Below are 143,477 nucleotides of genomic sequence, written 5' to 3' on the forward strand. Positions count from 1 at the left end.
TTACATGGTCACTCAGCTGCATGGCCACTTGCAATACCTGGGTCATGACAGGGAAGTACCTTTTGCAACACACCTGGAGCCCAGCAAATGCTTTGCAGCTTTGGTGCTGATCCAATCAAGCACAGAAATAACTGGGAAATGACTCATGCTGAGAGGTGGATACTTGCTGTTAATCCCAGCTTTTAAAGTGTACAGTTTGTCATCATTTTTCATTGTGGTGAACATGTGTGTCTGGCTGCTTTTGTTTCAGATTGTCTGATGTTTGCTGTGGACTCTCTTCTCAGCTCATGTGCTGCAATCATTTGCTTTTCACTTGAAAGGACGTAATCAGACAAAAATCCCCTCAAAACCAGTTCTACTGAAAAAAAACCTAAGCAGGAGAAGCAAATATATGAGGTAGGGTGGAGAGGAATGTGTTCTGCCCCTGAAACATCTGCTCTTTTAAATGTGATGTTACAAATGTTTAACCACATGTGGATCTTTCAACCTTAAAAGCTCAGCTAGGGTGGGGGAGGTGGGAGTAAGGGAAAAATTATAGATGATACCCAAGAAGAAAGGTAATATGAAAATAACTAGTAAGGATGAAATTATGGAAAAAAATCAGATGCATTTGAAGGGACAAATACTACAGAAAACAAATACTAAATTAGTACCAAATACTAATCATGCAAATAGACGAATACTAAATGTAAAGCTAGGAAGGAAAAGAATAAATTTGAAGTTTGCAATACAGATTGGCATCATGGGTACTCACATACTGAGTATGTCTTGTGTCACTGCACTTTTCTCATACACTATTGAAACACATGGCCTAATATTTTATTAAATGGCAATTTTATGTCTGCAAATATAATTGATGTATACCATGGATTTAAACTGGATTCTGAATGAAGGTTTTGTCATTAAAAAAAACCAAAAAAACATTGTCAAAACAGGCAAAAAAATGCAGAGGCACTGTCTCATGAATCCCTACAAAGATGTGTTAACAGGCTCTCTGCCCACAGTTTCTAAAGGTTCTGGCAAGACAATTGTTTTTATTTTAATTGTTTTTATTTTTATTTTTTATTCCGAATGAACAGAAATAGTACTGAAGCATAAGTGGGAAACAATGATTTACATATGACTAGCCTAGCTCTCTTAAATTATCACCTTCAACATTCATCTGTTGCTTTACGTTGCAGCAGTGTGTGCTACACTATTCCCTGTGTGTGTGAAACTGGAGATAACAGTCTTCATCTGGAAAAGTAATGATTGTGTAATGGAGGCTGTGCCACCATTGTTTAACTAAAATAGGTGTTTCCATCTTAAACAAAGGTAAATGCCAGTTTGTAATATATCTCAATTTTCTGCAGAGCACTGGATTGGTTGGTACTGAACTGGGTACTGAGTGCACATAGTCCCAGGCTCCCACAGAGAACTGGGATGCAGAGAGAATGCAGAAGCAGGATAGGAAGGAAGGAAGCTTCCCCAGCACTGCCCCAAGCCCTGGTGAGTGGTACTGACGGAAGCTTGGGGGCTGAGTGTTAGGATGTGAATAACAGTGCTGAGGTGGCTTCCTGTATTCCAGGAAGCAGAACTTTGTCCTGACATGTAAAGGAATAAAGTTTCACAAAAGGTATTTGCCCAGTAGATCTAGGTATTCACCCAAAGCCAGGTGGCCAGGTAGGCCGATGGCATGGTGGCTAATGGCATCAGAAGTGGAACCAGTGTGGCCACCAGGACCAGGGCAGTGATCACCTCCCTGTACCTGGCACTGGTGAGGCCACACCCCAAATCCCGTGTTCAGTTTCGTGGCTGCTCAGTTCAGGAATTACACTGAGGTGCTGTAGTGTGCCCACAGAGGGGTTGCAAGGATGGTGAAAGGTTTGGAGCACGAATCCCATGAGGAACAGCTGAGGGAGATGGGAGGATTCAGCCTGGAGAAAAGGAGGAGACCTCATCACTCTCTGTACTCACCTGAAAGGAGATTGTAGCAAGGTGGGGGTCGTTCTCCTTTCCCAGGTAACAAGTGACAGAACTAGAAAAACTGGCTTCAGGATGTGCTGTGGGAGGTTTAGATTGGATATTGGGAAAAATTTCTTCACTGAATGAGTGGTCAGGTGTTGGAATATGCTGCCCAGGGAAATGGTGAAATCACCATTCCTGGAAGTGTTCAAAGGATGGGGGAATGTGGCACTTGGAGATGTGGTTTAGTGGTGAAGACAGTGATGCTGGAGTCATGGTTGGACTCAACTACCTGAGAGGTCTTTTCCAACCTTAATAATTCTATGATTAAAAGATGGAATCTTCTGAAATTTCATGCCACCTTTTAAAATCAGGGGTTTGATTCACTTCCACGTACCCTTCTTTAAGGAATTCAATTTCCCCTTTGTGCTTGTGAAGATCGAGGAGGAATTTGAGAAGTATCTTTGCCCTATAAATTTGGACAATCAGAGATAAGAATTAGTGGCACAGATTTCTTAAAAGAAGAGTGTCGTTTTGCTGCGTGATGACAGCAAACTCATTCCACCACCTAAGGCAAATCCCGTGCGATGCTTCCCAGACTTTCCCACCCTGCTGCCTTCATCCGGGACAGGCGGCGGGGACCCGGAGGCGGCAGGCGGGCAGGGTGGGGGGAACCCGTCCAACACCGGCCCCCGCCGCTGTCCCTGTAAGGCAGCAGTATCGCTTTAAAAGGCGGCCGGAGGCGGGAGCGGCGGTGACGGCCGGGGCCATCGCTGCCCGCCGGGTTTTCCCCCCCTTCCTGCCGCTCCGCCGCTCGCAGCCCGTTAAAAACAGGAGGCAAGATGGCCGAGCTGGGCAGCAAGGGGGTCACGGCCGGGAAAATCGCCAGCAACGTGCAGAAGAAGCTGACCCGGGCGCAGGAGAAGGTAGGGGAGAAGGGAGGCATCCCCGGGATGCGGGGCTGGGAGCGGGGGACGCGGGTACCGGGGATGACAGGATCCCGGAGCAGGGATGCAGCGGGCGCTTGCGGAGGGTGGCACTGCCTTCCCTGCCTGCGGAACCGGGGTCCCTTCGCATCCTGGGCATGCCAGAATCCCTGCTGGAGCGGCCAGGTTCACCGCCCGCCTGCGGAAACATGGCATCGGCGGCGGAGCGCAAGCCGCACGCTCGAGGTGGATCCGCAGATGCTCATTGTCTCAACAGGAGGAGACCTTCCCCGTGTGGCATTTAGGTTGTGCTTAGCGCAGCATTTCGGGAGCGGTTCTGTGTTTTGCTAAATGCGTAAGCTCAAAGATGGTGCGGGAGAGGAGATGGACACTCGGCCCTTATCTTGCAGAGCATCGCGTGACAGTCGCTGCTCGCTGTACTGACCTTGAGCTCATTTTGGAATGGTGCTGCGGCCAGAGCCATACGGCCTTTAAAGATTGTGCCGATCTGCTGAGAGAGGGGGATTCTTGAATCCCGGGAGCCCTTTCGCTCCTCTCCCTCCGCCCACCCTGTGCCGGCGGAAGGTGCCAGGAATATGCAATGGATACTTTCCCTGTTCATCTCTCTGGCATGCTGCATCTGATGCCAGACGCCTGCTCTGTGTAGGGATTATCGGGCGTTTTACGCAGGGACATTGATCAGCTGCTTTTATTGCAGGCACGCTCGTCTTGGTTTTCGGTGGTTTGCTGTGAGATGACATTGACTGAATAAGGACTGGTGCATCTCTGAGGGAGGGCGGGCGAGCAGATCTGCCCACTGCTGGTCGTGTTCCCTGCGAGTTATCTTTAGCAGCGAGATTTAATCTAGGAGGGTTGGGATTAAATGCAGTGCTGGCCTGAGCCTTGTACCAATCTCTGACACGGCTCGAAAAAGCTGCTGGGTCAGAACGGCAGCGCAAACCACTTGGATTTAATGTTGCCCATGCTGCATCCACTACTTTTAGCTCACTTACTGAGACTAGGAGCATCTCTTGAATTTGTCCGACTGCTTGGAAAAAGCCTCAGTGCCTCCCAGATCCAGTATGGAACTGCAGCAGCAGGGTCCTGGCTTCACTCTGTACACGAGAGTGACCATGGTCACATCTGTGGTTTTCTTTGCCCTGCTGTTGTTCCAGAGGGGATGGGACAGGGAATCTGGTCCACCTTGAGCTCATCAGAGATGCAAAGTGCATTCTGTGTTAGCCACCAGATGGCAACCATATTTGTAGTTAATACTAGGGTAGGTGGTGGAGGCTGATCTCCTGGGCCTGCTGCTGAAGTTATTGTATTTAGTGGCGCTGCTTGAACCAAGCGTGTCCTGCCAAGCCCTGCCCTGCCTCTTATCGAACACACACAGGTTCTTTTCCTAGCGAGGAATTTCCACAAACTTCTGTCAGCTGTTGATCCGGCTCACTTCCTTGCTCACGTCCTGGCGGTGTTTGGGGATGCGGGAATGACAGTCATTACCGGGAGTTAGCTGTGTATTGGAGGTGATTTGCACGATCTGAAACCCGTTATTTGTCTCTTTGGGAATAGGAAAGCACAGCTTGTTTTTCTCTAACGAGAAAAGGAACACAACCCCAAAGACTTGCTAACACAAATTCTAGACTCTTTAGCCATTGTTATCCTGATGCAAAGAGTACAACTTTAACCTTTGGGCTCTCAAAAAAAGAAAAAAATGGCATTACTTGCTTCTTCATCATCTGACTTGCCTCTTCATACTGCTACATGTCTGTAACAATTCCCCTTTTGTGAAGCATTCAGTATTTTAGACGTAAGGGATGGACTTTCACTGAGGAATATACGTCAGTGTTAACTTTCGGGTCGTGAGGAGAGATGCAGCTGAATATGAAGTGATGTGGAAGCTCCAGTGGTTATGGCACCCTACACTTGTGGTATTTAGTTATAAACTGAGATGCTGTATTTAGCAGGAAGGGTAAACGGTGTGTCAGGAGATAAGGACCAGGTGTTAAATAACTTGAAAAAAAAAAAAGGTAGCAGAAGTGTGCAGAGAAGTGTGGATCTGGTAACAACTTTAAAATGTGTTAGATTTTTGTGAATATACTTTGGCTAGGGTTGAACTTTTTGAGGCTTAAACAAGCTGACTGTTCCTTTTCCATATCATATTTTGATTTGAATCAAGGATAAAAAAGTCCTTCCCTTGAGAATATCTCCCTCTCAACTTGAGCCCTGAGGCTTTGACATCAGCAGTTTTCTTCATGGTGAATTTCAGCCTTGTGTTAAGCAAAGAATGATGTCTTTTTGTTCAGTGCAGAATTCACACTGAAGCACTGTACACATCCTTTTTTCCCTTCTGAGATGCCTATTATGTAAACTATGTTAGATATTCCTTCAGAAGTGCTATTTGTTTTGAGCCTTTCAGCAAAACTGTTGGCTGTTTTTGGGAGACACTTGAGCAATTCCACAGGAAATATACGATGAAATAGTCAACTGTGCTTTTTACAAATGAGATGGACACCTGTTTAACCTCCATCTCTACTCAGTGGTAGCCTCAAGTTAATAATAATTTGCCAATTATCCAGTGAAATGTATCAAATAAGTTGATGCTGCTATCCAGTGGAACATACCTTGCAGAAGGAACTCATGCAACTGTTTCTAACTCATATCACCTTTTTCAACTAATTAGGATAAGTTAGGATATTTAGGCTGGAAATCGTGATCTATTAATCCTGAATTTAGCTGAAGGATTTTCAGACTGAGATGTTGAGCTGTGGACTTTTCATAATTCTAAACTTCTTAAATATGAGTAAAAATGTAATGCCTCCAATGTCATGGTGTCTTAGAGGGATCCTAGTGTTTGCAGCTCTTTTAAACTTTTCCAGTGAGGCTATGAAACTTTTTTTATTATTTATGTCTGTAATCCATCATCTTGATTAAAGTCTTTGTTTCTGCTTTGTGATCAACTTTTATCTTAACACTTTTGAAAATTTAAAAATCCCCAATTTCCACAATTCCCATTCTCTGCTAATATTGTCCTAATTGCTAATAATGTCTGGATGTGTCTATGCACATGAACGTTTCTGCTTTGAACAAATTCAAGCAACATCTTGGGGACTTGATGCAATCCTGGTGTGAGGGTAATTCCTCTGTGAGGTTCCAGCAGGGAGCTGAGCTTGAGGAGCAAATGAAAAGTTGACATCAAAAAGAAAGATCTTTTTTTTTTTTTTCTTACTTGGGAGCTTTTTTTTGTGTGGAGAGGAGTAGAAAGGAATGAACTTATTTTTACTTAGTGAGTGTAGGAAGTTCTATAGTAGTGGTGTTCTCTCTTTTTGCTACAAAGCTGGGCAAAATAAGCAGTCTGTGTTCTGTGATATGAACAGACTGTTGTATTTTGTAATGGGTTTCTTCTGAGTTACCAAAAACCCAAGGCATCCCCTTTTTTTCCTCTCCATCCCCAACCAAAGGGGAAGGCTTTGTTTTCTACACAGGACTAGCAAAGTTTAGTTTGGACATCCAAACCCCCTTGTGTTAGGAGGTCACATTTAGGTCATAGACTGCTGTTTATAGTCACAGACTGTGACTTGCCATATTGCCATGAAATGTCACTTCTGCTTTCTGTTCTTGCCTTTGTTAATTCAACTGGTGTTTACTTACATCTGTTTGAAGTTTTCCTAGTTAAACCCTCTGTCAGAGCCAAGTTCTGGTTTCCTCTGGCTGCACAGTCCAAGGAGGCTGGGCTGTAGTCTTGGTCTCACAGGTCGTGGTTTGGGTGGAACAGGGTTTGCAGAAGGCATGGTTTGCATTTTGAGTTTGCCCTGATAAGATGTTTTTCCTCCTTCTAAGTCAAGCTGCAGTAGGTGTAGGAAAAACCTGGAATGAAATTTCAGCAAAAACCTGGAATGAAATTTCAGCCCTGTTGAAGCAGGTGAGAGTCCATACTAATGAGCAGTACCCAAGAACCTTAAAGCAAATTTAAATACAGCTGTAAACAGGATTCACCTATCAGAGGCTCCTTGCTCTGCAGAAGCTCTGTGGATGGGGAGGGAACCTTTCTGTGAAAATGGTAGATGCAGAAAGCTCTCTTATTGAGAAGTACTACATCTACCTAATTGAGAGAAGTTCCTTATTGGTTTTCCTTCGTGATCCTTCTGTCTCTTCAAAGCTTCTATGGTTTTTTCTTCCCTTTTCATAGGGTAGGATGATTTGGTGGCAGTCTGCCTTGTGCCAGTGAAGAACAAATAGCCTGAAGAGCTACAAGTATTGTTCGCCTACTGATCTGGCAGGAAAATGGACGTTTTGTTTTTTTTTTTCTGGGGGACTCCCCAGATTACAAAGACAGGGCTTTTTACTTTATGTCTGTTAGCTTACTTTCTCAGGAATGCAGGGCTTAGGGGATGGGTAGAGTCTCAAAGGTATTTTGTGCCTAAAGGTTGCTGGAAAACAGGCAGTGGATACAGGAGGAAGATCTGAATTAATGCCCCTAACGTTCAGATGATTCCAGTATGAGCTCAGTCTGTATTACTGGTATCAGATAATCTGCATGGTACAGGGAGGGGGTGAAATAGGAAACCAGGCTCCACATGTCTCCTTGCCCATGGAATGGTTTGATTGGCAGGGCACTTACAGTGCTGTGCTGAAGGTGCCCTTCTCTCTGGCTATGGGCAACAGATTTTGTATATGAAGCAGAATCTCACGGGTGGATGAATTTTCTGATTGGAAAAGGCCCAACCCTATTCCTTACCACTTCATCTTCCCTGTAAGTTCTAGTCTTGCAAACAGTCCTTTTCAATGCAGTTCTTGTGAGATCAGGTTTAGAAAGCAGGATCTGGAAGATCTCTTTTCACTGTGGACTTTAAGGAAGCTCTAGGGCATACAGAGTGTTACAGATCTCATCTCCCAGGGAGTGACATCAAAGCTTGTCTGGCCTCTCCCTCCATCCTGCATGCTGTTAGGCAAAGTTTGTAGTTCCAGGCACAGATATTTGTTTCCAACATCATGATTGCTTTTTGCAAGTGACTAGCAAATGACATGGGTGTAGCCAAGCCATTGAGGAAAGCTGGATGCAGCCTGAGATGTTCAGCATCTGACTGGGCTAGGGCAATAGGAATAACACAAGTTTTGGGAATAACGCAAGTTTTCCTTTGTTCATGACCCTTTAGAAAGAGGCACAAGATCCTCTTGCTTGGGATGAAATGTATAATAAAGCTCTGGTTCTAGAAACATTTGGAATGACAAGAGGGTCCCTTAGGTTAACAGGTATTAGAGTGGCTGTTTTTTTTCTGCTGCTGTGATGGTGGCCAGACACCTGAGCTGCCTGTTGTGCGAGTTCTGCAACTTTGCAAGGATCATCTTACAGTCCTGGCTGGCTACCTGTACACAGAGGGGGCAGCCTGTCTTCCCAGAAGTTCTGTGCTGACAACCTGACATGATCACAAAGCCAGACTCAATTTGCCAAGAAGAACGGGCAGGTCTGTCACCCTGAACTGGCCACTCCTCAGCCCCCTAAGTGGGCTGGCCCATTCAGAGTGTGCAGACCAGCAGCTTCTTATTCTGTATTAATGTTGACCACGAGACTGCATTCTCTACCCCAGAACAGTGAGATGGGAATAAATATTAAAATATGAAAAAAGCCTCCTTGGAGCACTGCTGGCAGGTAGAATAGTGCAACAAGGTCCATTCTGACTTCAGGCTGTTTTAGCCTTCTCCTGTGGGACTGTATATTTGGGTTTCTCCAGCAACTGCAATATTGAATGTCTGAGTGCCAGCAAACCTGTACCATTTTGGCATTCCTACTGCTGAGCTAAAAGGGGACATTCTCACAGGGAGGGGTTGGGAGAGAGAAGAAAGTAATTTCCATTGTCTTGCTAGTCAAAATCAAATTTAAATATGGTATTAGTTGAGTACTTAATACTGTCAGAACCGAAGAGAGGAACCTCTGCAGATTTGCCTGAACTACTGGCAGTGGCACAAGGAGTGAATAAATCTTGTCAGGTGTCTTTTCAGCAGGTGCATCCAAGTGACTGGTGGACCTCAGACAGTTCAGGTTTCCCTGGGCATTTCCCTGGCCTCCAAAGCCATTTGATCTTCACAAAGCTGGCAAGTACTGCAGGGCAGGTCCTGTACTGCATTCCTGAAGAAAAACTTGAAATGTATTTATTAGCAGAAAATAAGATTGATGAGTACATATATATATTTGGGGTTATATTTTCATCATGCCAACTTGCTTACTTTTGTTTCTTATCTACTACTCAGAAAGTACCTCTCTTTATATTTGTAGTTCTCTAAAGATTTGTAGATTTGTTTAATTTATTTTTGTTCTTGCTTTTTCTCTCCTTTTTTTTACTTTGTGTTTCTCCTTTATTATTTTGGGAGCTTGCATTCAGGAATTCAGAGCAGGGAGTTACATTTTGCAGAAAACTTGGAACCCGGAGCTCGGGCATTCACAGTCTTAGAGATCTCACATAATCCCTATGAAGCAGCTTTATGAAATGAGAAATAGATACTGTATTTCCTCAGATCTCTACTAGTACACATGTGCAATATAGGATTTTGTGCTGTTTAGGCTGGGTTGGAGTGAAGTTTACTCAGACCTGTGGCTGGGAAGTTGAAGTTTCTGAAAGTTGGTGTTTCCACAGAAGTGCTGTTGGGAGAGTCGTGAAAGCCAGACAGTGTGGCCTTTCTTTTTGTCCCATTCTTTATAAGAAAGGAGAAGTCTGGTGGCAGTGTGTCCTTAATATAGGCTGCCAGGCAGGATGGAGATTGCAAACTTCACCAGTACAGAGACCGCAGCATTTAACAGCAAATAATCCCTCTGTGAAAACCATGGGCTGTATTTAATCGCTTGATATGCAGAAGTGCTGCCCTCTCTGCAAGGATTTGACAGGCAGTTTCAGAAAGCTGGTTCTGAAATTCTTAATTTTTTGGTGACTCTGCATTGATCATGTTTGGTTTGTTTATTTTAAATAGGTTTACAACTTTTTGTTAAACTTGGTTAAACATTAGTTTCTCAGTTGTTTTTGAAGTTAGCTCTTCAGGAGGGAGATTAGAGTTGATACAGCTGAAGTAAAGCATCTTTCACCGGGCAGTTGCTAATTCTGTGCTTTGGAACTGTCTTAGATGGAGCTGAATGCTTGTTTGCCAGCAGGAGTGGAAAGGGAACTTCAATGGTACAGAAACTACAGTGTTTGAAAACACAGCTGAAAATGTTTACGCTTTTGGTTTTCTTGTTTTCTTTTCCTTTGTACTACTTGGCTTGATTGCACATTTTATCAGGCCAGAAGCAATAATGTGTGTCTTAACCAACTCAGAACTGAGTTGGATGGTATTTACAGAGTGAAATAGTTATTCTTCCCTTTGGATTTACTTGGAATGGTGCCAGCAGCAGATGTAAACTTATACTGAGGAGATATAAAGACTGACATTTGAAGAAAATGTAGATCTCTGCATCTTTTTAAGAGATATGCTGGTAGCTCTCCAGTACCCTTGTAGGTGAAGTTAACCATTCCTTTGTTGTTATAACTTCTCAAGTCTTGATTCTGCCAGCTCTGTGAGTCTTGAGTGTGGAAGGACCAACCTTTTTTCCATTCCTGCTTCTTCAGTCATTATGGGGGAAAAAATGGGCAAAACCTTTAGGGGGAAAAAGAGTATGTTGGAAAAAATGCAGGAAATTCCTTTCTGGAATTTGAATGTTCAGCTCATTCATTTTGAATTTTCAGGCAGTAAAGTGTTGTCTTGGAGAGCTACTCTTTCCCCACTGTAGGTGCAACATGACCTCTTGGTCCAAGTGTTGAGTCTGACACATGATGCACAAAAGGGGTTTGAGTAATTGTACTGAGGGACAGCATATTTCAAAGCTTGCTTGAAAATATGTTTTTGGAAAAATTCTGTTGAGAGTGATGGCAGCTTCCATAAACAGTGCACAAGTGGAGTGTAAAATCATTCAGATGGTGAAATACACTTGGGTTCTGTACTGAAACATTCCTTAAGGTACAGTTTCCTTAGCAGAGGAGTAAAATCGCTATTCTTCAGTGTATTGAACCAACCTCTGTAGTAGAACAACACTAGGAATTTTTCTTTTTTTTGTCTGTTTAAACTGGACAGCCATTGTGAAAGACCAAGCTTAACTGTGTGTTAACAAACTCGAGCTATCACTCTGATAATGTTTCCTACATCATGCATGCAGGCAGTATGATTATTTGTTAGTGTCTGTGTGACTGCATTATGTATTGCCAAAAAAGGCCGTTCCTTATTCTGAAACAATTCCAATATAAATATTGGACAGTCTCAGTTAATAAAGATAATTCTGTTTTGTTGCAGTAAAAGTGTATTCCAAAAGGCTTAAAAGAGTTTTTAGATATTTTTGCAGAAGTTTGATATGGATTGTTTTGTAGGCAAAGGTTCAGGACTGTTTTTGAACAGTAAGATTTTTTTTTGTGAAAATAGCTGAAGAAAGTGGAAAAAAGAGTTTGTCTTTCTTTGGAGAGGAAGAAGAGCTGGGAGGGTAGGGTTTGGAGGCCTGACTGTGGTGGGAGTCAGAAGGTCAGCAGAGTGATGTGATCCATCAATACAGAGCAATGGGATAGTGTGCTGCACCCAATTGCTCATGGTCTGGGACTTCTCTCTGAATGGATATCCGAGTCAGTTGCCAGACTAGAACTTTTTGCCAAGCTGGAGGCTTTTGCTCTCCTTATTCCATGACCTTTGTTGGCCATAAATAATTCAGGGAGGAAGTGTGCATTATCAGGGCTGGATGCCCTTACCACAAGACTGTGGATACAGTAGGTTAAAAGAGCTGCTTTGTCATGCTGGGTGAAGGTGACTTAGAGCTGGGGTGTTTTAGCTGAGGTGTCTTCTGAGCTGGCATCCAAGTCTCCAGTTGAGGCCTTAATTTTTGAGGAGGCTCTTCGGGGAGCACTTTGTGGTGATTTTCCTCTCCAAAACCAGTGTGGCCCAGATTCTTAACAAGTTCTCTGGCAAAGAAGCTGATGGACTTAACACTCATTCCCAGCTGGAAGACTTGCCTTATCAATCCTGGGTCTCTAATTTGCTGTTCCTCACCCTTCAGCTCTGCTGAAGGAAAAGCAGTCAGTCCTCTTGGGTGAAAAGGTGAAGAGCTGTTCAAAAGCTGCTAGGGAAGAACCAAGAGCTCATCATGTGTTGATCCATATGTTCACACTTGGATGGGACAAGCCACATTCTGTAACTCAGCCTGGCCCTGGAGGGAACTGTTCCTAAATCCCCCATGGCTGATCCCTTGCAGCTATTGCCTTCCAGCTCAGGGAATTGCAATAGCTGATCCAAATGCCTGTCTCTTTCCTTTGCCCCATTGTGCATGCCACATGTTCCAGATCTGTCCTGCATTTGAGAAGCTCTCATCTTTGTTCAGCAAGGTGGCTGTGAACCTGTGAAAGTGCTTTACTGTCCCCTTAAGGGCTCTGCATCCAGCCTGTCCCTCTGGAGTCCTCCTCTAGCACTGGTTTGCCTTGTAAGAGCTCTTCAGCCCTCTCCCTCCTAGCATGCACCTGCTCCATTAGCTCTTTCTCCAGCTCAGTCATGGCCTCAAATGCCTTTTATGCTTTTTCCTGATTTGGTTGCTTCATTCTGCATCAGGGCCTGTGTAAAAATAAAAATACTTCTTGCAAAAGTATCAGCATTTAAAATGAGTGTTGCAGAGGAGGAGGCAGAGGAATTGAGAAGGGGAATTTGTGCAAACAGCACTATTTATACTATCTATTCCTCTTGCTAGTGTTACTGATGGCTATAGATAGGGTTTAATTAAGCTATGTTAAATGCCTGCCCAAGTAATAGACATTGATGTTGTTGAAGTCCTGTTGCCTGGAATGTCACATTGATGCCAACTGAATTAAATGATGCCATTTGGCTTTATTAACTACAGAGCTATGATGTGGTGACTGTCTAGCTCCACAGTTGTGCCACTATTTTTTGGCCTCTGTTTGGTGTCTGGGGCAGACAGAAGGGAGGGTGGAAATTTACCTGCTTTCTCGAGACTGAAATTTCCTCCTCCTTTATTTTCAAGTATTGATAGAGACATATTCTCTCCAGTTTCTGCTTTGTTGAATAGCATGTGCTTGGAAATGCAGTGTTTTTACCTGCCTACTTTGAATAAGAGCAAACCAAGTAGAACAAAATTGCCCCCAAAGTTATGAATTGGGCATACAACTGCATCTGGTTAAGATGGCCAGGTGTCACCAGCACATGTGAGAGGTCAGTGGTCTGTCCCTGGGGCAGTTACATGGCTGAGTGATGGTGGGGTGGTACCTGTGTGCACTTTGTGCACCCCAGACTTGACAGACTGAGGCTGACCCCAACAGAGCCTGTGTCTCCTGGTGAAGATGTGTTTTCAGCACCTTAGGAATTGGGCCATCTGCTTAAGGTGTCAAGATTAGAGCATTCAAAGTCTGAAAACTCTGGCTTAAGCTCTTAAGATTCTTAATCTCCCACACTTCTTGAGGCAGGTGTCTGCTTCTGGCATTGGGTTTGTTCTGGTGGGAGAACACTTCTGAATGGTTATCTTGCTGCCCTGTCCTCTGCTCTGTGCAGCTGCTGCTGGAGCACTTTCTTTGTGTCTCCATTCTCCTGCCTTAGATAAAATCTTGTCTTTACAGACTGAAGTTTAAACTGACCCAGCTACTCCTGCCGGGGCAGCTGTTTCACATCACTTTTAAACCACCTCTGCCTCTGAGGTTTTCATCTCTAGCTGCACCTTTTCCTCCTCTATTCTGCTGCTCTATTATCAACTCTCTGGTTGTACTGCTTTGCCTGGTTTTCTTTCAAGTCTCTCCTCTCATAGGTAGATTTGATGGAAAGTTCTGGATGGGGGACTAGAGGGCAGCCAGAAGTATGGGAACAGGGAAAACACTAGTGATCCACAGGGCAGTGGGATGGTGCCTGAGCTGCCACACTGGCCTCTGTCCCAGCTCAGCTCAACCAGACCTGTAGCTAGCACCCAACTTCTTAATTTTATGTTCTCTTTAGCTTATATTTTGATTCTCTGAAACCCCTGAATGAAGTCTATAAAATAGATGAGGAAAAAAATTGGAAGTGAAGTTTAAATCACATTTGCCAGGTTTTGTTTTTATTCTCAAAAGCTCGGGTGGTGAAAAAGCAGAACATTTTCAAGTCGTTAAAGATAAATGTCGGGGGGTGTGAAGAGTAAAGGGTAGAAAAGGGAAATAACTGTGCTTTCTTTTTAACTGCTAAAATCTGTAAAGAAAAGGAAAAGATAAATAAAGCCCAATATTATTTTTTCCTAATAAGCTTTTATAGAAGGGAGAAAAAAAGTCCACTGAATAACACAGTGAGTTAGACCTGGAGGGAAGATGACATACCAGTCAAATATTTGGGGATGGGTGGGGGGTGGGAACCTAGATATATTTAAGAAAGAAAAAAGCAAGAAATAATTCTTGTTTCAGTTTGTTATATAATGTTGGTTATGACTGAGAGCCAGCCCTTGAATTCATGCTACAGTACAAGCACAGTACTTGGGCTGTACCTACAGGGCAGGCATAATGCAAAATGACCTAAAGAAATCAGAGAGAAAGAGAAAAGTAAGGTAACAAGATGAATCAACTAATGTAGGAGGAGTCTTTAAGAGGAACCTGCTTTTGAAGGTGCTTGGATGGCCTCAGGGTAGGCAGACACTGAACTGCATTGCAAGTGTGTGAGTGTAGCACAGTGTGACTGCAGAGACCAAGCATCCTGCCAGGGAGGAAGGGAATTGCTTTTCCATGCTGTCTGCCACAGCACCACTCCTGCTGTAGCATCACTTAATTTAGACTTGACTGACGCTAGGAGCTAAACTGCAAAAACTGTGGGTGAAGAGGAAGGGAGAAACAACCTAAAATGTTGAATGTAGTGAAGGGACTAGAATCTTCATATAAAGAAAAAAATCCCAGAATGTCAGGACTAGATGCACACTGGGGCCCCAGCCATCACCATCTCGAGACTTGTCTCATTTCTAAGTGCCCTCTGTGGGAGAGGAGATGCTTGGTTTGAGCCTCTGTTATGTAGGTAAAAGAACCTTTCATCTTAACTGATTGGCCACGTGCAAAGAGTGCTTGCAAAACATCCGGAGAACCGGGCATTTATTTGTACCTTTCTGTAAACATGCTGTAGATTGCTTTGAGGAAAATGACTCTTGTATCCTGGAGATATGTTCATGTGTTTTCCTAAACTGCCAGTATGGCTGTTTTCTAGAGAAAAGTGATCCTTATAAAGGCTGATATTAGACATATAGAAGATGCAATAATTTTCTCTTACAACAGTGAATACAGGCTTTTAAGAAAGATCTTCTACTCAATTTTCAGTTTAGGTCAAACAACTACTGTTCACCTATTTCCAAGGCTGGCTTTTTGTTGCAGCACTGTTGGGCCAGTCTCCCACTTGTACTGGCCTTTTTTTTTTGTTGTTAGAGCAGTTTCAAAGTCTAGTGCTACATCTCAGTCATTTCTTAAAGTCGCTTGAGGGATTTTTATGTAAGAAGCCACATCCTTAATGTGAGTGTCCTAATTCGTTTTGGTTTTTTTTTAATGTTAAGTGGCAGCAAAAATCAATTTTTACTGTTGAAAAAACTTTGTGTTTATCCTTGATTGTTGAATTCACTGAGTCTGATCTCAGGCTGGCAGGAATGGGTGAAAAACCTGCCCCCTCTTCCAGCCCGTTCATGCATGTGGTGAGCTGGCTGTGGCTTACTGCACAGAAAGGGGAATGAGGGATGAGGATGTAGCTGCACCGACTGATGAAATCTAACTGGCTCTTTTCCTGGGACAAAAGACAGAATTAAACAATGTTAATTCCCTGCCACCTTAATTTCAAAGGATTTGATAGGTGCTAACAGCAGCTTTCCATTTCTGCTGGTTCCTGGTGCACCAGTTTGGTTTCTCTTGCAATGGGTGCCAAAGCCTCCTTTTCAATTCCTGCTCCAAGGTCAGTGCTACCAGGAGTCAGAAAAGCAGATTGTTGTGATGGTGAAGAGTCCTAGTGTCTTCTCCTCCCGTGTTCCAATGCAATGACTTTTTGACAACTGCTGTTTAGTATGGATGCTAATGACCTGCACAATTTACCAGGAAATGAGGGGAAAATTGTGCTGCTAGCTCTTCTCAAGATGATATTCTTTCACACAGACAGAAATGAGTCATCCAATGTCACTCTTAAATTAGGTGAGATGTTGTCCAGGGTGGTTGGAGGAGGGGAGGGAACACTTGGATTTAGGACTGCAGTAAGTTGCTGTCTAGCCAGGTGTATTTGAGTATGCCAGGAGACTCAGCAGAAGTGCTTTTTCTGCAGTACTCATGTCCTGTTCTGGGGACCCCTCTCCATAAATGGATTATTTGGAGGCTGTGGGGCATAATATTCCCAATCAAATGATCTGCAGGGTCACCATGCCCTCTAACACAAATTGCAGACAGAGAGTGGCTTTGCCCTGTGTTATGTGTTTAAAGAGCATTACTCTGATTATCCAGGAGTGTGGATTAATGGGAGTTAATGGATTCTTGAGGAAGGAAGGAAGGGAGAGGTGCTCAGGAGGTGAATTTGAGCTGGCAGACTTGTTAGCAAAACAGTGCAGTCTGCTTGGGAAAAAGTCAACCAAAGAAGCAGCTCTGGGGAACTGCTCTGCCCTGAAGAACTTAAGGAGACAAATAGAAAGGTGCTTGTGTGGGAAGTTGGGTCATTAACACTGTCACCAGTAACTTGTGGTGATGTTTGAGGCACCCAGTAAAATCTTCTGGAATAAAACAAGAGGAAAAGATCTTTTTGTCCTGCTGGAAGCTAAGCTGGGGCACAGGGGGATGAAGGAGTGACCTGGCCATCAGAAACCTTTGGTGTTCAATGTCTGAGAGCAGCACACTGTGCTGGGAACTGCACAGGCTGCTTGAGGAAGGGGATGGAAATCTCCTTGTCACAGGAGAAGGTCTGATTGTGTGAAAGGAACAAATGTGTTTTAGGGAGCTGAATAGAAAAACAGGGTCCAACTGCACCAGGAGTAATGAGGGAGAGAGTGAGGGCTGGAGTGGGGCTTCCAGGGGAGGAAATGAGGGTTTTTCTTTAGGGGAAATGACACTAGTGCCAGCTCTTATCTAAAAAAGTGCTGCTTTAGAAGGACAGGAAAGAAAGGGGTTGCCAGAGAAATCCCTAGAGTGTGATGGTGTGCCTTGTTTGTCTGCAGCAGGTGTTGGTGGGGGCTGAGTCCTGCTCTGGAGCAGGCTTTTAGCACCACTGCTGCCCTTGGCAGGGGCTCCCTGTGCAGTGTGCCCTGTGCCTGTGCTCACAGCCCTGCAAACACAGATCCTGGGCCCCACAGTCTGCAAGGAGCAGCAGCACAGCTTGGTTGCCTGGGTGAGTTAGGGTTTCACCATCATGAATGGAGCTGTGAATGAAAACCAGGGTGGGACAGTGGAGTGGCAGGCCTTGGGAATGAAGTCTCTTTGGGAGCCTGCAGTGTGTGCCTGGCAGCCTGCAGGATGGGCAGTGGGAAGGAAAGGGACAGCTGAGCTCTCTGCTGAGGCTGCTCTGTGTCCCTTCGAGCCCAGGGTGGCATGAGCCCAAAGCCAGTTGAGCTGTAGGTATGGAAGGGTATCAAAAGCCTTGATGGATATTTTTAGGCAGAACAAGTAGGGGCAAGGGTTGAAGGGGCTGGAAAAAAATGAACTGTTCCTGCATTTTCAGTCTCCTGTTGCTGAGGAACCAGGTGTCCTTTTTAAGGGATGACTAATTCCTTGTTTCATGGAATGGAGAACAGAAAGAAAAGCATTTTTTCTCTCATCAGATGAAACAAGTACTTGTTTTTGGAGGTGAATTTGTCATGTTTGGAACCTGCTGCCTTCAGAGCTTCCTCCTCTGTTCTTCCTTGAACTGTTGGTGGATCTGTGGCACTAAGACATGTCTTTGTAACATAAACATCAGCTCTCTCCCACGTGGAAAATCAAAAGACTTGAGTGATGTCCCTTTCCTTTTTAAAAAAAGTAGGGTTGGAGTTGGAGGGAAGGCTGTTCAAGCAGAGAGCACTGTTCATTTGCTTCTGTTACTGTATGGCTGGTTATCAGTGCTGGGTTCTGCATAAATCCTAAGTCCTTCCTGTCCCCCAATTCCTTCCTCCCACCCCTAAGATGTTTCTGTGGTGAAGCTATTGGGGAGGATGCAAAAAGGGGAAACTTGGGGTCTGAAAGATGTGCTCCTGTGCCATGCTTAAAGCACTCACCTGTAAGGAGTGTCTGGATGATGGGAGATTAAAATGTGGAAAAGAGGATGTGTGTTGAGACAACAAACACTTCTTTAATTTCTTCCTCCTGCTGCCACCTCCCGTAGTTTTCTGACTCTAGTCTTAGTTTTCTGACTCTTCTGATATTTTTACTTGCAGGATATTGTCTCCAGAAAACACAGTAGCCCCCTACTCTAACCCCATGTGCATGTACCAGACCAGACAGATTTTTAGTGTGTTATCCTGAAAGTGTGGCCAGGATAAGAAGGGATGTTAACAAGGGGTTGGAAACATGACGAAAATGTATGAAAACAGAATCTGTTTTCATGGTGACAGGCTGACAGATGAAAATTCATGTATAATGCTTTCTGCTGCCTTTGCTGTCTGGCTCTATGGCTTCCTTACTAAAGCCCATTGATCTGCTTTCTGTTTGTTGCTGCCATTCTCTCTAGTGTTGCTTCTAGCTGTCAGTGCTTGGATTGATTTTTGCCATTTTTGTAAAGAAAAAAGAAGGTACAAGTCAGGATATCCTCTGTTCAATCACCTGTGACTGCTCTGGGAGGGTCTTGCAGGGGTGAGAAGAGGAGGAGATGATGTGAGGTCATTCAGTTCCCCTGTCCTTGTCATTTGTCCTTGGGGCATGTTGCACCAGTGCAACTCATTTCTTTGGGCTTCAAAGCTAGTTCTTGCTGGTAACATGTGGATGCAGGAAAAAAAATGAAGGGTTGGAGTATCTGTGTTTATTTATCTGTGATAGTATATCATGGGACCAATATCTATGCATCCTGGAAGCTTCTATCCTCTCTTGCCCAAGTAGTAAATCTCACTTTGAGAACGACCATTTGGAAATGTTCTTTTGAACCCTTTAGACTGGTTTTTAATTTTTTGTTCTTTTTACTTGATGTCCTTGCTTTTTAGAAGGAAAAAAAAAAAACTCCACATGGCTGAGATGTAGCCTATGCAAAGCTGACTCAAGGTTACAGAAGTAAACAGTTTTTGTCCCACCCTCACCATTACCCAGTGTTTAAAACCCAGAAGGCTGAAAGAGACCCAGGAACATAATCAGCATCTTCATCTCCTTCAGCAGTAGCTGAAGAAGCCAGCTGGACTTGCCTGCCTGTCAGAAATCTTACCTTGCAAGAGCGTGGTGCTACCATACACAGTGACCCCAGCACTGGTGAGGGAAAAGGCTCAGAGCTGTTAAATTAAACACCTGATTTTTTATATTGTGCTTCCTCAGAGGCTATGTGAGTATACTCACCCCACTGTGATAGAAAGGAAAGGTAGGGATACAGAAGGGCATCATAGTTTGTACAAAACTAAACAGAGCATTGGGACAGAGGCAATTTATCAGTGCAGCTTTTCCTGGGTTTGAAGGGAGCTGTGACAGTTTCTGCATTCCTTCTGTAATTAATGTTTATTATTGACCTATGTATAATTTAGGGTTGCTTTGTACCACTGTTGCATACTCCTTGTACAGCTGTGGCCAAGTTACTTGTTCTCTAGAGGTCTCATTCTGACATCTTCAAATAATGAAGAGGAAGTGGTTCTGTGTTGGGGTGAAAAAAATCTTTGAACACACATGTGTTCCAAGCCTTTGCACGTAGCCTGCTGTGCTGCTGGCAGTGCTGCTGTGATGTGGGTGACACTGCCCTGCTGTCTGTAGCAGAAATGTCCTGGTTTGTGTTGTCTGTGCTGGTGAAGGTTGGCAGAGACAGACTGCCTGCATTCAGAGAGTGTCTTTGGTTTATTTGTGTCCCTGCTCTGAAGTCAGAGATGAGAAAGAAAGTGTTTTGTGCTTGCTCTGGGGCAGTACCAGTGCTGTTGTGTGATTTGCTTGTTTCTTTTGATACAGAAGAATGTTCTGTGTTTGTTTCAGAGGAAGATGTCCAGGCATTTTATGCTCGCCCACAGGTGCATGTGGAAAAAATAGCTGCAGCTGGATATCAGCTCTGATTCTGCATTTATTTCCTCCTTTCATCTGCTTAGCAAAGCACCTAAGGCCTAGATAGCATCAGCTGTGCATCATTAAAGTTCCTACTTCCAGTCCCACCTTCCTTTCAGTCCCACATGGTGATCCCCAGGCAGCTCCATGCCTGGCAGACAGCTGAGTGCTTAAATCCCCATACCCTCCTTAGCTACTGAGCAGGGCTTTTCCAGAGAGATCCCAGGGAAGCCTGGGAGCCTGTCTGTGCTCCCAGCTCCTTGGTGGTGTCAGAAAGAGTGCCCCTGCTCTGAATGTGTTTTCCTGCTCTTGGAAAACCTGAAGCTGTCACATCAAACAGCTCTTTAGAGCTTTCTGTCCTCTGATCATGCACCAGCCAGAACACAGGTGACCCTTCCTCTTCCAAGACTTCTTTCTCAGGATCTGTGGTGTTCCACAGTAATATCTATTTAGTTGTTGTTCTAGATCCTCCTTGTTCTGTATTTTCTTCCCATCATCTTTAACCTTTGCCTGTGGCAGCTGTGCAATCAGACCAGAATCCAGATGAGCCTGCCTCTTTGATCCTAGTTTGCATTTAATAATAGGGCTCTGCTTCTTACTGAAGAAATAACATTACAAGGTGCATTTTCTCTTCTTTCATTCAAAAGTTTAATTAGTGATTTGGGCAATATACAGTTGTTTTAAGCTCTGAACTGCTTCCTGAAATTCTATCCTGAGAGCAGCTACCACAATTGCAGAATGGTCTCAGCAGCCCGAGGAACTGTCTCAAAAAGCTACGTAATTTTAAAAACAGTTCAGATATAAAAATAATTTTGTAGTAGTTTAGACAGTATCTCTTTAAAATCTGATAGTAATGAAGTCTTAGAAACCCAGTGCTGAGTTTCTTGGAAGGTTTGTCCTGAGTGGAGAGCAAAACCTACCCCAGAAGTTACATGAACTGTGAAGATATGTGGTAAAGTTGGTTTGGAGCTTTGCCATTACAGTTTTATCTCCATATTGGATCATACTCTGTGTGGCCCAGAACAGTAGATTTGCACTTTTCTTTTAAACACTTGAATCTCAGTGAGAACTTCAAGTGTTATAGAAGGTGTTGTAAATATTGAGGTTTGGAAATTACTCTTGGTAAGCAAAGCCAAAGTTTTCAATTCCTAAACCACTGAATTTGAATGGGTTTATCTCAAATTGGGGCTGACTTATCTGCATCTCCCTTGTATAATTAAGAGTTTAAAAAAATTTGAAATGCTGAGACTGGAATTCAACATCTTATCTTGAAAAAGAAAAAGGCTTGGCAGTGATTCTCCCTCTTTAGGAATGGGTGGGAATTTTTTAGTGTTGAAATACGAGTTTATACAAGTTTAGCAAGTCTAAAGCTTGATGTTTTCCAGACTGAAACAGGAGACATTCTGCTGAAATAGCCTGGTCCTTCTAGTCCTTTAGCCCAAAATCCACACTCACTGGTGTGACATAGTGAAAACAATGGCCCAACAATTCACAAGAGGCATAAGTGCATCAGTGCTGCTTGGAAAATCAGTTCCACCCCTTGTGAGCCAAGCTGGGACATCAGAAACCATTGGTTACTTTCAACCCAACTTGTAATGCTGTTTTTAATTGGGGTTTGTTTCTCAGTCCTATTTCAGCATTTAGCCCTCATATTCTTGGGTTAGCACAAGGAGGGACAGTGATACAGAGACAGGAGAGTGGGAAATGAGGCTTTTTCAGTGGCCTTCTTGGGAAAGCTTTTAAGTATTCATGAAACTGTGGCCTCTGCAAAGACCTCCTGTGCTTTGGGAAGTTTTCCAGTCCAAAGCAGCTTTTCTCTACATCCCCTGAGCAGGATAGTTCCATTCTGGAAATGAGGGTGGAGGGGATGCTGTATCCATCTGTGCTAGAGAATGTACTTCAAAGGAAGGCCCTATTGTTTCTTACAGGAGATGAATTAAAGCAGAACTTTGACTCTGGGAACTGCTGCCATCAGGTCTCTCGCCTGGAAGTGATTAGTACTTCTGAAAAATTTGTATATTTAAGCTGTCTGCAGAAGATGGATCCAATGCCCAGTGCCTGAAGGTTTTTAGGATGATACTCCTCTTAAAAGCCAGGTTCCTTTGATATGCAGCCCTCCCCCAGTGCAAGTCAGAGGTGCACAGAAGGTGGGAACAGCCCAGCCTATTCTTTCCTGCCCCATCCTGTTTCCTAGCGCTGCTGGAATCGCTGCTGGAATCGATCCCTGTTGACTCTGGCACAGTGTGCAAAAGCCACCAGGGGACAAAGGCTCCTTTTGTTGGGAGCTGCAGCCTGGGCATGGACGTGCTTCCCAGCACTTGCCTCTTGCTGGGGCATCACGCAGCGATCCCAGTGGGGTTTCAGACCTGCCTGGGATGCTTGTGTGGCTCAGCTTGGAGTTGCCACACTGACCAGAGAGTGTTTCCTATTGTCCTATTCTGGGAGAGGAGAAAAGGCATGAGTGAGGTCGAGGTTTGCACAGGAGGAAGCTAAATATTGGGTGACTGTGACCCTTTGTGGCCTGGTGCAGGTTACAAAGAGTGAATCAACAGCCACAGACATTGTTCCTGTTCTCTTCTACCTTCACTCTTAGAGATACTTTATGCAGCCAGTCTCAGCTGTGTGTTTGTTTGGGGTTTTTTTTTTGTGTTTCCTAGACCCTGTCTTTGGTCAGTACTAGCTTTTAATGCCATTATGCACATCACTGAAACTAAAGTGTGGTGGTTGGTGGGGAGAGGTGTTGGAGGAGCAGGTTGGCAGGTTGGGGAATGAGCTGGGGAACACCCACCTGTTAAGACAAGCTCTCCTCCTTTCTCATGTTTCTGTTCCCCTCCATGGGAGCACTCCAGTTCCTGTCCTTGCTTGGCTTGGTCACACAGAGCTGTTTAGGGAGTGGGAAGTGAAACCTGTGGCAGGATAGGATCCAGCAGGGAGGTTTTGTTCTGTGCCACTGACTGACGAGGAAGAGAGGCAGCAGAGCACCTATCTTGCCAGTGAGAACTCAAAAGCTCATTTATAATCTTTGAAACAGTGTCCTGTGCCCATCAGATATCTGCAGCATTGTCCAGTGTGGCAGGGAATGGAGCAGCTGCTGACAGCAGCCTCAATGCCTACCCTCATTCTTGCAGGTGACAGCAGAAGTATTTAGGTAATGGCACTTGCCTTGTGGGAACAAAGGCACAGGGATGTGTGCACATGCTGTTTTTGTTTTCCTGTGTTTCCCGTGTGGATAGCTGCAGCCATGGAACACTGGCTGGTTGCTGTCATAACTCATTTTTATGAGCCAAAATGAGTGTGCAGGAGCTGCCCAGGAGGCTGGTGTGACTGTGCTGGAAGGACACCCATGTGAGCCAGCACATGGCTCACGCTGTGCCTGCAGCACCGAGGGCTGAGGTGCAGTGACCACAGCCATGGATGAATGGGCTGAGGTGGGAGCCCTACTGCATATATAACTTCAGACTGCTGTACTGGCAGGCCTGGCATGGCTCTGTGTTTAAGTACCAAGAAAGAGATATTACTTAGTTCCCTTTCCTTCTGCTGGGGAGTTACAGAAAACAGATAAACCTTTATAAGGTTTTTAGCAAGAAATCTTATCACTATGGTTCTTTTGTTTCATACCCCACTCACTCCAGGATTAAGTCTTTATTCATAATTGGAATACATTGTGTTGTGTTAGTCTTAATGAGGTGCTTGTTCTTTTGTCAGAAACACCAGGTATTGCCTCCTGTTGGAGGGGTTAGACCTGGAAGACTGTGAGTTGTGTCTAAGGTGAATGTTTTTTCCATTCCCAAAGCTGAGATGTATGTGAATGTGTCAGTGGTGTTGAAGGAGGTCCCCTTAAAACCCTAAAATGGAGAGGAATGTACGTCATGAAAAGAAGTCTCATCCACGTTCTAGATGAACTAGAGCAGGGCTTTAGACATTTTCTTGGGTCATGGGGCTTTAATTTTCTTTTCCAGGGATTTGGCCTTCTCTGTAACTGCTAGATATACAGCTCGCTTTCCATAGTTGTTCTTCTTTGGCCTTGAAGTCTGCAGACCACATGCTGAAAATCACGCGACATTCTTTTGTGTTTATTGCCAGATCTGTAATTTCAACCCAGTATCTTCTGGCCTTGCAGTCTAACTCCCTGTGCTGTTTACAGTTGGGAAAAAAAAGCTGAACCACCATCCCACTATCCAGCATGACTGTTGCAGAGTGAGCTCAAACATTAATTTTTTTCCTAACATGGTCTCCTGTATCTGGAATCCTTTGCTGATGTAACAGATTTGTTTGTGGCAATGGTCTGAAAACTCAGTGAGAGTTTCTCCTCATTCTGAAGAAGTTGGATGGATGACAGTGTATCTTTCATGTGTCCTTTGTATTCTTGGGGTGCTTTTTGAGTAAACCCTGGCAATGCCCACCCATTGTTGAACACTAGAAGCACAGTATGTTGGTGAGAGCTGGACACTCCCATCCAAACATGAGCAAAGCAAAATTACCTGCTCAGATCTGGCTCCCAGAGTGGTGGGATGGCTTTGCACTGAGTACCTTCCTCACTGATCCCCTTGTCTTTTCTGAGAAGGATGATTTTTGGTAATAGATGGTGGAGGTTGTTTGGCTAATCCCTGTGTTTGCCTGACTGTCACTGTTCATCTCACATCCTGACTGACAGTTGCTTTCATGGATAATCAGAAGGTAATAACTTCTGCAGCAGCTCCCATGTGTCATCTGTGGCTGCTTTCTGACGCTTCTTGCAGTGCCAGATCATCTGTTGTGGTTCTGCCTTATTTCATGTATTGAACCCTTGCCCTTCCTGTTCCCATTGAGAATAGATGTAGACTCTGCAACATTTGTTCTCTGGGAATTTCATTTTCTGAGTAAGTGAACAAAACCTTCAATCACTCTAGTCACTGAAATCTTTTGCTGGTTCTTGCTCTTCCCTAACTTCAGCAGCAGCAAGAACAGAAGCAGGCTCAGGAATCACCTGGATAACAGAGTCTACATCAAATCAGAAGTTAATCTTAAGTTACCTATGGAAAAAATCCACTGCAAGGAACTGGGCAAATGGAAAAGGCCTCTGCTGTTCTTCATGGAGGGGATTAAGAAGGGCAAAATTGCTTGCATGTAATTATCTGGAATAAAAATGCTTTAGATGTTGACTTTATAGTAAAGATTCAAACATGACTGTGTTCCAGAGACAAGCTTTTCAAAAAGCTGTTTGAGAGACTAATCATTACACAAAATTGTACATGCCTGTCTGGAGACAATTAATGTTTAAATGAGGCAGATTTTAGAATAGATGACTTGCCCTGTTTGTTGAAACAAAGCATTTAAATGTATCCTGAGGGACAGAAGTACAAAAGCTTGTTTTGTCCCTTCTTTTTATTTGTCTTTCATGGTAAATTTTGTGCAGGGGAAGGATTTGAATGGAGTGCTGGCATTTAAGTGCTTCTACCTGTGGTGAATCTACCTGAAGGTCACAGCTTGGTACTTTTGTCAGTGTGGTGGTGACCTGTACTGACAGTGAAACTCAGGACACAGCATGACTGGTTACTGGACAGGGTTGTAATGCATCAAAGTGTGAGTTAGAAAGTATGCTAAGGTGAGTTTGCTCTTGTTGCAGTGTGTACACTTTTTTGTGTCTTTTTTACAGTGCCATTGAGTCTTGCAGCAGCATTGCACAGCCAGCACTGAACAGAGAATGAGTCTGGCTGGGACACACGTGTCTGTACTGCTGCAGAGTGAGTCCAGGACTAGAGATGTGTTAGGAGGTCCTTTGGTCCAACTTCTTAAGTAGATTGTGCTCTTGAATCCTTCCTAGTCATCCAGTGCAAGGGTGTCTATTGCATGTCAATTCAGCATATTGAATATGAAATCTAATGTAAGAGGATGTGAATGCTCTTAGATACCAGCAGAGGCTTCTCTATTCTGTGTGTGTGACTTAGTGTCACACACAGGGTCGGTTTTCAAGGGACTGGCTCTTGGTACTTGCAAAGGGAATCCAGAAAAGTTTGTGGAATACAGAATTCTTGGCATAGAAGATTTAGTGACTTTAGGTGTAAAGATGTCCTGGTGTTCTTGCAGCTCATGTTGGATGTTAGAGGGGACTTTACAAAGCTGTGCAGTTGGTGGTGGCATAACCAAAGGTGGGCAGCAGTGAATGTGTTTGAGATCTAAAGAGGAGTGATGTGGTTAAAGAGACTTGCTGTGATCCAGAGACAGCTTGAGTTGTATCTGGACTTGCTGGCTCCTGGTAACCCTTTACAAATAAACTCCTGGGCAAGAGGAGATAAAAGCAGTTCCATCCTTTCTTTTGTGAGTGCTGCTAGCAATGGAATAAGTGTGCTTTAACCACAGAAGGTCAGCGAGGCCTTCAGGCTCCAGACATCATGGTTTTATTGTTAGCCTGTATAACAAGATTAGCACCAAATGACTCACAGAACAAGCCAGGTGCTCTTTAATCTTCTGTATCTGGGTTGGTATGAAGACATTTTCATTATCATGACAAATGTTGTGGCTGAAAACTTTGACAAAATCAGGTCTTTAGTGACAAGTGTTTTCTGTGGGAACTCCCAACTTTCATAAACATAAAACATTGAAAAGGTGGTGGAGTTTTTTGTTACTGTTTCTGTTTGTTTTTTTTTTCTGTTGTTGTTTTATTGAGGAATTTTTTCCTTTCCTTTTTTTTTTTTTTTTAAAAGATTCAAATTCTCACAGGGAACCCATGAAGTTTTTGAAATTTTTGATGGGAGAGAAATCTCTGTGGTGAATCCAGAGGTGGTGCTGAACTTCCTGGCTGAGGGGGCAGTGGCTATCACAGCTGAAGCTACAAATTAGAGGAGATTTCCTTCTGGAATGCAGGTTCCTTTCTGATTGCTGGGGTGCCTTCACTTATGTACCTATAGATTGCAAGCTCCTAGTGATTGCTCCAGCATGAAGATGTAATGTCATAGTATTAAAAAGTAGGTGAATCTTCATTATAAATGAAGTCTATGCTAAATAAAGTTTGTGCTTTAACAACCTAGTGATTCCCCTTTCTATTAACTGCTCCTGTGATCGTGGCTGACCTTTATGCTGCAAGACCACAGGGTGCAGTGGTTTGCCCCCATGTAGCAGTGAGCTCAGATCCAGACTAGAATATCTTTATTTTGTCTCAATTTCAAGCTTCCTGTCAACAACACAACTGACAGAATCAAAGGAATAAATTAGAACCACCCTGAAAATTTCAGTACATATAAATATATATATATATATATATATATATATATATATATATATATATATATAAATATATATATATATAAATGTATATATATAATTGAAACTGGATTTGGGTTTTCCTTATGTTGAAGTGAAGCTAATCCCATCTTTTTAAGATGAGAAACATTAACCTGTGTAAATACTGGGTGGCTTTTGCTTATCAAATCAAATCTGTGATGGGATGGGAAAGGGAGTTGTATTTTAAAAGCTGAGATCCTGGGTTGATAATGAAAATACAGTTGGAGTTAATAATTTCTGTCAAGGTAACTTTCCTCCTTGTCACTTTAAGTGTTTCCTCTTTTGTTTATTATCTGGGCATGGTAACTATGATTCTTCATTGTAACAACTGGAGAGGTTTGCAAAGGACTTGGACTTGCACAGCTTTTTTGGGAGTGAACAGAGAAACCCAGACTCTGACCCCTGAATTTCCAAGAGGCCCCTTAAACACCTTTTGAAAGTGTGCTGAGGGTGAAGTCAGCTGTGCAGCAAGGCTGAGAGCTGTGTTCTTGACTCTTCTTACAGGAGTTGGTGTAGAGCTGTAGCACCAGATGTGTACAAAAAGCATGTGAAAATGACAGGAGAACACAAGCAAGAGGGAGGCCAGGACAGAGTAGCAGGGGGATGTCACTGGGCACATGGGTGTCTTAGAAACCATTATGATTCTATTAATATATAATATAAATTATTATAATATATATTATTTATTATTAAATATGATAATATAATATATAATTTTAATTATGGCAGAGGATTGAAGGAATGGTGAGGATGTTTGCAGATATACAGGTGCTTTTTAGTGGATAAACAGAAAGGTAAGTAATGTGGTGGGCAGGGAGTGCTCAGGCACTGGTAGCTGTAGTTCCAGTGATACACATGCCTAGGGACCAAGGTGAGGGGTGTAACTCCCCTCCTTTAGGTACTGCCCAGCTTTGCTCCATGCAAAAAGGCACAAGTAATACCTTCCTTCTGGTTACTCTGCTTTTTCTATAGGTACTGTCTCTACTTTAAAAGGTCTGTGTTGTAAATTTAAGGTCTACAGTGTATAACAAGACATCCCCTTCTTTACACTTTCATATCCTAGATGCAAAACAAAATGAGTGGACCCCATAAGCACTGCCCCAAAGCTGGAATCAAATAAAAACAAGGGGGTTTGCTCCCAGGTTACTGAGTACCCACCAGTTTCCCAGAGAATCTAGCATTCTAAGTGAGCCCTTTTTGAGAGATGAGGGATTGCAAGTGCCAGGCTGCCTCTGTGTCACTCTGCAGCAGGATGTGACTGGGATGGTGCAGAGCACATGCTGGTTCTTTGTGACACCCTGAGTGATGGTGCAGGTGACTGGAGCTCCTGCTTGGCTCACTCCACTCGTGTGTGCTGCTCTGCACACCAGGGCCAGCTAAATTGATTCATATATTAAACCTTCTTGTGTTCTATGAATCCAACTGAAATTTCAGGCCTTTCTAAGTGAGGCTGTAACATCAAGTGGGGACTTAGAGAGCTGGGTTTTGGGAGAGCTGCAGGTTGTTGACAGTTCCCCTGTTTATTAATGGCCACAGCAAGGGCTCTCAGATTCTGAGAATAGAGCCTGTGTTTGCTTTGGGGGAGACAGCTGACAACATGTCTCTGCCTGGCTTTTGACTGACAGTAACACAAAGTTTTTCTCCTCCCAGCCATGGCTTAGTCCCGGTGACATTTACAGCAGTTAACTTCTCTGGTCTAAGTTTAGATGGTGATTTTGTGTTTGTCTGCATGTGTGTGCTTAATAAGATACAAAAACAGGGGAGGCCTTCTGCAAATGAAAATGTAACAGGAATTTCAAACCATGGCTGAATGTGAAAGAGGGAGGTGTTAAACCTCCATGGATTTTCATGGACTAGTTGCCGTAGATTCTCATTTAAGATTAAGAGTGTTGAAAGGTTATTACCTGTTTTGGCACTTTGGGTTTGCTCTCATTAAATGTGTGGTAAATATTCGTAGCTGTGGGGCTGTCAGTATGACTGGGTGGTTTTGGGTTTTCTGGGCAAGCTGAACTTAGAATTGGCTGGTAGCCCTAGCCCCACCTGTGCACAGCTAATGACATGTTCTGTGGGTGTATGTCTGTAAGCCATCTGGAAATAGCGTGTGGTCTTATCTGGCTGCTGAGATTTCATTTCTTGCCTTGCATCCCTGTTACTCTTTCAGAAGAGTCTCCTGTTAATGAACCTTGTTGCAAGACAAAAATTCAGCCTCCCACGGCAGGCTAGACCGAAAGAACAGAGCTAGCCCTGAAGTAATCAGGACTATTAGGGGAAGCCTGTTCTATTTGAATCTTCAAGCAAATGATGCTGAAGCACAGTGAGAGAGGAACAGATGATGGCTGAGCCAGAAATGTCCTGAGCTTATGCATAACTTGACACTGTTAAATGGTGCTTGAGTGAGAGCACCCTTTGGTCACTATCGCTTAGAAGACTGTGTCAGATCAATGACCCAAAGAGAAGTGGTTTTGTTTCCATTACAGACCTTTGGTAAGCTTTCACTCTTTCAGGAATGTGACTTTCTTCTGATGCTGTCTTCTCCAAGGCCTGGTGTGGCAGCAGATGTTTAACCCAAATAGAAATATCTGTCTCTTCGACTAGGCTGTGATGCTCAGTATCCTCCACTAGATGCGTGAAGGATTTGCACCAATGTTCACCTGACATTGCAGTGAAAAATGCATCATAAAAGCTGGTGGAACTCCTCAACTCTTTGTGAAAATCATGAGCAACTTTACTGGCCTGATGTTTTGGAGAGCTGACCTGTTACTTTAGACAGTGCTAGCAGTTACACCTGGGCAGAAAGGTGTGGCTTCAGGTGGTGTCCAGAGAAGCCATATTCATAAACCACATGGACTGAGAACAATGCCAGCATCTAGAGAAATGGTTTCATCCATTCTTTATAAGACAGTAAAGCTCCTGGTTTTGGCTTCTTTTTTGTCTAAAATGAAGATGGAAATATACAATCAGGGTAGAGGGACTGGCTTGCATCAACCCCCTCAGAACTGCTTTGTCATGTTAGCAGTCCAAGTCTTTGTATCCACCTTACCTTGCTTCTGTGTTCCTGGTCAGAAACAACTGGATGCTTATGACAGGTGGAAGAAATTTGCTGGAAAAGGTTTCCTATAATACCTTTTCCCCTCTGTTTCCATTTCTTTCTTGCTCTTCAAGTTTGCGAAACTGCACTTACATAGGCAGTGCTAGCAGTGTTATCCATTGTCACTTGATGTTTGTGGGGTGAGCTGCATCTTTTGTCTGTAGGAGACTTGAGGATTTTCAGTTACGTGTGCTTTGCAGCCCTTCTGCCCTTTGCTAAGCTGGACACAGGGTCCAATTTCATTCTTGTTAGTGTAATAGTGCTTTAGTACTGCAGGACTTCTGAAGAGTAAAACTCCAGGGTTGGGATCCCACTGTAAACAAATGTGGAGCAAGAAGGACCTTTTGCCTTGAGGTCACATATGATGAATGATGATACTAAGCAGACCAAGCTTTTGCAGCTGCACTGATGCTGTAATCAGCAATCCTGTGTGCCTGGATTTGGGATTTTCTGAGGCATGGAGTACCAGGATGAGAGAGAAGAGTTGGTCCATCAGCACTCCTGTGAATGAATGGTACTGGGTTCTGCTGGTTGATGAATCTTGTTATTTTAGTAACTATGTATATAGAACCAAAATCCCTAGTAATTCCATGTGGCATCTATAAAGATATAAATGCAAAGATATCTATAGGTACAGGTATCTATGATATCTGGCTGTAAAGATATCTATGATTGGTACTGCCTTTGTTGCTTCATCGAATGAAGAAATGCTTTGAGCCATTTCTAGCTGCATAATGCTCTCCTTGAAATACTTTGCAGCAGTTTTAAGTTGTTGTTCTTGTGTTGTTTCATGGACCTGTTTTAATGTTGATGAATGTATGGTGCACAGCAAGAATAAAAACAATCTGAGGATCTTTTAACAGACCCCCCTCCAACTGATTTATAGTGACCAGATTTCCTCAGTGTGTCTTTTTCTTCTCCTTAGGGAGTGACAGCTCATGTCCACTTGTTCATAATATATTCAGTATCTGTCGACACCCTTCCAGCATGAAGCTGAGCAGAGCCATCTTGTCCAAGGCTGGTAACTGAGCTCTGAGACTGCTGTCAAAAATAAAAGCTGCTGAGCTTGGACCAGATCTGGATATCCGAGAACTGCAAACTGTGAAGGACAGAAGTGACTGAGTTGATTACTCAGAGCACTACATGCTTTGCCATGTACCATGTTTAAGGATTTAGCAAACAGTTGCTGCTGCTTTAGCATATGAAGGAGCCCTCTCTCTTTAAAAAATAACAAAACAAAAACAGCAAAAGCACCCTGAGGTGCATCCATCTCCCACTTTGGCTTCATCTGCCAAACTGACAGGATGCAGAACTCAGCAGTCCCTGCAGTCTGGTGCAGGTGTGGCAGAGCCTCAGCACATCACCCCTGCTGCCCTGTGCTAATGTCATCTGAGCTGGGCTCTCTCAGCAGCTCTTGGCATCTTCTTCCACGAAAGAAAAAGGCACTTGAGAAGTCTGCACAGCTCTGTGTTGAGGACATAGTTGTGATCCTTTGGGAAGAGGGGCAGCTGAACTCCTCATATCGTTGCCTGCTGTGGGAACATACGTGACTGGCAGCATGGGGACAGCATCTCCTTTCACACTGCTGGGAAATCCCTGCCTGATGCAGGCAGTGAAATGTGGGAGGTTCCTCGTCTCCCCAAATGGTGCCATCAAGAAAAGGCATTTGTGATGTACCTGATACAGGTGTGGTGAGAGTCCTTCACCTTTATTTGTTATTTTGGGAGAAAACAGTGAAGCCTCCTGGATCTCACCTTTGCAGAGGTGAAAGCCTTTGCTGCCAGGCAACCAGGTGGTCTTGACTCAGTGTCTTCATGGCATCTTCCTTCTAAAAACCCCCAAGTTCAGGGTCCATCTTGCTGATCTCTAACAGAGCAAATCTGCTTGATGCAGGTGTGTTCACAGGAGTTCTTGTTGGAAGGAGAGGGCTTGTGCTTGGCAACCTGTTCTTAGGTGTAAGAAAATCTGGGGGCTGGTCATAAGGCTTGAAAAACCTGCTGATTTGTTCAGAAATGTCTTTTGACTATTGACACTGAGACAGTGTTACTTTAGGGTCTTGAATAAAAGAAGGGTCCTACACTGTCAGTTTTAAAAATCCTTGCAAGCGTGTTCTAAGCTTTTCCTAGGACAGCTAATAAAAATACTGGACATATTATTGTTAAAGGAGCAATTATATTTGTGACTTCTTTATTTTCTTTTATTTTTTAAATTACTTCAAGTAATATTTTAGATGGAAAAATGAGTTTGGGGTGTGGCTTTTAAATATATCCCAGTGATATTGTGGAGCTCTTGAGTCTGAGGTTTTGGTTTTAAGTTTGTACCTTTATTTTGTTTGTTTTATTGTTGTTTTTCTTTTCTTTTTCTTTTCAACTGGAGGCATTAATGAGTCATATGAACAATTTTTTTCCAAGGGAAGGTGCTTATCTGAAGTAAAAGCAAGGGAATGCATATAGAACTTGCCTATTTCTTCAAAGAGCTTGTTATTTATAGGCTTTTTGCTAAAGCTGATGCCACAAAAAATTAACTGAGCTCCTGGGCTTGTGTACACTTGAATATCATCTTTATCTTTTTCCTTAATGAGTCTGTATGAGACTAGAATCAGCACAGATTAGCTGCACAGTACTTACTGTGCCTTTTGATTTAGAATTTCACCTGCACAGCCAGTCCCACTGCTGTGTTCTGGGAAGCCAAGAATAAACCCATCCCTCTTAGATACTGTGGCCCAGTTCTGTGGGAAGTAGCAGTGAGCTTTACAATAATGTATAGGACTATGAACATTTTTTTAAATCATTACTTGATGGCAATATACTACAGTTAGAGACAGTGTTAGCAGATAGTGAAGGCTTCCCAGAGTGGAAGTGGCATTAAGGGAGGGAAATGTCAAAGCCCATTTTAGATAAGTGATTTGATCACAGTGTGGAAGCTGAAGGCAAAGTGTTTGGTACCTTCTTCGGGAAGAATTGGGTATTGTCAGTAGGGTGGGAATGACTGAGGAGAAACTGTCCAGGTTCTACTCCAAAAACAAAGATGCTTTTAATGTAGGTTCTCAAGGACATTGGTCTTGCTGAGACAGAGAGCAGGGTCAGCAGGTGATATTGCAGATTCTGAGAGCAGTAGAAAGAGAAGAAGAGGTGACCAGGGAAATTAAAATCATCCTGGCCTTTTTCCTAGTGCAGAAGATTGATTTGGCTTCTGGCCCCACATCTAAGACTGCTTTTTATCTTGGGCACAGGGTCCTGCCTATGGGTAAAGAAATTTTTACCAGCCAGGCAGGATAGGAGTTCTCCAGCAACAGCATAGAGGACAGTGTCTTGAGCTCCAGGTACAGGAACAGCCTGAGATTCCCTAAACATGGAGGTAGTTGTGGGAGGGATATCCGAAAACTGGGGTTAGATCTGATTCTTCTCATTGTGGTCACCTATGGTCTTAGGACTCTCAATGTCCTGTGTATTTTAAGATTCTGACTTCAGCCTGGTGAAACTTGTTGCCATGAACTCTCTCTTAAGCCTGTTATGGGGAAGCAGGTTTTCCACAAAATAATTCTGAGTGAGAAAACTGGAACTTTTTTTCTATATTGACTACAGAGTGAGAAAGAAGAGTGAAGTGTGAAAAGCATCACAAGATGACCACAATGAGTCATGTTAAACCTGAGAGGTGTGTCCTGAAGGTGCAGGTCATGGTGAGGCTGCTGTTTAACAGCTGTCAGAGGCAAATACTTGAGATGAGCCTTCAAGGCAATGCAGCATGACTGGCTCCTACAGAGCCTTATAAATCTGACCCCTTTGCAGAGTGGGATAAATCTTGCTTAAATTACACTTGATATGCTTTCCCTAAAGTCTTTCATTAGCAAAGGACTTTCATGCAATCTATTGTAATGATTTAAATTCCTCACTGCTAACATATATTTTGGGGGATGTGTACAGAAAATTGTCTTTTGAGTTGTTTGTGTTCTAGAATGTGGTTCTAAGCATGCAAATTCTCACATAGTTTAACTCTAGGGATACCTGTGAAAATCAAACTCAGTGTGCCTTGAGCTGAGCACTGAAAACTGGTCATCTCATCTTTCCGTTCCTCTTTCCCATTTGCCAGCTGGAAATGCCAGGGATAAATTTGGTGACTGTGACATGCTGACCAAACACTCCTCCTTACAGCTGGATGGATGTGACATTAGACGTGGCTTTTCCAGGTCATTCAGGAAGTCTCTAACAAAATGCAGCATTGGACCTTCATTTCCCAGCACTTAGCTCTGTAGCAGAGGCAATGCCCTGTCTTTGTGGGGTCTGTTGAACCTTGTTAGCAAGTAAGAAGCAAACAAGAACTGCTCTGTCTGTGCCAAGCTTGACATTGCCCTTTCCCATCTTCCGGTGATCCAGGGGTCTTGGTGATTGCTCAGCTATGGGAATAATTTCCTCAATTTAAAATGAAGCATTAATGTGTTTGGAGTTTCTTCCTCTCCACCCCCATCTTCCTTTGTCCAGTTGTTTGAAAGAAAGACTTAATTGTGTCAGGCTTGCATGAGGAAAGCCAGGCTGTCCCCAAAACCAGCCTGGAGTCAGGCATGGAGGGCAGGAGGACGTGCCCTTCTCCTGGGGAGGGCTGGAGGGGGAGTAGATTCCCACTGCTGCTCATGCTTTTCTCCCCAAATCTGAATGCAATAACTGAAGTATTCCATGAGCACAAATCTACTTCATTGAACAAGTCACATTGCATCTGGGCACAGAAGAAATGAGGCTTAAAAAAGCTTATGAAACTTCCTTTGTTTGTACCTTATTAAGTTACATGGCTTTGTGCTTTCCATCTGACTTGGACACTATTTACTTCTCCTCCTCTTCCGAGTAGAATGTCTTCCATGGAATAACAGGAGATCAAAGACCTATTTGTTCTGTTGCTAGCTGACCCACTGACACATGCCAATTTACTGCAATTCAAAATTAGTCACAGTAGTTACTGGCTCAGTGCCCATTTGGTACTTGGAGGTTATGCACAGGAGTTGGCAGGCACAGCAACACTCAGAGGTGTTGTTGGTAAGGGGTGGAGAGGTCAGGAGATGGAGAGATTTAGGGGCAGTGGGCCCATGTCAGTGAGATTCAAGTGCAGCCCCCCTCTGATACTGTGGGGAGTAAGATGTGCACTTGTAGGGCTGAAGTTCCCTGGCTGTGGGCTTAATGAGTTGCCCTTCATCAGGGCTGGACCACTCTAAATTCAGATGTTTCAGAGCCAGATTTAGCTTTGTTTGAGATCCACAAAATAAATGCATTTATTTTATCGCCTTCCTGCTCATCACTTGCATTCCCTAAACTGATCTTTGCCCTGGGTGATCCATATGCCATAGAAAATGGAGTTTTACTAGGTTATTGGCTCACATAATGAGTTTACATAGGGTTTGTTGAGAGTATTCAGGGTTTCAGGGCTTTGGTTGTGTTGTGGCATTGACATTTCAAAAGGGAGTGAGGGTAGGTGCTGGCTGAGAACTGTCTGCATTAAGCAGCTGGCATATATTTCTTTATTAGAAAGCATAAATGTGGTTGCAGTTGCTTTTTTGAGCAAAGCAGAACTGCATTTTGATGCTGACAGCTGCTACACTGCCAGCAAGTGTTGTCCTCACGGGGATTGCTGCTCTATATCAGAATTTGGTGGTCACAGGGCTGATGTCCTGATCTCCATTCCCTTCCTGCCCAGTGCTTGAAGCAGAGCACTGGAGACCCTATGTTAATCAGTGTGGGGGCTTGCCCTTCAGGAATGTTTCCACCTGTACAAACCTGGGAAAAAAGGGTGAACTGCAGCCAGGTAAGATGCTTCCTTTTGAGTTGTACAAAGTTGTGGTATTCAGGTAATGATCATTGTGTGAATCTAATGGTCTTTGAGGAGGACCTGCAACTTGGACAGCCCAAAGCAAATTTTCAGATTTGCTAGGAACAGCTGCTGGTTTTAAAGGCTATTTCATACCTTTACTTCTCTGACCATTGCTAGCACATTCCACATCTCTGGTATGAGGATTTTCATATTTCCCTTTCAACTTCTTCTGTGTGACCTCACTTCTCGAAATGTAGCAATTCCAAGTTCACTGCAGATGGTTCTGCCCACAACAGCAGATTACAAACACATCTCTGATATGAGAGGAATGTGATTATTTACTGATTTGTTAATAGCATCTTGCCTTCTAGGTTCTTGAAGTGCTTTGAAAATTTCAATTGAACTCTGAGTCTCCTTGTTTTGTTTGTTGCTTTTATTCAAATGCAGGAAAAACTGAGGCTTCATGGGTGGAATTTGGAGATGCTACAGTAGTTGATCTGTGCCTATTGGTCTTAGTGTAGATCATTTGCAGGTCTAGCTACAGTTATTAGAAGAGACCTGGTTTCTTCGAAACACTGGAAAAGATACCTGGTGCTTGTGGCCAAAAACACTTGCTGGGATGACAGTCCCATCCTGCCATTGTAAATCAATGAATCATAGTAAATAATTTTACTGCTGCTGTATTAAATCAAGACTGAAACCCACAGCCACACTAGAGCCTCCTCTGAAATCCCTTTCACAAGGTGTTTTGTGGGAGTATTCCCTCCTTCACCCTATCTTGCACCACCTTGAGATGGTCCCTGTCCCTCTGCAGGGCCAGGACTCCTGAGGTCAAGGGCAGACCAAGGAGCCTAGCCATGGCTGCTGCAGAATCCTTTAAATGCCAGCTCCATGGCCGCTTGTGGTGTGGTTTGCGGCCAGCAGCAGCTGACGCGTCACACCATCTCTGATCTGCCCGAGATCTGGGAGCAGTCCTGTCTCCTGCCCTGGCAGATCTGCTCCATTAATAGCTATCAAAGAGCCTGAAGTTTCCATCCGAACTTTATCTGGCTTTGCAGTGAGCTGGAGGATTAAAACCTGTCGCAGGGGCAGGGAGGGAGCAGCCGTGGCTCCCTGGAATAGCCTGACCTATGACGGCAGTACCAGCCTGGGGAGGGAGTTGTCCTGTGAGCTCACGGGTTATTAGCAGTGAGCACAGACACGTCTGCAGCACACCCGGGCCAGCTGCTCCCTCCCTGCCTGACCAGGGACTCCGGAGGGATTTGTTAGTACAGCTTGCCAGCTCTCTGATGGGGGAGCTGGGAGCAGGCTTGAGGGCCAGCCTTGTGCTGTCCTGTGCTGCTTGGATGACTTGGTTTGACCTCTGGGCTGTTCATGTCAGGCAGATCTGGTTGTGAGGGAGAGCATGACCACTGTCCTGCTGCAGCCCAGGGCTGTTGTCTCTGCTGCATCATAGCAGGTAAAAGAAGGGATCATTGTATGGCTGGGGCTTGCCTGTAGGGCTAGCAGACATGGGACAAAGCCTTCATCTACCACATGGGGAGTAGTGTAGGAAGCAAGAACAGGTTTTTTTGTGTAGCCAGAGATTCACATCTCACAGCCTCCCTCTTGTACCTGGTTTTGTTTTCCTTGCTTTATTTCTCTGCGGGCATCCCCAAGTCATCTGTTTCACTCACCCCTTGTCACCTCTGTGGAATCACACAGGGTTTCCTCTTACTCCCTCCCTCCTCATTCAGAGCTGCTCCTCGTCTGAGCTCTCCTGTTTTCGCAGGAGCTTTTTCCTTAGAGGTAGGCTGGGAGTTGGAGCCCTTTGCAGTGCCTAGTGTTTTGCAGGAGTTGTGCAGAGCACCTCAGCACAGTGGAACAAGATTTCCTAGCTGGCCAGATGATCCCAGACTAAGTGTGCATTTTCCCCAAGGGGCAGTAGAACTGGAAATTAACTCCTTGGATATGATGGAAGCAGGCAGGGGATCCATAATGAATAGTCTGTGAGTGCTGCTCAGTGTTTTACACCAGGAAGCACTGAGGCTGTTCTAAACCTTTGACCCTGCTGACATACTCCAGATTCCTCCCAGTTAAATGCTCTCCTCCCCTCCAGGCCTGAAAGCATCACATATTTTGATTAGTCAGACAGATGCATTGCCCTGTAAAAATCTTCTTTGTATCTGCAGTAATGCTATTGATCTGCACATTGAGAACATAATTCTGCTTTGAAATTTACAGCTTGCATACTTCATTGTTATCAGTGATGGGTGCTGTTGGTGTGCCTGCTCTTTGAACACCATGAAATTCACTGAGCAGATGGGAAATCCCTGCTCCATAGGTCTGACAGCCTAGGGGAGTGCAGCTGAAAAATATCTGGAGGAGGTTACTCATACCAATTGATGTGAAAAATGAGGCCATTCTGAATCCTTCTGTCCTGCTGGCATGGCAGAGGAGTGTGTAACCTCAGCAGCAGTGTTACTATGGGATGTGCTCCCCTTTGCTAGAGTGGGCACAGGAGACACCAGTGTCTGGTATACAGGACTCTGCCAGTACAAACAACGTTGCCTCTTCTCTCTCCATATGTGCCAAGGGTTTGTGAGGAAGAAGGGAATATTCATGCTGTCTATGTCCTGCTGTATAGGCAGATTTACCAAGCACATTAGGCATTTGTAGCTGCAGTGTTTGTTGCTGGTATTTGAGCTGTTGAAGGTTGTACTTAAAATTCTGGCAGTTCTTGATTCAGCTCTTGGTAACAAAGAGGCCACTCTTTATGTCCCCTTTCCCCTCCTTTTGCTGACACTGGAATATCTCAGCAATTTCTGCAGGTGAAGAGAAGCTGTTGAACAGAGGGTGAATGAAAAACAGTGATTCCCTCCTAGACATTTAATCCCAGCTGATATAAGGGGATTTAGGAGCTGGATGCTGAATGACTGCACTGATTTATCACATCTTCCACTTCAGTCAGTTACTGTAGTCAGGGATGAGATGGGAATATCCATTCATGTATGGGGGAGAGAAGAACTGTGATTAGCCAAACAGGCATTACAGGTGTCCTCCACCTCAACAGTCTAAAAAAAACCTGAGTGGGCCAGTAGGTGCATGGCCAGTTGGACTAAATTATTGTTGTAGGTCACTTCAGATTAAAGATATTCTATTCTACATCCTGTTGCATGATCCTTTTCAATTCCGTTTTGGGGACTTATCATGAAAGACTGATCCCTGCCTTGCAGGGGAAAAATTCTCTGTATGTTCTCTGAGAAGATCCATGGGTAGCAAAGGCAGCTGGAGGAAACTGGTTTGGGTGACTGTCATGGCTCTCTGGCAGTTCTTTAGAATCTGGGAACAGCTACTGATGGTTTACTTGAACACCTGATGTCAGTAACAGGGACCTGCTTTTTTCAGCTTAATCCCTTCTCCCCAGAAGGGGCTGGACACGATAGCTGGGGTCTGTGGGTGAAGGGCTGTGCTCAGCATAGCAAGGTACACTCCACCTTTCCAGAACTTTCTGCCTCTTGGGCAGTCAGGTCCTTTCCAGACAGGGCTGCCTCACTTGTTGAGGTGCTCCCTCAGCTCCTTACCTCACCTCTGGCTCACCAAAACCTCCTGTGGCTGAGGGCTGGGTGGGCTTTTCTCTGGTTTCACTGTCCCTGTGAGACAAGGCTGGTTTTGCTTTTTTATTTTTTATTTTTTTTGGGCATGGTTAGGTTTCAGTTTTGATTCAGAGAGCAAATAGCTGCTGCCCTCCCCCACGGGTTTGCCCAGGCTTCTTGTGATGAATGTACCTGCCAGCCCAGAACATGAAATGCTGTTTTGTTCCAAGCCTGGGAGCAATCCACTTAACTGCATGGAGATAGGGAGCTAAGAGAGAAGGGTGATAAGAGAAGTGGTCTGATAAGGATTTTTTTTTACAGGCTGTGGGGAGCTGTGCTGTGCAGGGAGGTGGCTGCTTACACTCTCAGAAGTGACACTTGGACTGAGTGAACACAGATTAATGGTGTGAGGCCCCAGTGGCTCTCAGCAGCCAGTTCTTGCCAAGCATGTGCATAGTGAGAAAAGGTGGAAAGAAGGTGGGACTTTCACTGCTGCAGCCACCCTCCCTCCCTGAGATCTCTGCACAGCTTTCTGTGTTTGAGGACCATCCAGCTGTTCTGGGAGCAGAACCCCACCCTGTCTGGACTAGAGACTAGTGTTAAATCAGGATAAGTGCAACTGCACAACACAAGGCATATTAGGGATGTGGTTTGTGTCTTGCTGGTTCCAGAGATAACTGGATTGCTGTTGCCTTGTCTGCAAAAAGCATTAGGTCAGTGAAAGACAAGCCTCAGTCATGCCCTTCAGTACAGCAGAATATAAGAGGTCTGAGTTCTTCTGGAGTCATCTGTAAATCTGTTTTCAAACTATGACTGTGTGGAAAAATATTCTGAAAATTTTGAGGACAAGAATAAGAGTGACTTTTAAAGTTTTCTTGTCTCAGCCTAAGGACCAAAAACATGCAGCTGTTTCTTTGTTTCTGCCTTGCTGTATCTGTGTTTGAGGTCTCTTTTCTTCTCTCATTCTGCAGGTCCTTCAGAAGCTTGGTAAAGCAGATGAAACAAAAGATGAGCAGTTTGAACAGTGTGTGCAGAACTTCAACAAACAGCTGGTAAGATAATTTGTGATATATAATTGCACCCTGGGTTTCAGTATAAGCTTCCAGTCATCTGCTGCAATATGTAATTAAAGGCCATTAAATTAAACAATGACATAGGCCTATGGAAGTAACCTTTAATTCATAACTTTTCACTTACAAGAAATGACATTGTGACTTCCAGGGTCCCTTTCATGGAATCTGTGAGAATCAATAGAGGATGCTGAGTTGGAGGGGGCCCATCAGGATCATAAATCCAAGTCCTGACCCTGTACAGGACACCCCAATAGTCACACCCTGTGCCTGAGAGCATTGTCCAAATGCTTCCTGAGCTCTCTCAGGCTTGGTGCTTGATCACTGCCCTGGGGAACCTGTCCCAGTGCCCAACCACCCTCTCCCCTGCCTCAGATTTATCCTGTTTCCTCAGGCCTGTCACTGGTCACGAGAGTGAAGAGGTCAATAAAATAATACTTGTTCTGGACAGTTTTAGTAAAATAAATAGCTCAACCAGAACGCTTTCCTCATTTAGCAGCTGCTTTGTAACGAATTTTTGCTGCTCTGCTGGAAATGGAGATATGAGAGCAACATTGTGTCCCTGAAAGATGGATAGGATGGGAGACAGATTAGAAATAAAAAAATAGAATGGAACAAAGCAGTTTCAGTTTCCTAAGCACACTCTTAGAAGAGACTAAGAAAGCAAATGGTGAAAAGGGAACATCCTTCCATGGCTAAGACCTAAATCTGATTTCCTCCCCATACTTGCACAATCACTGTGTCAGGCCTGGGTCATTATTCTTCTGCCTGTCTGCCTCATCCCCAATATTTTAGTGCACAAAATATTTTAACGGTGTAGCAATTTTCCCTAACCTCCTACTTCCACAGCAGCAGGTTTAGATCTTCAACTGGGTGTGTTCTATTTTTTATCTAGAACCTTCAGCCTCCCAGAAGGGAAAACACCAGTTACCTTGTGGGTTTTGCTGGTGCTTGTTGTTAGGGGAAGCCTTGCTTCTGTTTTGTGCCAGGAAACGTGTGCCACAGCATAGCTCAGGTGGTGCTGAAGAAATCTGTTCCCCTGCTGTGGCCTGACACATTTAGGACCTTTTTCTAGAGCTGTTAGTGGCAGCTGCATCATGTCTGTTGAGACTCAGCAGATGTGGTTATGTGTCACGAAACCAGCTGAGTAGGGATTTGCCACAGCTGAATGTAATGAAAATCCTTCAGTCTGGCTTTGGTTTACGTGTAACCAGAGCTGACTGCAGATTCCTGGACACTAATGCTCCTTCTCTTGGCAGCAATAGTAGCTATTGCTCCAGAAGTTCATGCAGCATGTCTGTAGCATGTCCAGCAATGATATTCTCTTGTGCACAGCAGAACACATTTTAACTGCTTTCTGACAACAGGACATTACCAGATGTAACTTTTTGGTATAATTTTTAAGCAATTAAGAAATAACCTTTTTAAAGGAGAAATACAAAAATCTCAAATCCATGTTTCTAGATGTGACTGTCTGGGATGGCTTTTTCAATTTCCAAAGCCACGAGTTCCAATGGTGCAGTGAGGAGCCTGTTAAAGGAGCACTGCATCTTGTATCCCTTACATCTGATTTTTTTTTTTGCAGAGCAGACCATGAACCAAATTCCCTAAATAATTAATCAAAGAAGCTGGAGGCTGCTCTGCATCTGTTTCTTGGGGTCTGCTGGTTTTACATAGGCCCTCAATTTCCCTATTACTAAAATAAATGCAGATAATGCCTGTTTTACAGGACAAACCATGAGTGTGAGTTAGCTGGATTCTTAGGATATCCAGAACTGAAGACTAGGGGAATAAAAAAATCAGCTGTATATACATATATACACACTTGTTTATGTTTTTATATGAATGAGGTGTGTGTAGGATAGTTATCTTTGAGATTTCCATGACCTTTCATTACAAAGTCTGCTCCAGTGGGGATTGGAAGTGGAGGAGAGCTGACCTTTTGCTGCAGGCTGGTGACAGAACAGCGCTGCTCTCTTGTGGAACTGGCTGGGGTGTGAGCAGGCAGTGACCATGTTCACTGGCTGCTTAGAGGCTGCTCTGACTCTAATGACTGTGTTGGACCACTTGGACACATGTTTCTGTGTGTGGTCTGTTGAGGAATGGAGTGCAGGTCTAAAAATCACTTAATCATTTTCAACCAAGCTATTTGTGGTTCTCTCAAATAGTGGTTGAGTGGACATAAGGGAGGGCAGTGCATTTCCTAACTCTCTGTCCATCAGGTTCATATAACAGCATTACTCTGAGGTCCCTGAATAGAGCTTTTTAGCTCAGAGGGGTTTGCTTTGTGACAAAAGAGCTGGACACAGCCATGCAGGTACAGGGCTTGCCTGTGTCTTCTGAAGGCTTGACAAACTGCAGAACTGCCCCTCATTACTCCCTCATGGAGATTCTTTGGCTACTGCCCTACCCAAATGTTCATTTGAAGGATCCCTCCTCCTTCCCTTTTCCAGTGTCACTTGTGTTCAGTCACTGGCACAAGGATCTGTCCCACATACCATCCTTGCTGACCTGGGAGCAAGAGTCCTGCTGTACAGGTGCCACTCAGTCCCTGCCTGAGGTGTGCCAGGTTTTGGCTTCTCTTACCCTGTGCTGAAGTACTCACTGCAGGGACAGAGCAGCTGGGTTTTGATACCCTTCATGAGCTGCCACTTGTTTGGAAGTTCTGAGCTGGTTTATAGCCTTTCACACCAAGCACATGAGAGGGAAGCTGCTGCTGGTACAGGCTGCATCCACCTCTGCACAGCCCCTGCTGCAAGGCAGGCAGTGGGGACTGCATCTTCCCTCTTGCAGAGTAGTTTCTCATTACAGTCAGTAACTCAGGGAGAGAGTTTCTTCTCAGACAAGAACCCTTCACACCCAGCAGTTTTCATTCCAGCCCTATGTGGCAAAACAAGCTTAACAGCCTCCCTGTGGTACCCTAGGGTGGAGCTTCTCACCAGTTGTTCATGCTGTGTGTTTTAACAGTTCTAAAGTTTTGCTGAGTGGGGGCTTACCTGGAGCTGTTTTTTCAATGCTTCCCCTCCCTGTAATTACACAGTCTGCGCTTGCATCCCTACATTAATCTAATCTGGAACAGGACATTACCTTCTGCCCCCTCAGATGGTGAAAATCCCTGCTGATAATAAAATCCTTTCCACAGAACTGTATAACCAGAGAGGTTATGTAAAGGGGTTGCATTCTAATATTAGGATGAAACAATTCCTTTTTAAGATTGGGGGAAAAGGGTTTTAGGAAACCTGTCTACTACCAAGAAGCAGCTCTACAGAAAATCACATACTTAGCTAGGGCTTGGTTTCAAGATAAGAAAGCACAGAAAGGTATCAGACCACTTTTGTGTTTTTCTTTCACAGAGCTGTAAGTAATAGGTGGTTCATTAGGTCTTTCTGAAGAGAGAAAGGTCTTCCAGCCTTCCAAGCATAGCACTTTTATTTTTAAATATCCATTTGTACACTGTCCTTCATGTTATACCTGGCTATGTTATAGGCTCATGGTCTTAAATTACACTGTGATTGCAAGTATGGCAATATCTGCTCAAACAGGATGACCCTTCTGTGTTTAAACATACTCATACTGAGCCATACCTCTATAAATTCCCTCTGCACACCCTTCCACTCTTGGATAACTGGGAAGTGGATTTGTTTCTGTGGTTACAGTTTGACTCTTTTCCCTGCTTTTTTTACTGTTTGGTTTAAGAAACATCTTTTAAATGTGCACTCAAGAGTGTTGAAAGTTTCTGTTTTGTATAGTATTTGACAGTGCCTAACTGCATTTTGAGAGGTATTTTGAAGAAAGCATGGAACAGGCTCTCCAGAGAATTCGTCCCTGGAAGTGTTCAGAAAATTGCATGCTCCAGTTTTCAGCCCTGATTTGTAGGTTTTTCAGGTGATCTATCTAAAAATATTGATTAGACATTTAATTGTGATGCTGGTTTTCTGCTCAGAGGACACTTTTGTCTCCATGGCTTTGGAGACAGTATCCACTTTGGAAGTGGGTATTGAGATTTGGGGAGTTCTCAGTTTGGCTTGTCATTGGCTGCTGTGGCAGGATTAGGGCAAGCATGGACACAATTTTAGAAGTGGCTTCTGACTTTAGATTCTACAGTTTTATATGTTACTGCTCTAGACATTGCAGTGCCCAAGTGTGTAGTGGACAAATTCTGCAGAGGACCTTCCCTGCTGATTGTTTCTGATAACTGCCAAGTTGTGAGTTCAAATTTAGTTATTCTTAAAACTGATAAAACTGCAGGATGGTAATGTATCCACTGTGGGACTTGTGCAAAACAAGAATGCAGAAAAGAGACCACTACACCTCACAGCCTGCTGTCATTCTTTCTCCTTCCCAGTTTGTGCCCCATTGAGGGGGCACCCCAGCAAAAGCAATTTCGACAGCTGAAGCCAACTCCAGGGACAGGGAGCTCACAGGACATTTTCAACAGCTGCCTCAGAGCTACTGACTTCAAAAGCAGATGTTTACCATCAGCTCTCCCCACCACTCAGGCACCTCTTGTCTCAACTGAGCTCATGCTGAGATCCTTTGTGCTCCCAGTGCAGCTGTGCTCTCTATGCAGAGGCTAAATCTGCCCAGCTGTTGAAGTGGCAATGATAGCATAGCTTTGTGAGAAATCCATCTGCTTCCAACAGCATGGCCCAAATTGTTTTCCATGCCTCGAAAGTTCTGGATGAGTTCACATTTGTTCTTTTCCTGCTGCCATCGGCAAAGGAAATGAAGGATTGGAAAGAGCTGGCCAGTTTTACAAAGTCTCCTAGCCTGGGGAAGCGTTGGGAACTGACCCAAAGAGAGTACAAGAGGAGAGGAGTTATGACTAAATTTGCTGCAAAAGTCCTAGAAGTTCCTAGAACACAGAGCAAAAAAATGCAAAATATGTGACAGCTTGAAGTTTCCTGTGATCATGGAACTGTATGTAGCCTGCCTGCAAGACCAGTTTTCTTTAATTAGAAATGCTTGAGTGCTTCTTATACTCTGTTTAGCTGAGAGAATAACTGATGATCTCCTTATGTTCACAGTCTGAAGGCACAAGGCTGCAGAAGGACCTCCGAACTTACTTGGCTTCTGTCAAAGGTGAGGTGTGCACGAGCAGAGGTTGGTTCCCCTCTAATGCCTCCCTCTGCAGTGAGATTCCTGCAGCCTTCCCCTCCCTGGTGTTTCCCCAGGCATGAGCTGCAGGACAGGTCAGCTTTGTTGGGGGGGAATCTTCAGAATCCTTTGGGACCAGCTGGGATAGGGTTGTGTTTTGATGCCAAACACGTGGTGCTGTTTTGGCAGATGTTGTTATAGGGGAGGACAAACACAAAGGGCTTGATGCAACTGCACCCTTGGTTCCTTTCTCCCTCTGCTAACCTTCCATCTCTGTGTCATCAAGGGTCAGATATTAAGTAAGAAAGAGTTCACCATCTGCAGTAATGCTCCTGTGCCTCCATTCCTCAGAATAAGGGTTAAACTATGAGGAACACATTATTTTCTTCTTTGTCTCAACAGTTCCCTCTTCTTTCCTAGCTATGCACGAGGCCTCCAAGAAGCTGACAGAGTGTTTGCAAGAAGTTTATGAGCCAGATTGGCCTGGGAGAGATGACACAAATAAAATAGCAGAGGTAAGACTTTGTCCAGGATGTGGGGATGTCCAGACTTGCTCTGTCAGCAGAGATCAGTTATGGAAGCTCTGTCTGTGCACCACATTTCTTCAGGCTTATGACTTTGCAGAAGAATTGGAGACAAACTCAGCACTATGAAAAAAGGAAGGCTGAAAGGATGTGGCCTGTATTTTTGTAGGAGATTCTTGCCCAATGCTTATACATTACACAGAACCACACACTTATGCCCAGAAGCTGTTTGTTCCCCCCAGTGTGGCTAAATGGGGAGGATTCCAAAAGGAACCCAGTAGGGTCAACTGGGTGCACTGCTTATGTTCTGTGTCAGAGAAAGGGACAGATAAAACTATGGCTAAAGCAGTCAGAGCAGCCAGTTGTGTAGCTGCCACAGCCCCTCATGGCAGTACCAGCAGCTGCCTTGTTTCAGTTGCTCCCTTGTTTGGCTGAGCCATGTGTCACCCCAAACTGCTGCTGTTCTCATTCTTTGGTGAGGTGATTTCTGTCCAACTTGCCCAGGTGCTTTCTGTGGAGTTTAGGGCACAGCCTGTCATTTGGCAGTGTGGATCCCCCTTGGCATGTGCCTGTGGTGGGTCCAGCTGGAGGCAGCACCCTCTGCTCTCTCTCAGCTGTTCTGCTGAGCAGCAGCTGTGGCTGTTCAGCTCTCTGGGTTCATTTGCCATGAGGCTGCAGGACTGGGCTTATCTGCAGCTGTTGTGGCATTGGAGAAGTGGTGAAGGAGTGGACAGGAGAGCAGGAGGAGGATTCTTTCCTTCCCCTTCTTGTCCCTGCAGAAAATCTCACCTGAAATAACATCTGTATCTTGCCCAGGAAATAATGACTTCAAAGCAGATTCAAATAAAACCTGACTGTTTCCAGGTTAATTTTTTCATTAATATGGAAACTTTGCATTAGGAAGTGCTATTGTAGTAAATAATGGAGTTGTATTTCAGCTGTTTCTGTCTTTCACAGTTTCTGTTGGTCTTGTTTTTCCTGGGCCACTTTGGTGCCTCCTGAGAGATTGACCCTTCAGAAAATTTGAGGCAGAGAGGTCAAAGGGGACATGAATCCTGAAAACTAGCTGTAGCTGCCCTTTGGGTCAGCAAGAATATTTCCAGCTTTCCACCTCCCCTTTTAATTCCTTGTTTATATTTTGCTTGGGAAAAGACAGGTGAGAGAGAAGAGTTATTCCTGCCAAACAAAAAGCATAAAGGGGGAATTTTTCCTGAATGTTTCAGCCAAAACTCTTCGTTCAAGAGGAAAATCAGAAGAAAGGGGTAATTTTCAGCTAATCCAAGGAAATTACTGTGCCTGAGCTAAGGTCAAGGATAAAGTGGGCACAGCTCAGGGTGCAAGCCTTGGCTGTGGCCTCCATTGGGCTATGGATGCAGGTGTGTGAGGGCTGAAGAGTGCTAATGTAGCTTTCTGTATTAATGATTCTTCAGAAAGCCATATTGTAATAAAAAGCAGAAAATGCTGCCTTGTGGTGTCAGGTATCCCTTTTTTTTGTAGCTGCTGGGAGAAGGAGGTAAAACCAGCCTGACAGTCATCTTCCATTGTACAGACTTGAGTTTAACATTACTTTTGTTTTTTAGAACAATGATCTCCTGTGGACGGATTTCCATCAGAAGCTGGTGGATCAAGCACTTCTGACCATGGATACATACCTTGGCCAATTTCCAGATATTAAAGTAAGATTCTCTTTAAACTCTTTGATCTAGAGAGTGGCAGCAGATAAAAGCTCTGGAGATCCAATTCTTATATCCCCATCTTCTTTAGGAGAATGTGTCCTGTGCTGCTCCAAGGTCCTTGAAAGTAGCCAAGATCTCTGCAGTTCTGGGTTAATTGAAAATGTTTTGTTCTATTCTTTGGCTTAAAACAAAAGTGAAGAAACGAGTGGAAAGATGCTGAAGAGAAAATATAAGTGTGAAACAGGAGGATCCCTATTGCATCAGAGTGCAGGGGGACAGTGTCAGCAAGAGCTCAGAACGTCTCAATGTCTTTGGTCCTTTTGTCTTTTAACTTCCTTGCAAGCAGAAAACATTGAGGAAGCAGTTAGTGGCAGTTGTAGTTTACAAGTAGAGACTGGTGTGGAAGGCAGATTTCTGTGAGTCCTTGTAGTCCTGCTGTGTGTGTAACCAGCTTTTTTCAGGGAAGGAACAATGCTGGATAGGTGTCTCCTTGGGAGAAATGGTATTCAGGGACCTGGGTTTGAATGGTGTCCTGTGACCTTCCCTTCCCCCACAGTTATCTCCTCTCTATTCATTTTGAGGTTGTGCAGGAAATGTCTTCACCATATGGAAGCACTAGTAATGATATCACCATATGGGAAGTATCAGCTTGGCTACTTTCCAGTGAAAACAGCCCTTTCCCCACCACATGTCTCTTAAAACGTTTGTCAATATTTATTGCTTCAGGAGGGTTGTGCTGTATCAAATGGGGGCAGGTCACAGGCTTGTAAAATGAGCCCTGAACAGCAGTGTCCTTGTCTCCTGGGACTCCCTGGTTTTGCTTCATTTTTCCAGCCTCTTCTGCCCCTGGAGGTCTGGAGTGGGGAAGGGCTGTGTCTTTCCAGGCACTGGAGGCTGTAGGGCTGATCTCTCTGGGGTGTGATGCCATGTGCCTCAGTCAGAAGTGCAGCCTGTGCTGCTTCCTCAGCAGGATGACTTACTTTGGGCTTGCTGTGGACTCACACTTTGGCACTGCTTTGGTCCAAATCACATTTTACCAGCCTCTCTGGCTGTGTACTGGGTCACCTCAGAGTGTCACATTTTTCCAGGTTGAGTGTGTTCAAAATTTTTAAATTCTGCTGGAATCCTGCTGAGGTTTTTCCGTGGGATTTTAAAAGGAGCACAGAGTGGGATCACCCAAATTCCACCAAAACTTGAGGTGTTAGGTACTGAACATCTTTAAATGCAGTAAGATTTATCATGCTGAGAAAGAATAATGGGTTCCTGTTGGCATTACTATCACAAAGCCTTTGTGCATGAATTAAAAGGTATTCAGTGAAAACCATCACACATGCCTGAAAATGCTGGCCTTTTCCCTCTGAATTAAATAATCATGTTTGCTTATTTTAGAAGGAAAAGTTATGATCTTTGTACTGAAGCTGTAATTATGTCTGCAGACTGAGATTTTTGCTACACCATTTTCTGACACTGATGGTTTTAGTCTGTTGACATCATCACAGCTGGCCTCAGCAGCTCGAATTTCAGCCATAGGTCTGAAAAGTATGGGAACAAATAGGCAAAGATGAATAAATACTAAAATATCTCTAGAGGCAGCTGACTCTGAATGGGTCAGTAAAGTGTTTATTACTAATGTTCTTTCTCAGTTGTCAGATGCCACCCTAGAAAAGGCAAATTTTATATTATTGCATAAAAGCAATTTCATGTGCAATTCAAGTAATGTTTCAGAGAGCACTACTCACTTCTGCTTTCCTTCCTAAAACTACTGGTTTTGTGTTGGTTCTTACAGTAAGATATGGATGTGTTTTGCAAGAGTTGGCTATTCCTTTAAAATGGACTTTCAGTGGTATGACCCTGAAAAAGTCAGTATACTTTTATGGGTAATTCAGCTGGATGCATCATCCTCCTTACTCAGAGCAGTGAGAAGTGCTCAAATCAAGTATGTTTTTGTCAAGTGGTAGAAACTCCTAGAAATGCAGTTGTTGAACATTACTATACCTGTGCAGAAGTATAGTTAGGCCTCACATAAATTGGAGTTCTTGAGATTGGCAGGCAAAAAAGCTCTAGTCTTATGTAATTTACAGAATATTTAAGTAGGTTTTGGTTGTTGTGGTAATACTTTTCTGGTTTTTGTTTTCCACAAAATAAAATTTTTTGCTTTTCATGGAATTCTGGCATTACTTTGGTAAAATAAGTTGATTTATGAAGAGAGTAAGATTTTAATTTAGTTGTGAAAAGGCCTGTTTTTATTAATGGCCCAGTAATTAAAATGTGTGATGAGTTAGATCATGCATGCATTGTTTTTTTCTTACATTCTATTATGTTCTGAATCCATCTCTACTTGAGTGGCTGTAAAAATTCCACTGGATTTTTTGGACTTGCAAAGGGATCCACAGCAGGAATGTGAAAACAGAGCATGCCTTTAGTAAGGAATTTTATGTGTGTTAAAGAAAATAATTTATCCAATGTTGGATGTTCACCCCTGAACATGGCCTCTCCATCTTCTCTAACTTGACTCATGGGAATGCAGAAAGTGCTTTAAACTTTCTTTGCAGGTCAGCATCTGTACTTCTTGGAGTAGAACTCTTCTTGCATAATTCTTTAATATTTTTGAGTGAGTTTCGGTTGGTTTTGCACAATATGCAGTAAGAGTACAGGTCTCTGCAGTGAGGCCAATGAAGATAAACTAGAGCCCAAGCTCTAAATAGCTGTGGAATTGGGGATTTTCTGCCTTGCAGTAAAACTGGTACTCAACTAACTGTAAAACCAAGTATCAGTAAATAATGGTGTGGAGGACAAAAGTTTTTTGTGATGGCTTGGCTTTGTTTTGGGTTTGTTTGTTTTTTTTTATGGCGGTTCAAATTAAGATGGATTTGTTGCAAAGTAGTGAAGTCTGTTGGAGTTCAGCTGTTACATTTGGGTGGTGGTGGTACCTGAGGCTGTCCTGGAGCCATAGGAGGGAGCCCTGCAGCCTTCCAGGACTGGGCTAAATCCTGTTAGTGCCATCACAGGCAGCCCTGTGGTCAGGGGTACTCCAGGGGGGCTCACACCCTGTGTGTCTGTACCTTGCAGCAGTTCCCTGCATTCCAGTAGAAACATGGGGATAGGTGATGGAAATTTGGGGGATGCATAAACATGGAGGAGTGAGTTTGTTTGAAAGATGGGTGACATTGACTCAAACTCCCTGGTGGCTGTTCACCATGTCAAAGGTGGGGAAAACGCCAGCTGCCCCTACCAGGCTGACCTGGGGACAAAAGGTTATCTCTCAATCCCAGATGGAGCCATGTTTCCTCTGCTGTGTCTGTAAGATGCATTAACTTGGGTCTCAGGTTGCTGTGCCCCTCCAGTGCCTTGTCTCCTGGCTGGCAGTGTGATGTTTGGGATGTGCTTCCTTCCAGTGCCCTCGGCTGTGGGGTGGCTCAGCTTCTTCATGATCCTCTCTGGGAGTGAGCTGAGCTTTTAGAAGAGTTGGTGTGTGCATGAGGCTGAGCTCCTGCAGATCTGCTGTGCCTCGCCCCCAGCTGCAGCAGCGTTTGCTGCAAGTGCAGAGCAGCGTGTGGGAGATGTGTGAGCTGCTCTGCTGCAGAGATCAGCCCTGAGTGTGGTTTTGCAGCATCTCTGCAGGAGCCTGGGGAGAGGAAACCACAGTCCCTGCCAAGCACAGGAGAGAAGGGGATTCTGCTTCTGCGAGTAAATCCCCATGCTGATTCCTCATTCTGCACTTTCTGTGTCCCTGGGCTTTGTGGTTAATTAGAAATCCTCCTGGCTCCTTGCCATGCCTTTTCACTCTCTTATCCAGCCTGTGTCTGGACTGCTGGTTACTGTGCTGGCCCAGGCTCTCTGATCTAGAGGGGCAGTGTATGGTCAGGCTGGGAAGATGTGTGCTCCAACCCAGACAGTCTGGGGTGCCTGCAGTGTGGGGAGCAGGGGGCTGAGGGGATGGATAGTTCCTAGGACAGGAAAGCCCAGTGGGCCAGAGCCTCAGTAAAGTGCAGAGAGCCTGAGACTCCAGTTCAAGAAGGGTAACACAGGATCAGGCCTGTCTGTCCTGGATTCTCAGCCATGGATTTGTCAGGACTCCCAAGTCTGGTAAACAGTCAGCTCCCTCCTTGTGTTTGTTTTGGCTTCAGTGTTGTGTGTTGGGGACCCAGTGCTGCAGGTTTTCCCTTGCTTAAATGCTGGTGACAGCAGACTTTGCCTGTGGCTGCAGTCACTACTGTCTGCAGCTTCTGTCACAGGCTCCAAAAGGTTGTCCATGGCACATCCTGAGCATGTGGATGAGTGCTTTTGCTGTGCTGGCAGCAGAAATGCCTTCTTTTGTTGAACTTCATCTCTCAGGCTTGCACACAAACTAGTGAGCAGGTTAATTAGAGGCTGGCTGCAGCCCTCAGGAAGCCCTGAAAATAATGAAGCATTACCTGCAGGATGCAGGCACGTGGTGGGGCTTAGGAAGCACTGGAGCTGGAGTTCTGAAAACATGCATGTCACCCTGAGGTGGGGCCTGTTGTGTGGTCCCCCTTGCCTTCCCTTGGTGGATCCTCTCTCCTCCTGAGGCTCTCTGTCCCTCTGAAATGGTGCTTGCCTCAGGTGGCTCCTGGGCCTCCTCTCTGGGCAGCCTGTGTGCAGGATCCAGGGACAGCCCTTGTGTGGGCAGAGTGTGGGGTGTTCTGGAAGCTGGGTGAAGAGGAGGGGTTTTTCCTGGGAGGTTTTGCAGTTTGGCTGCTGGGGAAGGTTGGTGTGACTCTTTTCTCTGTCCTTCCAGTCTCGTATCGCAAAGCGGGGAAGGAAGCTCGTGGATTATGACAGTGCCAGACACCACTTTGAAGCCCTGCAAACTGCAAAGAAGAAGGATGAAACCAAAATTGCAAAGGTAAAGCAGTCAGGAGGATATGCAGCCTTCCTTTCTTTTTGGAAGGTCTGCATTTGCCTGCTGAACAGCTTTTAAGTTCACCTGTACCTCTTCATTGTGTTTTCATAGAATTCATTTGTATTGGAAAGGACCTTTGAGATGATTGAGATGTTGTGACCTGGTGAGGTTTTGCTGGGTATTTCCTTCTCATTTGTTTAGTTTTCCTGAAAGGCAGGATGGCCTCTGTTGGGTTGGTTCAGACCCACCATCATCAGTCTGCATGCAGTCTTGGTGGCCAAATGCTTGGGCCAAAATGGGTTTTGCAGTGCTCCAGACAAATGTTAGTTTGTCTGCTTCTTGGGACTGTGTGTCCCCATCCTAGAGCAGTGGTAAGAATGTTTGAGTGTTACTTGAGGTTGGTTGTGTTTGTGAAGTCATCTGATAAGAGAGAGACCCTTAGGAGTCCAAGTGTCAAGTACATCCATGGAAATGCACTCTGTGTACACTTGATGAATGTATTCTGTTGTCTGTTGGTCACAATTACTGGATAATAAATATGGCTGAAAGCAGAAAAATAAGAGTTTTCTCTTGTTCAGGTTTCTTTCCTGCCTATGAATAGCTTGATCCAGAGCTTGTCCAATATTCAAGTGAAGGATTTTATTTTTAATGAGATTTATTTTAATTAAAAATAAAATTTACGTTTTTTTAATGTAGCAGAAGAAAGATAATAGTGCTAATTTTGTTCTAGAGTAGGTGCATGGATTGAATACTGCCCTTAAAATGAGCTATGATTCCTCTTGTACCCTAAGTGTATTTGAACCCATGTGCTTCCCTTCACAGGGCACTTTTTGACACAACAGAATAATCCAGGGCTGGGGAGACATCTTTAATTCTCTTCAACGTGGGCCATGGTGAATTGTGACTCTTCAGGGTAGAAGCAGTACAGGAAGGAAAGACCCAGAATCTGTGTCTTTTAATCAGGCTGGCAAGAGATGTCATCCTTTGCTCCGGGTTTTTTTCTGGTAGGGGGAGAATATGAACTATGTAAGAGATGCTGGTGTTTTTCCTGCAGAGAAGAAATTAAGAGAAGAAGTCTCTACCCTGAGTGAAAAATTGTGTTTAGTGGCCACAGTACTTTTATTGTTAAGCTGCAAGTCATCAGTCATCTACACTGCACTGCATGCACTGTGATTAACCTTGACAGACAAAAAGGGAGAGAGATTGATGGCCCAAGTGTCATTGCATCACTTGTATCTTGATTCTGTATGCAGGGCATGAGGCCCAGCTGGTTGTGCCTTCAGTTCAGAGCAGTAATTCTTTGTGTTTGGGGTAAGAGCAGAATTTCCCTGGGGCATGTTATTTTATTGGTGCATGCCAGTGGGATCTTTGCTGCAGTGGAAATGTTTTTTGTAGGAATTGATTTGCTCAGGTTTGGTGCTCTGCAGCAGAGGTTGGCTGCCTTTATCACTGCTGCACTCACTGTTGCCCCAAATGCTGAGCTAAGATGATACAACAGGTATGGGAAAAGGTACAGTTCAGAGAGTGAAATATTGAGAGTCAGGAGTTGGTGCTCTATTCATAATTTAGCCTGTGAAAGGGTCTCTTAGTACCTTATCAAACTCTTCTCATTAACCAAAATGTGCACTGGGTCAGATCTCTCCACCCTCTGTAATTTAGGCTGTGAGCTCATGCACAGGATAATACTTGACACGTTGCTCTGTCCTGATCCTGCCAAGATGGGAGCAGCAAGTCCCAGGGAGTTGTGTATGTGTGGCCTTCCCAAGTGGGCAGGTTTCACTGCCCAGTCTGTGATCTGCCATTTGCAGTCATGCAGCTCTGCAGGGCTGTGGGCAGCAGCCAGGGCTCAGCTGCTGTAGGTAATTCACCTCTCTGTTTCTGTGCCTGGAATTTTGCTTCTGTGACCTTTGAAGTAGGGTTGTTCCAGTGTAAGTTACTTTGGAATGGGATGACAGACCCCTAGGAAAGAGAAATCATGTTTCTGACACAGGATACAAGTGGGAACTGGCTTGATTAAGGTTTCATGGTATAGTAACAGAAACAGCAGTGCAAATACTTTTTGACACTACGTGGTCTCTTTTATTCTTCTCTAATATATGGATGTTCTTTTCCCATCCAGGACCCCTGCCACTTATTGCTAAACTTACATCTCGCTATTAAAATAAATCACTGTGGACTTTCAGCTGTTGCATGCAAATAATTATGGTGGTTAATTAATCCTGACCTCTCTTTAAGGAGCTCCAACTTCACAGCCATGCCTTGGAGTAGGGTTGTCTGTGTGCTAGGTCACTAACAACTGTATCTGTTGCTCTTACAGCTGCCTGGCTGGTCTGCAGTATCCAGCCCACATGGGAACATTAATTACTGCTAAACTTGGCATGCTTCAAAGGATTCATAACTGATCAGTCTCAGGATGTTTGTTTTTTCTCTTGCCGTGGTGATACTGGTTTGGCCCAGCCTCTAAATACACTCTCTGTTGTAATTTTAATTTTTTTATCCTAAAAGATAAATGTTTGTGTCTCTCTTGTTCTCTGTTTATTTTTTTTCTTTTTATTTTTTATTTTTCCACTCAAACATGCTCCCTCCCCCAGCCTGTTTCGCTGCTTGAGAAAGCCGCGCCTCAGTGGTGTCAAGGGAAGCTACAAGCTCACCTCGTTGCACAAACTAATCTGCTCCGAAATCAGGTGACTGCTGATCTACCTGCCTCTAACCCTGCATGCGCTGTTTTGGGCTCTAGGCTGTACCATGCAAGTCATCTCAAGGCAACGTTCACTCTAGTCCTCTCTGATAAGTGTGTCCGTGGCACTCCTTAGCCACAGTGGGCACGTGCTGACCAGTGAATGAATCTGTGCCTGCCCCATGGATTTCTAGTCAGATGTGTTCATATTGGACTGTTGTTGTTTTCTCCCCTGAAATGAAATGCAAATGAAGAAAGGCTGTGGAATAACTCCAAAGCAAAGGTGGTGTAGTACACAGTTCCTCTGATTGCTGCTTCCATTTTGCTCTAAGAGAAGCAGTCGATTTTTATTGATGCTGTTTTGAAAAAAGAAAAAAAAAGAAATGCTGAAAAATTTGCCTATGGATTTATGTCATTGAGTCAAGCCACAAAACATTGTGATTTCTGTGGTTGCTGAGTTAGCTTGCAACATTCTCCTGTGGTAAAGTCCACGTTTCCCAAATGAGCACTGTCCTGGCTGTCATGGTTTTTTTTTAGATACAGTTTCGATCTGCACAGAAGAGATGAGCCCAGATCAGACAATTTGCACCCTGTGTGACGTATTTGAACAGTTCCAAGCTGAGGTCAAGGTAGAGTGTCATCTGGCAGAATTTAGGTTATAGCATCTTGAGGGGCATGAGCAGCTCAGAGGAACTGCAAGGAATAAAAATTTCAATCTTACTTGCATAGCAGTGTGACTCTCTGATGAAATCTTGATCAGTGTTTCCATTGGAACACCTTATGGGATAAGAGGGAGTTGTCAGAAGACAGTCAGTGAGAAGGAAATGCTTTCAGTGAGCAAGGGATAATAAATCCTTACCCACACTGGGAGATCACCAGTTACCTGCTCACAAGTTCCTGGTGAGCTCATCTGTTCTCATTGAAATGCTCCTGTGTCTTCACATTTTTGTCCATGGAATTAATTGCAGTTTAGAAATGCCTGTCAACTTATGAAGCCCCTGGTTTTTTCACAGTCACTTCATGACTTTGGATCAGGGAAAAGACTCATTACCACATCAGTAAAGCTTGGGGAAAGAGCAGCTGCTAGCAGCCCTGCTGAAGGTGCAGAGCAAAGGGAGGAAATACAAATTCATTCTTGATGGAAGGGAGAAGGACTCATGGCAGGCTGCCTGGGGCTTTTCCTGTGCCTCTGCTGGCCCAGCTGGGAAGTACCTGCACAGTTGTGGTTCTTGACTGGTCTGTTTGACTGGTGGTATTTCTGGAGGACTAGAAAACAGGTATGGGAAGTTTCTCAAATCACAAATAAATATATAAATCTATCAGCTCCTGGGCATTTTTCCTCTTCTCAGACATGGCTGTGGTGACAGCTATAATAACAGCACCCAGAGGCAGTACCTGTGAGTGCCCCCTCATCCATGCCCATGGATCTCAGGCTACCAAGAGTCACTCCATAATTTCTCTGTACTGGGTGACTTAGCCCTACAGCATGTGCAAGGGACTGTGCAGTCTTTCCTCCCACTGTTAATCTCCTAATACATGGCATTAATGTTTTTGGTGACCACAGATATTTTCAAAACAGTCCCTTTTATTCCTCAGCTAAGTATTACTATTGCCTACCCTGAGGGTTTTTTTCTATTTGTGTAAGTATTTGGGGTTTTTTTCTTTGCATTTTTATTTCTCTTAATTTTACTTTTGGTTGGAAACTAACAACCCCCCCCAATAAAGAATATTTGTTTTATTCTGAACCTGTAGGCTTTCTATCTTGCCTCTACAAAAATTAGGTAGCCAAAAAACGCTTCAGTTTTTAAATTTATGTGATTTCAAAACTGAAGGTGTTAATTATAGCCCTAAATCTCATTAACCTCTTGATAAAACCGGGAGGGCTGATGATGTTTGATTTATTGAGAAGCTTCAGAATGTTAAGCCTAAAAAGTCTTTTACCAGCAGCTGTGTTGCTGTCTCTTCTTGCCTGATAATTTTACAACTTCCATGCAAAAATGGGGTCAGTGAGATAAAGTAAAGCAAAGTCCCTCCCTTCAATGCTTGAACTGCTGGCTCTCTAGGCCTTTAGCAGAGAATAACAAAAACAACACAGTGGGGATTTTTTTGTGAAGTCTGCTGTGGGAGTTGCTATTGCACACTCCCAGTTAGAAATGTCAGTGACTGTGCTTTTTGAAACAAAGAGGAAAATGGCTTAGAACAGCAAATTCTTACCTTTTGGCTAAGCTCTGCTGACATGTTTAATGCAGACTAAAGAGCAACATCCATGGTGCTGCAGTGATAACAGAACAATATCTCTGTCTGTAGGAGAAAATCAGCAGACTGAGTCCTGAGAGGCAGGTCTGGTTTGGACTGGAGGGAGCCTTCCTGCTCTCTTCCTTATCCCTGCCTCTTGGATATCCAAACTATTTACTGAGCAGTGCCTAATTACCACAGTTCACAACACAGTCTTTGAAGTGAAATGGTCACCAGAGTACTGAAAGCACCAGGCTGGACATAACCAGACACTCGAGGGCTGAGGTGTGTGGTAGTAGCAGGAGCAGTGAGGCAAAATTGAACTGGCCACAACTGAACTGATTGTGCTTGGCACTCTGAGCTTTGGCTAGGTGGAAGGTCAGGAAAGCATTTGTTGTCCATCTCCTGCTCAAACCTTCCCCCTTTCAGGCAGGGAGAGGGGATAAAGGTTTTCTGAGATCATATTTCATGGGTGTAGGCATTAAGTCCCTCTGCCTCTGTTTCCCCTCAGGGTGGCAAGGATGGCAGCTGAAACAGAGAGTGCACAGATGCACAGGGCTCTGCCCTGGAACCTGTCTCTGCCTTTCCCCACCTGACTCCCTGAGCTGGCTTTTTCTCTAGAAGGGCTTGTGGCCAGGCTGATGTCTGGGCTTTGGCTCCAGCTGGAAGCAGTCAGGGCTATCAAGTGCCAGGATTCTGGCTTCCAAGCAAAATAAATCCCACTGGTGAGAAGATTCCTGGGCTGACTAAGGACTGAGGAATTAATTCAGTGCTCTACCTGGGGATGAGAGCTGAGCCACAGGCCCTGGATGGATCCCTGATTCCTACAACTACTCTAGAGTGAACGTTGCCTACTGTTGATTTTGCCTTTGCCTCGGGATGTCACTATTCACACATTGCTTTCTAGGTTCTTTGACCTTATAAAAAGGTAAAGGAGAGAGGGAAAGAATGTTAATGATATTCACCACATCTGAAAAACTAACAGCATTCAATGAGGCATCATCTCCCAGCTTTCACATCTCCTGGGTTGATTCTGGTTATAGTGTAGTTTGGAAGTTAGATAAAGCCAGAGGATGGACTTGTTGGGGGTTTTGTTTATTTTACTCCCTTTAAAATGGTTGCATTAGAAACATTCATTCATAAAGGTGTTTTAGACAGAGTGAGTCTTTGTGATCATTGTCTCTCATTCAGCATAAACTGTGTCTCTGTTTAAAAGATTTTTTGTTTGTTTTGTGCAAACCCTCTTGAAATGTTGAGTTTTTCAGTGAGTGTAGCAGCGAAACAGGGGTTTCTGGGTGGAAGCATCATGACCCCTTCTCCCCTTGCCCTGTTCCTCACCAGGTCTTCTTAATTTCTGAATACCTCCCAGATGTGTCTTCTTTAGGGGGAAACTTTTTCCCCTGGTCTTAAGTACAGGGCCTTTAGCCTTGCCTCTGGCAGCAATGAGCAACCCTTTGACAGGTGAAGCTAGCTGTAAAGTAGGAGCTCCTGTGGTTTGCTTTTGAGTCAGGAGAGAAATGGAGAGTGAAAGGATCCTACTCTATATGATGGAAAGTGATTCCTGTGAGGAACAGCATTCTGAACTGCAAAGTATTTTTAAGCTCTTTCTCCCATTATTCCTGTTGTTGTAAATAACTGTCAGTAAGGAGCAGTAAGCTGGGCTTTTTTAATTAAGCTGACACAAAGAAGATAAAATTTGATTTCATAGAAGTTGTAAGAATCTGACTGCAGGCTGGTAGGGAGATCCAGTTTCCTTAGCTTGTGGGCTCTGCAGAAACCTGTGGTGTTGTGAAATTCCTGCTGGTGTCACATATATAGGCACTTGTGCTGACTTTCCAAGTTCCTCATGCAGGGATTTTTCCATTCTGCATCCCACTGCGTGGAGGAATGCTGTGCTGCTATAGATTACAGGATAGAAATATATTAATTAGAACACTTTAGGTCAGGGCACTGAAAAGAGAAAGAGGTCACCTAGGACAGGTTTAGGAAAGGGCATGGGCATGTGCTTGTTGCTGGTGTCTGCAACAGAAACCAGGAGCATCCTTTTTGTCACTGAAACCTGACAGAATTTGTCCATCAGTGTTGGGATCTGTCAGTGTCTAGGTCCAATGAACAGATCAAATTTGAACTCTTAGCTGGAGAAGGAGCTGGGGCCAACAGCCACAGTTGCACTTGTGTGAGAGCACTGAAACCAAGACGTGCTGCTGAAGCCCTGCAGCCTGGCCTCCCTCTGGCACAGCTCATGCTTTGCATACCCTTCCTTGCTTCTCCTGTCAGCTTTGTGGGAGAGCTGTATCCACCAAGGATGCAGACCTCCTCTCTTCCTCATAAGAGACAGGGCTCTGGCATGACCTTACCTCAGCAGAGTCCTCACGAGGGAGGATTCTTTAATGCCATTTGTGATGGATTTCAATTTTCTGAGACCTGACAAGGGACAGAGACTCCTATCGTATCCCAGCTGGAGGTTGAACTGCCTAGCCAACTCCATTCAGTTTTTGAAGTCGGAAATGTAAAGGATTTGAAACACATTAGTGGTTGTTTGAATCACTTGCTGAGTGTATAAATGGGGAAATCCATCGAGAGAACACATTCAACCTGATGGGTCACCTGTGGTGCAACCCTGGTTCCTGGGAGACTCATTTGGGATGCTGGTTACCTCATGCCAGAATTTTGTCTGGTCATCCAGAGAAGTCAGAAGAGTGACAGTTGTTGCAGCCCTGCAGGGTACTTGTCTGTGCTGGAGCTGACAATCTCCCTTCTCTGTTACTAAGGCTGAAGAAGAGCTAGTAAAGGCTCAGAAGGTGTTTGAAGAGATGAATGTTGATCTGCAGGAGGAACTGCCTTCACTATGGAATAGGTGAGTGCTGGAAGTTTTCCCAAGGGCTGGTTGGAAAGAAATGAATATCTAAGCTCTTGGATCACAATTCTTCTTAGCTTGGACTGGGTGTCTGCTTTTTTTTTTTTTTTTTTTTTTTTTTTGGATCGTCTCCATCTGTCCTAGGATTCCCTGCAGCCTTGTGCTTTACTTCATGATTTTCCTGAAAAACATGATTTTACCACAAAGAGCAGCTGTATTTCTCTGCTTTGTCTGCTTAATTCCTTTGCCCTACCAATTCTGCTCAACTTTCTTTAAAGACTTGAGAAACCATGGGTTTGCCATACCAGTGATTGTGGTGATGAAAAGGGAGGTGAGACAAAGACCAACGTTTAGCTTGGGGGATGAACTAACTGTAGGGCAGCAGAAGCTGATTTATGGATATGACACAGTGGAAAACTGGCAAAATCTTCCTAGCAGTGTCCTAGTTTCTTATTTTTAGATGCAGTGGTCATGTCCAGGTTGACAGTGCTGCTCTGTGAGGATTGAGAAAGTGAGCAGCAGCAGGGTGGGAAAGCAAAGTGCTGATGTCTGCCTTCACTGCCCTTTCCACCCAGCCTGAGTCAGGACTCCTTGCTCACAGCAGCATGCAGGAGGGAGCTGGGAGGGACACAGGCTCTGTGCAGAGCCATGACACTGCTGCTTGGACAGCCTCTCCCTCCTGCTGCTGCTCGTTTGGCTGGGTGCTGGTAGAGCACTCTGTTGGCAGCTGCTGGGATTTTAAGGTGCCACAGGTTTTTCACAGGCTCCTGCTATCCAGCTGATCCTTCTGCTTTCCTGTTGCTCCCTGTGCTATCCTTTGCTTTCTTATTCTTTCTGCCCCTGAAGCAAACCATTCATGCTTTTTTGATTCCCTGGTGCTAAGGGACTTCTGGATGAATTAATATCTGTCCCCTTTCTAACTCCCCAAGCTCTCCCAGCATTTCTGCATCACAGCCTCTATACTTTTTTCTTTCCATCCTCCTACTGCTGGTGCTTTTTTTTAAACATTCATTTGTAATTTTTCTTTCTTTTTTCCCTCCCCACCCTATACCTCCCTCTCCCTTTAGCCAGCATAAATTCAGATCCTGTCCTACTTGGTCTGTTCTTCCCCCTGGACATGTTTGTCTGTGCCTGGCCTTTGCTCCATCATTCCATTTCCTTGCCATGCTGTCTTCTCACATACCTGACAGAGTTGAGTTTGCATGGGAATGGTGGGTGGGAGGTAGAAGAAGGGGCAGGATTGAAAGGTTTTGAGAGAGCATTGTGTCCAGTAAGTTCTTCTGTCTTGTTTTTCATTTGGCAGTCGTGTTGGTTTCTATGTCAACACATTCCAGAGTATAGCTGGCCTAGAAGAGAACTTCCACAAAGAAATGAGCAAGGTAAGGCAGCTAACAGCTTATCCTACTTATTGTCTCTTCACTGTTAATTAAAGAAAAACAAATCCCAAGATCCAGCAAACAAACAAAACCCAAACAAAGCCCAAAAAACAAACAAAACAACCCAAACAAAAACTGCTCAAAACCTCAAGCTAAAAAACAGCTGGAGAAAATGGCCCTATGTTAGAGCATAATACAAACACTTAGGGTTTTTTCTGAGCCACTTGGGACAAAGGCAGTCTGACATAGTAATATAAAGGGATGGAGCACAGGGAAGAGAGCACAGAATCACAACAGAAAGCAGTCTTGGCAAGGCAGATCCTGCTGTGAGGCAGCACCCAGAGGAGACATCAGGATCAGTCTGTGGGGAAGCCCCCATTGCCACTGTCATTTACAAATGTGTTCTTGTTCTTTCAGTTAAGAGCTAGAGAAATCCTGAATTCCTTAGGTCTGTATGCTGCTTGAAAATGTAAATGTTGCACTAATCTTGAGGTGGGACTCCAGCCCAGCTGGAAAAGCCTTGTATTCCCTCTGCTCCCTAATGTCATCCTGACAACAAAACTGCCACTAAGCAACAGGAAACATTATAGTCCTACAATTCCCAGCAGTCAGGGGCCCTCTGCCTTGGTGTAACACATCCATTTGGAGCCCTGCTGACATTTTATGGGGTCTTTTCCAGTTAATAGCCTGCTCTTCTCCACTGAGGGATGAACTAAGTGTTAAGAATAGGGAGGATTGTTATAATTACTAGTTTGTTGCTGTTAACTTGCATTCAACAAAACATGGGAAAGATGCTTGTTAGACAGGAATTCTCTTCTTGGATGATTTTTCTTGTGAGGATTTTTTCTTTCTTAAGGAATTTTGTATGAGGGCAGGGCTTTTGCTTTGTTCCATAAGAACCATCTGTTTCTTATTACTGCTACAGCATCCAATTAATTGCTGGTGTTGCCTGCACAGTGCCTCCAACCTTGATTTCATGGGATCCCTCCTCCCACCAGTGATAAATCCAGCATCTTATCTGGTTTATGGATTGGCTGTTTCAGAATAGGAGTTTCTGGAGTGACTTGCAGCCTTGGGAGAGTTTAACCCCTAGAATTGCATTTCTGCAAAGACATCCAGGTTCTGCCCAAGCCTTGATGGCCCAGCCCAGGTGGAGTTAAGGGTTGTTCACCTGAAGGCCAGCTGCCTTTGGCTCCACAGCTGAAATGGCCATATCCCAAGCTTTGGTAAACAGGCCTGAGAAACAGCTTTTGGCTACAAATCCAGGGTGAAGCTCCAGCTGTAGCACACAGATCTGAGCTAAACAATCAACCTGCTTCTGCAGTGGTAGCTGGCAGCACACAGGTGATTGGGAAGGAAGACAGAGCATTCCCAGAGATGCCAGCAGCTATTTAATGGCTCAAGTGCTGTAGCACTGCATACCCACAGAGAAGTGGAAACAGATTTAGGGTTATCCTCCCTTGGGATAGCTGAGGAACTGTGCTTGTCTTCCCACAAGCCTGTGTTTGGTCAGTCTGGGCAGGCCAGCCCAGGCTCTCTTCTGGCATCCAAGCTCTTTTCTCATTCTTTTTCTCTCTTTTGTTTTTGTGTTTTGCAGTTGAACCAAAACCTTCATGATGTCCTGCTGGGTCTAGACAAGCAGTACTCAGGCAATGCCTTCCCTGTTAAAGCACAGCCCAGGTCAGTAACTGTGGGTAGTGTCTTTCCCTCAGCAGGGGAGGTGGGGCAGGGGTATCTCTACCCACTCAGGGGTCTTGAAACCTCCAAGCTGTCAGTTGCAAGGGGTTTGCCCAGCTGGCAGTGCCCTCCTGAGACTTCTAGAGCCATGCCCAAGATTGCACTTGGCACTGGGTGATGCAGTCTCCTCTTATGTTTCTAGGACAGCATCTGGAGGCCTAAACTTTCACTAGGTGCTGGTGTTTAGGTGACTGACTCTCAGCTCTGATTTTAAAGTCTAATTCCAGCTACTGAGCTGCCCTTTCTTCTGGGTCCAGGGCCCAACACTTGTCCTGTTCTTTCCCTCAGAAGCTCCCACCATGTACCTGCAGCTTGTCAGCTTGAGCACCAAGAGCCCATTTTCCCAGCCCCTTTTTTGGCCATCCAAACTTGGAATTTTGCCAAAGCCTGTGTACCCAGCTGAAGTGTGTTTCTCATTCCTGTGTGTTGTGGAAGTAGTTGTAGCATCACTGATATAAGGCCTCCTGAACTCAGAGCACTTTCAATCCAAGTGTGTGCAAGGAGTGAGTGACCTCTGGGACTTCAGTTTTCTTTGCTCAGCTGGGTCCTGTCCTGTATGTTTAAGTGCAAGTCTGCACATTCCCTAGAACTGAGAAGGGAGGGAGAGGTTGGGCTCTGGATTAGGCTGGCTGGCTCCCATCCAAGTGCACGAGTGATGAAATAGTGTTGGGCTCTGGCTTCCAGCTGCTGCTAATCCCACTGCTGGGTGAGCAGGAGCACAGCCTCAGCTGGGGTGTTGATGGAGGGAGGTGGTGAAGTCAGCATGAAGTAAGGGCAAGCTGTGGTCTGAGTGCATTGGTTTGGAAGGGGTAGATCAGCTGTTGAGACTTCTTTTCTCCCTTGTGTCTCCTCCCAGTTTAACCTGTTGCAGTCATACATAGATGACTTGCATGTCTTCTCCCAGCAATTCTTCCAGTGTAGTGTTTGCCAGCTCTGAAGAAAGAGGAAGTTTGAGTTGAATTTGGCCCCTGAATTCTGGATTGCTGACAGCAGATATCATTGATGCTAGTTGGAATGCTGCTTGTGAAAATAACATCTTCTTCCCAAGTTAGCATGTGGTGTCTGGTGATCATCACAGCCCAACCAGGCTGAAACCTTGGGAGGAGGCTGTGGTGCCCATCCTTTTGCTGCCATGGGCTATATTGTCTCTGTTAGCTGCATCCTCCAGGGTCCTTGGAGGAGGATAAGGTAACAGCACAGATGAAGGCTGTAGCTATTACTTTGTCCTTTTTCCTCATTTCTCTATTCTTCAAGGTACTGATTATAGGCAGTAGTGACAACCTCAACCCAGAGATGTTCATTGCTGTTCTGGCAGAAAGTTTCTGGCCTTAGAGAGCTTTCAGTGAACAAGTTAGCTGTTTTTACAATTCCTGCCCCATCTCTGCACAATTTCTGCCCCCACCCCCAAACTGCTAACTTCCACTGGGGCTGTAACAGGTGTCTCAGCTGCAGTTCTGTGCCCTTTGGCTGCCTAGGAGACCACATGGCCCTAAAACCAAAGCTGGGTGCATGCACAGGGCTCTGCCTGGGCAGCAGTCTGAGTGGTGCTGCTTCATCACCTACTCACTGCATCTGAGCTGGGATGCCAGACCTGTCCCAGAGCAACCCTTCTTCCTGAGCACAGTGGAGCAGGATCTTGTAGGAGGGTATAGCAAAGATTTGCCAGGGTAGTTTTGCAGTGACCAGGAAATGCTGCGAGGCACTTGTGTGTCTGCTGCACATCTGGCCCCTCACTGTGGTGCAGGGCTGGGGTGAGAGTGTGCAGGAGGAAATAGCCCTCACTCATCTGATGGTTCATTGTGGTCTGCAGTAGGAGCAGATGCTTCCCTAACCCATTTCTTCTGGGAAGGGGCTGGGGATTGATACAATGGCAGGAAATGAATGAGGAGGTGTGAGACGAGAGGCAGTTATCTGTGCACATCATTATGGCATTCACGTGAGGCCCTACAGAAATACTACTGTGGCTGATGTATCTGGTGCTGGCAGTGTAGCACAGTAGCACAGAGCAGCTGGTGTATTTCTGGGAGCCTCAGATGTGTGTCTGGGATTTGCTGCTGAGAGAGTTCGAACGCTCAGGGCTCAGATGCCTGGAAGACTGAGGAGATCTGTGGGATTATCCTAGCATCATTGGGCAAACTGGAAAAAGACATGGTAGGAAAGCTGCTGGTTAGGTTCCATGTATAAGACTGCACAGACTCCGTAAGAAAAGAAGAAAGGGGAGCTTGTTTCTTTTGCAGCAGTATTCACAGGGGAGAGTGAGGAGCTCTGAAAGGACATTTACAGTACTCTGGTGGTCTGTGCAGTTTCCTTCTTCTTCTTCTCCATTTGCACCCTGGCCCCATATTCCAAAGTGCAGGGAAAGTTCTAGTCATATATCTTTGACAGGTATACAGAACCTTCTTCAGCTCTCTCCAAACCTTGCCAAAGCTTTCTGGTAATGAAGGGAATTGTGTGTGTGTGTATTCATGTGTGTGTGAGAGAGAGAGAGAGGAGATCCTGTCATCTTCATTACAGTGAGTTTTGTGGCACCAGCTAAATGGGTGCTTGGAAGCTTTAACCTTTCCCCCCTGGTTTGACTGTGCCTTCCTGTAACTGAAATGATTTGCGTGCCATCCTCAACAGAAAGAAAACTAAACTGTTCGCCAGGCTGAGGAAAAAGATGAGCAGGTACCGGTATGGAGAGCAGCATTTCGATACGTGTTTGACTTAGTTCCTAAAACTGGAGAGGCTGTTGCTGGACTCTAACAGCCTGGCACGTGTTAACCCTGTGGTGGGAGAGGGGACCTTTGCATGACATGATGTGGATGTGTTTGTGGCCTGCTGGGTCCTGCTGAGATCTCTCTGTGTCTGGATAATCCCATTAACTGCTTGTGTGCCTGGTTTGAATCCTTGCTTCTTTTCCTATCTAAGAAGGCAGCGTGAAAACTCAGATATTGTCTGTCCTGTTGTTCTTGTGTGATGGAAAATGCAGTGCTGGGTTTTCCATGGGAAATATAACCAATTTTGGTGTTTAACAGCTTCTAGTTTTACCTAGTGGGTTTGTCCTTTTGAACAGGTCTGAAATGCTGCATTCTCATCCCCTGCCTGGCCAGGGAATGCCAGTAGGCAGGTCTTTCACACTCAGAAGTTCTACACTATCTACCTGTTGCAACTGAGAGAATGATGAGACTCCTTACTTGTTCTGTTTTTGAGGATCCTCACTATCTTGCTCCATCCATTTAGAATTTTGTGCAGGGCTGGAGGAAAAGGAAGTCTCTTGTCTTGTATAAAGACTAATGTCTGGATCTTACCTTCAAAACAGTGATGGCATTGATTAACTGGATTGTTAGAATGCCTGGAGTTACTGTAGGTCAAGGACTCTGACAAGAACATGGTCTGGAGCAAAGTGGGAACTGCTGCTTAATGGCATGGAAAATTCCTCTAATTATTGTGTTTTTTTTACTTTTTGTGTTGTTACTTCCTTCATGGAATCCTTACAGGAAGGAAAAAAAAATTACAATCATCAAGATAGTGTCCTTCCAGCAATAAAAGAAAGTGCTGGTGGACTGGGATCCTTGTTTTTTCTGATCTAGTTTCCCACTGACTAGGGCAAGTCATGTAGCCCTTCTCTTTTTTCTGCTGTGCATACTTTGTAAAGTAGGAGTTTGGAGAGTGAAGAGTGGTAATTTCACAAGGAAGCTGATGGGCAGACTTAGATATTTATATCTTCAAATGCAAGTAGTAAAGCAATTTATTGTGTTGTTACTATTCTGAGATTTTCTGCTATATAGGAAAAGGAGGACTTACAGAGTATTTCTCTGGATGTCTGTCTCTGGTCTTGGTTGGACTAGTGTTGTATCTGTACCAGGCAGGAGGTCTAATATTTCCAGTCACTGAGATGGATTATACAGCAGGAGAGCCAGTAAATCTCCCCTTGATGAGCTCTACTCACAGTGGGCTCCTGCTCTGCCTTGGTAAAGTCCAACTGCCCCAGCAGTTAAGGTTCCTGACCTGGGCTCTGCTGGGGTTTCTGCTGTCAGAGCAGCTGCTGGGGTCACAGAGAAATGTGAAATCCCTAGTGCAGAGAAGGAGGATCTGGAACTTGGTCAGTCTTTGGTCTGCAGCAAGAATGTACAATTGTGCCACCATCTTCTTTCTCCCACACACTCCTTTAATTTTTTTTTTTTTTTTTTTTATTTTTATTTCTCAGTAATTCTCCAGCATGCTCTGGTGGTAAAAAATTAATTACCTTTGGCTAAAAGGCCCAGTGTGAGCCTTAAATGAGATTCCTACTTTTTTTTCTTTTTTTAACTTGAGAAATTGGCAGGACATGACTGATCTGTTTTTACCATATTGGAAAGTAGGTTTTATCCTCTGATGTAGGATTGTTACAAGTGCAGGGGAAACTTGTCTGCAGATGCTACTCTGCCTTTCCAGAACAAATGAGGCAGCACCAGGGTATCTGGGAGCTCAGCAGCACTAAAAGAGGTTGGGGGATTTTTGACTTTCCCTTCAGCTGCATTAGACCCAGCTCTCTTTCCAGCTCTGTTTGCAGAAGAAAGTTGACACCTCTTTCCCTTCCTTGTCTGATATTCCTGGAATTGGCATCACTTCCCATTTGCTGTGGGAAGGAAAAAGAGCACTGACCTTGTTGTTTTGGCTTGCTTTTACTGTGGTGCTGGTGCTTGCTCAGTAGGTAGAGCCCCTGCACTCTTGCCTTTTCCTGTGTTTCCTGGAGCAGGCAGTCAGCTGGAGGCAGGACTGCTCTGTGTGGGCAGTGTGTGCTCCCTGGGGACATGTGAAGGACAGAGGACCCTGGTGACCATCTCACTTGACCTGGTTGCACTGGCTAAATTCAGCAAAGTTACAAAGCAACAAGTGCAGGAGTGAAGGTGCCGCTCAGGGGGCTGAAAAAGGCTCAGCCAAAATTAGCACTGGCATTTTCCTGGGGGGATGGATCAACACATCAAACAAGCTGTAAATAGTAGTGACTTAATGAAGGCTTTAGTGTGGGGCCAGTTCTTCCCCTCATCCTACAGGGGCTGACTCACTTGGGAGTCTTTTACCAATATATCTCCAAATGAACTCACTGCCAGGCACTGGAAATAAATCACTGCAAAACTGGTCCATGGCCTTGAAAAAATAAGCCTGAACTCCTTTCTCACTGGGAGAACTGGTGTTTTCAAGTCCCTAGAAGGACTAGTCCCTAGTCTTGCTAGGCCAGCTGAAAGGCAGTAGTCCCAGTATTCCCAGTGTAGTTTGGGCATTTGGGAAGTCCTGGCACTCTTTGTGGAGATCACTGTCCCCCCATCTTCTCCAAAGTGCTTTCAACTCCAAGGGAGATAATGTGTACTTTTTTTTCTGTCTCCCTATTCTAACTTTAGAGGATGTTTTTTGACATTTCCTGGTGACTCCTGTTTAGATCAGGACTTTACCTTCACCCTCCAACCATTACTGCTTTTAATCTGTAGCACAGCTTTGTAAATTTTGCAGAATTCTTTACAGAACCCATGTATTGAAGTGATTTCTGGGAACTGCTGAGGAAGGACACTGTTCAGTCAGACTGAAGAGCTGCAGGGGTTGGCAAACATGTTCTTTAGTCTCTCCTTCTCCCTTTTCCTTCTTCACGTCCCTCTTTCTCCCTTGGTGTGTGTGCCCCTGGTTGAGAGCTGCTGGCAGAGAATGTCATTGGGTTTGTTGCATCATGTTGGTGTGCTGTTGGCATCAGCATCATAGAAATATCCAACCTGCATGTGGACCTGAGAAAAGTGCTTTGTGGGGAAATGTGTGTGTGGGGTGTGGATATGGGGGGAGAAAGTTGGGGGAATGGGTGAGGGTGAAGTGAATGAGGAGGGAATGGGGTGGGGAGCTTGAAAGCTGGAATGCTGAGCAGGGTGAGATGCTTGCTTGAAAGAGGAGGTTTGTTGAAATGCCTTGCTGCCCCTTCTTCCTCTTGCTATTCCCCACTTGTAAACAGATGATTAGGAATGAGGCCATCATGCATGTTGGCCAGTGACCACCTCAACTCAGGCATCCAAGTGTGAGTGAATGTACATGTCTGAGGCTCTGGGCTCTCTTGGGACAGAGCAAGGTAATAAATTACTTGATCTCCCTGCAGAATCATCTCTGCCTTGCTTTAGTGCTGGCTCTATGCCAGGATTTAGTGTCTCAAGTTGTAGGAAAGGATCTGGTTTTTTTCAGCTTCTCTCAAGGCCTTCAATTTCACAGGAACTGTGACTTTATAAGTGGAGTCAAATATCACTCCCTGTAGATGAAGTTGCACAGCCCTTTTGCAATATGCTGTGATATTATATTTTCATCTGTGTATGGTTTTGCCAAACTGTAACTGCTTCTGCTAAAATATCCCCCAACAGCGAATTTTCCCTGTTGAAATTCTCTGGTAACCAACTTTCTGTTAAATCTCTCATGATTCTGTATTTTGAAGCAGAGACTTGACACCCAGCCAGGGCACGCCTGTAGGGAAAGGCATGTGCCTCTTGCCATTCCTTTGAAAAATCTGCCCAAAACTGTCCAAGCTGTGAACCAACAAATGCCATTGGCATAGGCTTCTTGCATCTTAATTTCCTGAAGAATCCCTCTTGACTGTCTGTCAGAAACAGTCTTGGAATAAAGACCAACTTGGGAGACCTTTCATAATAGAGAAATCTCTATCAGTAACCAGAATCTCACTGTTCCTTTGCTGTCTGGAATGATCTGTGAAACCTCTGGCTACTCATACCATGTCAAAGAATAAGATATTCTGTGATTACAGCCTTAGTTCAGGTGTTGTGAATCTATTAGTCATAACCGATGCAGATGTCCATAGACCACCACACAGAAAAATTTGAATTTTTAGAATTTAAAACTAAATGAGCAGCACTGAACTCTTTTCCCCATTTGCTTCCCCAGTATTAAAGACTAGAACTTAATGTCAGGCACTATATTAAAATCTAGCAAAATTAAGGATGCCTGGTTGTTTTGTTTTTGTTTTTCTGTATTTGAGGCAAGTATATCAATTCTGCAGGCATTTAGTGAGTAGCCTGCTGCAAAGTAACCCTGCTGCAGTGTGTTGGACTATGAGTGACTCAGCAAAGATGCTTCTCAGAAGCTCCAAATATCTTCATTGTGTATCTGGGCAGTGAAGCAAAGAGATAATGGAGGCCACTGATCTGTGCTGATTAGCACAACTCCTCCTAGGCCTGGCTCAGACTTCTCTCTCTTTTTCTTCCCCTCTCTCCCCTCCTCTCCCCCTTTCTCTCTCCACTTCCTTCAGTGACAGCACCCCAGCGAAAGCAAATAAAAGCCCCTCGCCTCCACCAGATGGATCTCCCATCACCAGCCCTGAGACCAAGACTGTCAACCATGAGCTGGAACCATCCACTTTGGAAGCACCTGGGGCAAGCATCCCAAAGTCACCGTCTCAGGTAGTGTCCCCAGACATTGACCATGTCTCTGCTGATGGCACAAGCTCTGTGAGTCAGACACCCATCAGTTGTTTTTTAGACTTCATTCTGCTACTGAGCACACAGAATATGACATGATGGTTGTTCTCTTCCACTGGTTCCTGAGAAAGTTGCTAAGCATGCAGATTGCTTATTTGCCATTTTTATATTATAAGAACTGAGCGTCTTTGAACGACTTCACAGGGGGAAGGCCAGTAATATATTTTGCTGTCTGATAGGATGGCCAAGAAGATCCAGGGAGGATGGAGCTGTACCTAGATAAGGAAGTTTGTTCCTTACATTTAAATTAAGCTGTGGAATTCAGTGGTCCAGTGTCTTCTCAAGAACTTCTGTAGTTGGGAAAAGTTAAAATAAAAAAGCTTAATATTATATGGAGAATATCTGTACTTTGGATGATGTTTCACTTTACTATCAAGATACAATTTTATGCTAAAAAAGGAAAAAGTAGTAACTAGGCCAAATTTATGTTGGGTTCTTGTATCTCAGTAAGTGGGACACTAGAAGTGGTCTTCCAGGAAGAATTAAAGCTAAGAGGGGTTCTAGCCAAACTGGTAAGAAAACCCACTGCTCTGAAAAGCAATGGGTGCAACCCAGAACTTGGTGTTCCCATGCACCAGTGTGATTCAAAATCCAAGCCTGTAGGGTAGTTTTTCTGCTGTTTCTAGATAGACTCTCGTGATATTTTTCTTTCCACTGCATATTTGACTTTTAGGATTATTGAAACACAGGAAGGGGACGTGTGGCAAAATTTCTTTCCCAGCCCTGTGAGATGTGTGGATGCCTGGCAGTGTCTTTTCAAGACTTCTGCAGGGTCTCTGAAAGCTCAGCATTGCAGAGCCTAACAGTGGCTTCACCACCAACCTCGTTAGGACCTTTGGAGTAGGCTGTGTGTATGGGAGAGAGAAGATAGGATATCCAGAATTGCCCTTCTGTTACAGGTTTCTTTGTTTTTTGTTTTTATTTTTTTTCCCCCAGAGATTTCCAGAACTTGACTAAAATTTGGAACAAGAAATCATAGAAATTTATTAAGCTGTTCACAACACACTTCACTCACCCTGTCTGTGGACTCGTCTTGCTGAGTTTTGGTTTCTTTCCTTTCTTTAAATAGCACACATAACCTTTGTTTTTGCCAGCTTTCTCCTTCACTTGCTGCCTGCCTGCCCGCAGGAATGGGGCTGGAGGAGCCCTGGAGGAGCAGGCAGGATATTCCAGCACAGCCCTGGCTTGGCTGGGCCACAGGCAAGGCTGAAATGTCACTTGCAGTGAATGCTGCCACCACCTGGCAGCTCTGCCCAGTCTGTGTTTAATTCATCCCTCCAGCATCACTGTGCTGAAGAGCAGAGCTCCACTCCCTATTCACAGTAGTGCTAAGAGATGGAGCTGGCTCCAGGGGCAGGAGTTTCACACTCAGAGCCAAGCCTGGTGGCTGTATGGATAAAATCTAGAAACCAAGAGTGTGTCAGCTTGCCAGGCAGCTGGGAGCACAAGTGTCTGCTCTCTCAACAGTGCCTGACTTTAACACTGAAATCTTCACAGGTGTCATTACTTTTGAACTATGGGTAAGTGATTTGTTCAGTGATCCACCAAGAGAGGCTCAGGGGCCTCACCCTCTTTGGGAGGATGGAGCATAAAGCAGCAAGCAAGAACAATTCTCTTTGAACAAGCAAGAACAATTCTCTTTGAACAAGCAAGAACAGTTCTCAGTTCTCTCTGGCCTCTTCGTGTCTGAAATACCAATGCAGAGTGTAAGCCAAGGCTTTGGAGAGAAAGACAAGACCAGGAGTGATCAAATAAATACTAACTAAATTTTGAGCTGTTCCCTATACAACCCAAAACAACCCCAAATTCTTTTATTGTCATTTAATTTTTAAAAACACTTTATTTCTGTCTTTTGGAAGAAGAGAATGCTCTCAGCTCTCCACAGAATAATTTGATGATGACACGAGACTTCAGGGGATCTGTGAAACTTAAAAGGTCAGACCTCTGCTCTCAGTTACACCACTGAAACTCTGTAATGAGACTTCTGAAATCAGTGCAACTGTGCTGAATTTGGGCAGATAAAACTCTGTGAGATCCAAGTCAGCAGAAGAATTTCAGAGATTTTGTTTGATTCGAGGCAACAAAGTTGTTAATGCATGATGAATTTATGTGTATAAACCAACATCAATATGCAATCATCTTGACTTTGAAATTTGATTTTAGACTGCTCTTGGAAGTCATGCTGGATAGTATGGAAGTGGTGATTTCCAAGATACTATTGCATTGAAATGAAGGAGACTTCTACTACTCATTCATCTAATATAAACAGTCAGAGTTCTGATATTTTTGACTCTAGAGTTAGTAATTGGAGCCTTCCATTTCTGCAGAGGGTGGTTCTGTTCTGAGAACAGCATTTCCCTGAAATTTCTGGTCCCATCTTGCAACTGGCAGGCAGAGGGTTTTCAGGAAGGGAAACATGATTTCATTACTGTCAATACCCACTGGTGAAACTGAGAGCAGGGCTGGGCTCATAGCAGTCCTGGCTTCCAGGAGTTTGAGTTGTTCTTGCCTAAAGCTGAGATGCCATCAAGAGCTCCTGCAGACCTTTCCTACGGCACACTGAAAGCCATTGCACCAGGGAGCCAGTGCTGGGCAGGTCAGTGTGTCCTCACAGCCAGCTGCCCATTGTAGGACAAATGGAGTCTGTTCTGTCATTACCTTAGGTACGGTAAGTATGGCAGAGGAGACACTGCTGGCCTGTTTTCTTGGATCATGTTCTCAGTAATTGATCTGCTCCCTTCCCAGTGGTTCTTTTGAAGGTTGCACATGCTTTAATTATGTATGCATGTCCTGTCAATGCATATTAATTGTGTTACGCTTCTCCTCTGCAGAGGGAAACTTGCCCACGGCTGAAGTGTAACTAATGATGCCAAACCTTCTCTGGAGGCGTGTGGTTATTTAATTTGTTTTGTTTCAGTTCAGCCCTTCACCCCTTCCCTCTCTCTTCAGATGAAGTTGGTTGGACCCTGCTCTGTGCCAGTGGTTGTGATTTCCCTCACCTTCAGTTTTTGTGACTAACCTGGTTCCTGTCTTTGGTTTTTTTGGGTGTCGCCGTGTGCGCTGTGGCCATGTGCTCACTTGCATGCAGTTGAGGAAAGGGCCTCCGGTGCCTCCGCCTCCAAAAGTCACCCCCTCCAAGGAGATCAAGCAGGAGAACATCATCAGTCTGTTTGATGACAATTTTGTCCCCGAGATAAGTGTGACAACCCCTTCGCAGGTTAGCTGCTATGCCCTGCCTAATTTCTCTCTGCCTCTGAACTCTTCCTTCAGACCTTTCTTCTCTTTGGAGGTGTCAAGCCATGAAACCTGGTCAGGTAAAGGAGGAAAGCAAGCTCAGCATTGGACCTCAGAAGGCAAAGGATTAGGCACTGACTTAAAGGGGAGAGTACCTAAAAGACAGGTTGCCCTTAGAGAGCTTTCATTTATGGAAGAAATGGGAGAAATGCACCTGGTTAAGATACCAGAAAGTAATCACTGCATGTGTTCAGCAGCAGTGCACATGGATTGTGACTCTCTTCATATCCTGTGGTGTGGTATGCTCTCTCCAAACACACTGACCCTGAGTGTGGATGAAACATGTTTTTTTCTGTTCACGTGCATCCCTAACTGCTGACCTTGGCATCTCTGCCAGCTGTGACAGTTTTGTGCTCCCTGTGCCTTCACCCCTGGGCTTTTGGTTTAAAGCCTAGGTCTGCACAGGAAAGGCCAAAAGGAATTGCCAAAGTTCTCTTTGCAAAGAGTAGCTGACGCAGTTAGATGGGCAGAACTGTGCCTGCCCTTAAGACTGCTGACACAGTCTGTTAGTGTTTTCAAGGGGCACCTTCTGAAGCCCTGAAAAAGGAAAAACATTTTAAAATTACAGATTTTTCTCTTCACTTTCGCTTTGATTTATGTCACTGCCAGAGAGGCTGTCCAGGTGGATAGTTCTCTGTTGGATCTAGGAGAATGGAAATCCTTATGTATATAGGAGCCTGACCAGATTTCTGGCTGTATCATGAAATACCTGCATCTACTTTATTTAAAAATATATATGCACATACATATACATGTGTATATATATTTTCCCTAAGTGCTTTTTACAGCACAAATCATATCTCTATCAGTCCTCATCTGTGACTCATTCCCTAATTTCTCCTTGCATCATGCTGCTCCATTGCCTCTGGTTTGCCACCTTCCACCCAGCTGCTGAGGGGCAGAGATGAAGTGGGGAGGGAAGGAAGTCCATGTTAGATTTGGCATTGCAATAGATGAAACTTGTAGAGTGGAGAGATGATTTGACATCAGTGTTGGAAGGCGGGGACTGCAGGCAGCTGAGCAACTCTTCATTATCTGTGCTTCCTTCTCCTGTACTGTAATGGACAGCTCTGTCTGCCCCATGGTCTGCATCATGTATTTCCATGTGAATGCCAGCCCTTAGACATATCCTTCTGCACCTGATCAGTGCTCTGAGCCAGGATGGGATCTGCTGTGACTTTTGACCAGATGGGAGCTCTGAGGGAGGAGTGTGGTTTCTTCACTGAAGGGCCCAAAAGCCCCTGGCACTCAGTGTGCTGCCCAGGGCTGTTCCTATCAGATATCTTAGTTCCAGAGGGCTGTCCTGTGGGAGATTTGGGTAAAGGCAAGGGGTATTAACCCTTGCATTCAAGTCTTGAATGACAGGTAAGACTATTCCATGGCTGCAGTCTTTGATGTCTCACTACTAAACAAAGCTAAAATTGGGGTTGTAACTTCTCTGATGGGTGGCCTGGATGTGCTGGAAGAGCATACTAGAATTACTAGAATGCCAGTTGGTTTTTGTACACTGCTCAGGCTCATTATTGTGAGATGAGAGAGCTTAGTTCCTTGTCCTCATCCTTGTGGATCTCAAAAAGACATGTTCATAAGGCAGAGAAAAATCTGCAAGAAAATTGGGGTGAGAGAAAATCAGAAGAGGTGAAAACGATGATGATGTCAATGGTATTCAGAGGACTTACCTTAAATGGTGTCACTTGCTACTTTCCAGAAACTTTTCCATTGTGGGACTTTGATATAACTCTGGAGACCAACCTGCCAAATTTTGTGTTATTGAAAAGGTAGCTGAAGCAGTAGGGCTGGCAAGCTGGGAGGAAATAGGAAACAGGGCAAATCTTCCTGACTTCCCAGAGACAGCATCTTCCTCTGAAGCTGAGTAGAAAGCAGTATCTTGAGGTTAGATTAAATCTAAACCACCAAAGTAATAGTCTAGTTTTAAATGCTAATAACCTGTGTCCTTTTTAATGATTTCTTATTAATGGTAATCAGCAAATGTGAGATCATTGTCTTTAGGTAGAGCATTAATCACTCAAAGGAAGTTACTCTAATTACTTGGAAGAAAGTAGCAAAGCTTCTCAAATTTATGCTTTTTAGAAGACTTATTATGTGTAAGAGATGCCTTACATGTGGGATGCCCAGAAATGAAAATGATTGAAAACAGCATTTTTTAACTGGGGAGGGATTAAAATCTCGTAGCAAGGGTGAGCTGCCATATTTTGTGTTTCTGACTCAGAAGGCAGGAGGAAATTAGAAGCTTTGGGAGTTAGCTCTGAGGTCTCTCAGACTTCACTTCCAGCAGTTTGAGTTGTTTTCTGCGTGGATTTTTGTTCCTGAGATAGTTTGTATGAATGGCAGCTCTTTTATATGTAGCTGAGGAAGTTGGTCTGTCAGTATAAAGGCAGCTGGATGAGCTGTGGGGAGCAGATTCTTGTAGAAGAGCAGCCCTGCTGCAGTGGCAGTGATCCTTTTGACCACAGCAGATCAGCACATTTGCCCAGGTGGGAAGGTGAAGGAGTGGTGTGGAAAAGGCTCAGGTGTGGTTTGCAGGCCCCCATGTGAACTGGCTGTGGCTGTGGGCACCAGCAGCCAGGGGTCACCTCCAGAGTTTGCGCTGCCACCATTTCTCCTGCGCTTGCAGCCTCAGCTCCGGGGTATCGCACACGCTCCCTCCGCCGTGCACGCGTGTGTCTAATGCTCATACTACTTTTCTCCCTCACTGCTGCCAAGTTTGATGCCCCTGGGCCCTTCCAGGAGGGAGCCAGCCTGTTGGATCTGGATTTTGATCCCATTAAACCAGATGCCACTGTGGGGAAGGCCCCCACACCCGCCTCCCAGGTTGGTTCATATCGCCGTTCCTTCTGCCTTCATAACTCACTTTTTGCCACCTGTGGGGTGACTTGAGCCCACCTGAATGATCACATGGACCTGAGCTGTGGGTGGCCGGGCCTTGGGTGCGGGTGCCCAGGATGGGGACCTTGGTCTCCTCTGCTGGATGTGCAAGTCCAGGAAGGATCAGGTGGCTGCTGGCCTGGCCAGTCAGGCACTAGGTGTTGGTGGGTGCTTGAGTTTTGCTCTGGTGATCCACTTAATGTATGTCCCTCCCTAGAGCATCATCCCCTGTATGCTCTGTGCATTTAAGTTGTTAGTCTGTGGATGGGCATTCAGCCTGAGCTCTGTGCTCCTCCTGTAAATTGCTCTCAAATGGATTTTTAATTAACAGACACTTTGATAATCTGCAGTTACTTAATGTGAATGAGGCTGTAAATGGATATTCAAGTGATGTGAAGCCCTTCTTTTTCTGTGTATGACATAGCCTGCATCCACAGCTGAGAAGCAGCTTCCTGCCCATCACAGTGTGGTATCAAAAAGGAAGATGCCTAATTCTCTTCTGGCCTGTACCTGATCCTGTCCTTTGTCAGAGGCAGGTGGACTGTGCCTCATTATATGTCTAAATGACTGGAGGTTTTGAAGTGCATCCTGAATATGGTTGTTGTTCTCACTGAGACTTTTTTATTTATTTTATATCTATTTTTAATATATTTTATATGTATGAACTGGTTATTTTTTGCCTGTGGATGCCACTAAAATTTGTAATAAACGTAATTGGGTTATTTATAGTGCATCTCCAGTATCATCATGTTAAGTAGGTCTGTATGGCACAGATTTTTGTAGGAATAAGACTTCTTTCGTCAGAGAGATCAAACATTAGGCATTTGATTCTCCTAAAATAAAATACTGTATCTGCAAGATACTTGTTACTATCATAATTTGATACACACCAATATAACAAAGCTGTCCTTTTTTTGAACTTTATATGGGTACACGGGCATTTTGTGTCTACTTGCCCTCCAGGACAAGTTGCATATCAGGATAAGCTTTTTTTAAAAAAAACAACAAATTTTTTTTTATCTGTATCACCAGTTAGAGCTCAGATAATTGGTTATACTGATGTAGGATACAAGTGTAAATTTGACTTAAAAGGAAGCAACAAATATTACACTAAATGGATTTTTCAAAAGTGTTCAGCAATACCATATTTAGTGTTCTAACCTAATTATTATTAGCTTCAGAAGTCATTAAGAGAGTTAAAAATCAATAATTTCTGCTGGTAACCAAAGTACAAAACATAGTGAAAACCAGCTAGTTATCAAAACAGTCAGATTTGTTTCCTGTGGGGTGGGCAGTGTGGCAAAGTGGTTAAGGTATCCAAAGACACCACAGAATCATAGAATATTGGAAGGGACCTTAAAGATCTTTTATTCCCAGGGATGTATAAATTCATTTACTTACATATATTTTCAAAACATGCAGAGATAAGTGCTGTTGAATGTGTATGTCTGCTTCAGTCTGATCAGTGTCTGTAATGTTTGTACTCGCTGAAATAATCATGTATAAACATGTTTTATTTTTGTTGCTCTTTGACATGCTTAGTCTTTACCTTGGGATTTATGGGAGGTAAGAAATTCATACAGCTTTTGTCTCTCATCATGTGCTGTTCACATGCCAGTGCCATCTCTGTTCACATACCTGTCTCCTTTCCTTCACTGCTTCTCCTTCCTGCACACCCCAGACTAAAGTTGCTTTGTGTGCTGCTGGACCCACTTATGCATCCTGTATGAAGCCCCAGGGCCAACCACATTTGCAAGTCAGTCTGGCACTCTAAGACTTAACCAATGCACAAACCCATTGCCTTTCCCTGCTAACCCACTCATCTTTCCCTTGGCATAATGCTGTGACTTTCACCTCATACTTAGTACCACTGTGGCATCATCCTCACTCTCCACAGCACAGTGTTTCCTAAACTCTCTACATCCTATTGGTCTCATGTGCAATGCATAAATATCTCAGCTGCCCCTCATCATTACTGCCTGTACCATTAGATACACACACATCTGGAATTGTCTGTGGTGTTTGCTGTTCATCCTTGTCAGACAGGCTGATGTGAGTTAGCTCACCCTGTGTCTACACTGGAAGTTAACTGCAGGCCCAGGACCTGCCTGGCATCTGTCTCAGCCTCAGCTTTGGAGCTGCTGAGAGGGAGACCCTGCACATGCCCAGCATCTGAACAAAAACCTGACCCTCATTTATGCCCTCTGTATATCTGGCCTGGACAGGTCTCAGGTTGCTGCAGATTAGCCCTGTGAGAGATACTTCAAGCACAACTACCTTTGAGTCCCTCTGGACTGACAGCCATTCTCTGTGGACAGAAAATGCTTGATCTGGGTACTCAGGCTTGCTGCTGGGGCTGGGTGTATCCACTGTGTAAGCTCATGCTGAGGAATTGAGTCCTGCCAACCTTTCCATTCCTGAGGGCCAGATCACCCCCTAGACTGAGTCCTTAGCCCTGGCCTAAGGACTCACTGTGGCCCCTGCTCTTCTTCACATGAGCTTAGGTGATGTCAAGGAAGATTTCCCCTGTGTCTTTTATCAGCCACCAGTGTTTAACATCTGTCATTCCCCTGTATGTGCATTGTCAATCTGTCTTTGTAGGGAAGAAGAGGTTTAGCTAGGAAAAATCTCATTCCTTTCAGGTGAATAGGCAAGGGTGAGGTATGACTGTATCTGGTTGAGCTGTGCTTACAGTCTTGGCTGTAAAAAATTTCTTGGGCCACTTCTCTCATCCTGCAAACTGATATTACCCAAAGGAGAATTTGTTTAACCAGGAAATGCTACTAGTCAAGGTGTTCTCACTGTACCAGTTCTCATCTTGGTATACCATACACAAAGAGCAGAGCTTCCTAAAGCTGGGGAATCCTCCTCTTCAAGTCTTTGGCAGTGTTTTTGTTACAAATGTTCTTAGCTGTTGATGAGAGGAGACTTTTTTTTGTCGTTCCTTAGTCCCAAAGGCCACAAGGTTAGCAACTGCATAGAAGCTTGAGTGCAGCAGTGCTGGCTCAGTTCTGCAGACTGGGAAATGTGCATTTGATGTGCATGATGCTGCTGTTGGAATAATCAAAGCTTTCAAACTTGGTAACAGCAGTGAGCAATTCTTCTTCTCCTTGTACTATCTTTCCATGACTGCAAATGCTTTTGTAGGCTTGACAGGTATATAAAATAAAAAACTTAGTAGCTGACATAAAAATGCCCTTTTTGAAATACAGGGGATTAATTTAGATTCTGTTTCTCTGATTACTAAATACTATTTTTGTAAATTAGCTGCTTAAAAAGAAAACCTAAACCCAAACCCTCACATTGTGCTCCTTTGCACTTGTCCTTATAAAACCCATGCTTGGTCAGATAGAGCTGGCCTGGCATCTGTCCCAGTTCCAGTTTCACAGAACCCAAATGAAAACCTGGGAGTGAATCCAATTAAATAGGAGCATCCTTTGTAGCATTTCATATGCATGTATTTACCAAAGCTGCTGAGGGAATCCTGTAGGATGGGAACAGCTCTGCTCTTTGTAACATCTTCTGGCAGTATAGGCCTTTGGACATGGTGATGGGGAGACATGAGGAAGGATGTGATAGGGGAGGAAAGTGTGTGTTAGATGACACCGCTGGAGCAGCTGAAGGTAAAGTAATGAATTTTTATTAAATCAAGGATTTATTTCTTTGTTATTGCTGCTGTTATTAGAATGCTGCTTGGAGCATTATGCTAGTGCATGGTTAGTAGCCAGATGGGGGTACATTTAAGGTTTGCCATGGTGATTGCTTTACTCTGGGCTTTTGTAAGGTGGCACTATGAGAACTGCAACATTAAGGAATCTGGAAAATGCCTTGTTTTGAATAGGATTGTATTCAGGGGTACATGTGTCTTGGTTTAACTTCAATTGGCAGCTGAGCACCACACAACCACTCATTTCCCTCCCATTGGTGGGAAGGAGGAGAAAGTTGGAAGGGTAAAAATAAGAAAACTTGTGGATTGAGATGAGACCAATTTAATTAAAATAATAATAATAATCATAATGAAAAGGAAAATAACAAAGATAAATGAAACCCAAAAAAACCCAGGTGAGGAAGGAAAAACAGTTGCTCAACACCAGCTGACTGATGCCCAGCTCATTCCTAAGCAGTGGTGCCTGCTCAGATTTTCCCCTAGTTTATTCACTGAGCATGATGACATTTGGGATATACCTGTGGTCACTTGGGGCCAGCTGTCCTGGGTGTGTCCCCTTCCTTGTACCCCCCAGCCTCCTTGCTGGTAGGGTAGCATGAGTAGATGAAAAGTCCTTGACTTTAAGCACTGCTGAACAACAGCTACATCATCAGTGTTGGCAACATTATTCTCATCCTAAATCCTAAACACAGCCCTGTACCAGCTATTAAGAAGAAAATCAACTATCCCAGCTGAAGCAGGACAACAGATGTTTATCAAATGTATGAGGCATGCTAAAGCTGGGTATTCCCATGTATTAAAAATGGCAAATCTTGGGAGTTTTCTCAGATGATGCCTGGCCAGTCTCCTAAGGGGGTGATTTGCAGCCTTGGTGCTACCAGATCCAACATACTTCCTGCATTGTTGCAATTTCTAGGAGGGGAAAATAAACATCTTTGTGTAAAAAGAGTTAACCTGACTTCAGACAGAAGAGATTAAAAACTTGAACAGCTGGAAGCCATAGGTGTTTGGTTGATCTTTTGTTGTGCACAGAAACCCCTGTCTCCAGGCATTTTAGAACAGTCTTTGCCAAGCAGTGATTTGTGGGTGATACTGAATAGCCTTGGTGGTGGCAGCTTTTGTGCAGTAGAAACTTCCTATCAACACAAATGTGTTACACACCCCATCTGGAATATTCAAAGGAATTTCTTAGTAATAGAATATTCACAACAGAATCCAGATTCACAATTCTTTGGGCTTGTCTGAAATCGAAGGGAGTGAAAGTAGCACAGTGTCCTGTTTGATTCAGTGCTAATGGCATGTCAGTGATGGGTCAGGACTAAATTCCATGTCTGGACACATTATTACCATGCTTTTTTTTTTCTGGGAGTGGGTGAGTACTTAAATATTCTGTGATTGTTGATCCTTGGAAGTAGACTATGGTGAGATTCTTGTTCTTTGGCATGCAAGAGAACTTGTATTCTCTTACAAGTGGGCAGTCTAGATCTAATAAGAAGTATTGTGTGTGTAAAGTAGGTCTGCAGTTTAAATCATGAAGAGAAAGAGGCACACAGAATTTTTGGCATTTCATTGATTGCCCCTGAATTATTGCTTAATGCGTGGCTGGGGTTGAGGGATTCTGGCTTTGCTGAGATTTCCATGAGTTGCAAAGAAAGGGGGAGACAGAAATGTAGGCAGACCCTACATTTCACCTACAGGTGATACCCTACTCACCTGTTAGTCAGCAGATGGCTCAGGCAGTGGCACAGAGCACTTGGGCAGGCTGGGCTGCACTTGCACACACGTGTAACTAGAATGAGAATAACTTCCCACTGGGATGACTTTTGTATTGCAGCCTGCAGAAGCAGCTCGTGCAGGAGCCGAAGCAGCTGGATCAGAAGCAGCAGCTGGAGCTGAAGCATCTAAAACTGAAGCTGACTCAGGATCGGTAAACACCTCAAGGGACAGCAATCCCTTTTCTCCATCCTTTTGTTATACAGCACATGTGGGAGCTGGGCTGGGAAAAGAGCTGTGTAGCTGCTTGGAAAAACATGTCCCTGCCACCAAAGAAGTTACAATGCTTTTATTCAGGGACCAGACTTAATTGTTGCATTTTATCTGTGTAATGCTTAGGGAGAAAGTTCTGCTGGAAAATTCAGTAAAAGAATTGTCCTTTCACCCATGTTATTGAGTCAGCCCACAGCCCATGCTGTGTCCTAAGCTGTGTTGTCAGCTGGATTCCCCCTTGCTTGCCATTTACTTTACCCACCCTGTCCTCTGGGCTCTGGCTGTGTCTCCTGAATATCCAGGCTTCCTCTCTTTTTAGTGACACTGCTGTCCTTCTAGGGGACAGGGGTAGGTCCTGTCTCATGGCGGCTTGGTCACATTTGAGTTGTCTGTTCCAGGAGGGCTCTGTGAGATTGCATTGTGACCATAGCCACTGGGAAATGCCAGGCATTATGGTCTCAGGAAACCTCTAACTCATCATTTCTGCAGCCTTAGGCAGAGAAAGACAGCAGTCACCAGTCCTGCCTTCTCACTGCTGCCTCTGCTGTCCCTTGGGGTGTTTTTGTGGCTGACTGGTGTGCTGGGAAAACCCACTGAAGCCATGGGATGGTTGGGGGTCTGGATCCTCCAGGGTAGACTTGGAGCTTCAGTTTTGGATTCTCTTTTCTCAATGGCTTTTTTTCCCTTCCATGGCTGCCACTGCCTACCAGGGCTCTCTGCCTGCTGTTGTTGTGGAAACTTTCCCTGCAACCATCAATGGCACAGTGGAAGGAGGTGCTTCATCTGAGAGAGCTGACATGCCCCCAGGATTTCTGTTCAAGGTGAGTGTGTGGTTGTGTGGCATCGAGTTCCTGGTGAGGGTTTTTTCTCCCCTCTAAAGCATTAACAGCTTTCACTCAGCATGGCCATGGACTAGTCCATATTGAAAGGCAGAATGGATGTTGAAGGAGAGAGAAACTTTCCTCTCCAGCAGTGTAGCTTCATGCAGTTCCAGATGTTTCAAAGGATTATATAAGAGCATCAGCACCTAAAGGTATTGTATCTTTGCTGTACTGTGCAGCAAATCTGTTTTCTCTGCTGCAGTGGTTTCTGTCTTGGTGGTCTGGTGATGTCAGTCACAGACTCTGGATAGTGGTTAAAATGTTGTGCTCCTGACAGGAAATGTTAAACTTCAGTGCAAGTGGCAAATTGAGAAGAGTTGAGAACAGCAGGAATGGAGGACTCTGTGTTTGAGGGAGTTAGAAAAGCCAGGATTAACAGAGAAAGATATAGGTCTAGAGAGAGAATTTGGGTGGGTGTTCTGAATATGCCAAAGATCACCTGCAGCAATGATGTGGAGGAAGGAGTGATTTTGGGTGAAGATAAGCCACAAATTTAATGTGCATAAGGGAGTGTGGTAGGGAGAAAGCACAGATGTATCATGCCCTAAAAGTGAGAAGTTACAGCATCATACTGTAGGAACACTACTCTGCTGTAATCATTCCCATTTTTTTTCCGTGAGTTCTTCTGAAAGTGGAAGAATGGCAAAGCCCTGAGGAATTACAGGAGGCTCATGACATGAAGTCTGGTTTCAGGTGGCCTTACAGGCTGTAGTTCTCAAAGTGCTTCTGTGCTGTCCCTGCAGGTCCAGGCCATGCACGATTACACGGCCACCGACACCGACGAGCTGCAGCTGAAGGCTGGGGACGTGGTGCTGGTGATTCCATTTGAGAACCCTGAGGAGCAGGTGAGTGGGGGAGGCTGTGTGAGCCTGGGCCAGGTGGAGCCCAGGGGGTTTCCTGAGCTGCTTCTTTCTTCACTAACAGTTGGCTGGCTGGATGCTGAGCCATTAGTTTGTGGCTGGGAGCTGGCAAGAGAGCCGGTTGTCCTTGAGCTTGAGATTGGCTTTCTGCAACAGAGGGGAGGACTTTGCTTGTTATTGGAAAGTGGAGATATTCTGCTGCATTAAGCATGTGGAATAGCCATGGATTCTTGTCCCTGTCAGAACATTTGAGCCGATACAGTGGCTCTCTTGATCAGGGAGCCCAACAGAACCTGTATTTAGCTTCCTCACTGCCCCTTAACTTGATGGACATTCCCTATGACCACTACCACACAGACTGTGGCATTGAAAAAAGTGACTCATACCTTATGGTGTTTTCTTCTCTTTTGAGAAATGTTGAAGCTCTGAGAAAGCAGTTGGTGGTAGATGATATTTTGCACTTCAGCTCAGCAGTGGCTGTTTCCAAATGACTGTGTTTGGTCAGGAGATGGCAGCAGAATCAAAGGCTAGAGCAGGTCTCAGCTCCAGAGAATAAGTCTTGCTGCCTATCTTTATCCTGGGTTTACTTGGTCATGTTTTTCTTTAATTTGAGCTATTTCTAGAAGCCTTGAGTAAGTCCTCCTCACTTTCTCTGTTTGAGAGCACCTAACTGGCAATCTGCAGCAGTTTTACTACTTTGACTGAGAGAGGTGGTGAGTTTATAAAATTAGTGCTCACATCTCTACGTTTCTGTTTGGAAAAGAAAGAGAATTTCCAAATCAATTTCCAAAGCAGTCATCAGCTCTTTGGGTTTGGCCAAGTTCAGATAAAATCTGGATTCCACAACAGGTGAAGAGAAGGTGACATAGTTCACTAACTCAGAAAATGTGGATCCTCTTTGTGGCCAGCTGTTGGCTTTGTGAATTATGGAGGCAGATCATGGATCATGGTGATGCTTGTGAAATGGAGCTATAAAATGCCAACAGCTCCCACACAGCTAGGGGAGAAAAGGTTTTTGGGGAACAGGAACTGATTCCTTCTGAAGCTAAGACTCAGACTCCCCACTGGTGGGACTGCCCTGCACAAGGATTGGTGAGCATTTCTTTCTCAGCAAGCTTTCTGGATGGAAGTGAGTGTCAGCTGCCCCAGTTTCTGTGGTAGGAGATGGCGTTTGTGGAGCAGAGTTTTTCAACGCCCTGTGTTTGCACTTTAGCTGGATGTGGGTGCAACAGCCATGAACTCGAGACTCTCCAAGCTGCAGAGGGTGAGCTCTGAGTGTTGCTAACATGACTCTGTAGCTGCACTGAAGCCCTCTAACCCTTCTACAGTGTATCCTGTGCTACAGCTCATTTCCCTAACCTCAACCATACCCAGCCAGGAGTTGCTGGCTGTTAACATGTGCATGAACAGTGCACGTGAGTGGAGGGAGCTTAGGATACTGGACTGATTCACATCCCTACCTTACAGCTAGGTGTCATTTTGTGGGTACATCCAGGCCTGGTTTCATCTCTCTTGATAGAAGAAAGGGTTGAGAGCAGCAACACTTCTAAGCTGGCACTTTAAATGATGTGGTTGAAAATTGTCAAGGCCCCATCTGAGTCCTTGTGTCTAATCCCTAGAGCTGAGGAGACCCTTCAGGGCAGGGTGTGGTGGGAGTGATGCATGCATGCTGTATGGCACAGCCCTGTGTGCAAATGGATGAGCTTTTGTGCCTGATGTGCTGTGAGCTGGAAGCTGCTTTCTAGACACTTGGGCCCAGTGTCTTCTGTTTGTCTTCCTGATTTATGGCATGTCAATCCTTCCACAGCCCCTGCAGCTGGCTGCTGCAGATGGGCTCCCATCTCCTGTCTTCCCCATGACATTTCCTGGAAGTTCCAGTCTAAGGCAGCAGCCAGGGCTGAGTGAGCTGCAGGCTCTGGGAGCTGTGCAGCTCTTGTGCCTCGTGCTGCACTTCAAACCCACAGGCTGCCCACTGCAGATGAGTGGGGCATGTGCATGCTGAAGGGGAGCTCCAGGGCATGCAGAGAGTAGAGTGGTTGTACACCTGAGCTGCAAGCTCAGTGCAGCCCTCCCACCTTAAATATCCTGACTACCTTGAATCTCTCCCTCATGTGCCTAGAATGGAGCAGAAATCTCAAAGCCAGACAGCCTGCAGGTAGAGGGTGGGAAGTCTGGTTCTGTTCATGAGCAGGGCTCCTTTCACCTGAGTGAAAACTCATCTGTGTTTATAGATGTACAGTTTGGAGGCTAGGGAAGACCTTATTGAGAGACCCAAATCACATGTAGCCAAAACCTGGGAGTTTTGCTAACCTCACCTTGCAGCAAGCCAAACAGACTATTGAGTTTTGGGAAAATGGGTTGGGTTCCTCAGCTCCCAGTTCCCCTAGGTAAGGATTTCAGCATAGCAAATAAGACTCATTTTGCCTGTACCACCTCTAAAATGCCAATCATCTGGGTGCTCTGACTGGGGCAGGGATGAGCACCTCCTGGGGCTGATTCATCCTTTCCAAAGACTTGTGCCTGGGATGAATGGGGTGAATTACACACTGCCTTTCTCTTTTATGGCTATGGAGAATGCTAGACCCCTCAGGTTTCCATTGTGAAGGGTGAGATAGGTGATTCCCATCCTGTAGCTCTGGAGTCTCTTTTGGCAGAATTTCTCTTGCTTGAGTGGGTGTAAATTATGACATGTTTCTGTTACACTTGCTTATTTTGTTCTGTGTCTGTACAATCTGGATCAAATGGGAGCTTTGGTATGAACTCTGGTAGGATGTAGCCTTTTCTCCATTTAAAAATAACAAAAGAAATTTTTTTCCTTCTCCCCTCTACTCCTCCTGGATTGTCTCCAAGCCAAATAAGAGCATGGCTTTGGTAATGCCTTGACACCTCCTTGGCCTGCAATGTGTAAGAAAAATCCCTGCTCACATCTATCCCTCATCTGATCTCTGTCTTCTCCACCAGGATGAAGGATGGCTGATGGGTGTGAAGGAGTCTGACTGGATCCAGCATAAGGAACTTGACCAATGCCGAGGGGTTTTCCCTGAGAATTTCACAGAACGAGTGCAGTGAAAGTCCAAGCCCACCAGCTGCATTTCTGCTGGAAGAAAGCAAGTTTTCTGGTAGATAATTGAAAAAGAACAACAGGAAAAGAAGAGAGAATTTTGAAGGAATAGAAGCCTGAAAAAAAGTCAACCTAAAGGGTGTGTTCTTCTCAAAGGGCAAGGTTTCAGAAGTTAATTGAAATTCAAAGTGTTATTGAAATATATACATATTAATAATAATAAGGCAATTCAGATACCCTCTTCCCCTATGGTTTAAACAGCATTTGGATTCAAAGGACTGATGCAGAAGTAACTCAGTGAAGTTCTCCAAGTACTGCATTGACTGGATTGTCATATGTCAGTCTGATTCCTGGAAAGGCAGTATTTGTTGAATGGCTTGAGTGTAGAAGCTGCATTTGCTCTTGGGTGGGTTAATCTGTTTTGTCTTGAAGGTGGCTTGCATGGCAACCATTAAAATTCAGCCTTCCCTACATCTTCAACCGACAATAGGCCAAACTTTCTGTTATGCTGTTGAAAAAAAGATTTAGTGTATAGAGTTCACCACTACAATGTATGTGTGTGTGTGTGTGTATTTTATTTTCTTCCTTTAAAACAATGTTACATAAACTGTGATTTTATACATGTAAAGATAGAAGAAACTACATGGAAAGGGCATGAAGAAGGTGAAATGTGTGAAGCTGTGCTCAGTCCAAAGTTCTTTCAAATGCAGACACCTAAATTCTCACAGTAGTGTTGGCCTGTGAAATCCTAAGGGGAATGGACAAATTCAGGAGGAGAAACAGGACAAAACAAATAGATGCCATTTGGATGTCTCTGAAATTTAGGAGAGGGAATCATCTATCACACACATCCCCATCCCCTACCCCTCAAAAACCCAAACCTTTTGGTGGTTTCAGAAAAGTTTAGATTCGTGTAGATGGAAAATAGCTCTAAAATCTACTGGTTAGAAAATTTGCCTTTGAAGAAAGAGATAAGGGAAGAAATTTTTTTTTCTGTAAGAATATCAAAGAGAAAACACTGATAAAAAAACAAAAACCTACTTTCTGTGCTTTTCATTGGCATTGTTTTTTTGTGGAATTGTATTTCTTATTTTCCTTTGAAGAGTTTAAGTGAAATATGGTTAGATCAGCTTTCTCCAGTGCTGTGCTGGTGATCAAGTTAACCTCTATGAAAACTGGACTCTTGAAATGCTCGTTTAAAATGGCTGTGTGACTTCATGCTATTGTAATGCATTAGGAAGGAAGGCAAGAATATCAAAGTCAGTGTCAAGAAGACACTCTGCAGTCTAATACTGATGCTGAGTCCTTTCCTTTACCTTTCCTTTGCTTCTGTTTGTTTTTGAATTTTGTTTTTTTTTTTTTTAGTTTAGACAGCAGATGACAAGGCTGTTTCTAAGTGCATATTACACTTGTTAATATAAGTCGGTCTGACTCTCCAAGACTCTAAAGTCCCACCAAGGTACTTTATAAACTTTACTTGAATGCTGATGTAGCTGGCAAGCAAGTCAGGCTATTTTAATTTTTTACAGCTTCCCCTCCTCCCCCATGATTGTTTTGCCCTGAAGGGATTTTTAACAGTGAGGTTACACTGTGCTCAGGATCACTCTGAAGTAATCTTCCAAACTAGTAGGAGTTGGCTTTTGTTAAAGCTGCACAAAATGCTGACAGAATACTGAAGATCTCACCTTTTCCAATCTGTTTGGATTATTTGTAGAAAAACAGAAAAGCATTGTAGGGCAAAAATGGTGTGTTTTCTTTTAAAAAAAAAACAACCTTAGTTTGGAGGAATAGATCTGGTTTTGGTTAGAAAATATATTCTTATAGATGCCAGCATTGTTGGAGTTCCTCCTGCTTTCAGCTTGGGAGATGATCCATGCTAGTTATTTACAGCAATGTAACAGGCATTAAATCTGTCCTATATATCCAAATCCCTTCTCCTTTTTAAAAGAAAAAAATGTGCAGGAATTTATTTTGCATCACTGTTAGAAACCCCAATAGTATTTAGGAGTAACTGCTCACAATACAGGACTGGACTCCACAAATTATAGTATGGTGAGCTGTTGCTTTAGAATACTGCCCTGTTTGACTTTTTTTTCCTTTTTCATCAGGGTTGTCTTTATTATTACTCTTTTTTGTTTTTCAAAATATCTATTTTTATGCATTTGTGACTCCCATTACTCCTTTAAAGATTATTCATATAAAAATATACATTTAAATATACATAGAAATATATATATATTAAAAAGCGGGTTGATCCAATTAACATAATGCAGTCAGCTTAAAATGTTTATTTTTATGCAAAACCTGTGGATAATAGCTTTGTTTTTTTAAAAAAAGGACAAGATTCTAAGTTACCAGAGCTGTGATTTTTGTCTTGTAGTAACTGTTCTAGACCATTTAGAAAGCTGTGCTGATACCTAATTTATTGTGGGTTTTTTTTTGCTGTTGTTGTCCTCTGCTGTGCTTGAACCAGATGACTGTCCCAACAAAGATCCTTGTAAGGCCTTTTCATTTTATTGAGCTTGCAGAGCAACTATCCAGTACTGTATTGTCCCTGCAGAAGTGGCAGCACTCTGCAAAAAAGGGATGTTGTTTTCAGGTCATGTGAGTGATGCTCCAGTGTTGCTTGTGGGGAGAGTGTTGTGTCTCTCTCCATTTGCTTCCCCCAACCCCAAAACCCCCAGGCTCCCTTGCTTAGAGCAGGTTAGGGTGGGTTACCTGCATCTTGCATTGCTCACAGATAAGTGGTGTCAGCACATCTCAGTCAGGTTCTGAAAATGCAGGATCAGACCCACAGTTTATAAATTGCCTTATGTGAAAGTAGGATGGCATAGCAGGAAACTTAGAGATGGCAGTGTTCTTTAGGGCCAGGAGATCTGTCTCCTGGGTAGTTCAGCCCCTTGTAAACAGCCATGGCTCCTCCCATTTTCAGTGTTTTTACATCTCCTAAATACCTTGGTTCTGGTTGGTATTACCTGGTGAAATGAACTTCCCCTTTTTCTTTGGTTTAGATTGATTCAAATAGAAAGAGAGACAGTAAACTCCCAAGTAGGCTGTGCCCACCTGGTTTTTCAGTTTGCAGGCTGAACTGAAAAATCTGAGAAAAAATGTAAGGGTGACCTGAGACAATTTTTTTTTTCCATTTTCTCAGTGGAATGAAAAAGGGAAAAAATTGAAACAAACAAATCCTTTCATATCAAAATGAAACGTTAATTTCTAGGGTTGCATTTCATCTTTTTAACAAACGTTATGTCTTGGGCTGTAACAACTTGCTTTGAAGCAAAAATGTGAAACCTTCTGTTTCGAAAATGCTGAAAGAAAATGTTTTAATAGTCTGTTTGCCTTTGCCTTTTTTCTTAATCTGATGACTGGTTTCAGTTAACTCTAAACTGTATTTTTTTGCAAATACATTATCCACTGAAGAGAACCCAAAGAAGCCCAGTTCTGCTCCACTGACAGATACACTGGACACATTTCAGGGATTACTTGGTATATGGCCCATCAAAGCTGCTGTTTTCCTCATTCAATAATCTTCCACTTGGTTGTTCTACTGGGTGAAAAATAAAAGCATCTCTCATCCCATGCCATTGACTGGTCTTGCAGAAAGACATTCTTGCTCTGTTGGCTTCAGTTTGGTTACAGATTTATGAAACTACTCCAGTTTGAGCCTAATCCTAGTATGAAGTGGGAAAAAATATTTACCCAACTGATAAGAAAGAAAGAAGGCATTGCTTTCCCCTGTTTTTTCTACCTTAGCTGTGTCAGTAAAATATCTATTTGATAGAATTAATGAAAAGTCCCAGGGTGAAGAAGAGTATGGTGTTCCAGGTGAGACTCCCACATACTCTGCCATTTCCATGGGCATTCCTCAGCTGTCTGCTTTTATCACCTTTGTTTTGCTTGGCTGTTGAGGTGACACAGTAAATGTGGTTGTGCAGTTTCATTTCCAGCTCCCCAAAGCTGGTACTGCTTTGTGTGAATTGTGCCACAATCCTTGCAGCTTTGTTCATTGCTGCAGAACCCTTTCCTGTCCCACTATCCCAAGAACGTGGCCAAGGCAGACAGCCCCAAGTCAAAGGGGACCTGGAGCAGGAGTGAGGACTCCCTGTTCTACCTGGAACTGGGATGTCAGCTCATTTGGGTTTTACAGTGGGCTTTTGGAGGGAAAAGGCCCAAGGCTAAGGAGATGGGGGAGGATGGAGGGATTATCCATTATCTTTTTCATTCTGGGCTGATGCACTGACTCCCTCACTTCTTAGTTCCAGGGAGAAACTGAGAAAAAACATGAATGGCCAAGATGTGTATGTTCAATCTGATAACAGGTGTTTCTTGCCTGCCAGTGGCCCTGAGTTCAAAGCTTCCTGTTTCCTGCTCTGTGCAGGACAGGTGCAATGCTCTGCCACAGATATTTTTGGATGTTGTACAGTCAGTGCCCCAAAATCCTTCTCTGAAGGATGCAGAGGTGTCTCTCAGCCCTTTTTAGGAAGACCTGTGTCTCCCACAGACAAGGCCTATGTGCATCTAACACAGTCACCTCTGATTTCAGTAGCCTGTGTCTTTGAGCACTGGCCCCATTCTCCAGCTCCTCTCACTCCCCAGCCTGTCCATGCTCTTTGAGGATGGTGGCAGCATTGGACATGTCCCACCAGCTAAAAAGTGCAAAGCTAGAAGATGTACAAACATGTCCATCAGCAAATCCTACACAAAGCAGCTTGATAGTGCTGGTACAGGAAAACAAGCAGCAGCATTTCTTCTCTGGGCTGCCAAAGGGAAGCTACTCCTTGCCAAAGAGGTACCATCACACCTGGTACTGGTGCAGACACCTCTCTGCTTGCATGCTCTGGTTTACACCTTTTTGCATAACTCCTGATGGAAAGGAGTCCTGGGTGGTGCCCAGAGCTGGATTGTGTCACCAGCCCTCACAAAGCATCGGGTCTAGCTGACACATGGGGGCTGAGAATTAAAAGGCTCTTTTGGAAATTTCGCTTATGAAACTAAATGGAGAAGCTACAGCTGTGAAGACTGGTCTGTATAAGCTTGTACTTTGATGTGACCTGTGGCTGTAATTCCTTCACCTCCTTTTGCAGCTTATTCTGCTAATTGTGACCCTAGTCTGCATTTCATGTAGAAAGTCCCTACTTGAAACTTGCCAGATGCAGTCCTGGGCTTATTGCTTCTCTTTAGGTGAATTAAGTGGGAACGACTTTGGCAGTGTATTAGCAATCTCTTTTCCTTCTGTTCATTCAGTCTCTGAGTTTAATCACAATGACCTGAAACATGTTTGGGGGTTGAGTGGTTTTTTAATTAATTTTTGTTTTGTTTAAACAAAGCTGAACAATTCCCATTGTATTTAGAGCTGTGATGCCCAGTTCCACAAATACTAGATGAATTTGTCCCATCTTGTTTCTTGGTGATGTTCAGAAATATAATTTGTGTCATCCTAAATCCTGTGTCAGTTTCTCTCTGTATTTTTTTCTTACCTTTATATTAAGAAGCTGAAACAGTTCAGGATATTTTTCTTCCCATATAGGTGAATAGCTTCATAGATGTTTGGTGTCCAGGCATATTTAATATTGGGATTTCTTACAAACATGTTCTTACATGAGATGGAGAGGATGATGCTGGTCCTCTTACAGCAGCCATCTCTGTTCCAGTTGATGGTGATGCCAAATGAATGTAGTTAAGGAAGGATTTGAGATCTTTGCTTTTTATTAGCTACTGACCCCAAAGTGATGCAACCATCCCCTAAGGCAAGTCTGTTAGTGGGACTATGACACCACAAGGGCACTCTGCACCTCCTGGCCAAGCTTTTCTCAGCTCCCTCTGGCCTGCTGCCACACCTGTGTGTGGTCAGTTCCCAGGCTGGCTCTGGGTTCTGCTCTTTAAATTGGATGTTTCCTTTGTAGGTAGGAAGGGGGTGTTTGTGCCCATCAGCCACAGGGATTGAGGGACAGGATTAGAGGGATTCACAGTTCATAGCTGACTGGTTTTGGGGCCATTCCCTTGGATGCCTGATTCCAGTCAGGCTTGGCACAGCTGCCCGTGGGACTTGGTGTGTAAATAGAGAGTGCTGGCCAAAGGCCAGCTGGGGTCTGATGTAAATTGGTGCCAGTTAGCACCTTGATGGGTGGACTGCCAGAGCCCTCTGCTTTAGGATGCAGCTGCACAAGCCCCAGAGCCAGCTCAGGGAGCTGGCTAGGCTGTGCTTGCACCATGCCTTGTCTTCCAGACAGCCTGGAGGGTTTAGTGCCTTTTAGCCTCTCACCTCTTTGGCATTGGGATGGACCCGAGTCACACCTTGTGGCAGAGGGAGAGCAGGAGGCAGGCTGTGCCCCTGGAACTCTCACTGCAGTTGGTGACTCAGGCTCTGCCTTGGTGTGGTGGCTCCTGTGAGGCTGAGCTGGGCCAGCTCTGCAGCAGATGGAAGCTCACAGGGCAGGAGCAAGACCCAGTGGCACCCTGTGCATGCCTTCTGCTTGTCCTGCCTCACACAGTTGCATTCCCATCACCTAAAAATATAGTGGAAATGGGAGGGGGAAAGACAAGTGGGAGCAGTCAGTAATTAATTGTCAGAGTTTCTGCTCAGCTGTGCAATTCATTCCCAGTGATGTTCTGTTGCTCCAAACAAGCAGCAGTTGGTGTCATATGCCACGTGCAAGCTGTGGCCACATAAACTCAGGCAGCACATCTGGAGCAGGATCAGGCTCAAGGGCCCTGGTCCAACCTCTGTGGAGCTCATCACACTGAGGGAAGATGGGCTTCCCTCTGGGAACACAGGCTGGAGAAGGAAGCCTCTAAGATGGAGGAGACACACGTGGCACCAGGTGAGGCTGGAGTGGTGGGCAGGGTGAAAGCCAGGGCATTCTGTGCTGCAATGGACTGGCAGTGACTGGTGTCAGTCATTCCACCTGAAGGGACAAGTTGGTACCAGGGCTGTCCTTCAGTAGGAGCCCATGCCCCCTGGGAAGACACTGACAGGAAGCTTGAGCCCCAGTGTGGAGCTAGGAGTCAGTCTGCAATGCTGAGGAGGAGATGGGAGTTTGGGGCAGCAGTTTCTCCTGTTTGCTGGCTGGGTGAAGCTGGTGCCCTTTGCAGAGCAGAATTGCTGCTTCAGCAGGTGGAGGAGCCTCTGCTGTGCAGCCCAATCCACCGAGCCATTAATAACAGAGTGGGAACAGGAATTCAGCAAGTGCCCATGATTAATTAGCTCATCACAGGCAGTTAATGGCCAGGCTGCTCTCCTTGGCCCTGTGGTGCAGGTAATGGAATAGGCATCACTTCTCAGTGGACGAGGCATAGCCCCCTGCCAGGAGCATTGGGCTGACTCTGTGAGCTGTTCTGATGTGCTGCTGAGAGGTTTTGGTGAGATTGTTTCTTTGGATGCTGGGGGAATAGATCTGTAAGGGAACTTACTAGTTATCAAAATTGGGTAGGCAACTCTGGCACAGCCCCCATCTAGTATCAGCTTTCCTTTTCCTAGCACTGGTGTTATCTCATGTCTTGCTTGTGCTCCCTGTTACTGAGGCTGACTTCTTTACAGGTGCTCTGTTTGTCTCAGCACTTCCTTATGAATTAACATGTAGAAATTCAGGTGCCACCTATGCTGCACAGGCACTGGAAATGACAGAGCCATGCAGTAACGAGGACATGAAAGCCAGGCTGCTTTTTGAAATCCAAGTGATGAGGAAGCAAATCCCCTCTACCAGTGACCCTGCCAGTGAGAGGGCTGAACTCCATCAAGTGCCAGTGATCACCTTTATCCCAGCTGCTTAGCAATAAGATAGGAGAAAGAAAAGCTCTAGCAGGAGTGCAAGGTATAAAAATTTAATTGCACACGTTTTCACCGTTTGAGCAACGTGACACAGCCCAAGGTGTGAGATGAATGTGATGGGACTGAGACTGCTGCTGTGCCAGTAAGGAGTGCAAGCCTTGTTCTGAGTCCCAAAGGACATGATCATGTGCCCCTTTAGGGCACGTTCTGTGACAGGCACAATGATGGCAATTACAGCAGAAGGGAGGCATGTTCAGAAACCCCTGTGCCACAGGCTGCAGTTTCCCCTATCTCAAATTCAGGGACCTGTGAGCCTCCTGGAGTGACTTCCTCTCTCTAATGTCCAGGATTGCCTCTGTACATCTCTATTAGAGGCCTCCAGGAGAGACCTGACTATTGATTTTGCACAAAGTGCTGCATTTGCTGCTGAGGGCGATGCTGCTGTAGGAGTGAGCTGGCCACACGGAGGCACTCGTGACATCCATGAGCTCCCTGTCTCAGTACCAAACATCCTGAGGGGCTCAAAAACACCTTCTCTATGCCAGACTTCTGGCTGGCTCCCCTGGGGAAATGTGAGGAAAGCTCAAACTGAGAGCAGCTGTGCTGGGAGCAGTCACAGTGTTTTAGTGGCTGGGCTGTGGTATTGCACTTGATGATCACAATAACCAGAGATGCTTCCAGCCCTCTAAGAACTTTCCCCATAACACATGGCAGAAGCTGGCTTTGCTCCTCTGTGACTAGTGACCTTCCTAAAAACTCAGCAAGTCTCCCTTCATGTCATGAAGTGTCATGTCCATCTTCTGCTTCCTAAGCCCTCCTTCCTGTGGGAAGCACATCAGGGAAGGCTGTGCCTCCTGCCCACAGAGGCACTGATGTACCATACCAGGAAAACAGGTATTTAATTTGCCTTGCTCTGCCCTATCTGGCAGCTCCCAGCATTGCTCACTGTGTCTCAGGCTTTCTGCTGTGGCTCTGATAAATTGTTGCTCTTTCCTGTACAATACAGATGTTTTTGCAGGACTGTAAATTACTCCCATCCAATAACTCTTTTATGAAGCACTTTAGCACACAGTAAAGAAAAATGCAACTGAAGAGGTAATTAAATGTTTACTGTTAAGTACTTTATATATTATATACTATAGATCATTCCATCCATTAAACAATCCATTTAACTCCCTTTATCAGCATTATTGTCTATTATTAGGTTAATCAGTATTCACATCCTCTAACTCTGCATTTCTATCTAATTAGCCCTTCTTTCTTAGTTCATATTTCTATTTAATTAAACTCAGCATCAGAGCTGAATTCCCTGTGCTCAGCACTAGTAGAAGATTTGATGCTTTCAATGTGTGAGAGGCACCAAGTTTTAAGCAGCCTCCTTGGATATCTGCTACAGTTTTCCTCCCAGAGTCAGTCCCTGCTTAACTCCTGAGAAATCTGTGTGTGTGTAAGAAGCTGTAGGTTTGTGACCTTCTCAGTCATCTCAGATTACCAAAGAGATGCTGTAGGTGTGGTGGCTGCAGTGGTGTGTCTGCCCTGATCTCACACAGCATCCAGGCACTGCCCTGGCACGGTTATGGATGGAGCTTTCCTTTGCTTCCTGACTGGAAAGGCAGGGAGTTTGTGTTGTGCTCACTCTGGATGCTGAGGTAAGTAAGGACCAGCAGCTGGGAACAGCTAATTTCTTACCTGACTGGGGCAGAAATGTACATGCTGGTGTTCTTCCACATGCCCCAGGTTCTGGGGCGGTGGGGCAGGACACAGTGCCTGCTGTGAGTGGGGTTTGTCTCAGTGCTCCAGGTCTAGATGGAGCCCCATTTGACAGACCTCTGTAAAACTGCTCAGACTTTGCTCTGCAGAGGGGTGCCCTTGTGAGTGGTGTTTGTGGCCCTGACCCCTGAGATGTGTGGGTGTGATGCTGCCTGAGGCTGCTGTGTGCTGCAGCACTGCTGGGACCTGGGCTCACACCCTGCCAGCTGGTAACACCCTCCTCTGACATAAACCTGCTCTGTGCCCTCAATCCCCACGCTCTGGACTCTGCTACAGGGGGCTGTCAGTTATAAGCTCTCCCCCTCAGACGTTTTTGGGGATACCCAAGGCACACAACGTGACAGCATCACAGGAAAGCAGATTAAACAGCAGACAGGGAACATCCTGCTTGTCACCACTTAGCATCCAAGCTGCAATGGCTTTGAGGAATTGTCTAGGCCCTTCCAGAGTCCCTGAGCAGCTCTTTTTGCTAGTACCAGTCCAGAACAATCAGCAAATTGAGTTCTTTTTATTAACTTTAAAAGAAGACATTAGCCTCAGCCAGGAGAATAAAACCAATTTATGAGGCAATTAGCTCTGCAAAAACATTTCAGACTCCCCAGAGCAGCCATCTGAGGAGCATCTTATTCCAGCTGCACAGCTTCTTCCGGCCTTGGGTTTACAGCACACTTCATTTATCATTAATAATAATAATGAATAAACAAATGGCTTCCTGATGAGTGTGTGAGACAGCCAGGAAAGTCTTCTCTGCCTGAAATTAGACTATGTTTTTGACTTCCTCCTTTCAGGTGTCATTCTTGTGGCCTGTTACTTGATTGTGATTCATTTTGATACTCAAGCTCTTTGTAAGCAGTATTATCTTATGTGGGCTTCTTGTGGGATCTGCACCAGGGTTAGGTACAACTCAAAGGACCTGGACATGAAGGTGCCATAGCAGCAGAGTTGAAGAGCTGTGTATTTTCCAAGTTCTTTTATAGAAATTGCAGCTTTCTCAAGAACTGCCTATTAATGCTGGAAATTTGGGCAGAAGCTGAGAATGGGGACTTGCTCTGGGAAGAAGTTCTGAGTGATGAAGGAGGTGCCGGAATGAATGTGGTTTGGAATTGAAACAAAAGTTAGATTTTCTATTTCTGGGCTAGCCTGAGAATTCCAAAGCAAATTTAGGTTAAAAGTTAAAACTCAGTTTCAGTGAGCTGATGCATAGTATCAGTCTGCCAAACACAGAACTCCTATTTTCTGTATTTTCCTGTTTCAATGTTTCCATTTTTATTATAAACATCTATTTCCTCTTTTTAATTACACAATGCTATTGTGGAAGTGAAAAACAGAAAATCAAAACACTTAAACATAATATTTCTACTTAAAATATTCTACAAATTTTACAATTCTGTTAATTAAGCTTTTTTTTTTTTTTTAAATTTATTTTTTTTATGTAAGGTGATGCAGCTGTTGAAAAGCTTTGTTTGACTTATATATGGAGCACTCCCAAGCAGAGCCCTTGGTTTGTACCATTTTTATCTCCAGCAGCAGGAGGGAATCCTGTAGATTTTTGTGTGTGTTAAGAAACTCAAGGGGGAAGAAAGTGCAACTGCTGTGATCTTATTAACATATCCAGAAAAAAAAAAAAGAGCTAAAACTCAAAACCAAAGTTTTTGATATGGGTTGAGGTACCCCAAAGAAAATTTCCTATGGAGGTTTCTCAGGTGTTAAAGTTGGGTTGTCTGTACCTCTGTTTCCCTCTGAGCTCTGTTTCTGAATCTCAAGAAATATGTATCCAGGCCTGAAATGCACCAGTCCTTATAGTTATTAGGCTAAAGAGCATGAAAGGACAGGGAAATTGATGAAAGCCAATGTTCAGAGTCACAGCCAGCAGCAGTCCTGTGGCTGTGACTCCTGGATGCAGCTGTGGATCTGGCACAGGACACAGCACGAGCACCTTTGGATCAAAGACCTTCTCAGGCACTGTGGCTGCAGGCCCTGGGGATATGAGCTGCTGGAAAAAGACATTGTGAGAGATCCAATGTGCTCAACCCTTTTCAGCAACTTCCATGCAGTTTCCAGTTGTGCATTTGCCTCGTGCTCCACAGAGAAGATGGGATTTGCAGCCACTCAGCAGTGCTGCTATCAGCAGCTTGACCAGCTCAAGTCTATCAGGGCTTTAAAGGATTTTTTTTTATTTTTAAAAATCCTTTTCTGCTCCACTTCTCTCTCCATCATTGAGTTAAAGGTCTGTTAGCATCTCCTTTGGAATAATTCTGCCTTGAAATTTTGATGAGTCAGTGAGTCCATGCAAAGCTCTTTAAAAGCTTTTAATTCTAAGCTTTGGGGGTTTTACACAGCCGGTTTAATCTGTAATGACTTTTTTTTCATTTCCACTTGAACTTTCTGCTGTTCTGCTGCTCTTTAACTCCTGCAAGGCCTCATTTATGTTCTGTTAAAACACTTGCACTGGGAGATGAATGGTTCTTCCAATACCCCCTTTTTATTAATGTGCAGGTTTATAAGTCATGCTGCCACTGAAGGGATTAAATGTAGCTTGAAGAAGACCTAACCTCCTCAAGTGTTTGCTGTTGTGGCTGTACCATTCTTTGGGGAGTCTGTAGCAAGTGAGCTGCAGCCTCTGAGTGTGTGTGTGTGTGTGTAACAGACTATGTGTGCAAGCACTGAAGTCATTCCTGCACCTCCCTCCCTGTGCACAGCAATGTTCATCCAGGCAGTTTTCACGTCCTAGGGACATGGATGCTTCAACAAACCATGTCAGCCTTCCAGAAAACAGAGCTGGGCTTTCCGTGGCTGCAGGTGGAGGGACACATTGGCACAGCAGCAGCAAAGAGAGCAGTGTTTCAGCAGCCTTCTCTGCAGGACAGGCAGCCAGGCCAAGCCTTTGTGGCACACAGAATGTCTCACAGCAGCAGCACTCCTAAAGCACCCCTGCTCACCTGTCTTCAGGTGTGAGGTAGCCACCAGGCAGTTGCTTGAGTGGAAAATAAAGGAAAAATCAGCAAAGAAAATGAGAGGAAAAAGGGTAATTTGTGTTGTACTTTGAAACCATCTTCTGTTATCTGTGTTGTAACATGTCTCAGCTTTGATAGCTGCTGAGTTATCTTCTGGCCAAATGTGATGATGTACAAAAGCTGTCCCTCTTTGATACTTGCTCACACAAACATAGGCACTGCTGTAGTGGAAGCAGCTGTCAGCTGGGAAATTGCACAGAGGCTGCTGGGTTTTCATGTCAGTTATGCAACTATTCAGACATCCCAGTGGGAGGCTACAGTGTGATGTTTGGGCTGGATTTTATACAGTGTTTAGGTGCTGGAGCATTCAGATAAATACTTGTGGGGACTGGCTGAGAAGCATCCATGCCTACATTCTACTGAAATCATGGGTGTTTTGCTGTCAGAGCTGCCAAGACACTTCTGAGAAGTCCCATTTTCAAGAAGAAATGCTGGTCATGTGTCACAGAGAACTGGCAGCTACAGAAATACCCAATACCAAGGAAGAGTAAACAAGATAAATGTAGAATTTTGTGTCCTTGCTGTTGATAAAGGATTGCCTCTGAAACATTGAAGATCATCTCTAAATAAGGGTAGGTGAGTCAGGAAAGGAAGCTCAGCTGCAGTGGGTTTCAGGAGGGCTGGCTTCAGCCCTTGCCCTGCCCCAGACTTGCTGCATAATCACAGGAGGTCATGGAGTTCCAGGCTCTTAAGAATATGGAGCTGGGGCTGGTTTATATGTCTCTCACCCCACATGCTATTTAATCCCTGAACAGGTTTTGATGGCTACTGTGTCCAGTTTCTGTCAGAAATCACTAACATATTTGGCTTCCTGTGGAATGAGATGGACTTCTCATCTCCAGAAGTCATATTATTTATTTTTTGTCAGCAGGAAACCTGTCACAAGAGTCCAGTATCAAGGTAGGATAGCATGATATATCTCCTAGGGTTGATTTTCCTTTTGGGACAGCCTGGAAGGAACATGTCTCTCTTATAACAGCCATTGCAGAAGGGACAAAGTGTTTTCCAATGTTACTAGGGACAGCACTATATGACTTTGCTTCTTCAAATTCAAGACTACATGGCAGCAGGCCACCAGCTGTTGGGTATCAGAACAAGTAATGCCCTCCTCTTATGGCTTCTTTCAGACTCAATTCTTCCTTATGACATTCAGATCTTGCTTTCCTGCTACAAGCAGGGTCCTGGCTGGCTCAGGAGCTGGCTTTGAAAGGGGTGAGTCCTTGATTGCAAACCATCCTTTACAGCTCTTGTAGGACTTGCTGCAGTGGCTTCTGGGGCTTTTGCTATGATCCTGCCACCATGCAGCTGTTTCTGCTGAAGAGAAGCATTGTTTTTTTTCAGCAGAAGCAGCTCACAAAGAGCTCAACCCTGCAGTGTTGCAGTCTGAGTTTAGGGGGAAAAAAAATTGGAGTGGGATGGAGGTTGTGGAGCCCCAGCAAGAGGCACACTCCTTGCTTCCTGTCTCATGCTGTGACTGGAAATTGACTTGCAGGTGCCACTGGTCCGTGGGATGGGATGGAAGAAAGCTAACAGACCCCATCTCAGCTGGGGAAAAGAGTTTTGTAATCAGAATAAAGCCCTACAGCTGCCAGAGTTGTTATTTCTTTTCTGCTTTCTTACTACTGGGAGCAGGTTGTATCACCCACTCTTCAGAGTTCTGCTGTCTGAGGATGGATCACACCCAGGAGTGTGGTCCAGCCATCAGATGGAGAAGGGCAGAGCATAATGGCAGCTGGACAGATCTTTCATCAGCAAACAGAAGACAATGCCAACTTCTCTGAAGACAAGCTGGGGTGTGTGTTATAGTTATTAACATGGACTTTAAAAGAACCAGCAACTCCCTGTGTTTTTTTAAAGTCCAGTGAATAGAACTTTATAGCCCTGGCTCTCTGCAGAACTCCCCCAGCCTGTTTGCAGTCACTCCCAGCAGTGAGACTGGTAGATTTATATGATTTTACAAGGGTACAGAAGAGTTGCTTTGCAGCACAGCACCATTTCCCCTTAATGGACTCTGTGACAAAGCAAATTTTGGTGATGTAGAAGTGCCTGGGCTGCTGGACCAAAGTGCTCCATTTGCAACACCCTGCGGTGAGCGAAAGCCACAGGACTGGTTATACCCACACTGAAAGGTTGTGAAAGCACTGATCACACCAGGCACTTATAAAAGCCAGATTTATAGCACTGACCTGTGCATTATAAAGAAGAGCATACTTTTTTGCTCCTAAATTCAGCCTAATGTTAAGGAGTCAGTGTGCTGAGTGTTGCAGACAGGGTATCTCCATGAACACATCAGGGACTGCTGTGTGTTATTGACATACTTGTGCAAGGGCACATTTCTTCCTTCAAGGTGGCTCAGCTCCTGTGAGGAAGTAAGAGTCCCTGTGAGGTGGCCAGGTCCTCTGGGAGCAGTACAACCCCTCAGCCACTGGGAGGTTTCAGGAGGCAGGTTGTGAGCAAGGAAGGATGCTTGAAGGGTGGCCCTGGCAGAACAGGATTGATGCACTGTAGGGATAGAGAAGAGATGCTACAGTCAGGGTTGAAACACTGCCACAGTTTGCAGATAAATGTCCAGGTATGGGACTTTATATCATGATGCTAAGCAAAGTCTCTGTCCTTCAAACATATAATGTTCGTTGTTTTAATTTTTTAACTGCAGGATTTCTCCCAGTGAGGAACTGGGAGGCTCAGCAATGGCTCTGTCACAGGGAATCTGTCCTGGACTGATGGGTTGGTGTCATAGCTGACACCTGACAGACTTTTACAGACCTTCAACCAGACAGCACAGCCATGAGTGCCATGCCAGGTTAACACATTACTCGGGCTTTAGGAATAAATGCATCTATTCCACTTTGGTAACTTGTCTGGCTGAAGCCAAAAGCAGTTTGAGAGCTTCCTTCATGGCTATGGGAGCTCCAGCCTAAACCAGGCAGCACAAAGGTCCTGTTGCCTTATGCAGCTGAGCCTCTTGCTGCTGTGCAGCTCTGCAGGAGCAGCTCAGGGTGGCAGTGTTGCCCTGTGAGTTGCACTGTTCCCTGTGCTCATTCCATTTTCTTGCTGACACACGGGGAGTTGTACCCCCAGAGGGAGCATCGGGGGTTTCGTACAAAATAGTCCACAGATGCAAACTGCAGAAATCTGTGTCCTGCCATGCTGGGTTTAATTAAGGGCACTCTGGAGAAGTCCCTGTTTGGTAACATCTCTCTCTCGCCAGTCACACTGTGCTGGAATTCAAGTGGCTTTATGGCAAGACTGAGTTTGGGCTCACATCTGGCAATATTAAATCACTGCCGTGTAGAAAGGGAAGGTTATTTCTAATTTCTCTGGGTTTTTTTGCAATTCAAGTGGCCACGTATGCCAAGCACACATTTCTGCTGTAGGTGGTAGAAAGGCAGAGCAGCAATCTGTGTAGGAAGCCCCAGAAGAAGCTCTGTACCACACCATTGATCATTAGCACTGTCTGGTCCCAAAGGAAAATGTCACCTTTGAGTGACATCTCTTCATCCCGACATCATCTGGCTGAGAGGGAGCAGTGGCACATGAATCTGCAACAGACACAGCCTCGTGGTGGGTGGTTGCTGTTTCATTTGTGCTCTCAGCACTGACCTGTCTCCTGGGGACGATTGACAGAATTTCATTGGTTTGAGAAACTTCAAGCAGCTGATATATGGGTGTAAAATCTGCCTACTAAATAGGTTTCATTTGTTTTCCTGTGCAATTTATTATCTGTCAAATCTATTTGTCCCATATAACCTGTGTACCTACCTAATTAGACACAGTTGAATAAATAAAGGCAGTGGAACATTACATTTTCTCCTTGGCATTTTATTCACAAGAATCATTGTTCTTTTTTCTTAACGTTGTTCATATTAAGAATTTTCCTTGTTTTTCTGGATTTCCAGTCTGACATAAGGTACCTAAGCAGTACTGTTACCTTTTCCCTGACAACATATCTGCTGTGCAGATGCTCTGTGTTTTTTATATGAAACCTGTGGCCCATGAGCTTAAAGACATGTATATCAGTTCGGGTACTCCCAGACAGAAAAAAGGCAACCCTCATGATGTATAAAGAGAAATACATTTAGAAATACATTTATGCGTCTACATATGAATCATAAATCCACCCACTGCTATTCACAGTGTCTTTCTGTTCTGTCAGCTTTGCAGGGGAGAATTTCAGGAGCCCTGGCAGGGAGGTGTCCTGCTGGGTGGCACAGCATACAGGGGAGTATGTGTGTATATCTCCATGATTCTTCTGTGCAATGCATCACTCAGGGTTATCCCAGCCTCAGAGGTAACATCCCACTCTGGTGAAGTGGCAGATTTAAGGCCTGAGATATCCTTGAAGCTTTGGTGATTTGGGAAGCAAAGCATCTCCTCTTGTTCTAGACAGCACCAGGGCTTCCCCTGAGCTTTGCTATTGCCCAGGGCAGCTAGCTGGGTTTTGAATCATGATTCCTTCTCCTCATCCAGCTGGAGGCTTTCCTCACCAGCTCCTTTTCCCTTGCTGTGCTTTGGCTCTGCTCCTTGTACAGGGAAGCAGCAGCTCTGCTGTATCAGCACGAGCAGCTCATGGCTCAGGGTCAGCAGTGCTTGGGCAGAGCAGGGCATGGTGGGGATGACATCTCCACTGGTTTCCAGACCTGGTTTCTGTGTCTCTATGGGGACTCAAATCCCCAGTTGTCTAAGGGGAAACAGCTCCATCAGAAAGAAGATTTGCTTTCTGTTCCCATGTTCACTTCCCCTAAGCATAAACAGCAGAGGTATTTTACTGAGGCTACAGAGACTCTTTGGCTGGAACTAGGAAAAGGCAAAGCACAAAAAATAAAGATATGTAGCAATATGTAAAATGGAGCCAAATAAGTTTTCAGGATTTGCAAACGACACAAAATCCAGGCAGGGCATTTTATCCCTAAGAAGAGGGACAGCAGTTGCTTTTTTGGAGGATGAGATTCTCTGTTGACTGTGTGCAGCACAGGTCTCTGCTGCTGTGTCTCTCCTGCTGCTGCTAGAAAGGGACCACAAAGGCTCCTGCTTAGTAGATATGGCCAAGAATTTCTCCAAGGCATCAGATGTCAAATCAACATTTTCAATCTCTTCTCTCTGCCTGAGTTACTTTTCCTTCATGTTCCTTTCACCTTTTCTTCTCCTTCTAAATCCTCCCCTCCTTCTTACTGATCAAACCCTTTCTCTCATGGCAAACATCATTACTTTAGCAGCTGAGATGAAATATGCCTCAGTCTACCTCAATTCCAGTGCAGACAGAAACCCAAGAGAGAAGGACAAAAGAACAGCAAATAAGGAGGTTTGCAGAATGCCAACACAGCAATGACAGTGAGAAACACAAGACAAAGCAGTTAACCACACAAGGAAATAAATGCTCCTGTGGGAAAAATCATACACTAATGCCTATTAGCTTAATAGCCCTGTGGTTTAGGCAGAGGGCTGAGAGACAGGGGGTCTGGGCTCTGTGTGCTGCTGTGCTGCAGCCTGGCTGCCACCTGGGAGGCTGAATCCTCCTCTGCCCTTGGCCATCTTTGCTTTCAGCTTTGCCTCTTTGCAGTATCAAACAGAATCCAGTTTCTCGTGGGGCTGTCAGACACCTGCAGGAGCCCATGCTGCTGGATGCAGGATTTCACCACTGCACACATTGTGCAAGGGACAGGTCTGCTCCCATGTGTGGCTCCTCCTCTCCCATCTCAGTCTCTGTCCAGAATCTGGAGGTGAGTGAAGGACTCCAGCACTTGTCTTCAGGGACTTTACACAGTGTGCCCAGTCCAAACCCCAAGTGCTCTGGTGTTTATTTACTGGTTATTGGGACACTGGGGCGCTGAACCTCAGAGCAAAAAGGTCAAAGCAAAAAAAGAGATTAAATGGAAGAAAATGGCAGAGCCAGTCCAACAGAGAGCAGGAGATAATCAGCAGTACCAGTTTACCAGGAAAGTTTATGAGGGAAGGAGAGCAAAGATTCCCTTGGAGAAAAGATAAAGAGGCAGATTATGATGTACTTTACTTCATAGTGCTTCCTGAAATGGAGCTGAGGGCATTGTTTTCTGCTTTAATATATTGTGTTAAACATTAAAGGATTGAAGGCAGGGAGCCTGAGTTGCAATGAGTTAATCTGAAAAGCAGACATCTTTTAGGCTGGGGAGTAGAGGAAAGGAGAAGAACTTTATTGGTTATTATTAGACTTTTCAGCTCACAATGGACAAGTCAATATTTTTTCTTTTGACTGCTGCTGTTTCCTCCTTTGATTGTTAAATCCTCTCTCTGCCTAGAAATACTCTGAACAGAGTCTGCTTGTATTTAGCAAATGGCCTGAGAACACTGAGCATTGAGTCTGTGGGGCACAACTCAGTCTGAGCACTGCAGATTTGGGGAGGTATTGGGTTAATGGGAGATAATACCCTGCTCTAGCTCTTAGCACAAGGATTTGGGGCAGGAATGCATCAGCTCCCAGCATCTTTTTGTTGTGGCAAGGACAAGACCTTAGAGAGGATAAATTAGGGGATGAAATTCTCTGTTATGGGTTATGAATGTTCTGGACAAGAAATTTTAAAGAAAAGTGGTTGAATGGAGGTCCTACTACTAGTAACTCAAGGTTTGAGACCTTTCTCACTCTTAAGCCTTTTAAGACTGACAGGATTGACACAAAAATAATTGTTGGACAGTGAGTAGATGGTGCTGCTTAAACACCCTAGGGGGAAGAGAGGTCTGTAATGATGATGATGATGTCAAACACTGCAAATGTTTCATCAAGACAAATATCACAATTAACTGTTGTTAACTACTGCTCCTAACATTGCTTAAGAAGGAAGGACAATGTTCCCTATACCTGGAAACTGCTACAGGCACGGGGATGAATTTTGAGTCGATATTTAAAGAGGGTGAAATATTATATGTTTCCTCTTATGACCATGCCACGTCAGATTTATTGCCTTGCAGTGGCTGGCAAGAAACTTATTAGGAAATAATACTGCTATCTCAGAGCTGGGATATTAATTTTTAATCGATTACTTCTTTGTGATGATAATTGAAGTGGAATATCAAAGATGGGTGAATAGTGTAGCATATGCTCTTGCTGTTCTGGAAGCACAGGCTAAGCCTCAAGCTGTTTTTAAGGCTTTCCTTTCCCAGCTGGCCAAAATAAGATGTGCCAGCCTTTCCTGCATCCTGCTAGCTTGTGAGCATCTCCCAGGCTCTAGTGCATTCCTTATCACTGTGCCACCCCAGGTGACAGATGGGGAAGCAAGGGCAGGAGGAGGGGTTAAATCTTTTGGTTCCAGCAGGGATGAATCACTGAAAGATGGATTATGATATTGATGAAAATGAATAGAAATCCCCGGGCAGAGGAAGGAAGCAGATTTTGCATCGCTCCATGATCTGGAGGGGACAACCAGAGCATGGCACAGGACACCCAGGCTTGTCTTGGAAGGGAGCTGCTGTGTGCAAGCACCACCAGAGAGGCATGAGCAGGGGACCCTGGCTCCTGCCACCACTGCTGCACTGGCAGCCCAGTGCCACTCATGGGTGTCACCAAGATCCAGCTCTTCTGTGGGAGTGTCTGGGCTTTCCTGTGAGGTGGGTACCTAACTCCAAACAAATGCTCCCCAAAGGCTCAGGCTGGAAAAGCAGCTGCTCTTTCTTCCAGGCCATTTTCTCTACCTGCAAAACATGTTATTCACTGTAAGGCAAGGCATCTGTTGTCTGCACATGGTAAGACTGAAAAACCAGTGTCTGAGGATAAAACAGGAAGGGGGAAAAAATTGCTGCAGTTGCAGCTGCCAGTGGGGAACAGCATGTAGTCAGGGAGGCTGGGAACCAGCCAGGGGAGCACCAGCCCTCAGGCTTTCTCTGGGTAAGGTCCCTGGCAAACCATCCTTCCCACAAATGATAACTGCCCTGCTTTATAGTATTCCACCCAAAGAAATAGCCCCTCTATACCCCAGCCCCTAAAGCTGCAATAATTTGGCCACTAATGGGAATCATGAATGCCATTTTCCCAAAGCAAGTGTTTCTCCTTAGAAACTTCATGAAACAGTTATGAAGCAAAAAACTTTGGCTTTCAAAGAGCAGGTACAATCAGAGCTTCTGGGGGTGGGAGGATGTCCATGTGATGTCCATGTATGCACAGATGTTATTTACAAAAATGTCAGGGCTTTTCCAAAAGGATTTAGCTCCTGATTTTTGGGGTGTTTGGTTTTGTAAACTTAACAAGTCTTTCTAAGGTAGCAAATTCTCCCAAAAAGCTTTCAATCCCCCTTAATCTGACTCTGTTATCTCAGCTGCATAACAGTTCACTTCAGCATGGGCTGAAGAACATGTTTTCAGCCTTCTCTGGAAAACACAGGAGGAAAGAGCCCATTGCAGCTGACAGATAGAGACTGATATTTTGTGAGTGTGTGTGTGCACCCATGTACATTTCAGCCTCAGAAAACACAAGTCTGCCACCTGGTTGGATGCCTGCTTTGAAGCCTGAATAGCAAAGCAATCAACAATGGGAAATGTGAAACAATTTTTCTGCTTTTTTCTCTTTTGGCCTTTCTAATTCATAAAGAAATTCTCCAGTGAATGCTCTTGAATTTGTAGAAGCTTAGTTGGCAAGAAAATGATAAGTTAGAAGTAATGCAGTGAGTTGCTGTTGGAAGCTTGTTTCTATTCCTGATGGTTCTTTGCAATATCCTGGATTGTATGAGCACAGTGTGTTTCACACAGGCTCACACTGTAATCTTTCTCCTTCAAAGGTGGGGAGTGGAGCTCAAAGAAATCACAAATCCAGCTCTGCTCCTGTATTGCAGGTTGCCTTTAAGGGTCACAGATGGAGCAGAAAGTTAGAGGTAAGTATGCTGTCAGCCTCTGCTTCCACTGGGCTCACAGCAAGAACCATCCCAGGCTGTGGCTCTTTGCCTGTCATGCAAAGCAAATATTGGTGCATCTTAAACTCTGTGCAGTCACAGGCTCCAGCTTTAGAAAACTCCCAACAGGGCCTGTGACTTAGCACAGGCAAAAGGTCACAGCTGGGGGAACTAGGGGGACAGTCCTGTGGGAAGGGTCCACCAGGTTTGGTTCCAGCTGAAAGGAGACTCTCTGGGAAGAGGAAGCAACTTGTCACCTTCTGTTTTCAAGAAACACAGAGATGGAAAAGGCTTCCCAGGTCTCATCAGTGTCACCTCTTTGCCTGACTGCTAGGTGCTTGTTGAGGGCCTTAAACCATCACGTGGAGCACCTGACTCCAGAGAGAGCTGGATTTGACTGCTCTGACTTAGCTGAGTTAGAATTTGTCTCCAAGAAACTGTCAGAGGGGATCATCCATTACTGTCATGTTTGGGTTTGGGTCGATGAGCGTCATCTCTGCCCACAGGGACAAAGCTGTCACTGGTCAGCCTGGGCCTGAAAAGAAATCTTCAGTGATTTCAGAACAAGAAATATCTTTAGAAACTAAGTGTGCTAGGCTCTTCAAAAAGTAGGGTTTTTTTACTGATTCATCTTTCTCTAAAGGATAAAAACCAATTCAAGAACAAGAAAGAAGGAAAATAGAGCTGGGACTTATAAGCAAAAGGAGTCTATTGTATAGCAGGACTGAACCCATCCTCAGGTTTACACTTCCCTGCTCATCTTGGGGCAAAATTCAATCTTGAGGTTTGCCTTCTCCTCTGCACTGAACACAGCGATTATGTTCATCCTATTCAGATTTCAGACTCAATTTTCCTTTTTCAAAGGCCTATGCTGTTATTTTCCATCCACCCATTCTTACAGTGAGAAAACGTACATTTTGGAGGCTGACTTGATTTGCTCTTTCCCTTGGGGAATAATAGATGTCATGCTGTTTAGAAAAATGAAAAGCAGAAAAACCCCTTTCCATGCACCAAAGGGTGTGGGGAGAAAACCCTATTAAAATCCTGCATTCCAAATACTGTTATCTAAAGCTGACAGAGGGTCACAGACTTATTTTCTTCTTCAGGCTCAACCTTCCTTTAACCAATACAAAAATTTCATGTAGCTCCTGTCTCTCCAGGGAGTTTGACCAGCATTGTTTCAAGCAGTGCTTTCCTCACTATTAATAGGTAACAGTTGTGTAAGCTTTGACTCTTTCTGTTAATATTCTAACAAAACAATTTTCCAAACAACCACAACTCTTTTGTCCCTTTTCATTCCTGTCTGATACCTCATCGTAGGTGTCTGTGAAAGACAAATAGACATCTGTGGAATCTAAAGAGGAGCTCTGGCAATTTTACAGAGTCCCCTACTGCCTGCCTCCATAATCTGACAATAAAATTGCATTTTTGGTATCTCTTTAACACTCCAAAAAGTAAACCCCTTTCATAACATGTATCATTTTCCAAGGTAATTTGAAGAGAATACCTTTCACTTTCAAATTGCCCTTTGGCAGCTTTGAAACCACTGTTGTTTTGTGAAAGCTCTTGGCATTTAAAACTGCTTTGTATGGAGAAGGAGGAATAATAATAATAAAAAAGCTCCAAACCCTGGCTACTTCACGTTCCTTCTGATCTGTCCAGAGCTTTTCAAGTGAATGGGAACACGCAGACAAATGCATTCTGAAGAAAATCTCATTTCGACCCTAAATGGTTCCTCCCAATTTCCAATTCACGCTGTTGCCATTTCTGCAGGAATTGATGGCTCCATTGTTATCAGAGCTGACAGCCCCGGGTAGGTTGCACAATCAGCACAACCTGCCCGAGCCTTTCATTATTCCCAAGTGGCAGGTTCTCATGATATCTCTCTTTTATAGGCATTGCTCATTTCTGTTTTGCATTTGACAGGGCTCCCCCTCTCGCTCGCTGCTGGGGTGCCCAGATGAAATGGCTCCTCTGAAGTTACAGGAACAGCTCCCACTGTGCCCAAAGTGGTTGGCAGCTCTGTCCTTCCAGCACATTCCAGATCAGGGGTTGCTCTGTTTGTGAGAATTAGCAGCTGGGTAATTGCCCAGCATGTGGGTCCACTCTGCTCAGCTCTGGTGCTCCAGCAGTGCTTTGCAGACATGCAAGTGTCCTCTAAAAGCAAATCTGAATCAAAGGTTTGGGGAGTTTTATGTTTACAAAATAAAGAGTGCAGTGTTTTTGTTCAGCTGTTTTTTGTCTCTGTCTCTTTACCTCAGCTGGAAAAGCCTTAAAGGATGCTGAAACATCCCCCAAATGACCAAACTGGCCATCAGACTGTGAAACAGAGTGAGTGGAAAAAGGGTGACCAGCTCCCCAGGAACATGAAGGAGCTGAAGGGAAGATAAAGCTCCCAACAGCCAAGAGCTGTCTTCCTTCATGAGCACAATTCAGGCAACCTTAAAGGGTGATTTCCCCCTCCCTTACACATTTTCTAATCTGTAAAACTCCTGCTAGAGGTTCTGCTCAAGCCTGTATGGGAGCTATGACTGCATGAGTTGCTTGTGTAACAGAAACAGCAGTAAAGGGAAAAAAAAGGGAAAGGCCTTTTGACTACACCTTGATAAACCTAATCTTTCTGGATTTTACTCTATAATATTTGCATAATATCAAGTAAGTGATTCCTGGTAGATCTGATAGAAGATCCTCCATTATTATCCCAAGGGCTTTGTGTTTGTCCTTACCAGATTCTCATAGAATTCTTTTCTTGCCTTTAACTCCAGCTGTGCTTTCAGCCTGACTTTTTTTTTTTAATTATTATTATTTAGCCTGGAATTTAACTTTGAAGGTGTCCTTTATGAAGATAACTCTCTGTGAGGAGACCACTGTGGTTGCCAGCTGTGTCTGCCCTGCTCAGAAGGGCAGGATCAGATCTGCAGTGGGTTTCTCCCCACCACTGGACCTGGGGTCAGCTCTCTGAAGGCAGGAGCCACCAACTGGTGTACAGGACCAGCTGTTATGTGTTTACACTTACACAATTTAGAGGGAATGTGAGGAAAAGAGATTTCTGCTTCTGCACCAAACCTGGTTTCTCTAGATTTAATTAAATTTAATCCAGCCTCTGGTAAGTGTTGTAAGCTGAAATCCTGAGGAAATCACATTTTTCCATAGGAGAGTGCCCAGTGAGAGATGTGGGTGGTTGCAGCAGTCAGTGAACACCACAGGGATGAAAGGGAAAGTGGGGCACAGATCCACAAAAACTCCTGTACCAGAAAAAACTCTCCCCCATCTTCTGCCCTTACATCATGAAGGCAGCCAAAACCCAAGGCTTTTATGGTGTGAGCCTTCTCTCTTGTTTCTGGTGCTTGGAAACATTGCCTTAAAAGATCTATTGCTAAATAGATCTTAAAAGAAGAAGGAAAAAACAGCCTTGCAGGTAAACGAAAAAAAATAAAATTATGAACATATAAATTAGTGAGCATGTATTGACAGATAAGTAACTCTACAGCCCCTAGTAACATAATCACCATAAATATTTGAGATAAAATTGGCAGACAGGGATAATATATTTTCTTATTAGATCAAAAGTCATATCTAGAAAAAAATTAAAAATTGAAGGAACTGGTGGGCACAGCAGCCTTTCTTTGGGCCTAAAGCACAAGCAGCCAACTTCCAGGTAAATAAATGTTGGGGACAATTGTCATACTTTGATTTAATTATAGCAATCAGTGAAACAATTAGAGTGAAAAGGGTTGCTAAAATCTCAGAAACAGGTGGGAACATTTAGGTTTGATTTCCCAAGTCAAGCATTCATGATGACACTGAGTCAGGCATTCAAACCTTTCCTTCCTCTTGCTGTTCCTGGTCTTACCTTTGCTGCACAGACAGCACTGTCTGTGCAAAGGTGCTGGAACAGGATCAGAGAATGAGTGAATTAATAAACAATTAATGAAAAAAGAATTAAGCTTTTTTTTTCCCTTTAGGTCACAGGACAGCTGTACATGTGGTAGGAAAGGACAGTCTGCTAAAAATTTCAACTCATGCCCCCACTGCTTCCAGAATTACTGCTATGAACAGCTGATGCCTATTTGGCTCAGCTGGACCTGGCATCACTGGAAATTAGCAGGTAGTGGGAAAGGGCTGTCTGGCCACTGTCAATGCACACAGGACACACAGTGTTGTGGCCTGCTGTCCAAAGGCTGTTTGTCATGTGAGCTGGAGCTAAGCTGTGCCCTAGAAAGAGTCTGAAGACAGGTGGACTTTCAATGATAGATGGTAGAAAAATAGATATATTTGGTATGTGTGGGTAGGGTTTAGGATAGACTGTCACTATTTGCTTTCTCAGAGTTGAAGGATAATGGCCCCCACATAATTGTGGGAGACTCAATTTTAATAAATGCTTTTGATATCACTGGAGGCCAGATGTGCCATGAGGATAATAGGCTCTTAACATACTGCAGCAGCTTTGTTAAACCAGATCTTGTTCTTCTCAGAAGAAAACACATTCCTGATGAAGCAAGACATTGGATAAGTTTCCTTCTTAAGCCCTGATGAAAGATCCAGCATGGGAGGGGTTCAGGCTATTTCTCACCTGACAGGAAGGCATGTGGGTACAGCAGCAAACACAGACTCAGAGCCCATAAACAAGCCAGGTGAGCAGACAGCTCTACACCTGTATCCCCTGCCTGTTTCTCATCTATGGAAATTCTTGGTTGTAAATTTTCAAGGGACATGCTGGAGTCTCACAGCCTGACAGAAAACTGGTAGAGGATGCTGGTTTCAGACTCCAGCTACCCCAGGGCACTCTACTCACATCCATTTTCCCTACAGTTCCTGCTGGAGGTAGTATCAGTGATGAATTTCCCACTGTTCACCATCGCAGAACAAAGTGACAGTGCCTTATTTGATGCATAAATTATCCGCTTTCATGAGGTTAGATGCTTAAACACACTACTCAAACCTGTATTCTTCTTTATTTTAAGAGGTTTCACTATTCTTAATGGGACAGAGAAGCTTATTCAGAGGATAAATCTCTTGTTTAGAGGATAAATTCCCTGCAGTGTACAGTTATCTGGAAATGAGAGAAAATATTTTTTCATGGTCATTCATCCAAAAGTCCCCAAAGGCTATGGCCACATATCCAATGTTGCTCCAGTCCATGCACCATGAGTAAAACACAGTGGCCAGAACATGGACATCTCACAGCAGCCACAGCTGTTGCTCACCCAATAAGCTTTGGGGAAAGGAGAACCTCTCTGCTTTGTGCTTTTGACCTACCCCAAAGTAAAGCCCTGGCACAATTTTTATCTTTTATTCATTTGTTGTGCTACTGAGGTGAAGAAAGTCTTCCATGTCAGAGATTAGTTCTTGTTTCACTGAAGCCTTCTGCTCTGTGGAAGCATTATTTAGGTGAGTGACCCAAAGGTGATTCCATGGCAGGTGTTATCAGCTGTTAGGGGCAAGGACTTGAACCAGCTGGTGCTGTGTATCCCTCCTCCTGCACTGCTGGTCCTTGCCTCATTCCTGGGGATTTGCTGTCATTACTACTCATCTTTTCTGCTTCCTCTCACTGTTAATGTGACTGGTGGGCTGTATATGGAGCCTGGTATCTCTTCCTGTGGTTTAAGAAGCATAAGATCTAGGCTGAAATCACCATTAAGTGATTTTTTGAAGGAGTGTAATTTATATTGGGTTGGAGGCAAAATGTACCATGCCCTGCTGGTCTGCCCTCTCCCTGATCCTGATCCAAAATAATTCCTGGTTTGCCATCAAATACCAGAGTTTTAACGGCACTTGTTGAAAAGGCAAATTTTATTGGATGAAATAGTCAGAGCTACAAAGTACTTAGAGCTACAAAGTGTCATTCTCAACACTCAGGTTGTCCCTATGAGTCTGTTTGGTTTTTTTTCCAAAGCAGATTGGAATACATTTAGGTAATTGCCAACATGATTCTGTGATGTCCCTTATAGCTCTCTGGGGTTTTACCTTTTTTATCTTCCAGTGCTGAAAGCTCCTAATGCTGGTCATGGCTACACAAGAAACCCTGCCTTTCATGTGCAGATCCAAGTTTGGACAAGGTACATTTGAAATATTTTGGCCTTGAACAGAGCTCTTAAAACCATATACCCTTGAGCTTGCAGCCAGTCATGCTGCATGAAACAAAGGGGTTGTGCTTGACTTTGTGTGAAATCCAAGAGCTGGAATGTTGACCCACGTGAGTCTATCCCATATCCTCTCTGATTTGGTAGTTTGGGGAATGTCTGAATGAGAAGTGACTTCCAAGCTTCCTTCAGATGGTTTTAGACAAACCCAGGAGGTGTTTTTGGGAGATGCTAAATATCACACTTTAGTAGGAGCACTGTGTCAGTAGATTACAAATATTAGCCCTTTGTAGTTACTATCTTCAAAGTGACAATAAATGAGCCAGATTGGCACATCTATAAGTAATTTGCATTTGGTGGTTTTTTTTTACAATTATGTGTTTGAAGAGAGAATGATTTTTTTTTCTTCTTTTATTTTTTACCCTCCTCTTCCAAAACTCCCTTAATTACTTTCAGTTCAGGTTGACTTACCATCTTATTCTAGGTAATGAAAGTCAGATGGGAAATAGTGAAACTTAGTCTAAAGTCAATCAGTCTGTTAAGCTGAATACAAAATGCACTTGTGGTTCATTCACTCTTGGTAGGGAAAATGAGATGCTGACAATTCCCACTGAATACCTAGAGAAGAAATGGAAAAAAAAATCATTAAAGCAAATATCAACACTGCAGATAGGAGAGGGAACAAATGCAATGTGTGCTCTGTCTCTGAAGTGCTGCTGCATTTCAAAAGCATAGGAAATAGTTCACATGAATTTCAGAAACTCCTATATTTTCTTCTTTTTCCTTGTTTCCTGCCCTAGAAGCTCCATCAGCCCAGATTATGTGTGACACAAAGAGATGGTACTGTCACTGCAATTTGCATATTCCTGTGTGTGGGACTAAAGTGAAGTCCCCATGACTAAACCTTTCTAGAGCTGTGGAGCACCCTTGGTTTTGAGGAGGGGACTCAGCTCTATCTCCTCTAGTGCAGAGGCAGAGCTGGGAGAGGTTGTGGTGTTTTGGGCTGTTGAAAATAACCTGAAAGCTCTTGTGCTTTCCTGCTCTCTTCCCTACCCAGAGGGCTGTAATTAATTGATGGAGGTCTCTGGCAGAGGCTGGCAGCTGCAGCTGGACTCAGCATCTTGTCAGGCTGTTCTCACCACCAGCATGTCCCTGTTTTGGCACACAGATTTCTAGGATACTCCTGCTTCCCAGCTCCCTGATGAAGCAGCAGGGCCAGTGGAACTGCAGACTCTGCTCCTTCAACCCTGATCATGTGAAAACCTGTGTCCATGTTCTTCCCAGAGGCTGGACTCAGAAGAGACCAGCTCTAGTGCCATTATTCCTTTCCTTCTGTGCTTCACTTTCCTTGTCTGTAAGATGAGGGAAAGATTTCCAAACCTGTGCAAGCAGGTAGTTCTGGACCAGCTGCATGCAGAGTTCCAGAATGAGGTCAGTTGTGCACTGGCTTCTCTAACCTTCTCAAGTCCTTAGCTGGAAAGGTCTGTCTAAGCAGAGAATTTCTCATTTTCAGTTCACAGCCTGCACATTAAAGCTCCAGAAAAATTTCCAAGGTAGGATGACATAAGTAAAGTATTGTAACTGCTGATTTCTCTTTGGCTTGCAGGTGCTGGGTTTGTTTTTGGCTCATTGCTGTTAATTGGAATGAATTTTAATGAGCTCATGTGGCTTAGAATTGAGGCAGTTATAACTAATTCCACGTGTACATGCCAGATATATGTGTATGAGAAATCTCGTGATCAAATAATTATTTCCTTGCAGGAACAAGAGCTGACAGTGCCAGCAACTACCTAGTACCAGCCTGGATTATTCAGCCTGAATGAATTTGAGGCTTCAAAAGCATCTCCAATACTCCTAATACCTGGGAGCACAGGCAAGGTCCCTCACCATGAAATACTTCAATTTGCCCTTTCTGCAAGGATGTCAGTGCCAGGAACCACCTTTCAAAAACGTTTTTGAGACACTTAACAAACAGTGCAATGTGACCAAATACAGCTATAGAACAGTTTAGGTTGGAAGTCCAGTTATTAGCCTAACACTGCCAGCCATTTCCCTAAGTGCCATATGTAGGCAAAGTAAGTGGAAATCACTCCAGGAAAGGGATGACAGCTTAGCTTTCCATGACTATCATTTAGTGACATCTGTGAGAGGCAGAGCATGAAGGAAAATTGCACGTCTCAGCATCTCTCACAATTGGGGGCTCCATTTACAGTCCTGATAGAATATTCTTTCCTCATATGAAAAGACAGGGGTGAGAAGGTGGCCATGTGTTAATTTTTCAGGCTTCTTCTGCCCTTTCCTTGTGCTTGATTTTTCCTTTTCAGATGCAGGGCTTTGTGCTAATGAAGATTGAAATTCTGTCTGACCTTCCTTGGTGCAGGCATAGAGCAAGTCAGTTGGTGTCAGTATGGCTCTGGCTTTCCTCAGTCCCTTGTGCCAAGAGCTGATGGTCTCCCAGGGAAGAAGATGGGTGGCTGATTGAAATGACCCATTTGTCTCAGTAGGCAGAAGGTGTGAGAGGCTCCTGGATGGCTACAGCACACATGTATTCTTAAAGGAGCTCAGAGTTAAACATCCCTTTTAATAAGGATGAGACACTTACATTTGCATAAGTGTCAGCCTTAATGGACTTTAAAATGTATAAAACAGCACAGGGATCACTCCTGTACAATTGGAGAGGCTGGTGAGATGGGCTGAGAGGAGTGGTGCATGTGTCCCTGTCATGGAGGGTAATGCTTGTGATCTTCCCCAGCACCTGCACAGGAACCTTAACAAACTGTGCTCTGTAAGAGACCACAAAACAGCCCTGAGCTACACAGCCTAATGTGACAAACAGCCTCCAAGTATGCATATTAAAAGAAATACCATGAAATATGGGGCTTAGACAATTTTCCAAATTAAAGTGGCTCAGTCACTGGGAGGCAATTGGGCATAGCTGACTGCCCCTCTGCTCACATGGTTTTAATCTGAGACTGGAGCAGCATGGTGTAACCTTTCTTTTTCCTGGGGATAAGCCATGCTGTATTATCTGGGATGTTACCAAGGCTAAGGAGGAGTTCAATTATTGTAGCCCAGCCGCTGTGAAATAATGTACTGATCATCAACATGATGTTCTGCTCCAGCCAGATTTTGAGCCTGAGCTTTGAATGTGATTCAGTCTGAGTGTCCCCTGGGTGGGTTCACAGCTTGCTGTATTTTACTTAAGCTTGGGAAGGACTTTCTAAGAGATATCTGTTTTCTTGCTGCCCTGACTCTGTGCTGTCTTTTTCCAAACTTGGATGTGAGAGCCTGCAGGAGAGCCACACCGGCTTTGACAAGATGAACCAAGACAGATCTCAGCAGGAATGATGTAGCTGAGCTTGATGTTGGTCCTATGGCAATCCAGTATAGGAGCTTCTCTGAGAAGATGAGAAAGTGAGTATCCACTGATGGCCAAGAGGAAAGGGTCTTAATGACCCTTCATCTAGGTTCACCTAGTTTGTCTTAGGAAAATGTTCCCACGGAGCTGCCACAATCCTTGACTGGACACTGGACACTGACAGAACCTTGCCTTTTTCTCCCCGTGGCTACAGCTGCTCTGACCTACCCCAACCCTTCTCTGGGGACCTCAGCAGGACATGCTAATTCTGGCTCACCTCTGAGCTAAAGCAGAAATGCAGTTACTGAGAGGCTCCAGTAAATCAGAAGGTGGCCAGGGGGCTTGGATCCAGGCCAGCTGTCAGTGTAGACACAGCAAATAATATATTGACTGAACTTGTCTATGTCCCTTTGCAGAGATCAGATCCTGGTTCCTGCTTCACGACTACTAACACTGCTCTGACAGAAGTGACTGATGCTTTAGATCCCAGAGTCACAGTTCAGCTCATGTGCATGACCTAACCAATGGACTGCAGCATGGTTTTGCAGAAAACTATTTCATTGCAGTATAGATTTGATTTCAGACTCTTACATGGGAATGCTAGTGCCTCAGAAAGGCTATTTTGTAGCTGCCTTTATTTTTGTCAAAGGAGTTGTTTTGATTTTTTTTCATTGGATCTGCTCTGTAACAGCTATGATTATCAATCATATTTGATATATTTTTCCAATGCCTTAAAATTCTGCTCATCTGGCCCTTAGTTTAGCAAGCTTTGGTCCCACAACACCCCTTATCCCTTTTCTTGATGTCATCAGTAACCCCATTAGAGCTGGAGTCCAAAAGGTTAATTGACTAAACCATAATTACTGAGTTTCTTCTCCCTGGTGTGAGTTGGGGACATCCCACACTGGTGATAAGTGAAAGGGAAGCTGGACAGCAGCTTGCCCATCGACCTGGTAGCCCTGTGTGAGGTGGTCAATTCCTGGCTCTGTGAATATTTTCAGGTTCAGCAGCCTGAATACTGCCACAGTCTAATCCAGCCCTGTCCAATGCACACAAGTCCATCCTGCAGACAACCTTGTTCCTTCTGCAAACCAGTGATAAACTTTTTGTTGGTACCAAGTGGGTCCATGAGGCAGGACCTGGTAGGACTGTCCATCTCAGGAGTGCAGATAGTCACTGTGCTCCCCTAACCTTGAGCATTTCCCTGTTCTGAAGGAGCACGTGGAATCATGGTGTGGCTTAGCATGTGTGGGTTAGGAGCCCAGGCACCATAATTTCCCAGAGAGGTTTCCAAAAAGTCAACAACTGGTCCTGGTGCAGGGTGCACTGGACTTGATGGTCTTGAAATGAAAATGTCATTGTAACCTCTTTTCTTCTGTGACAAGGAGCAGCATGGTGTGATGCCACCCTGGGATTTGTCCCCAGCTACTGCAGAGGGAAACAGAGGAAACGCCTTAAGCTCTTCAGCCTTTCCATGTGGAAGAGAAAGGCTGCAGAGTGAGGCTTGGAGGCTGCTGGTGGTAGGACAGATGTTGTCTTCCTGCTGTGAAACCTTGGTCAGAAGTGCCTTTTAAAAGGGAGTCTGTAGGGTGGAAAAAAAGGGAGCAAAAGGACTCTCTCTCTGTTTCTCTCTCTCTCTCTCTCTCTCTCTCTCTCTCTTTTTTCTTTCTTTCCTAACAAGAGAAAAACAGCTGTTTCAGCCCAGTAAGGTACATTTGAAATGGTTTTGAAAGGCACTGTGGGGAGCTGGACTTCTTCTCTTTAACAATTTTCTGCTGCTAAATAAGAAAAAGTAAAAAAGCCTGAAACAACAGTGAGGAAGTCCAGAGGCTTCTCACAAAGGTTGCTGGTGAAAGACAAGCTTTCCCTGTGACTGAGAGGGTAACTGCTGGCCAGAACAATCATTCAAGCATGTGGGCAAAGACAGAAGCAGATGTGTATGTGTTCATGTGTGAATCCTTTGCACAGATTTGAATGAGGAAAAAAGCCTCACTGAAAGTGGCAGGAGGCAGTGTATGAGTCAGCACCATCAAATGCTCCCCCCTCTTTCTTTGAAAAATCACACCAGGCTATGTACTTCCCTCACAGATTAGAATGAAAATAATGGGTTATCTAGTGAAGATCACATGTGGTGAGGGAGGCATTTTCTATACATACATGCATTTTTTATACCTTACTACACAGCACCTACATATATAAAGTCATATATGTACACATGCATGTGTAAGAAATTTTAGACCATCTATTTAGCAGATTCTTTATGATCATATATTTCCCTGTGCTTCTTTGTGCTGTTTTTTATGCTTTTGTTGCCCACTGACACATTTTCCATCTTTTCCCCAAATCAGAGCCTGTGTGGCCACATCCTGTCTTTCTGGAACCAGCCCTCTCAGAGCCAGAGGTAAAGAAACACAGGGCTTTGTGTGTTGTGAAAGATTTTCTCATTTTCCTGGATAACTGAAAATAAGTAATGATTAGATTAAACAAACAGCTATGCACTCCTATACCAAATACTGAGACAGGACCTAGAAATGGAGGAGATTGCTGGTGTGGGCTGCAGTAATCATAGCCTGGTGTGATGGAGCACCCTTCAGGCAGAGGAAATAGACCCCCAGCTTGCTCTGTGCTTTATTGCTGCGATCCTGTGGTGCTGTGTTGATTTACCACAGCAGAAGAAGCTGTGTTTTCAGATGTGTGTTAGCAGAATCAATTCCCCAGTCCAGAGCCAGGCTGGTGAGCACAGCAGGGGCTCCCTGCCCCCGGCAGCAGGCGGATGCTCAGGACAGGAGGGATGGAGGAGGCAAACACAGGAGGGTGCTGCAGCTCAGGGTGTGACCAGGCAAGTAGGAAACCTCTGCAGTGGTTCTGGTCATGGCCCTGGCTCCTTGCCCACCTGATGAAGATCAAAAGCTGTCTTCTACATGGTCATTTCTGTCCCTCAGAACAGCCTGCCCTGACAGGCCGTTTGTGGAGAGCACATTATGGCCTTGTGGACATCACCTTTGGAGCTTAATGTTGTAATGGGGGCTCCTTGCTGATGAATGCAATCAGGGATTTCAAAATGAAGGGTCCCCAGCTCCTGTCTCATGAGGCAATGGCACGAAAGGCATCAGAAACTGAGGTGATCAGAGGAAGCTGGGAGTGGGTAATCTGAATAAATGTGAAATTCTGTGAGCAATGAAGTGACTGCAATGTTCTCTATCATCTCTTTCCCCCTTTCTTGTAACATTGCAATCTGAGCAGATTTTCAAATACCTCCTTTCACACGGCAGCAAGGAAAAATTCAGTATATTACTTGAAGCATTAACAAGTGTGGGGAGAGAGCTTTCCTGAGATGGGACCAGTGGAGTTTGCAAGTTAGCTGAAAGCACAATGAAAATGCACCACTTAGGGAATGTATAAATAATTCCATACATTATTCTATAGCACATCAAAACACAGAGCCAGCCTCACACGCTTCAGCAGGTTTTTCTTCTGAGTGTTTTAAGCTTGAAACCCTCTCAGATGCTTTTCTTCATAGGTGAATGGTTATCCAATGTACCAAAAGCAAAAATGTAATTAAACTTTAAACTCTTAAAATGCCAAGTACCACTGGGATAACACAGGGGTAAAACACAGTAATTGTTTATATTTACTCTGTGTCTAGTTACCATTTCTTTTAAGGTGTCTGCCAGAACTGCTAGCTTGGGAAAGGCAAAAAATGTAAGAATCAGTTTGTCTTTGTAAAGCCAGAACTTCAAAGTCTTCATTGACTTTCAATGTGGTCTGATCTCATTACCTGCCTGCTGAGAACAGTGCTCTTCTTGACGCTGGTAATGCAGGGGGGCTTCTTTCCTGCGTATTTCAAAGCCCTCCCCTTCCCCTAAAGCCCTGGTAGCACTGCATCCCATCCCAGAGCATCTGAGCTTGAGACAGAGACTCAAAGCCTTGAGACTTTTAACAGAGAAGAATGAGTCTCTGCCCTCCTTCTCTTGAGTCCTTTCCCAATTTCCCGTGGCCACGGCCACATCAGAGGCATTGGAAACTCCCATGTCCTGGCATAAAAATAACATCTCTGTGCTATGTTGTCTGGAAGTAAGGAATAAATTTACTGCAGGAATAAGAGCAGATGAAAGGATGTTTAAATTACCACAACTAAGAATTTTTTGCTGCCAGGTCACATGACAAATCATGTTAAAATTGTTGCAATCAGGTGTGAGGCCCTGTGACTCAAGGGTGATGATATAGATGCACACAAATAATCCTAGTGAAATTTAAGGCACTTCTTTGAATTTATGAACTGGCTGACAATATTCTCAAATCTCTGCTCTGTTTGATAAGAAATGTTTGCTGCATTTCCAGTTCTGATTTTAATGTTAACTGTGAAAAAAAAGTGGGTGAGAAAAGCAAATGTGAGCTAAAGCTGACATTTCTTGAGCATTGGCTTCAGAAAAGGTATGAACTTTTTTGTTCTCTGAAGGGGTTACTGTGTGTGTAACTGGCAGAGGCTGTGTAGGGACTTTGAGGAGGGACTTTTTCTCTTTATTTCTTTCATATTGCAAAATTAACTTTTCCAATAAGCCTTGATTTCTACACAGAGGTGTAATGCACAGGATGCCTTCTCAAGTTGGCCCCAGCCTGCTTTTGAGCAGATGTGAGTGAGTCCAATTTTCATGCTAATGGGTATGTTGAGCTTATAAAACTTTCAATAGAAAACAATGATAAACCATCTTAGTCGCAAATGTGAATATGTGTTTTGCCAGGCTGCTCCAGATTACTGATGGTTCAGGTGGTCCCATGAGCTCCCAAAAGATCTGCCCTTGCAGAACCAGTTCTGCTAATGCTCAGATATTTCTCATGAGTACATTGCAGACTGCTACAGGATTGTATCTTTCTTTGTTTAGAGGCAGTGAAAAGCTTGTATAACAATCCACTCTAAAGATCAGACTTGCAGTGTGTTTCTGCAAACAAGATCTCTGGAGTGATCAAAAATCTGGAAAAGGCTTTTGGAAAGTTTCTGAACTTCTACAGAGGTTTGATGAGTTCTCAAGGTGGAAGATTCCCTTTGGAGTATATACATTCCCTCCCTTCAACATTTACCTCAAAGAGCTGATCACCTGGGTAAGGAAATTAAAGCAAAAATAATCCTCTTACTCCAACCCCCTCTTTATAAAATGGCTTGTGATAAAGTCTTGCAGTAAAGACTAGTGGAATCAGCACTATAATGATATAAAAGTTAATTCCAATGAGTTTTGTGCAGGTTGTTTGTTTGTTTGTTTGTGGTATTTGCTTGGTTTAGTTGCTGGTGTTTGTTTGTTTATTTTCCTTGTTAATTTTACAGTTACTGGAGCTCATTTAGCCATCCAGACTGCAGCTATCTACATCAGCCTGTCTGTTTGTCCTCCCTTAGCAGTGAGACAGAGAGAGGCACTTCCAAGGGGTCATTCATGCTTTAGGGAGAGCTGCTGGTGGGAGAGATTAAACCAGCTCTGTTCCCTCAGGAGCTTCTGTATGAAATATAAATGAGAAAACCACACAAGGCTTTTAGCTGTGTGGTCTGGGGACCTTAGTCTAAATTTGGTTGCAGTTTGCCTCTAGACACATTCTGCACACATAGCTAAGGCTGGAGAATATGTATCAGTAGTCCCTTGGCTTGATCATAACAAACTTGTGGCAATTACTATTTCTATGTGTAATCTCAGTCTATCCATGGGGAATGGGAAGCCAATTGCTTTAGAAACCTTCATTGAATGCTGTAGCCCAGTCTTTAATTTCCAGCTTGCCTAGACAGAGATGAAAGTCCTGTGTGCAAGAACAGGCTTATCCATTCTGTGAGCACAGTGCAGCAGGGCAGCCAAAAAGTCGATGGAAAACCGACCTGCAGAAAGGTGGTCAGACAGGCCAGAGAGAATTCTTTCCTTTGAACACCAGGGAGCCTGCAGGTTTCCCATCCAGTGCTGTTGGCTATTAGCAGCCAAACAGCAAGACAGAAGAATCTCTGCCCTCTCTCCAGGCCAGGGGTGCAAGGAGCTGGGTTTGGTGTGAGGTGTAAGGTGAGCAGTGTGAACATATCACCAGGCTTGTTCCTGACAGCTGCTCTGAGCCAGGCAAAGTGATATAACCACAGAGAATCAAACCAGGCAGATCTGAGGAGCTGTGGGTTTACCCAGCTCTGTGCATCCCATCATAGGGAACTGCCAGGGCTGTGGGTTTGGACTTCTTGAAAGGAGGAGATACCTCTGAGTCAGAAGACTTGGGCAGTCAGAGGCTCCACCCTAGGAGCAATGCTCCTGTCCCAGCTCTGTCCAAGAAAAAGTTTTGACTTTTCTCTATGGTTATGGATCAAACAAAGGCAGAATCTCTTGTTGAAAGCCAGAACCAAAAATGATCTGAGGTGTGAATGCCTCAACATGCTCCTTTAGTTTTCCCAAAGGATCACATCTCCTGGGATGTAATGAATTTCTTTTCTTTGCACCCATTTCTTTGTTTCTTTCAGCTCTTCTCTGTCTTTTTACTGGAATTCACTTCCTCTGTCTCTGATTTCTCAATCCTTCTTCTTCTCTTGCCCCATATTGGCTTTCTCAGGCTTTCTCTACCAACTCTACACTTAAACAATTCTTGTCCCTTTCCCTTTCTTTGAATACCTTCCTTCTCCTCTCATCCCCACAACTTCCCTTTTCTAGCTTCAGTTTGGTCTGTTAGAAATCCTTTTTCACTTTGCCCATGTCCTGATCAACCTTAAGCCCACCTAAATAGTATTTTTCACCTCACAGATGATGACTCCTTATTTCTCTTTAATTTTAGGATTTCTCTCCTGCACTTTTGAATTCTGTCACATCCTGAGTTCATCTTTCTGGTTTTGTAGACTCTTTATTGATCAGCTTAGTCTTATCTTCTCCACTTCTCTGTAACAGGGGCTAAATATATTCTTGTGTAATGTGGGTTGGGTTTTGTATTACAATGCTGCTAAAATGCTGCAGCCATCTCAGGCTCCATAAAGGTATACAGCATTATACTGCATTATGGCTTTACAATATAATCATGTTACCCAGCAGAGACGCTGCAAAAATCTAAGATTACACTTCTTCCTACTAGGTGGTGTATTGTGATTAGAGAACCCCACAGAAAAATTGGGTTGCTCCATTTAGTCCAGCTCTCAATTCATCAGCCTGAGAGTTAATCGTTTGCCTGCAGCCATGGCAGACTGAAATAGCACCATTTGTTCTGGCAAGTGGGCAGAAAGGACAAGGCTAACCTGCTGAGCTTCCCTCTGCCAACTGGCTGCTGCTTGGAGATGTGGCCTGAAGTGAAGATCTGCTTGTCTGTGCTTTGAATCTAATTGTTTGTTGACCTTCTGACTTTCTCTGTTGTGAATCAGACCTTAACCTGGAAGCAAAGTGCTATTTTAGTAGTCAGGCAAAAAGGGATGCTTGGGTCCTACCTGTGCCTTTGTGTGTCTGGGAGTAATGATGAGTGCTTTATTTTCATGAGATCACAGAACTAGCACAAGAGGAGCATGAAATGCTTTTAGAAATATATCTTGAAGTAGATAGCATGGTATTTGGCTCTTAATTAGTTTTTGATGAGGTTTCTATAATGCAAGACAGCACAAATTGATGTTTCAGGATTGTTATCATTATAGTTTATTTCATGGGGAGTATCCCACTTGCTCTGTTTCTCCAGTACCTTACATTCATTGCTGTGCAGTCTTTTATTGAAAAGGGGTAGAAGGGTTACTCACCTGGCTTCTAAGGATCATCCTGGGTATATCCAAAATCTGTCAGGTGACAAACGTTAGAAGATGGTATCTGGATACCCAACTTCCTTTTGTGCTTTCTATTACACTCCAAAGTCTTTTAATCAGGGAAGAAACCCTGAGTTGTGCCTCTGTGTTTCTCTGTGGTTTGCTTACTATTAGGTTTGAGTGAAGTAACAATAGAACAAGGCTATGCCCTGCTGTTAAAATTCAGTGTAACTCTTTCAATTTAATATGGAACTTTTATGGGGGTAAAAGGAAAAAGGTTCAGACACTTGATCTGCACTACATTTATATCTTCTCTCTATATACCCTGGAAATATTGTCCTTGTTCTGCTTTTCATCACAGATTAATTGGGTCCTATTCAAGCTGTCTGTTGTTCTGTATTTTCAAACCAATACTAGTAAGAAATTGTCTTATAGTTTGTTCTGTTTCAGTGAACAGTGTTTCAGAGACAGATAAAGAACTTCTGACTGTCAGTTGAAGAGATACCTATGTACAAATGTGAATAAATACACGAATACATATATGTAGGTACATACAGGCACATATATACAAAATCAGAATTCCCATTTTCAATTCCTAATTCCCTAATTCAATTCCTTCCTAATAGTTAGAAGCACAGTGGTTATTTCTGCAGTTTTACCCATACCCCTGATTTAAATTTTTTATTTTGGTACTTGTTTCCTAAGTAGTCGTAGTTTGTTTCTTGTCAGCAGTAAGTTTCATTTTTTGTTAGCACAGCCCCTCTAATTTTTCTAATAGTGTAGCAGGAGATAACAAAGGAGTAGCTTTTCTCAGTTGGGATTTGATTTCTTGTGGACAGAGCAGCAATTAAACAACACTTGCTAGTTTAGAAAACTAAACACAAAGGACCTGGACAATGGGTCCATGCAGTGCCCAAACTGCATTAAGGTGTTTATTTCAAGACAATGTCTTCCAGGAGGTGAGAGTGCAATACCTGTTTTTGCTGATGAATGTATGCACCAAATGATTAACTGACTTCTTAAAGGCACAGGAGGAAGAGTCACAAACTAAACCCAGGTCCCTTAGCTGCTGAACCTTTATCAGTAAGACTAAATTCCTTTCATTTATTCCTCTAATAGCTCATGCATTCCATATTCAAATTTATCAGGTCCTCTAATTTCTGTTTGTGTATCTATCTGATACTGCTGGTCACGATTTTGGAGTAACATCTTTTGATAGCAGTAAAAAGGAGGAATCTCAACTCCTAAAGGTTCTACCTGTTTAGGAATTTTGTTGTTTGGTATTACAGAAATAGGAATTAGCTACTTTTAGTCAAGTGCTTTTCCCCCAAAATGCAAATTATATCTTTTGTCCAAGGCTTTGGGCTTACACATTCTGTTACTTTGCTCAAATGGAATATGTTTATAGGATGGCATTAAGATGAGAAAATCTTGTTGAGATAGTTGAGGTATAGTTGTTTAGACAGTCAAGGTTTTTGTAAAATATGAATAGATCAAGTGGCTATAAAAAGTTTGGGAAAACAGTTAAAAAAACATTGTGACCTTAATGATACTAAAATTATATGCTGTTGATGTAGATTAATTTTTAGTGAGTGCATGAAGAACCTTCATATTCACCTAAAAATATAATGAACTAGTGCTTTATGAGAACTACTTGGTCTAAGTTCTAAATGGGCATGTGTAAGAAGAGGTTCTTTGGGGTTTTCTTTAGTATTAGAGTAATAACAGCAGCTTGTCTGCTAGTCTAAGAAATCCACGGATATGAAAAAACTAACAAGCTGCTTGCAAGCTTTTTGTTTTATCAGATAATTAAATTTAAAATATTATTTGTTTTTTTTTAAAAAAAGGCATTAAGATGGCCCTGATAAGTTTGGGACTGGGACTTTCTACAAGGAATTGGCAGAATCAAACCTAATCAAAATAACAAGTGTTAATTAAATTCTGACTAATATCATGCAGTATGATTGTTGCTACTCTGTTTTTTTCTCTCCTCAGTCTTTCCCTCATTCAAGCTCAGTCACTGAACACATGGATGCTTCTTCCTCTCAAGTCCCAGCTAGAATGAGCCAAAAAGACAATCCATTTTATGTGAAAAAGGCACAAGGACACGAAACAATTTGCCAGAGATCTGAGAAACAAAGTGGAAAAGTGAGCAGCTCTGCTTGCAAATCTCAGTCTCCAAGCAGAATACAGAACATGGATATTTGGATAATGTTTTTATACTGCTTTAAATTTGGAGCTATTCCATTCACTGAGAACTGTAAGCTTTCAGGGGTGCTGGTTTCAGGTCCCAAAGACCATGTGCCCTTCATTAAGCTGCAATTCATCACTGTCTTACTAGAAAACAAATAAACCCAGACTCTGTGGTGAACTGATGGTCTGGAGCATTTCCCTTTCACTTGTTTTCCTTCTCATATTACAAATTACCAGCATTCACAGATGCTGAGATTTCTGATACTGGTTTTCTGGAAAGACATCTTCTTCCCCCCACTTTCTTTGTGAGAAAGTGGCAGTGGATGAAGAAGGTGTTCTTGGTCTCAAGGCAAGAAGATCAGCTGCAGGTGAAAGCAGTGCCAGACCTACCACAGCTCAAATTGTCACTGCCCAGCTGATCTGCAGCACAGAGTCCCCAGCTCAGCACAGTTCCAAGCCATGCTGCTGGTTGGTTATTAAAACATTTATCTGTGCCCTTGGAAGAAGCTTACAAATGGGTCCATGACCATGGATGGTGATGGGAGGAAAGGCAGTAATGCATGGAGAGGGTGTAACACAATCTCAGGTAATCCACTCACGGGGCAAGGCTTGCCTTGCAGAACCAGTGTGAGTTTCTACCATTCCAAAATCAAACAGGACAAGCTAGTGCAACATGGGCATGGTCTTGCCCTATAATACCATAATATCTCTGTTTTCTTCCAAAAATATTAACTATTGCTTATCAGCAGCAATTTCTAAAAATGTCATAGGTCTGCAGCAATCTGGTGTCACGCTACAATGAGATTTAAGTCTAAATAGACCTTAATTTCATGCTAAAGGGGCACTGTGACTACCTGCTCTTCTGTCCTGTTGTGTCTCTGGTAAGGACCCTTATACTTTTTGGAAGCTGCAGCCCAGGTGCAGTCACTAATTCTGGCAGCAGTTGTGAGTGAGAACTGGTGGACAGCAGAAATAGGCAGTTTCAGTGACTAGAGCACCAGGAAAACAGCAGATGGGTGAGCTGTGGTGGTGCTTGTGTGTGTAGTGCTTTGGTATTCATGACAACCTACTCATTTGCAAAGAGCACAGAAGATCAATCAAAATCTATACCAAACAAAGAAATGATAAATTAATCAATGAAACCATGGGCTAATCAAATGGCACCCTCCTCAATTACTCTAATAGAAAAGGAACAATTGCTGGTTCTGGCTCTTGATTTAGAATGACAGTATTTGCAAACAAGCACTGATTTAGACTTTAGTTAATTAAGTCAAGTGAGCTGTATGGAACAGAATTCCACTTTGGGGTTTTTTTTTCACTTGATGAGATAAATGGATTCAATTTCCCAATTTCATACACCTTTCCCAACTACTGAATAAGAGTACATGTGTATATACACAGCTGTACATTCTAAAGGCAGGACTACAGGTCACAGAAGACCTCTGGTCCATTGCAGAAAATTAAGTTCTTATACTATGTAATCCCTGTCATACATCAAAATTCAGCTTCAAAACCAGTAATCTCTATTTGTCTTGTTCTTCTATCTAGAAATTGTCTCCTTCATTTACTAGAAATAATTTCTAATTTCCAGATTAACTGTGTCTGAACCACCTTGTACTTAGTTCATTCTGAATTATTCAGTTCTTTCCAAAAGCTGAGTGTCTGTGCTCGGGTTACCTTCACTTGTGTCTGATGCATAGCAGGGGATGCAGTGGTGGGCATTTGTGTCTGTCAGAGCAGGCTTTGGCCACTTTCTGGTCCAAATCTTTCTCAATTTACATGTGATACTCAGAAAAACTTTTACTCTGTTCATCTGCCATAGTATATTCCCTGGTTCACTGTTCAACTTTTAGTACAAAAGCAATGAGAAAATTCTTATTCCAGCTGGTTGGAGCTGGGGAGGAAGGGGCTGTAAGAGGAAACTATGTAGGTTTAGTCTTGGGCCATTAAGTAAATCAGGGAAGGATTTTTTGGTTTAGTACTGGGTGATCATACAAATTTCTTTGGCCTTCCTCTTCCCTGAGTAGGCAAGCAATGGATTTGATTCCTCCAAAGTCCCTGAGAGCTGCAGGACTGCCTGCATTGTGTACTCCATGGGGATAGGTCTCTGCAGAGGTGCTGTTTGGGTACTGCAACAAACTCTGTGCTTTTATATCCTTTGGGCTCTGGGGGTCCTTTCAAACAGGCAATGAATGCTTTTACAAGCAGAGTCATCATCAGTTGTGCTGCACCAGACTAATTGAAAGTGTTTCCTATTGTCTCCTCTTGTTCAGGAGGAATCAAAGACTGGGAACCAGAAGCAATATTTGCCTTTAATCTTGTCCAGAAACTTTGCTTCCACAAAGTTTTCCATGAGTTTTTTAGTTTTAATTTTCTTTCTTTATTATGAGAGTGAATTTTGAGTGAAGATAACAAGCTTCATGCATTCAAATCAGTGCTTGAGTGTTAATTAGGTCACTCTTACTAGGATGATTTATTGACCTATATTCAGTATTTGCAGCCCTAAGTTTTCCTACATAGAGAATCAGTGAAAATAACATTCATCATTCTTTGAGACATTGATAATCTTATTTTTTTCCTCTATTTTAGATTTGCAGAGCAGATTAATAAATAATGTAGTCTGAGGGTCTGATTGAGTAGTTTTTCAAGATATTGAGAGGCCTCAAAAGAGAAAATAGGCCTTGATTTTTAGGTTTTCAAAGCAGATTAACAAAGATCAGCTTTTGGAGCCTGATTAACTATTTTGAGCTGAACTGGAGGGCTTCCATTGATTGCAGTAGCACTGGATATTAAATATATTGTACATAGAGAAGATGGCCCAGGTACTTATATAGGAAAAGAGCTTACAAAAGTCTCCAAAGCCAAAATCAAATATCTTTGATGTTTCACAGAGTGATGGATAGCATGTAGAAAGAGAGTTCGGACTGAGAACTTTTATTCCTATACTTTTTATTTTCTGAGTTTCAGGGTTTTTTTCCAGAAAAAACACGAGGGATGGGTAAACCAACTATAGTAGCTTTCAGATTTGTGTGTGTTTGAACATCTAACGTGACTAGTGAGATTCTGATGTTGGTCTCTGGAGCAGCCTGCAGGCCAGATACTTTCTTGTACAGACTGGGGTTATTTGTTTGATTTTTTTTCCTAAGCTAATGAAATACAACACCATGCCTTTTTCAATATGGGGGCATGAAACTGTCATGGTGCAGTCTTAGAGAAAACAAAAGGAAGTCATCTTCACAAAATGTATCCTTAGGCTGTGGAGTTCCTGCTGCAGTTGCTGTAGATGCTAGAAGTTATCATGCATAGAAAACATAAGTGGACAAATTCATTGGGAAAAAAAAATCCTTTGATGGGTATCCCCTTTGGTTTGGGAAAACCTTTAACAGGATTTCCTGGAGGCTGGAAAAATACTTGAAATATCATTGAATACTTGCCATGTTCTAATATGTTTCCTCAAATTGCTGGCATTGATCAGCATTGAAGGAAAATCTTGGATCAACTAATCCTCTATTGTGCTGTCCTTGACTTATATGTGACCATTCTTCCTGTGTCTACTTAGGCATGTGTGCTCATCTTCTACCTGCATGAATTTTTTTAGAGGGTTGAATTGCCACCAAATTTGGCAGAGGGTAGAAATCTCAAATATAGCCAGCTTCTATGAATTTTGTAAAAAGAGGATACATAAAAGAGGTAAAGGAGAATTGTTCTGTGTCAGTGCATGATCACAGCTTTTGCAAGACTGTAGAGTCCACATAAGTGTACACCACTATTATTGTCCAGACCTGGGAAAAGGCTTCAGAAGTCACAATATATTAGACATCAGAAAATTCAGCCAAAGAGAAAACCAACCAAACAACTCATGTAACTGCCTTTTATCTCAGTGTTTTTCTGCAGAATCAAACCTGCAGGATTTTCCCTGAAAGAAAATTGCCATATTTTCCTTTGGACCTGATCCAAATGGCAAAAATGGACTCTTGGGAGAAGTGAGGTCCTCTCTCTTCCTCATGAATCCAAGGACCATTAAGCTCTCTTAGCAATGAGCCAGGATTGGTCTCTACAGAGTTTCCACACCATAACTGCTGTATAGTTCAATTCTTTATTTAGGGCTATAGGAAAGGTTTGAAGAGAACAGCCAAGCCTGGAGTCCTTGCACTGGAATACCTGAATCAATAGGAAAATTTAAAGGCTTGTTCCAGCCTATGGGTAGGAATAACAAATACAGGCTCTACATCCTTTGCAGCTTTTTATTTAGCAGGTTCTCAGTCTGGAGTCCAGTTGAGTGCAGTGGAATCAGTCACTGCTCAGGCAGGAGGGACAGAGCAGTTCTGTAATGGACTGGCTATAGGGGAGCAAACTGACTGAAGTCCTGGGACCCAAACCCAGGCTTGGTGGTACTCCAGGTCCTCAACAAACCAAGCTGGGAGCACCTTCCTGTGCTTCCTGTGCACCTGGAACTGGTGCTGCTACACTGCCCTGCATGCTGTGAGCAGGACTTAAAGGCCACACAGGATTTCCCAGTGGGAACAGGCACTTGACAATGTATCTATATCATCTATATATCTATCTATCTATATCTATATCTATATCTATATCTATATCTATATCTATATCTATATCTATATATCTATCTATCTATCTATATCTATATCTATATCTATATCTATAATCTATATCTATATCTAATCTATATCTATATCTATATCTATATCTATATCTATATCTATATCTATATCATCTATATCTATATCTATATCTATATCTATATCTATATCTATATCTAATCTACATCTACATCTATATCTATATCTATCTATATCTATCTATATCTATATCTATATCTATATCTATATCTATATCTATATCTATATCTATATCTATATCTATCTATATCTCTGTGTGTGTGTGTGTTTATTTATTTATTAAAATAAAATCCATCATTGCCAGCCCTTCTTTATCTCCCCTTACATTCTAGTTCCACTGTTTCCATTCTAATAAGACCAAAAGGGTATCTGGAAGTAATAAAAGCTTTTTTTCTCCTCCCCTAGTGTGCTTTCTTCTGCAGCATGTTGGTGCTCCTGATAACTGATCATGCCTTCTCATTTATTCATGAGAGTGATTCTGGCCCACAGATGCACAGAGCTGATAGTGAGCAGCTCACTCTGGAGACATGACTGGACAAGAACAACTCAGTGTTACACAAGACTGGGAACATTTGCAGTGAAAACACTTCTCTAGGGAGGCTGGAAATGGTGAGAAATGTTATCTGCTCAGGATCTCTGTTTAAGTGCATATGGATTGGCATTTAGTTAAATGGGAACAGGGAAGAGGACACTTGGCTCTTTCAACACCAGTATAGATTAGCACCAACTGGTGCTAATAATAAAGTAACACTGAATTGGAGCCTCATGAACTACATGTAATTAGTTATTACATGCAAGTGTTAATGAACACAAAGAAAATGCTAATGACTGCTAATGACTCAGGGAGGAAAGGAGTGCCTGGGGAAAGTTTGTGTAAGCTCACTTGACCTCCCTGTGGAAGGATACCGGGCTGGACACTTTTTAAAACCCAGACTGACTGTTCTTAAGTTCTCATATAGCATAACTGATAATAACTTTGATTAGAAAAAAAATCTAATTTCCTTTCATACATTTGTGTAAAAAAGAAGGGAGAGAGCGAGATGGATTGTAAAATGTGAATCCAAAAAATGTCTGAAATGTGGAAGGGTTTTGGCTCTCCTCTTGAGTTGGAGATGGAGTAATTTGATTTTGTTGATGCATTTCTTGCTTTTTGGCCTTTAAAAAAGTTTCTAATAAAAATCAAATCCCCGAAAGAGAGCAGCAATTTCTCAGAGGTGGAAAATAACATCAAAGTAGAAATGATTTTTAGAGCTGGCATTTCTGGGATGTTTAATGATAAGTCAAACTTGCCAGAACAGAGAAAAGCTGAGCTAATGCACAACAGTCAGAGATTTTTCCCTTGACTACCACAGCTAATATTATCAACAAACCTGCATATTCCCTGCAAAGTGCAGATGGGAAAGCATCAGTTAATGACCACATATATAGCTTGGGAATCTCTCTTTTACAAAAATGCAGATAATTCAGGTGAGAATTTTTATTCATCTATATACTTATGAGTAACTATTAAGTGAAGGTCAAATTCATTGGACAGAATCCTTCCCTTGCCAATTTGGAGCTGCTCAAACAGCTGAGTCATGATGGTTGCAAAAATCTAGTGGTGCAATGAGTCATCAGAAGGAAGAAATGTGAATGAAGAGATGTAGGGTTATCTGGGACAGGTCTGGCTTCCTGGTGGATAGCAGGGGATGACTTGCAGTTGGACCTGGTACTGATTGTATTCTGTGCCAAACTGGGAATCCTATTGGGCACTCAGGTTCATTGCCAGATTTTGGAGAAAGATGGCTAAAATCCTGCTGATCCCTCTAGTGCTGCATCAGCAAAAGTAGAGTTCAGCCCCCCAAGGACTTTAAATGAGAAGCAGAGTGAGAATAAGCACAGAAAGAAAGGAAATTATAAGCATGAAATGGAGGAGTTGCAGAAGGACTTCTCTGAACACATTATTTTAATGTAGGGTCTGAACTGGTCCTCATATCTGGCAGAGACGTCTGTGCAGGCTCACAGCACCTCTATGCAGGAAAAGACCAGACCAAAAACAATATCATGTAGGTATTTGGTTTTAGTCCAATGATTAGCAGGGACCTACCTCCTGGACTCCTCTCAGGAAGTCTGTTCCCAGTCCTCACATGGATACTCTGCTTGCTAAAAAAAGTAACATCTTTTAAAAGAGAAACCTACACTGTAAAATGAGAATAGGAAAGGCCAGTTGTAAATGCTGACTTGAAATAGAGATTTGAGGGAAGCAGAGATTATTTTTGGTCTTGCCATTAAGAGTGGTTTTAAGATTTCCTGTCAGTACTGGGATATGACATTTATTAAATTAGCAACTGCTTCTGGTTTGTGTGGAGGACATACTGCTGGGTTGAGAAGCTCATTAGCAATATTTGTTGAATTCATATTTATTCCCAGAATCAATACTTGTAGCATACTAATTAAATCATCTGTTTAGGACAGCCCCATGCTGTACCAGAAGGAGTCTGTTCCCATCACGACACATGCAATACAGCATTTAGTTCCCATTATTATTAATGAGCACTGCAGGCTTAATTCCTGATGTGAGTCTCTGAGCAGGCTTGCACAGCCTCATCCCTCTGCTGAATGTTTGAAGCAGTGCTTTTTTCATTAAGCCTCCTGGTGCCTTTGCTTTGGGGTTCAGAATGGAATTAACAGCAGCTCCAAAACCACCCTTCATTATCTTGGTGAACTTTGAAGGAGGACACAGGGACCTTTCCAATGGAGCCAAAGGGACAAGCTGGATGTGGTGGATCTATGGAAATGCATGGAAGAGCAAGAGCATTCAGATTTTCTCACACTCCTGGAGGCTAAATCGTTTTAAGAGGAAGATAGGGCTCCTGACTATTGATTGTCCTGGCTTTGTGTTAAAATAATAATGGTTTTAATGATTCCCTGTTGTCAGTATTCTTTGTTGTATAATGAAACTTTTTATGACTTTAATTTCTTTATTTGTGCTAGGATACAACTTTCTGCCCTGGAAATTTTTTTGGCTGCTGAGCTCAGTCTTTCCTCAAGAGAAGAAGGTGTCTCTAAGTCCCAGCTTGCATTTACAGCTCCCTTTCAAGACAGAGATTTCTGCAGCACTTCTGCCAAACCCTGACCAGCAACCCCAATAAATGGGTTTGACTTTCAGAGGTTATGAGTTTATCTGCTGCAATGGCCCCCCTGCTGAAAACCAGGGACAGAACCAAGTCTCTGCTGTAACTGGCAGAGGTTGGGTGTGTCTGGGAATCACTCTTGACCTGATGCTTTCTTCTCACACTGCAAATCCTTGCTCCCTTTTTGCCTTTGTCAGAGTGGTAGGGGGGAATATCTCTTCTTTATGCAATTTTGGATTTAATAACTGAAAATTACTGCAGCAGGGATGAGTGGCCTCTTGCTCCAGGATTTGTAGTAGCTTTGAGGTTTTACTCATTATTGTAGAAATATAAATTCTTCTTCCATGACTAGACCTTAATTGGCAGTGGGACAATTTATTTTATAAAAGAAAATGCACGTGGTTGTCATTGTGCTCATTAATCCCCCTTCTCCATCACTCTGTTTCTCTCAAATGCTCAAATAAGCTTTTAGGGGCTTTCCTCACTCTGGGACTTGCTGGAAATGGCTGAAGCTCTCTGTGTCTGGCAGATACATTCCTCTGAGTTAGGGAGAAACCATTCAGTGCTGGAGGTGCTTGGCCCAGACAGCAAATCTGAGCTGCACAGATGCAGAAGTGGGTGCCCAGAGAGCCAAGGGATGGCACTGTGATGGTCACAGGTCTGGGATACTGACTGGGATGATGGTGGTGCTGCACTGCACGTGTGGGAGATGGGGACATGGTAGGAATGGCTGGAGGAGGAGATGTGTGACTCACAGGGCCTGTGAAAAGGTGAATTTCTGCTTAGACTAAGCATAGTGCAGGCAAGCTTTTCGTGTTATCACAGGCATGCAGTTTCTGTTCTCCAGTTGGCCCACTTTAAATCAAGACTTTAGGGACATGGTATGGGGTCTGCTGATGTACCAATTGCAAAATACATGACTTTCAAGTGAGGGGCTAACAAGGAAAATTCAGAGTTAAGATTTTTCATCCTGTCTTTGTGAAGATTTCTAGAAAATTGGGAAAACCAGAAACTCATCCAGAAGGGGTACAAATAATGTTTGTTTTGGCTTGTGCAGTGCCTTTGTTTGGGGATTTTTGTGTGTGTCCCCAAACCCACTGTGTGTTAAACCCAAAATCTACTGTTCTCTGCGGAATTAGACCACTGACTTTGATGAACTATTGTGACTATCTGCAAAGGAGCTATGGGCACCTGGCCAAATTCTCTCCTGGCATTGCTGGGATTTCTATGGTGGGATCCTGAAGATCTCATTTCACTCTGATGAAGGTATATAAGGGAATGAATGTATTATCAGCCTCTTTTACCTTGTTTTCACTAGTTGCTTTTTCAAATTCCATCCTATTCTTCCTCTTTCTTTCCTTTCACATAACTCTTAATATTAAAAAAACCCCAAGCCAGCCCTGCCTGATGCAATTTGAGGCAAGACCAGCACATTTTATTAAGCACTGCAAAACACTTAGCAGCACAAGGGTTTTCATGTGTAATCAGATGCAGCAATTGGCTTGATTGCAATTGCTTCTGGGTCTGTTGCACAGAAGCACCTGATTAGATTTTAGCAGCACTGCCAATTCCAGAGGAGCTTTGAACCTCGTGAATGGGCTTGGGGGAAATCATGAACCTGGTCCTTAGTGTCTCCACCTGGAGAAGGGAGAGAAACTGCTGGGTGGGAAAACCAGATGAATTTCCAGCTCCTCTGCCTGCCCAGTTTAACACTGGGAGTTGCTTCCTTGCTCTTCCTGCAGTTTCCCTGTGGTTTTGGGGAGCTTTATGCCCAGCAGAGCTCTATGGGCTGTTGGGCAGTGTCTCTGCTCTGCTGTCACACCCTCAGCTTGGAGAGGTGGATGAGCACTGCCAGGCAGTGTCCTGGCTCTCTCCCTTAGTGTGGGTGGGTGGCAGGCAGCAGTGCTCACCTGCATGGTGAGCAGGCAGAGGTGGCAGCGTGCTGGTGTCAGGGAGCAGGAGACAGCTGGGGAACCTCATGGCTGGGGCTGTGCTGTCTGTTCCACCTACAGTAATAAAATGCAGGGGGTGTTGCACATCTCTGGATCCTCAAAGTGAGTCTCTTGATCTCAGTAGATGGGAGGTGAGCCCTTGAGAGGGTGTTGTGCTGATCCAGACAGGGGGATTGGGTGATGCTGCACTGTGCAGGTGCCTGGGAATGGGGCTGTGGCACAGTGTGCCCCCCTCCTGGGCATGCTGGGGACCTCTGAGACACAGGGACAGTGGTGGATGCAGTCATTTCATCTGGAGATTGAGAGTTTTTGAAAAGGTGTTTTTGGGCTGTGATAAAAAAAAAAATAAAATAAAAAAAATCAAAGTTTTATTGAATGCTTTTGCTCTGGAAAATCCCAGTTTTGAACTATCAGATTGATGAATGGTGACACCTGTGATCTAAACAAATGTTGATGTTCTTGGCATTTTTGAAATGTCAGTGCAAAGCTAAAATCCTCTTATTTGACTCTTCTTGACTAAAAAAAATAGATCATCAAGTTGAAACAAAGTTTTCCTGTGAAAAATATCACCTGTAATTAAAAGAAAAAAGCAGACTCTTTTCTTTCATAAAGGAAGTATTTTATGAAAATAATTTAACCTACTGTAGGGTGGTAAATTCAGTATTCTTCACATCACACATCACCCTACATGTTATTTGAGGGAGCACAACTTCAACATCAGACTTTTTATTGTCCTGGTGGACATATTTTAAAAAACTAGTTTTATACAGGTGAAATACTCTGAAAATCACCCACCTTCTGGCTGTTTCCAGTTTGATGTTCAGAAATGCCCTGTGGCTCTGGAAACTCTTGATGATTTCCAGCCACTGAGTCCCACTCTGGGAACTCATACCTGCCCCTGCCAGTGAAACTGATGAAAATTTTGCCTGAAGAAAGTTTGCAGCATTGAACTTGCTCCAATTTGTTTTCCATCATGTATAACAAAGTACTTATTTACTTTTTTTTTCCACTTTGCCCAGCCTGGACAATTAAACCCCTGAGTCATTTTGCTTTTATTTCAAATCAGTCTCATTCCCTGGTTCACTGACTTGCCCAGTTTTATAACACTTAGATACCAGAAGGGAAAAATGTCATTAAAACCCCTGAAGATGTTGAAATTCATATGCTTGAATTTACAGTGCTTCAGGGGCTCTCCATTAATTTGATGAATTCCTTGAGTTGTTTGCATGTGTGTGTGTGTGTGTTCTTATTAGTATTTTTAGCAGCAATGAGATATATCAACAGTTGTTCACCTCTGGAGAATAGAGCTGAGCCATATGGACAGCCCTGAACCTGGGACAGCAGATGAGCCCTGGCTGAGATATGATGGCAGAAATGTTGTGGGGAAATATCTGCCCACATTGAGCACTGATGGCCAGCCTAAGGCAGGTGAGGTACACATCTCATTCACACCAACAGAAATAAGTGAGAATTAAAAGCTTTTTTGGGTTGGGAGCACTTTTCTTATACTGCATTTAGCACCTGGTGATCACAAGCATGGCAAAGATTCAAACCTTCCCCACCAACCTGGCTGCATCTGAGGATTCTGCCTCTTTCTTTCCATGGCAGGCACCACTTTCAGCAAAAAGTTCTGTTACATTCAGTTAGATTTTAAAATTTTCAGCCTGAGAAGAGTTTGTCAGAAACATTCACACAGATAGATATAAGAACACAAGGATGGATTAGGTTCTCACAGCTTTATAAAGCAAAAGAATTTGCAAGCAGTTGCAATTTGTTGACTTCTAAGCATTTCCCATGGAGACTGAAGAGGTGCTTAGCAATTCTGCATGTGTGGTTACTGTACAGCACACATGACCTTTTACTTTGCCTCCTTACACAGGTGCTTAGGAAGTAGCTAAACTGTGAACTTTGAGATGGCTGTGAATAACTTTCAGCTTTCATAGCTGGAGATGAGACTTAGAAATGAACCCTTCACAACAGGATGCAAATAACAATTAAATATTCCTTTATCTTTATTTTATTTTTTTTTTCCAAATCCCTGATGTTTGTTGGTTTTGCTTTGTTTGCAAGCCTGGGTCTAGAAATGCTGTTTGAGGTTTGGCCCTTTCAATCCTCCATACAGAAATCAGAGGCAGCTGTGATAGGGATGAGAACCAGTTTTCCATCTCTGGAGAAATCAGGTGCTAACATAAATAGAGCCATGGATTAATCTCCAGAGCACCTGGGGCCTCAGTATTTGGTTTCTTTTAGTTTAATCAGTTATGTATTTAAATAAATACTCTGATTGGAGGGAAGCAGTGCCCTGGGCCCAAATATTGTACAAACTCTGAACTTGTGTAGAAGGTGCAGAGGCAGACAGGATCAACAGAGACAGTCAAGGATCCTGGGAGCCAGTACTGAGTGTAAAAATAGGGAGCTATCCAAAATGGCATATCCAAAATTTATTAATTCCTAGGAATTATCCCTCCTCTTCCTCTGCTAGGTGACTCTCTGTTGGACACTGAGTGGGCAAAAGAGTCTGGAAGCAATTCTGGTTCCTTGCAGCTAAAACTAATGCTGCAGTGAGACATCCATCCTCCATCACCACTGGATTTTCAAGACAGGCTATGAGCAGCTGCTCCCCTTACATGTTGATGACCACTTTTGAGGGGAATTTTAAAGAGTGCCCCAAGTCAATTTAATTCAGGTCACAGTTCAAGATTAATTCACTACAATTTTAATAGGAAAGGATAGACTTCCAAACCAACCCAACACCCTGGAGAAAAAACTACCATTTGTACCCCCAAACCACAGGAACTTGAACTCTGGGGAAGCAAAGAGTGGCATCAGGCTGGTGTGCCATGTCAGGGAGCTCACTCACTTTGCTGGGTGCCAAAGTGCAGCTTCTGTCCTCAGCCTCCAGCAACAGAGCAGAAAGGCAGGTCAGCTCCCTGTCCAACAACACTCCCATGCTGAAGGATTTTGCTCTTCCCAGGAAATACATTTCTTCTGCTTCTCAAGTAAAAGCCATGCTGTATCCACAGAGTGTTCTTGACCTTTTGACAAAAAGCAAAGAGATGAATCTTGGAGCATGGGCTTGCTGTGCTGCATCAGGGACTAGGCAAACACACAGTCTGTCTCCGGGGAGACACTGAAACATCCAAAGCAATCCATGCAACAGAGGCAGCCCCAGTCACTTTGTATTTGCAGCCCACTGCCTGCCCAGGTTACAAAGCAGTGGATAGTTCTTTCTTCCTTTGATTTCTAGAGAGCTTTGGCTCTAATTCCTTGCTGTGAGAATAGCATTGTAAGTATCTTGGTGAAAGCTGGGTCTTCAACTACTCCCTCCGCAGTGAGAGACACTTCATTAACTGCAAGGGAAAGACAGGAATGGTACAAGAGAGATGAGGGGCAGGTCTGCATTTTACTGATGGGATTGTAATTAGCAGCTTCAGCTGTCTGTAGGAAGAGAACTTGGCAAGTTGGGATGTTTTCAGGGCTTGGCATTAGGAGGAAAAAAGCAAGAGAGAGAGAGAGGAAAAAAAACACATGAAGAATAGAGAGAAGCCCAGGTCACAAGTACAGGAGAAGAGAACACAAAGCCAGCATTTTCCATCTCATTGTTATACAAGTCTTGTCTGTGCCTGACAGTCAGTCTGTGCTGCTCCACAACAGAAGTGACCCATATTACTTCTTTATTGTTTAAACAAAGGAAGTTGCCAATTAAAATATCTTGAGTTTATTTCAGCACTTTGCACTCTGGGAGCCTCATTGATTGGAAGGGAAGTCTGCTCTGCTGTGAAGCAACACCCTCCTTTCATGTGCATCCTACTTGTCCAGCTTTTGTTAGGAAATGTGCCAAATCACACATATCAGATGTATAGCAGAGATTCAATAGATCATCTCATCCTCTCCCTCCACCCCAGAGCCTGTTCCAGGATGATGTTTTTTCACATGGTTCATAAAACCCTTCTGCAAGAGTCATCACACTTGCCTGAGCTACCTAGTTCCTAATTCTCCTGATATCTAATTTAAATCTCCATTGCTGCAGTTTACACTCACTCTTTTTTCTCTAATGGGTTCAAGGGGATGTTATAGCACAGTGTTGAGCAGCTGTTGGGTGAACAGTCTCCTTTTTGAAGCAAAGCTAGTTCTAAAGTCAAAGTAAGAGGCTTTCTCTCCATGGGAGACAACTGTTAACTTATTTGAATTCCATTACTAAATCTTCTCCCCTGTCCTCTAAGCAGTTTGGTATCCACTGTTTGAATATTCTTCATAGGTCACATTTGCTAGTTTGTGTTTACTGGTCTCTTCTGTGTTATTAGTCACAACTGTGTATCTGGGGGGTGTTGTCAGAGATATGTGCATGCACCCATAGACAGATAATTTTGATGAGTGGATGAAGAAAACCACAAGTCTTTCCTTGGCAAAATGATTCAGTAAAGTGAACTTAATTCTCCAAGCTGGGAGTAGCAGACTGAGTTGTGCAATGTGAAATGCAATGAAAAATTAAGGGCAAAATGCTATCCAGACATTACAAGCAGTTGTATCTTGTGGTATGACAGATGCAGCGCAGTTATTGATATGGCAACAGAGCTGTGCTTGGCTTTAACCATTTCAGCAGGCCCTGGTGAAGGTAAGAATCTCACAAGTCTCTTTTCAGAGAGGCTTGTCTGGTTGGCATTGCTGTGACTTTGACCACCAGTGTGATTTTAACCTGCTATCTCATCCAGCTCTTCAGCATCCCTGGTTGTTCAGATATCTTGATGGACAGGAGAATTGGCCCACAGTCTGAATATAGCTCTGAAAACTCAAGACAAAGAAGCAAGGAAGTCAAACTGCAATGCTGGTTTATTTATCCAGGAGTCACCTTATCTGTAAGAGCTTGTGATCCACCATGCAACTAGTTCTAAAGGAGATAACATCATTTTAACATTTGCATGTTTGTAGTGTGGAGGAAATCCAGATACAGATCAGGCTCCATTGTGTCAAGTGCTGGAGAAACACAGGGAAGGGAATTCAGTGATTACAGACTAAGCATACAAAAAAGAT

The 143,477-nt window shown here is 43.9% G+C and overlaps 1 protein-coding gene across 12 annotated transcripts; it reads left to right on the forward strand.

Annotated features, from left to right (window-relative positions):
• The first annotated feature begins 2,555 nt into the window (after positions 1-2,555).
• Positions 2,556-91,374, forward strand: BIN1 (bridging integrator 1). 12 transcript variants are annotated; one of them, XM_056496275.1, is made up of 19 exons: positions 2,644-2,870; positions 40,720-40,800; positions 45,846-45,900; positions 46,336-46,430; positions 48,020-48,115; positions 52,875-52,982; positions 55,571-55,663; positions 60,663-60,748; positions 62,052-62,127; positions 63,722-63,804; positions 66,484-66,528; positions 71,114-71,264; positions 74,431-74,559; positions 77,361-77,468; positions 79,065-79,088; positions 83,024-83,116; positions 83,886-83,996; positions 84,800-84,901; positions 87,878-91,374. In XM_056496275.1, exons 1-19 carry the CDS (start codon positions 2,787-2,789, stop codon positions 87,983-87,985), a joined length of 1,728 nt encoding a protein of 575 aa, XP_056352250.1. In that variant the 5' UTR covers positions 2,644-2,786; the 3' UTR covers positions 87,986-91,374. The 12 variants fall into 12 exon arrangements, with proteins under 12 accessions (XP_056352256.1, XP_056352250.1, XP_056352251.1 ...); XM_056496276.1 differs by lacking the exon at positions 66,484-66,528; XM_056496278.1 differs by lacking the exon at positions 55,571-55,663.
• The last annotated feature ends 52,103 nt before the right edge of the window (positions 91,375-143,477 follow it).

Source organism: Oenanthe melanoleuca, chromosome 7 (genome assembly GCF_029582105.1).
Source record: "Oenanthe melanoleuca isolate GR-GAL-2019-014 chromosome 7, OMel1.0, whole genome shotgun sequence".
NCBI lineage: Eukaryota > Metazoa > Chordata > Aves > Passeriformes > Muscicapidae > Oenanthe > Oenanthe melanoleuca.

What these genes read in the sequence shown, in the direction of transcription:
- BIN1 (XM_056496275.1), top strand. Translation starts at nt 2,787, where the DNA reads ATGGCCGAGCTGGGCAGCAAGGGGGTCACGGCCGGGAAAATCGCCAGC. An exon ending in GTGTGACAACCCCTTCGCAG is followed by an intron (nt 74,560 to 77,360) that starts GTTAGCTGCTAT and finishes ACTGCTGCCAAG; the next exon opens with TTTGATGCCCCTGGGCCCTT. An exon ending in CCCCCACACCCGCCTCCCAG is followed by an intron (nt 77,469 to 79,064) that starts GTTGGTTCATAT and finishes TGACATGCTTAG; the next exon opens with TCTTTACCTTGGGATTTATG.